General features: G+C 31.6%; 8 protein-coding genes and 1 non-coding gene across 13 annotated transcripts; 3 read left to right on the forward strand and 6 right to left on the reverse strand.

Annotated features, from left to right (window-relative positions):
• Positions 1-10,219: 10,219 nt before the first annotated feature.
• On the forward strand, positions 10,220-14,723 carry LOC107427514 (protein NUCLEAR FUSION DEFECTIVE 4). Its single transcript, XM_016037891.4, has 3 exons — positions 10,220-10,630; positions 11,424-12,271; positions 14,002-14,723. The coding sequence occupies exons 1-3, from the start codon at positions 10,295-10,297 to the stop codon at positions 14,468-14,470; spliced, it is 1,653 nt and encodes a 550-aa protein (XP_015893377.1). The 5' UTR covers positions 10,220-10,294; the 3' UTR covers positions 14,471-14,723.
• A 684-nt stretch (positions 14,724-15,407) lies between these two features.
• On the forward strand, positions 15,408-22,380 carry LOC107427504 (endo-1,4-beta-xylanase 5). Of its 3 annotated transcripts, none has more exons than XM_060820285.1 (9): positions 15,408-15,425; positions 19,035-19,145; positions 19,244-19,278; positions 19,434-19,578; positions 19,968-20,140; positions 20,291-20,392; positions 20,805-20,951; positions 21,118-21,756; positions 21,837-22,380. In XM_060820285.1, the coding sequence occupies exons 2-9, from the start codon at positions 19,073-19,075 to the stop codon at positions 22,170-22,172; spliced, it is 1,650 nt and encodes a 549-aa protein (XP_060676268.1). In that variant the 5' UTR covers positions 15,408-15,425; positions 19,035-19,072; the 3' UTR covers positions 22,173-22,380. The 3 variants fall into 3 exon arrangements, with proteins under 3 accessions (XP_060676268.1, XP_024932862.3, XP_015893369.3); XM_025077094.3 differs by lacking the exon at positions 15,408-15,425 and adding an exon at positions 18,562-18,915; XM_016037883.4 differs by lacking the exon at positions 15,408-15,425 and adding an exon at positions 18,562-18,813.
• On the reverse strand, positions 19,706-19,778 carry TRNAE-CUC (transfer RNA glutamic acid (anticodon CUC)). Its single transcript has one exon. It is a non-coding gene; the product is annotated as a tRNA-Glu (tRNA).
• A 1,908-nt stretch (positions 22,381-24,288) lies between the features above and the next one.
• On the reverse strand, positions 24,289-26,726 carry LOC107427521 (thaumatin-like protein 1). 2 transcript variants are annotated; one of them, XM_060820286.1, is made up of 4 exons: positions 26,317-26,726; positions 25,546-26,215; positions 24,764-25,065; positions 24,289-24,640 (listed from the first exon to the last, which is right to left on the reverse strand). In XM_060820286.1, exons 1-4 carry the CDS (start codon positions 26,384-26,386, stop codon positions 24,627-24,629), a joined length of 1,056 nt encoding a protein of 351 aa, XP_060676269.1. In that variant the 5' UTR covers positions 26,387-26,726; the 3' UTR covers positions 24,289-24,626. The 2 variants fall into 2 exon arrangements, with proteins under 2 accessions (XP_060676269.1, XP_015893386.3); XM_016037900.4 differs by having other exon boundaries at positions 24,289-25,065; positions 26,317-26,723.
• Positions 26,727-40,604: 13,878 nt separating this feature from the next.
• On the reverse strand, positions 40,605-44,404 carry LOC107427519 (thaumatin-like protein 1b). 2 transcript variants are annotated; one of them, XM_016037899.4, is made up of 4 exons: positions 44,174-44,399; positions 43,313-44,009; positions 41,122-41,225; positions 40,605-41,025 (listed from the first exon to the last, which is right to left on the reverse strand). In XM_016037899.4, the coding sequence occupies exons 1-4, from the start codon at positions 44,232-44,234 to the stop codon at positions 41,018-41,020; spliced, it is 870 nt and encodes a 289-aa protein (XP_015893385.2). In that variant the 5' UTR covers positions 44,235-44,399; the 3' UTR covers positions 40,605-41,017. The 2 variants fall into 2 exon arrangements, with proteins under 2 accessions (XP_015893385.2, XP_015893384.2); XM_016037898.4 differs by having other exon boundaries at positions 40,605-41,225; positions 44,174-44,404.
• A 639-nt stretch (positions 44,405-45,043) lies between these two features.
• LOC107427525 (uncharacterized protein At2g29880) lies at positions 45,044-48,242 on the reverse strand. Its single transcript, XM_016037906.4, has 4 exons — positions 48,077-48,242; positions 46,015-46,355; positions 45,793-45,865; positions 45,044-45,708 (listed from the first exon to the last, which is right to left on the reverse strand). Exons 2-4 carry the CDS (start codon positions 46,345-46,347, stop codon positions 45,221-45,223), a joined length of 894 nt encoding a protein of 297 aa, XP_015893392.3. The 5' UTR covers positions 46,348-46,355; positions 48,077-48,242; the 3' UTR covers positions 45,044-45,220.
• A 6,052-nt stretch (positions 48,243-54,294) lies between these two features.
• Positions 54,295-58,722, forward strand: LOC107427523 (auxin transporter-like protein 2). Its single transcript, XM_016037904.4, has 8 exons — positions 54,295-54,655; positions 54,754-54,939; positions 55,077-55,189; positions 55,344-55,527; positions 55,748-55,845; positions 56,728-56,935; positions 57,113-57,370; positions 58,111-58,722. Exons 1-8 carry the CDS (start codon positions 54,500-54,502, stop codon positions 58,387-58,389), a joined length of 1,482 nt encoding a protein of 493 aa, XP_015893390.2. The 5' UTR covers positions 54,295-54,499; the 3' UTR covers positions 58,390-58,722.
• Positions 58,723-68,340: 9,618 nt separating this feature from the next.
• On the reverse strand, positions 68,341-69,378 carry LOC107427522 (glycine-rich protein 2). The gene has a single exon (XM_016037903.4). It carries the CDS (start codon positions 69,211-69,213, stop codon positions 68,584-68,586), a length of 630 nt encoding a protein of 209 aa, XP_015893389.3. The 5' UTR covers positions 69,214-69,378; the 3' UTR covers positions 68,341-68,583.
• A 9,377-nt stretch (positions 69,379-78,755) lies between these two features.
• LOC107409168 (uncharacterized) lies at positions 78,756-81,592 on the reverse strand. Its single transcript, XM_016016605.4, has one exon. It carries the CDS (start codon positions 81,045-81,047, stop codon positions 79,113-79,115), a length of 1,935 nt encoding a protein of 644 aa, XP_015872091.1. The 5' UTR covers positions 81,048-81,592; the 3' UTR covers positions 78,756-79,112.
• Positions 81,593-124,324: the final 42,732 nt, after the last annotated feature.

Genomic DNA, 124,324 nt, shown 5'->3' on the forward strand with positions numbered 1-124,324 from the left:
CTTTCGTCTATCCTTGTGATTCGTATATCACTCGATCACTTCACTACTTTAATTCCTCTGCTTCAATTTTTGATTGAATATATATATATATATATATATATATATTTTCTTTTGGTAAAATTGATTGGGATTTGTCACTACTAAGCCCACGTGGAACCATGGAAACGGAGAAAAAATGGGACGCCAAAATCTATGTGCAAGCTCAGTGGGACCAAAATGGATTTGACCCCTCTATGACTCTTTCTTAAACAAGATGAGCACAAAATTAAAAAAAAAGAAAAAAAAAAAAACACAATAGAAAATTATAAAGAGTAATAGGAATTTGAATTAAATTGTCTCAATTTTAACTTAAAATTATTATCTGAAAATATAAGTAGCCGATTTGCAATTGTATTACCTTGAAAGGGACCTGAAGTGGTGGATGTACAGTTGACCTGTAAATAAATCAAATATATATGTATATATACTTGAATAATTTTTTTATAATTTCTTTAAAAAATAAACTAATTTTAAAATGTTTTTCCTTTTCGTCTTCCTCACAAAGACTAATTATATTCTTTCACCAGTTGTTCTTCATGAAAGTTATTTCCATTTGTCCTACGGAGGAAAGAAAAAGAAAAATCCATTTACAGTTTTTAATTTATATGAATGTCATTAAGAATTTATTTAATATATCTTGAGGAACAATAGATATGTCATTTTAGACATCATATGAAATATTGCTATAAAAAAAAAAATCCGTTTATAGGAATTTCATTAAGAATTTGATTAATCTATTTTTACGAATGATAGATATGTTATTTTAGACATCACGTGAATCATTGCTTAAAAAGAAAAAAAAAATCCATTTAGTGTTTTTAATTTATAGGAATTTCATTAAGAATTTCATCAATCTATTTTGAGGAATGATAGAAATGTCATTTTAGACATCATATGAAAAATTGCTATATATATATATATATATATAAATCCATTTAGAGTTTTTTATTTATAAAAATTTCATTAAGAATTTCATTAATCTATTTTTAGGAATGATAAACATGTCATTTTAGACAACACATGAAACACTGCTATATAGAAAAATCCATTTAGAGTTTTTACTTTGTAGGAACTTCATTAAGAATTTGATTAATCTATTTTGAGGAATGATAGATATGTCATTTTAGACATCACATGAATCATTGCTTAAAAAAAAAAAAAATCCATTTGGTGTTTTTAATTTAAAGGAATTTCATTAAGAATTTCATTAATCTATTTTGAGGAATGATAGAAATGTCATTTTGGACATCATATGAAACATTGCTATTAAAAAAAAAAAAAATCCATTTAGAGTTTTCTATTTATAAAAATTTCATTAAGAATTTCATTAATCTATTTTTAGGAATGATATATATGTCATTTTAGACAACACATGAAACACTGCTGTATAAAAAAATCCATTTAGAGTTTTTAATTTATAGGAATTTAATTAAGAATTTGATTAATCTATTTTGAGGAATGATAGATATGTTATTTTAGACATCACATGAATCATTGCTTAAAAAAATAAAATAAAATAAAAATCCATTTAATGTTTTTAATTTATAGGAATTTCATTAATCTATTTTGAGGAATTATAGACATGTCATTTTAGACATCACATGAAACATTGCTATAAAAAAAAGAAAAAAGAAAAATCCATTTAGATTTTTTAATTTATAGAAATTTCATTAAGAATTTCATTAATCTATTTTTAAGAATGATAGACATGTCATTTTAGACATCACATGAAACATTGCTATTAAAAAAAAAAAAAAAGCAAATCCATTTAAAAATTTTAATTTATAGGAATTTCATTAAGAATTTCGTTAATCTATTTTGAAAAATAATAAATATGTCATTTTAGACATCACATAAAATATTACTATATGGCGAGTACAATTGTTGCTTTCATGGCGAAAAAAAATATTTTCTTTGCGTTTGTTTAATGATCGGCATCAAATGTTTATCCGATAAAAAATGTAATTAGATGAAGGGGACTGCGCAGAAAATTTGGCTTTGAAGTGCAAAAAGTTTGATTTGAGCTCAAAATGATGAATATGTAGAATTATGCAAAATCAGAACAAGTGACTGCTGAGATTTCAACCTGATAAAAAGTAAGCGGTTAATATAAAAACAACATCTTCTTTCTTCTTCTTTTTTTCCATAAAAAAGGAGACTGATATTTCCAAAAAAAAGAAAAGAGCCTACGGAATATATATATATATATATATATATATATTATTAATAAAATGACTATTATGACAGTCATTGACAAAATCATATTTACTTGGGATTGGCTTTTTAAAGAGAGTTTTATTTTATTATTATTATTTTTTTAATTAGGGGCGGAGGGTTTCAGATTGTTTAGCAATTCCACTTCAAAGCTCTCAAGGCGGTGCTCCGCTTTTAAGATTTAAATTAACATGGTACAAAACCTTAGTTGAAATCATGTTGATCAAGTGAAACTCAATTAATGACTTAAAGTTAAAAATCTAATCAAGTAAATAACAATCTTTAAATGCTCATGCAATACTTAATATAAAATAAAAATATAGTCCAACGTATCAAAATTATATTTATATATATAATATAAAATTTTTTTGTAACAAACCACATTATCCATCACAAATTAGACGTTTAAAATTAAATTACACCTTATAAATTTTATAAATTATATGTAATCGTTACGTTATATTTGGATAAGTCTCCAAGTCATAGCAATACTGTAGATAATATCTGTTCCTATATTTTAAAGTCATCAAAATAATTTAATGCTACCTTGTTCTTTATTTTTATTTATTTATTTATTTTTTTGGAGAGCTAATGCTTAAGCTTTGAGCAACATACAAGAATCATATCTTTAAAACACCAATCGGCACGTAGACTATTCTATCTTCTACATGTTTTGGTTTTGTAGCTAGATTTCATGTGAAAGTTGATGGAAATTCCGGTGCCACCAAAGTAAGGACAACTTGGTGGGTCAGTCGCAGTGGAATCCATCAATCGCCTAAGTTTGGATGCATACACTTTAATGCACGAAAAGTCTATGCCGCAATTATCATTCACTGCACTAGAAGTCTTTTCGTTTAATTAACATCAACACATATAAACTAATATTATCCTCTTAAATTGATGCAGTATCAACTTGTTTGAAGACCAATTGAAATCAACCTTCGAGCATAATATTATAAAAGCTGTCTCTTCAAAGAAAAGTGTGGATTAGCAAAAACAAAAAAGAAAAAAAAGAAAAAGAAATAAATAGTGTAAAACAAAAGGAAAAAGCCTGGAAGCTGATGGGAGAATTACTAATATTCATAGTGATTGTGGGAGGCACATGATCAAAATTAGTAAAATAGAAACAAGTGGGTCTTGTAAATCACCTTCAACGGTCAAAGATTTTTTTTTTTTTTTTTTTTTATCTGCAGCCAAAATTATGCAATGTACCAAAAATAACACAGCCTGTCACCAACAACAAGAAAATACTTCAGAAAGCGGTCCAAGTTTACAATCAACGCATAAATTGTTCAATTCACCAAAAAACATGTAAATTGTTTAGTGGGCGTGGTAACAAATTTATAGCCGTCCATTAAGTTGGTGAAAGTGATTACATGATTCCTAGTATTCTAAAAGTACAATTATTTATTAATTAGTTCCTTTCCAACGAGTTGAGCCATTCACCGAAAATAGCAAGTTGAGGCCGTAAAAGGAGGATTAGCTCATTTGGTAATATTTATAATTTTTGTTTTGTTTAAAAGATTTATATTATATGTATGAATTAGTGGTTATCATACTCGTAGTCATCGATAATGGTAACAAACAAAGGTAATGATATGAGAAATCAAATAATATGCTATAATTTTTTAAATTCAATCTATATTAATTTACCTGCCGATAACAAACGGCCATATGATTTATCTTTAAAATTTGCTGAATAAATTTGGTAGCATTAGCAATCACTAAAGAAAAAAAAAAGTTAATAAAAAATGAGACTTATTTTATAAACAAGTTTGAAATAGTTTAAGACAAAAAAGAAAAAAAAAAAAAAGAAGGAAAAAACAAGTTCCAAATGGTTTTTATTTGGTAGGTAGGTAAGAAACATAACTATCCCTTTACTAGCAAATTGTTTACAATTGAAGTACAAACCTGTTTTTAAAAAATTATAAAACTAAATCCATAATCATTTTTTAAACAAATCAACCCGTTTTTGAAAAGGGAAATAAATTTTTTGAGAACTAATTAACCATTTCGTTTGTGTTATACATTATGTTCATGATTAATCAAGACATGTAGGTTGATATATAAATAAATAAATGCAGAGAGCCAACCAAGTAAATTTAAAAATAAAGACGTGAGAAAGGAATCTTATAATAAAGGAAGAAAAACCAAAAAAGAAAAGTCTTAAGTGTGCGGCTTAGATCCCCACCTGTCTCGAAAACCCATTGGAAAGATTAGGTGAAGGCTGAACAATGACCGTACGTCCCAGTTGTGTGTTATCTGGTTATCAGAAGCCGTCCTTGTCTTCTTGATAAGTAAGATCATCATGCTTCCATGACTGGCAATTCTCTTGTCCACATCTTGACCTTCAAAATGATGTTCACTGTTTATTATCCACGCTGCTAGATTAAATTCACATCATTTTCAGTCCAAAAAGATAATAATAAAACAACAATAAATAAAAAATAACCACGTATTATTTATAATGAGGAAATCTTTAACACTCCAAAAATACGGTAGTCTTTGGATAAAAATATTTATGGGATCCCATATGCCTTTGCGTCAAGGGGTACACTTCAAGTTTTGAAAGTCTTTTATTCATAAAAAAACAAAAAAAGTATTGAAAATCTTTTTTCCTTCTTGATACTGCCTCTTGCAAAGTAGTGAAAATAATTTACCAGGTCTATAATTAATAATTTTAGCCGTGGAGCTTTTATAAATCTATTATAATTTTAGCTATGAAGTCTTTATTACAGTTTAAAAAATCAAAATTTTTCATGAAAATATTCTAAAATTTTTATATTTATTTTTTTAACATATTCAAATAAAATTTAGCTTTCAAATAAAGATAGATATAATTTTGATAATATCTACTAAAATTTTTAATTTTTTTTTTTATAATTTTCATGAAAATTTTCATCATAATGTTTAAATTAATTTTTTTATAATTTGGTTAAAAAAACTATAATTTTCATGTAATTTTTATAAAAATTTAAGAAATATTTATATATTTTTTTAAAAAAAATTTCAACAATTTTTTTTAAAATATTATTAATGTTTTGTATAACTTTTTATCAAATTAATATTATTGATAGTTTTTTTTCCTTTTACCTTTTAATTCCTTTTCATAATTAAGCAAATAAAAATAAAAAATTCACATTTAACAAACAATCTCCAAAATTACATCAAATATGTTTACCTATTATATTCTTAGAGAAAATTAATGTTACAAGTTATAAATCCACATATCCATTGTTATAATTTTTTAGAATAATAAATTTAACATTTGTATAAATATTATGAGTAGATAAAAATTAAAAATAAAAATAAATTGAAAGATATTTAGGAAGTATATTCTCTATAAATTCAACTATTAGAGATTCACATATATTAATAATTACATCTAAAATTATTAAGTAAATATATTAATATATTTTTTAATAATTACTTTTTACATTTCACATATTAAAAAGATAATGACTAAAAGATCAATAGTTTCCAACTATTCAAGAGTTTTTTATTGTATTAAATGACATTTATAAAATATAATGTAATTGTAATAACTATTCTATGTATATAACTTAATAAATAATTTAATCAAATATGTATTCTTTTCATACTTTTATTAATAATAGTATATTTATAACCATTAATGTTTGCAATCAATCGATTGATTAAAAGAAATATAATATTTATTTAATATTTTTGTAATTTTTATAGTTAATTTGATAACTAATTAATTAATTAAAAAAAGCTATCAAATTTCAATAATTTTTTTCATTTTTTAAAATATTTTTTTGTTAATTTTCATAATTTTTATGAGTTTATTTATCGATATTTGATAATTTTTAATATTTTCATATCAAATATGTATTTTTTAATTTTTTTATTAATAATAGTATATTTATAACCGTTAACGCTTAATAAGAAAATATAATATCTATTCAATACTTTTATAATTTTTATAGTTAATTTGATAATTAGTTAATTGGATAAGCTAATTCCGAAGTTTCAATAAAATTTTTTATTTTTTAAATAATGTTTTATCAATTTTCATAATTTTTATAAATTTTTATTGATATTCGATAATTTTTAATATTTTCATTAATATTTAAATATTTTGAACATTTTATATTTTATCGATACCAAAATCTTAATCTTGATCCTTATTAACTCTATTTAAAACTATTTTTCTAAAAAAAGTTAAAACATTTTAATATGTTATTATTTAGCTAGACTTCTTCCTTAGGAAGAGAAATGTAAAAAATCACTTGATTGATGTTTTTAGTGATTCAAACATATAATTTTCTAAGAGCTTGTTTGGTGGCACTATTGAAGCTTTAAATGCAACATCCAAAAAAAAAAAAAATGAGATGTTTGGCAAAAAAAGAATAGAAAGTGAAAATAACTCCATGCTTCTCTAAATAATAGAAGCAACATAAAGGCAAAAAAAAAGAAAAAAAAAAGTATTGAATGCATTAATTAAATTATCAAAATATTGTAAAAAAAAATGTTGAAAGCGTGTTTTGATTGCGTATAATCAAACATCGCACCAATTCTGTTATGAAACACTTTCAAAAAAAGATACCTAAAAAAAAAAAAAATAGTATATTTATAACCGTTAACGCTTAATAAGAAAATATAATATTTATTCAATACTTTTATAATTTTTATAGTTAATTTGATAATTAGTTAATTGGATAAGCTAATTCCGAAGTTTCAATAAAATTTTTTATTTTTTAAATAATATTTTATCAATTTTCATAATTTTTATAAATTTTTATTGATATTCGATAATTTTTAATATTTTCATTAATATTTAAATATTTTGAACATTTTATATTTTATCGATACCAAAATCTTAATCTTGATCCTTATTAACTCTATTTAAAACTATTTTTCTAAAAAAAGTTAAAACATTTTAATATGTTATTATTTAGCTAGACTTCTTCCTTAGGAAGAGAAATGTAAAAAATCACTTGATTGATGTTTTTAGTGATTCAAACATATAATTTTCTAAGAGCTTGTTTGGTGGCACTATTGAAGCTTTAAATGCAACATCCAAAAAAAAAAAAAAATGAGATGTTTGGCAAAAAAAGAATAGAAAGTGAAAATAACTCCATGCTTCTCTAAATAATAGAAGCAACATAAAGGCAAAAAAAAAAAAAAAAAAGTATTGAATGCATTAATTAAATTATCAAAATATTGTAAAAAAAAATGTTGAAAGCGTGTTTTGATTGCGTATAATCAAACATCGCACCAATTCTGTTATGAAACACTTTCAAAAAAAGATACCTAAAAAAAAAAAAAAAAAAAAGTGGTACGTATGCTATGAAAAATAAATGCTATAAAAAAAACATTATAAAACAAAACCATCAAAAAGTGCTTTTATATTTTATTATTGAACACTATTTAAAAATCGTTTTAGAAGAGGATTACTTATTTAACCGGATTAACCTTTTATATCATATCAAATCTCTACAAATTTAATTTTCTTTATTTATTTATTTTATTTTTTTTACCAAGACAATTGAAATGACAATAATAAGTGGTTGTTTTTGAAAGGAAGAAGTCTTTTGGACGTATTTTTAAAATAAATGAAATTGGAAAAAATTTTAGTAGGCTCTTAAAATTATTAATAGGGAACTATATTGAATAACTCTCAAGTGGTTTGGAAGTCTAACCAAAGTAGAAATGAATACGAGACCCAATCGTAATAATAATTTTAATAGAAAATAAAATTGGAACTTTCTCATGGTTAGCAAGTTGAGGGAATTTTTGTCGTGAAGTGGGCCTCCAAATTGTCCCTATTGTAGAAAAAGGTTGGGTTTCCAATTGGTACTATTACACACCCGCGTCTTCGACGAAATTACAATCCAAACCAAACGACAGGAAGACGTGGCGTCAGTGGTAGTCACGTGCCGCAGCGGACTTCTCAACAAACTCGGGACTCTCGCTTGGCGTCAATGCTACCACCACGCGCCAATCGTAAAGCTCTCCTTTTTGCTCTCTTTCCTTTTAAATATCAATTTCCCTTTTTCTTTCTTTCAGTTTTTTTGAAAGAACTTTCTTACACCACTTTTTTTTTTTTTTTTTTCTTCGGCTGGGATTTTCTCGGAAACTGATTACCGAACCTTTCCTTACTTTATTTATTCAAGCAAAAGGAATGCGGGTGGGTTGGGCAAAAGCACACAGATTACTTTAAGCTACATAATCATGACTTTGAATTTATACTACTAGCTAATAAATAATATTTTTAATCTTAAAAGAAGAAATGTAAATAAATCTAAGCAAATAAAATAATAATACCTAATCATTTAATAAATATTATGATAGACTTTTTTGGTACATTTAATTCTTTTTGTTATTATTTTTAGCATCAATGCTGTTTGAACATTTTTTGTATTTTTTTTATGCAGTATTGAATTAATAATAATAATACCCTGTTAATATTTAGAAACCATGCATAATCAACTCAAAATCTTTACATTGTCACTTTTTTAGCTACTACAATAGCATATGTAGTGCACGCAGTGAGATTTCTATTTTTCCTAATTAAGAGTGTAATTTGAATGAAAATTATGTTTGGGTTAATATAATTTAACGATTAAAAAGTCACAATGTGTAGGTTTTTAAACTGATGCATGACTATCAGTTCCAAGAGAAGGAAGCATTTTGCCTTTTTCAAATTTTAAATGCGTCATCGAAATTACAAAGTTTAAGTAAATAGATTAAAAAAAAAAAAAAAGGTTTCATTGATGATATCGACTGTAATAAAAAACATTAGCATCATTGGTCTAATAAAAATTAAAATTATATAAAATCAATTTAACATATTAATTTAATTTGTACAAATCTATTTGGATCAGTCAATTTCATTGATTTGAAATCTGAATAAATCTTTTCCACATCCTTACTAATTAAGGATCAATATAAACACATTTAGGAATTACCCACAAAAAATGTAAATACATTTAAGAACATAAGTTTTCATAAATGTGTAATGATGGATCATTTTCATAATAGACTGGTGGTGAACAAAGTCCTTTATCATATTGGGTTACAGGTATAAAATGTACTAATCATGTAATGTGTCATTTTACCGGCCAAGATTTGAAAAAAAAAAATATTCTATGATTTGTATATATCTAAACCTAACTTTTGATGACTAAAGGGATGGACTAAAAACAAAAATTTACAGTCTTCTTTTTTTTTAAAAAAAATTCTCGTACTGGTTTTGCTTTGTGAACTCTCAACGTAAAAAAGGGAAGAAGAAACAAGTTACTTAAAATTACTTTATCGCACATAATAACAGAAAATGAACAAAAACTCAACAAAACCTTTTTGATTAAATGATGGAGCAGTACTTGAACTGGATTTGTTTTTTAATATATAAGTTATAATTATGTCAAAAACTATATTATATTTCAATAAAATTATTATAAGGGTAGATTTTGGATCTAATTAAACAAACGAAGCTACACAAAGTATGGTAACCCAAAAGAGCAATTTTTACTCTTATTGAGCATTATAATACAAGTCGATTCAAGTCAACAAAGTATAATCCTATATAATTTTATCCAAAAACCATTCAATAATTATTTGTTTTTCAATTTAATATCTATTTTCATATTTTTACTGTTAAATAAAATTTTGAGCGTAATTCGTTTACCTAGTTTTAAAAAAATTATTAAAAAACAAAGTACGGTATACTGAATTGGACTAAACTAGTGTTTAAACATTCCAAAGTAATCCTAAAAGTCGAACTGGACGAACCGTACTGCAAACCCAGTATACATTCACCACCCGTCGATCTATGTCTGAAATTCAAAAAGTTAATTAGAAAATGGTAAAAAAACGACACCGAAAAGCGCGAAAGCCATACGCGTCGTTTTAAAACCAACAGTGTGTGAGTCAGCAAGCAAAACAAAACCAACACAGAAAAACATATCACTTTAAATACCGCACCGATATTGCTTTTTTCTTCCACACATTCAAACCCAAAAAAAAACCAAAACGAAAACCCCCCTACCTTCCATTCTTCTTCTTCTTCATTTCGATGGGTTTGGGTTCCAAACAATCCCCTGTTTCAACCGCCGTCAAATGGCTGGGTTTCGTAACGGCCGTCTGGGTCCAATCCATTTCTGGCAACAATTACACGTTCTCTAACTACTCCGATGCTCTCAAAACTCTTATGAACCTCACGCAGCTCGAGCTTAACAACCTCTCCGTCGTTAAAGATGTTGGCAAAGCTTTTGGTCTTCTCGCTGGCCTTGCCTCTGACCGCTTACCTACTTGGCTTATTCTTCTCATTGGCTCGCTTGAAGGACTTGTTGGTTATGGCGCTCAATGGCTCGTCGTTAGTCAGAAAATCAAACCTCTTTCTTATTGGCAGGTTGGTTCGTATATCATACATATTGAATCTCTTATAGTTTTTATTTTATTTATTTATTTTTTATTATTTTTCGTCTCCCAATGCAAGAGTTTTATCTGTGTGTTTGGTTAATAAGAAAATGCAGAGGACTTTTCCGTTAAAATGTTATTTTAGTTTAACATTTTATCTGAAACGATAAGATAAAAAGTCAAAACATTCTTTTTTTTTTTTTGTTTTTTTCATTTCTCTTTTTCTTTCTTTTCTGAAAATTCTATTAACTTTTTTTTTTTTTCCCCCAAAATATTATTCGAAAACATGTTCAACGCTTTACTTACGGAAGTAAACAAACTACATGTTCACCACTTTGCTTATGGAAGAAAACAAACTATGTTTTTCAGAGCAGCAGTGCAATTTCATCAAATCAAATTTTTGACTATAGTTCAAGAAATTTTGAAAAAATCATATAATAATAATAATAATAATAATAATAAGGGAAACAGAGTTATTTACATATTGACGACATAATTAGCTAATTTTGGAAAATAGAAAATTGACTGTGAAACTGACCATGTATTTTTTATTTATTTTATTATTTTTTTTTGGTAAGAGCTAATAATTTTATTTTCTCGCAGTTTCTCTAGAATCAAACAGAACGAACACCAAATAATTGACAAACTACATGGACAAAATCCGAAGTGTTTTTTTAAAATTCATACTAAAATTGCTGTAAACAATTGCAAAAAAATCATGCTATATATTTTTGATTTGGTCTATTCATGTATAAATTTTTTAAAAAAATTAAAAATATACACAGATGTGCATATTCCTATGCATGGGAGGCAATAGCACTACCTGGATGAACACGGCGATACTGGTGACCTGCATAAGGAACTTCCGCAAGAACAGAGGACCCGTCTCGGGAATTCTTAAAGGCTATGTGGGACTAAGCACGGCCATTTTCACCGACCTCTGCTCCGCGCTCTTCAACGACAACCCTTCCAGCTTCCTCCTCATGCTCTCCTTGACGCCCCTCGCCGTCTGCTTCACCGCCATGCTCTTCCTCCGCGAAATCCCTCCCTCCGACTCCGCCGCTGAAGTCGGCGAGGAGTCCCGCTTCTTCTGGCTCTTCAACACCGTCGCCGTCGCCGTCGCCCTTTTCCTCCTCGCTTACGATTTCGTATCCATCCGCAGCGTTCTCTTCTCCAGGATCTTCGCGGCCGTTCTGCTCGTCCTCTTGGCCTCGCCGCTGGTGATTCCGGCCTACGCCTTCGTCAGAGCCTGGTCGTCTAATCGGGTCGGGTCGGGTCATAGTTCGGACATGGAGGGTCGGGCAGACGAGCCGCTGCTGAAGCAGGAAGTAGTGCCGGACACTCAGCACAAGCCGGAGATTCCGGAGGAGGAGAACGTGGAGGAGGAGAGGCGGAAGCCGCCGGTGATCGGAGAGGAGCACACGATCGTGGAGGCGATGAAGAGCATGGATTTTTGGATATTGTTCGTATCGTTCCTGTGTGGGGTGGGGACAGGTTTGGCGGTGATGAACAACATGGGTCAGATTGGACTGGCTCTGGGATACGCCGACGTTTCGATGTTTGTTTCTCTCACTAGCATTTGGGGCTTTTTTGGCCGCATCGGTTCGGGGATGGTTTCCGAGTATTTCATCAGGTACTGTTGGAATTATTTCTTCTCCTTTTATTTATTTATTTATTTTCTTTCCAAAAGTAAATTATAACTTTGAAATGTGGTACTGTTTTCTGTCGCGTTTACAGAAATTTCGTTGCCTGTTCGTAATTCACGGACAATTGGATTTTATTCCTGTTTTTTCTTTTTCTTTTTTTATTTTTTTTTGTGAAATTAATTTGTTTCTTGTTTGAATTGTGTTAATTTGTTTGATGGTTTGTGAAATCTAGTTCTCTAGGGAATAATTTAATATTATTGTTCATCAATATTGGTATTTTGTAGCATCTGCCATGATTTATATATATATATATATATTTTAATGATTATTGCATTTTGATATTTTTGTTTTATAGAGTTTTATGATTTATGTTTTCAAGTTTCAAAGTAGAAATTTATTTTTAATATTTTTTCTTTATTACAGATTTATTTAATTTTTAAATGAATTAAAAATTAAATTGAAAATTTAATTAATTTGCAATGCATTGAATAATTAAAGATCCAAATAGGTATTTTTGAAAGATAATGCAGTAGATTGACTTGTGTGTGAAAAAGGAAAAAAAATTGAGATTCGATTTGGAAAAAGATAATTGGATTTGATTACAACTGGTAATGAATTCTGTATACGCTTGTGCTGTGACGACATAAAGCATGTAATTTAGTATAATTTTATATATTAATTCATATTTTGTTGTCCAACCAAGGAAAAAAAAAAAAAAAAAACATATCTTATAGCATATTGCCAACAAAAATTGACAAAGTATGTTTTCTATTTCCTATACATCTTTAAGGTTTACCATTACCAGGTCAAACGTGATGAAATTTTAATTATTATTATTATTATTTTTTTACTATGAAAAAGTTGTCCTTTTCAATCCATTTGATGCTTCTATTTATTTGCTTTAGGTAAAAAAAAAAAAGGTAGAAAACGATGGCCGGGCAAATTAATTTAGGGGTCAGATATTCTATTTGAAGTCTTTTATATTAGGAATTTTTTAAAATACTTTTCTTGTATTTAGTTCCTTTAGTAGTTGTTTGCTTCTACTATATATGTGATGTATATATGCATATTTTCTCTTGTTTGTAATTTAAATTTTTAGGATTTTAGCAAATATATATCCTTTTCGATCACAGCTTCACTCTCTCATAGCCCAACTGTTTATATCATACAAAATGACGAAAAATACACAAATGCAGCGAAATAGGCATTTCTATTTGTATCCTAGATGGGTCCAGATTCCGTGACCCCATTTTCTGTGGCAGCATAGGCAAACAATGCATATGCCACTCTCTTGGCATTCCAATACTTCCAATTTTTCTCATGAAAAATCCGTCTTTTTTCTTTTTCATAAGAATTTCTAGGAGTTTTCTTATGTTCTAATAAACCCAAACTTGGTTTCCCACTTGTCAAATGTGGTTTGATTTCTAAAGAAAGTATCACATTTATGCTTACGTCACCCTGAGTTGTATTCCATTTTTATTTTTATTTTTATTTTATTCTGCGGTGCATTGCTTTCGATTGGACATTCTGTCTAATCCTATTTACTTTTGTAGTTGATAATTTGGACTTTGTTAACCTGTTGGAGTTAGAATACATGTAATATTACCAACCGCTCATTTGGTGATGACTTTTGCATCTTGTCAGTTAATGAGGCTTAGATATTTTCTTTGACAAGTTCTAGAATTTAATATGGCAAGGTGTAATTTTGTTATAACAGGAAAGCTGGAACACCTAGGCCACTCTGGAATGCTGCTTCACAGATTCTGATGGCTGTTGGGTATATACTCATGGCCATTGCCATGCCTGGTTCACTCTACATCGGTTCGGTGGTGGTTGGTATTTGCTATGGAATCCGTCTTGCTATCACAGTCCCAACTGCATCTGAACTATTTGGTCTAAAATATTATGGACTTATATACAACATCCTAATTCTCAATCTTCCTCTTGGATCTTTCCTCTTTTCTGGCCTGCTTGCCGGACTATTGTATGATATGGAAGCTACAGCCACAGCTGGAGGAGGCAACACTTGCATTGGTGCCCATTGTTACAGGCTTGTGTTTGTGGTAATGGCTGCTGCTTGCATTATCGGGTTCGGCTTAGACATTTTGTTATCTGTTAGAACCAGAAATCTTTACAGCAAGATTCAAGGCAGCAAGAAATCTTCTAAAAAAGAGGAACTTAAATGAGGTCATAAAGAGGCCTGGAGTCAGGGGATCTGAGGGCTCATTGCCCAGTGATATCCCATATATTAAGCCTTGAGTAGCTGCAGGTTCTCTTATTTTCCACATGAACCATGCCGACCCAAAGAGTGAAAAATTATGTACTTTTTTTGTATGCATCCTAATTCCTTATCGTCGCCTGTTTGTTTTTGATTGGTTCTTTGCTGTAACAAATGTGTGTAATTTTTTCACGATGCCCAAAGTGCATATTATTCTTCCATCCAATGTTATCTTTTCCGGTAAGGATTTATCCATATGCCACTGAAAAATAAGAAATAACTAGACTTTTAAATGATAATTTTCTCACTTATTTTAACTTTGAAATTAAAACTATTTATATTACATTTTTAGATTTCATAACGGATATATCCCAATTTCACAATTTCATAAAAGACTTCTTGCTTGGCAAGGCTCTGATATTATGTCCCAAAAGCTATGATCAGCAGGAAAATAACAATAGATTCTGGAAAATATTTTCTGATGTCTTGACTATATTTATAAAGTTATATTATATCTGTACACGATAATTACAAAAAATGAAAAAAAAAGAAAAAAAAAAGAGAAAGTTATCAAAAAAAGATTAGTTATCCTAAACCTTTAGTCTTAGCTTTACAACGATAAGTACCCCCAAAAAAAGAAAAAGAAAAAGAAAAAGGATTAGTTATCCTATAAACCTTTAGTGTTGCATTACAACAGGAATTATCAGAACTATTAGAAAATCCATATACATGGTTTATCAATTCTTAAAAAGAAAAAAATAATAAAAAAATGAATTAATATGTTTCCAACCTAATCAAAATTGCACGTATATATAATTGCAAAATGTGATATATCAAACTCAATCATATAGTATCCATCCACGTGAAGTGCCAAAAAAATTAAGCTACTCTGTTTCTGGCCCGCATCAACAAAATTGCAAAAGGTACATACATACACTTTTTTTCTTTCTTTTTTTTTTTTTGGCTGAATGGGTACATACATACACTTAACCTACATTTAATCTATCTTACATGCTAGTTCACGATTTATGATATGTAAATTTTCAGATATTGATTGAATGCTCTATATATAGTCCAATAATTCAAAGTTTGCGGACATCAACGATTTCCACTGATAATTGTGAATGTGGAGGATGATTTCCACAAGTATAGATATATACGGTGAACGGAGGTTGGACTTTGAATCCAATAGCATATTAAATATAATGTAGCTTAGAGTTAGAGGGTACATTATGCATCTATAAAGTGCAGGCCAATTCATTTTCCTTTCTTCTTTTATTTCTTAAAATTAATGTGGATTGACTTATTATATTTTAACTAGTCTATAACAAAACTTATACCCCCTTTACGTACATGCTCTCCCTTTGTCTACAATAAAAGTGGAATTTTATTTTTGCAAAAAGATTCAGTACGATTTTCAAATTTTAAAAGATTCTTTTTTCACATGACCTGAGCCGAGTCAATAGGATGAAAGAATGAGTTAATGATGCAGAATTATGTATCATTAGATGGGTTCCAGAATCAACTTATGAGCTTTTTATGGATCCAAATGTTGAAAATTTGAAAGAGTACAAAAGCTTACTGGAGAGTATAAGAGCTGATACTCTAAAGATTTATATAAAATTTTATGCATATAACTTAATGAAATAATGAATTCATATAAAATTAAATAATGATGGAGATATATATATATAGCATCATCATTACTTTCTTATCTTTAAAATATATTGAATATTGAATGTAACTTCTCAAGGGTTTGATCTGCCTGGCCTCATGCGAATGAGTTTGTAGACGTTGATGTCTTGCATTTTCATATTTTCATTCTTGATGTCTTGAATTTTCATATTTTCGTTTTATCATGGGGAGATTGTTTTTAAACTGTATGACAAATTCTATTTGATGACTTTTAAATTAGATTTTTATTTATTTATTTATTTATACTTTATAATTGTTTGTTAGCTTTGATTATAGAAGTCATTTTTTTTTTATTTTTTTTTTCAATCCAAATATATGGTTTATTTAGCAAATCTTTTTGGATTTGTCATCATTGTAGAACCATTCTTTTATGAAGCACACAATTGAAGCATTACTTGCCATATGCCAATGGTTTATATCTTAGTAAATGACGAAAAATACTCCTCGTTTTTGTTGTCATGAAAATGAGTCTCAAAAGTAATTTTTGACAAAAATTTCTAGCAGTAAAACCCGAACTTGGTTTCTCACTTAGAGTTTTGATTTCCAAAGAAAGTATCACATTTATGTTTACGCTATATACTCAGATACGTTCCCTTGTTCTTTGATTCTATTGTGCACTGCATTCTATTAGACGTTCTATTTTGTAGTTTGATAATTTGGACTCTTTTGGAGTGTTTTTTATTATTTTTTAATTTTTTATCTACCTTATGGAGTAATATCACGAATCGCCAATTGATTGACTACTTAATTTGCAACCTTATTAGTTAATGAATCCGTCTTGCTATTATAGGCCCAACTGCATCTCTGAATATTATGGACTTACATACAACATCCTAGTTCCCAATCTTCCCCTTGGATCTTTCCCATTTTCTGGACTTCATAATGGAATGTAATATTCTATGTGAAATCAAAACCCCAATACGCAATATGGACATCTAGATAGGCCTAGAAAAGCCCAGTAGATGAGTTGGGCATAACGCCACTTAGCCCAATGGACTAACATTCCCCTCTATCTCCAGCACAAGGTCCCTGAAGCTACAAAACAAACTTTTTTTTTTTTTTCTTTTTTTTGGGAGTATTGGAATATTATCACTGCCACAACTCCATTGAGCCTTGTTAGGAATAGGTATATAACATATTTATGAGCTACACATAGATGTAAAGAGCACGTCTATGTGGTGCAGTTTCTCACAAAAGTTGTATATCCTCCACGCTTCTGTTTCCCACATTCATTAGCCTGACGTTGGAGTCCTTATCACTTTGAGAGCCTTTGAAGCAATGGTCCCTTGAATCTTGCACGCCTGCAATCTCTAAAGCTTTTGGAAACCTACTTAGCCTATATATGTTTATATATTTATATATGCTGGTGCTACACAGGACAGTTTCCATGACTAAACTTGCAACTCAAGCACCCTTTGTTGTTGGGGCAACATGCATGTCATCATACCTCATGCCTCCCCATTTGGGTGCTCAATTTCCAAGTTCCAACCCCAATTTCTTACATCGCTTTCCTCATGAGATTTAAGGAGTAGGTCCATTAAGATGTTTGATTCTTTTTTATTGGACCCAACAATTATTTAGATTTTTTTTAGACTTGGCTGACCATAATCTGGTCCAATTGAGTATAGCTCAGCATCTTACTATAGTCTAGTCCAATTGAGTATATAAGTCCATTTGGATTTTTAGATTGCACTGAAATTATCTTAAATTTAATCTAATAGAAGTTTAAAATAATCAAATCTGATCAATCCAAAGTGTAAAATATTATATAGTACACATATAGAGCATCAATCTTTAATTGCAACACAACCACAATATTAAATGGCAAAAACTATTTGTTGGATGACTCTGACCTACCCATTTATGTAAATAACTAGTCTTTTAATGACATCGATATAGAGTACCGTTGCGTTAAATGTAGGATTTTTGATTGAGAAGTCTTAGAAGGTTAATAATGAACAAAACAAAACAAGCACTCCAAACCCATTGCTTTTCTCTCTTGACTATCTCATTTTTTATGAATATTAATTTTCTTTTCTTTTTTTTTTTTTTTCCATAAGATGTAAGGAATCCTATTCTAAAACATAACATCCAACTAGAATATGCACGACACGTGTTTAAACAAAAATAAAAAAGTTAATCTTTCCAATGGGGTTTAGATTATTATTGACACTTGGACTTGTTCCATTGATTATATGGTCTACATTCACTTAGGAATAGACAAATTATTTATGCATAATTTAGATAGCAAACATTTATTGTGACAAGCTATAAAGCACTTGGAAGCATTCACAATCTTAAGAAAAGCATTGGGGACTAGTAATTAAACCAAGATCGAAAAGTCCAAATGAAAAATCAAATGCAGCACATAACATATGAGAGGTTGGGGGAACAATCTTAAGACCTTTTAATTATTAGAATCAGCATCTAGCAAGGATAAAAATGATAAGAGCCAAATAAATCATGCTACTTAGCCATGCAGAAGAGGAGGTGAGCAGTTGGAACAAAAAAGATGTCCTTGGAATTTATAGTCACATGAACATGAAAGCTCTCACTGTTTCACAGGGCATGTGAGCTTAGCACGGACCTGCTCAGATCCCCTGCCACTGTTACCCTGTGAATATCTTCACCTCCTCCCTCAATATCATTTTTCAGTACAACCCCTCTCCTTTTCTTGTTGTAACCTCCATAATTTTGGAGCGTTATACAAACAAACAAGTATTACTTTTCCCTCTAGTACTATATATGATATTAATATTTTTATATATGTATATATTAAATGTCCCAAACCAACCATTGTAACCCTGCCATTCTTTTTTCCTTTTGTTATTTACTAGTTTACAGTACTGCTAGCTAAACTGAGCCGAAGAAGAGAATGGAAGAGAGTCCTATCAATTGCCTCCTGGTTTTCATTCTTCTAACATGCCCTGTGTTTGCTTCTTCATTTGGTATTATTCTCTTCCCTCTCTCTCATTGGTTTTGTCAGTAATTAGTAAAAATGGGATTTTCTAGTTCTGACTGAGTTTTTCTTTTTCAAATAATGCAGATGGACCTTTGTATGATTTTACAGCTTACACTGAGGTATTTAGTATGATAGGAAATGCTTAATGTATGAATTAGTAGAAATATTATTTATATATATATATATATATATTTTTGTTGGGGTGGGGTGTAAATTTGTAACCGTTTAGACTTAGCAATGGGCATTGTGTAATTGGCTTTTATTTGGATGGCAGTGCAAGGCAGAGGTAGAGAGGCCACTTTACAATGGAGGGATTCTGAAAGATCAGCCTGCAGTTAAAGATTCTGAAACTAGTGGTGTTTATTCACCTGCATTCATACTGCACAATCTCACCCCAGGCAACATCTACTGTTTCTCCAGTTGGGTTTCCTTCCATTTTCTTTTCCTTCTAATATATATATATATATATATGCCGCTTCAATATTATATAGATTTTTGTAGGTTCAGCCAAAAACCCAAAAAAGGAAATTAAAAAAAAACTTTCCTTTCCGTTGCCGGGACTTGAACCCGGGTCTCTCGGGTGAGAGCCGAGTATCCTAACCAACTAGACTACAACGGAATGGCGAAAACGGATGAGCTCAAATAAAATAATACAATTTCTAACATTCACTTTCTTTATAAAATATCAAGAGTTTCACTAGAAAGATTTTGATTTTGATAGTCTAATCCATTTTATGACTTTATACTTGCAGCAAGTTGTGCTGGGTTCTCAAATTGGGATATAACAATTTGCACTTTAAATCAACAGGTTGGGTGAAGATAGAGGGTGCAAGTTCAGCTCTCATAACTGCAAGCCTGAACACAGAGAATAAGACATATAACTGCATAGGAACTGTTCTGGCCAAGCAAGGATGCTGGTCATTCCTCAAGGGTGGATTTATTCTTGACTCTCCTTCCAAACTCTCTATCCTATATTTTCAGGTAACAATCTCTAATTTGTCTAATTACTTTGTGTATGTATCTATCAATATAAACATTATTAAAAAAATATAAAAAAAAAAATTCTGCAAGGTTCAAACATCCACGCTTGTGAGTTGTGAAGTGAATAAACTACCTTTTGTGTTTTGACAGAACTCCGATAATAAAGATCTGAAAATAGAAGTTGCAAGCACTTCCCTACAGCCATTCACTGATCAACAATGGAGAATGAATCAGCAATATATAATCAACACCGTAAGTACTGCAGTAGCTTGCTTTCAAAAAGTAGTAGTCGTACTAGTGCCTATTCCTTTACTTGAATTTGTTCTGGCTAACACACCGGTGTCTAGAATCTAGAGGGCAAAATCAAGTCTGAAATTTTATATACCCACATTGATTTCGATATGTAAAGATCTAATTAATTGTCAAGAGACCCATCTCAGAAATTTCATTGGTGCTGACTTTCTTATTTAGTACATTTGTAATGGCATTAGACATATTATCAGACACAGACATGATTGCTTAGCTTAAACTTGTAATTGTTAACCACTTTGATAATAACGGGAGCTAGAGCTATAATTTGAATAAAACCAATCATAATTCCTTAGTCTGAATGAATAATGCAGTCGGTCTTCAACTAACTAATAATTTCTATCAATTTTTCTAGAAAAGGAAACGTGCCGTGACAATCCATGTCTCAAATGTACAAGGACAGACGTTGCAAGGGGCTGAAATTAGCATAGAGCAAGTTGCAAAAGATTTCCCATTTGGATCTGCAATAGCAAAGACCATCCTTGGAAATTTGCCTTACCAGGTAAGTACATTAGTTTTACTTGCATAACTAAACTAAAAGATTAGATATATGGACGACTACTCCTTTTACATTGATCCTCTTTAACAGTTTTTAGTGACCAATCATTTACGCATTAAGATCACTTGAGAAATGCGCAAGCTCAAGGTTTTCTTTCAACATGTTTCAGAATTGGTTTGCCAAGAGATTCAATGCTGCAGTGTTTGAAAACGAGCTCAAATGGTATGCAACAGAACCAGAACAAGGGAAGGTTAACTACAACATATCAGACCAAATGATGGAATTTGTTCGAGCTAACCAAATTATTGCTAGAGGTCATAATATATTCTGGGAAGACCCCAGATATACACCAGCATGGGTTCTAAACCTTACAGGACCTGCGCTGCAATCCGCCGTGAACTCTAGAATACAAAGCCTAATGAGCCAATACAGAGAAGAATTCATACATTGGGATGTTAGCAATGAAATGCTCCATTTTGATTTCTATGAGCAGAAGCTTGGCCCCAACGCTACCCTGCATTTCTTTGAGACAGCACACCGGTCTGATCCTCTTTCAACCCTCTTCATGAATGACTTCAATGTGGTTGAGACTTGCAGTGATGTGAATTCCACAGTTGACAACTACATTTCAAGACTGAAAGAACTCAGACGCGGTGGAGTTTTCATGGATGGGATTGGTCTTGAGGGACATTTCACAACACCAAACCTCCCTCTAATGAGAGCTATACTAGACAAGTTGGCCACACTGGGGCTTCCAATTTGGCTCACAGAGGTTGATATCAGCAACACCCTTGACAAAGAAACACAGGTAAAACCAAAACTCCATTTGTCACCAATATCAGTGAATGTCTGTCTCTCTCTCACTGATTTGGAATATATTTTTTGCAGGCTGTTTATTTAGAACAAGTTTTGAGGGAAGGCTTTTCGCATCCATCGGTTAATGGGATAATGCTTTGGACTGCGTTGCATCCTAACGGGTGCTACCAAATGTGCTTGACAGACAATAATTTGCAGAACCTTCCTGCTGGTGATGTTGTTGATAAGCTCCTGAAAGAATGGAGAACAGGAGAGATAGGAGGTGAGACCGATGATCATGGATCGTATAGTTTCTTTGGCTTCTTAGGTGAATACAAGATTAGTGTTAAGTATGGAAACAAGACTGCAAGTTCAACCTTCTCACTTTGTCAAGGTGCAGAAACTAGACATGTTAGCATTCAGCTGTGATAAGCTAGCACAAGTTTAGAAAATTAGAATTTCCTATGAGCTTACGAAGGCTGTTGAACTTTATAGTGGAATTAACTTCCTCATAAGAGCAATATTAATATTTATATAGCATTCAATTTGATTCAGAAACTGATCATTTTCAGCTTTGTTAATTTTTATAAACTAAAAAGTATGTGGAGTTAGTTTGTAATAACAAATATTACTAACATAGCTGAAGGGTGTAAGAAGGAAATGAAAGGAAATGAGATTGCTGCCAAGTGAAAAATTATTTTTGGGTAGTCCATTTTATATGGTCGAATCGTGCACAATGAAATCAATTCCTAATCTAGGCATCCTATAAAGTACAGAGTGCAATTTTTGCAAAGTATTGAAGTTCATATTAGTTATTGGGAAATATCCTCTTCTCATCTTTGAACTTGAAGCCTAGCAAAAAAAAATTATGGAATAAAAAAAATAAATAAAAATAAACTTTTAGTTGAAGGGTCATGTTGAATTCAAAGAAATTATTGAAAGCTTTTCAATTATTTAGGTTAAAAAAAAAAAAAAAAGTTCGAATATAATGTTTGTTGAATTTTTGGACCTTGGTAGGCTTGCTTTCAGACGGATGTTGAAATTGGATGCTAAAAATAGACAAAATTATGATAGGATTAGGACGTGGGATCAAACAACTTTTTTTGACGGAAAACGTGGAATTAGACGACTTGAGCTCGACCTTGGTAGGTTACTTGATTCTTTCCCTTTGGTCCAATTGAAACCCTTACTTTTTGTTCTACTCTTTGAGTGAGGTATGGTCTTTTAAAAGAAAAATATGGTGCTCTATGACATGACCAGCAGAGGATGCAAGTCCATAACATCATAGTCTTTTGGGTTGGATTAAAAATCTTATTTCTCTTAGCGCAGCAAAAACAGACGGACAGAAACAAAAGAAATTGAAAAATGGGATAAAAAAAACATAAAAATCCTTGAAGGCTTTTAATTATGAGTTGAAAACAGTTTTCAAGTCTAATTAATTTAGACGCATGTCAAACAAAAACTAGTACCGTCCCTACAAATTTGCCAATTTGTTTATTTGATTCCTCCGAATGAATCCTATTCCTACTATCCAAATATTTCCTCAACAACCCCTTAATTGATTCATATATTATTAATATGTAAGAAAAAGATAATGAAAATGAAACAAAGAGAGGATCCTCAAAAATTCTATATCAGTTATGATCCCCAGTGCATGTTGTATCAGCATTTCCTGCAAGTAGCTACCACTGAGTCCTTTTTGGCCAGAGATTTTTTTTTTTTTTTTTTCAAATTATAAAAGTTACTATTATTTAGTATTTTGCTAAACGAACCGTTTTAACGTAAATTTGTCAAAAGTTGACCTTTTTTTGGTTGCTTGTACCACTAAAATGTCTCTAATTGTGACTTCTTAGGTTCAGTTACTAATGTCATCTATACGTCTGTTTTTTTGTCATAATCTGATAGCGACCCATTCACTAAAAATATATATGATAACGATTCTCGGCGAAAATAACAAATATGGCCTAATCAACGAGTAAATAAAGTGCTGATAAGGTCATAAAGTGTATTGACGAATTGATGTTTATGTTTATTTTCAAAGTGGGGCCTTTGGGCAGGGTATCCAAATTCAACATCAGGTCACTTTCTCAAAAAATTTCCGGGAAAAAGTTGAAGGCTTATAATCACATGAACAGATCAAGAAACTATAGCAGCTGGTAATGAATCAACTAATCAAACCCACTAAATTTTCAACATCCATTGTTTATTCAATTGCAAGAAAATAAAAGATTTGTATCAGAGTCTCGGTCCCAACACCCAAATGTGAATTAACTTATTCTCCTCTGCAAAATCCAACAAATGGCATCCAAATCATTTCACTTCCCACTAAACGAACTGATAACATAAACATGTCCCATAGGGGAAATGAAAAAAATTCCTTACTCCTTGGCACACAAAAAGACAAAAAAGCCCAAGAAAAGACTTGAATTTCCCGCACGGTAAAGTGATCATGCTGCACACATTCACATTGGACCCTATTTGTTTACAGCCGAAAAGAACCGAAATGATAAACAAAACCAAAAATAAAATAAATAAAAAATTGCCAAACCCAATATATATATATATAGATAAAATAAAAGAATGGTTATGATTTATGAATCTTTGATTTGTTTCTCTTTAGCACTGCATTGGCAGAAGAGCCTTGAAAAAAAAGCTTGAGAGAGAGAGGGAAAGTAAAGGGCACTTAATATTCTCAAAACCCAAAAGGAAAATAAGGACTCCTTTTTTTTTGTTTTCTTTTTATAAATATGTTACAGGAATAATTTTTTTTTTTTTTTTGGGGAGAATCTTGAAATGGATGTTTTACAATCTGGATGGTGAATGTGTCAGCTTTTCTTTTTTCCTGGCCTTGGCCAATGGGCAAAACTTCCTGTAACCAAAATATTAAGTCTGCAAACCTGAAGAAGAATTCACATTAATTAAACAAACAAAAGAAGATAAAAAAAGAAAAAAAAGAAAAAAGAAAAAACCAAAAACCAAAAGCGGGAAAGATCAGAGTTTTAGCTACAAGTTAATACTACATGAGAGAATGAAAGTGACAGAGAAAGCTGCCAAAGCTATGAATGCAGATTTTAGAGTAGATGGAGAAACTGCACTTGGTGACGAATCTCCCATGGCTAAACCAGCTAACCATGACCCATCTGCCAACATGGTTTCACCGGATCCGGAACCCGAAGACCCTGAATCAGTACCCGGATATGTTAACCCGGGATCTGTCCCTGACCCGGATACGTATCCGGACCCAGAGCCAGGAACTGTTCCTTGTGATGGGGTTGTACTCGAACCTCCTGTCATCGGTGTAGAATCTCTTGAAGATTTCTGACTGCAAAACCACGTGAGCAAGAAATTAGGAAATAATCCATAAATTATTGCTTTCGCAAAATGAAATAATTACTAGTCTGATTCTTTTGGTGACAACCCCGAAGCTTTGTCTAGACCCGTATTGTACACATTCACATTCAATGATAGGAAGATAAACCCAACAACATCTATTAAAAACCCCACCTATCCACTCCATCCAAACAGATAGACAAATAGTGAATTCTTTAAGCACTAAAAAGGGAATCTTTGGCAGCAAATTTGCCACTAAATCATACCAAAGCAACTAGAAAATTGTTTAATGCGTAAGATGGGAAAAAAGCGGATATCGTCAATAATGACCAAAACCCAAACAAATAATTGGACAGGTTTTTCAATAAAAGCTTGTGAAACACTAAAGCTAGCGAACAATTAACAGAAAAAAAAACAAAAAATAGCAAATTTACTATCTTTTTTTTTTTCCTAATGTTCCTTTCTTTATTACCTTGGAGAGGATGGACAAAACGTCACCGTATAGTCTGCTCCAGTGCAAGTAAATGTGCTGGTTGCATCGTCGTAGGCGTAGCTATACGATCTTGGACAGGCGGCCTTGAACATCTCCGAGTAAACAGACGGCCTGCAAGTCGTCGGTGAACCATACGCGCCGCTGCAACAGTACTCGGGGGTCCCAAACGCCTCGCACGCGCTCTTACACGCGTCACCGTCACCGACCCTCAGCTCCGACGGACATTGCTGGTTCAAATCCGCGGAGCAACCCGTGGACGCGCACGTACCCATCCCGCCAGTCCCTTCAACGAGCATCGGAAGATTGTAGCCGTCGACGAGGCTAACGTCATAGAAATCCTGCCCGCCGGTTCCAAGAGTGAACTCAGCGAGCGTAGCCGGCGGAGTGGCTCCGGCACCATTGCATTCGACCTGGCCGGAACCGCAGTCGCCGGTGAGACACGACCCGGATCCGGAGTCGTCAAAGTTACAACCCGTACGCGCCCAGAAACGGCCCGACCAACCGGTCGGGGATTGGAACGAACGGGAGGTGTCTTTGGGAAGCTCGAAGCCGGTGCTGTCAAGGTTAGGACTGCCTGCATTTGCTAGAATCCCAGGCCACACCGTGGTCTCACATCTATTCACGAATGTGAAAGTAGCTCCTAAAGCACCTGAGACAGAGACAAAAAAAATGTAAATGTGAAAAAGACCCAGATGAGAAAATGGCACTGGGAAGCAAATCCAGTAGAAAAAAAGAAAAATGTATATACACCTCTGGAAGTGAAAAGTAAGAAAACAAGGTTGAGAAAGAGAGTGAAGGAGGAGCTGAAGAAGGAATCCATGAAAATGGAGCTGGCTCTCTTAGTTTGCTTAGTGTTTAGTTTCAAAATGAGATTTTTTGGGTTAGTGGGGGGTTTAAGGGCAGTGTAATGGGTTAAATGGGTTGGGTTCTGATATTATGATGATGGCGGTGGTGGGGATGCATTCGATTTTTGGGGTGGTGCCGGAGATGAAGTAGGAGGAGAAAGCAGGAAAGGACAATGCAATACAGTACAGTGCAGTGCAGGGCCCTAGGACCTGATAGTAGGAGAGGCACGGATGAGAAGTGAGACAGAGCGATGAAAAATACTGGTGAAAGGGTTTTGGGGGATTCAACAGCCAATAAAACGACAAATGTGTTGGTTGATGCAGAAAGTAGCAGAGGAATACAGAGAGTGGTCGGTTACGCAACAAGTAAAGAATGCTGTCGTTTAAGCAAAAGCACTTTAAAATATTGAATTAATTTTATTTACCTTCCTTCTTTAAAAATTAATTTAAATATAATCTAATCTAATCAAAAAAATTAAATTAAAATTAATATAAATCTCTTAAACTTTTTAGACGAAATATTTTTAGAATATTTGTATGCATCATGTACTAAAAAAATAAAATAAATAAATCACCCCAAAAGGTGAAAAATAAATTTTGATGTTTGATAGGCTCCAATAGCTAAGCGTTTGTCTGAAAAAAATCTTGGCATGTACCTAGTTTCATATTTATAGATTGAAATTTTTTCTAAAGTTTTAACTAATCGTTGAGGTTGAACAAAAATTCAGTTAATATCTGGGAGTTATTTTTTATTTATTTATTTTTTGGTAACCTTCCATTCTTTTAAAAGAGGGAATAATCCTTTCTCATCAACCATCAAGGACGAAGTCCAAAAGCATATTTTTTTCTAGCTTTATTCATTTAGTCGGTCCACCATTTTAGGTTAAATTTCACTTAATAATTAACAAACCTTAAAAATTTGTGTTGAATCCTCTTCAAAACGTTACAGTTATTAAGTATTTGTTCTCACAAAGAAGAATGGGATCGCCTCTCATCAACCATCCGAAATCATACCCCAGAATACACTTTTCAAACTTTATCCTTTTAGTCAAGCTAGCCAATAAATCTTACTATATAATTGATAGACCTTAAGAGGCTATAATATTAGTAGACCATTTTCAAAAAAGACCATTTGGGATCCAATATAATCTCATCTTAGTTTTCAATAATGCTCTGCATTACATTGCCTTACAAAATAATAATTTTGTCAATTGATTGATAAATAAATTGGGATATAAAGAGTTGGTAAATAAATTAATAAGTATCCTAATATGAGAGTTGTTATTGTGAGCTTTTATAGTAATCAAATATTTATAGTGATCATCACTTGTCATTTAACCAAAAGCATAAAATTTCATTTATTTCTCATCAACATGTTTTTATATTTTGTTTTAATATTCTTTTCATGTTTCCCTAAACATGAAAAATAACATACAACATGAAAAAAATATATATCAATCAACCTATGAAGACTAATTTGAAATTTTCTATATTCAAGGTTGTTTTCATGATAAATGAGAGATCCATAAGAATATTAAAGCAAATATGAAAGCCTACAATGAAAAACATTAGAAAAATTATATTTATTTTTGGGGGAAATGACAAGTGATGCTCATAGATGATGTTTAGTAGATGCTCATTATAGCAAAACTTCCCTTAATACTATTGTTTGAGAAATTTTATTGACAAATAAATAAGATGCAACATTTTTATAACCGTTTAAATTTACTAATTATTTAAGGATAAGCATTTTTCTTTTTTGATGTTTTCTCTAGAATACTCTCTTAAAAGGGACCTAAAATATTTTTTAGTATAATAGAAACAATCAGTAGAATCTGAAATGAAACTTTGATATAATAGACTAAAAAATTTAAGCATTTGTCTGATAAATTTTGGCATGAGCCTAAAGATTATAGAGGTTTTGATAGATTAGTATGAACTAATAAAACTTACCAACTAATTTGTGCATATCAGCATATCTATATTTATAGTTCTACAATTATAATCAAGCATGTTTAACGATGATGACACTTTAACTTTCAAAATCTTGATTATCTTGTTTTGCAAATTATTTTTCCCTTTTTTGCAAAGAAAATACAGACACTTACTTTTTGAGTACTTTATGTGTTAGACAACGTTCACGAAAGTTGTTGATTACATCCATATTACATAATTATTTATCGGAACAAAAATGGCTTTTAATTCGTAGGCTTTTTTGTCCCATTCTACCAAAAAAATAATAATTGATAATTATTACAATTGTATTATCATTATTACTAAATGCAAAGCAAATTTAAACATATCATTCCATTTTAACGTTTTAAAGTGTCAACTTGATACTCATTTTTTTCAAGAAAATAAAATTAAACTTGAAGTTTCGTTAGTTGTCAGAAATAATAATAACTTAAATTTTCTAACCAACAAAAAGTTTGATGAGTCGTCACTTGGTTGAGCTCATTGGTTTAAGAATTTTGACAAAATTAAACCGAAAATTTAAAAGAAAATGATGATTGACAATATAACTTAAGTTACTTTATTTATTTATTACTGTTAAGCACCTAATTGCCATCTCAGCCCTAATGTGCATAACTTAAGTTGCTTAACAATACAATTAGACAGTTATAAATATATAATTAAATATAAATCAATTATATAATGATATTTCATTATTTAGTAAATTATTCCAGTAGGCTTTTTGATACAATAGCATTATTCCGGCTAAAATATTGAAAATTTATTAGTACTAAGATAATTCATTCAATACCTTTTTTTTTATTTGGATAAATTGAATTGTAGAGGGGAATTTTAGATATAGGGATTATTACTTATCAATAATAGTCATTGCCATTTAGTTTTTGTTTTAGCAAATTGATATTTAGTTTTTGTTTTCGTTTTAGACACTTTAAAAATTGTACTCTATAAATATTTTATTTTTTATTTTTTAGCATATTCTAAATTTCAAATATAGGTTATAATATTTATAAGAAAAGAATAAATATAGGTTAAAATTCTTTCATGGTTTTTTTTGGTAAATAAAATTTTCTTATTGTTGATTAATCAAAAAGAAAGAAAAACATACACATGGAGAATTTAGCAAGAAAAAGAAAAATAATGATAGTCCCTAAACCACCGTTTGAATAATAAGTAAAGTCGATAGAAATATAATTTTTTTAAATAATAAATGTTTTTGTTTAAATATTTATTTTAAAGTACTAAGATTAGAAAATTAGATTTTCATCTGTATAAAAAAATATATAAACAATTATCCATACATATAGAAACATTATTTTAAAAATTTCTAAAATTTTTTTTTTAATATTTTTAAAAAATATAAATTTATATTTAATTTATTATATAATAATAAATTTAATTAATTATAAATTGTAAAATTTTATTTTTTATCAAATATATTATTTAAATTATGAAAATCAGTGTTGTTCACATATGACATTTTTTAAATGAAGTTCAAACTAAAAATAGAAGTCCTAGTTTAAAATATCCACATTTTTAACGAAATTTTCAAAATATTTTTATTTTTTAAACACATTAAAAGAAATTTAGTTTTCAAGTAGAAACAGATATTGTTTCCATAATACATTATATCTATCGAAATTTTTGATATTTTTTCATAATATTTATAAAATTTTTCATCATAATATCCACATAAATTTTTTTTTTAATTTAGTTGAAAAAATTCATAATTTGTATAAAAATTTTCAAAATTTTTATTAAATTTTTATAGAAATTTTGAAAATATGTATGATTCTTTTCTTAAATTTTTTATAAAAATTTTTTATAAATATTTATTGATGTTTACCAAAATATTTTACCAAATTAATATTATTGATAGTTTTTTTTCCTTCTAATTATCTTCCAACAATTATACAAATAAGAATAAAAAATTCATATTTAACAAATAATCTTTAAAATTATATTAGATAATTCTATTTATTATATTTTAAAAAAATTAATATTATAAGTTAAAATTTTACATATATATTATTTTTTTAAATAATAAATTTAATATTTATATAAATATTATAAAATAAATAAAAATTAAAATGTAGATAAAAATTAAAAATATATATATAAAAAAATATTAACAATTATATATATATATATAATTATCCTAAAATATATATATATATATTAATAATTATTTTTAACTAACATTTAATATATATTAAAAAATATATTTGAATAACTAATTTTCTCATTTAATATTTTAAAACGAAAACAAAGAAAAAAGATATCAATATGGGAGGGCATGCATCCAAACTGGAGCCTGCTGCACTCAGGGACATTACTGTTCCAGAACGTGAATCCCCATGACATGGATGGTAGGGCAGCGAATGATGTACTATTCAAACGCCGTAGAAATAAAAGTCAAAAAAAGAAACGGAGCTTTGGGAATTGGTAGGACCCAAACCGGAGCTCCTTTCTGCACCAAAGTTGCTTCTTTTACGTGTCACATCAATGAGCAACAAATTAATATAAATACTGGTGCTCCTCCACGTCACTATTGGATTGTGGGTCCACCTTAAATTACGGGCTATGATAATGCCATGTCAGAGTAATTGGCCGTTGTATGGTTGCCACGTGCGAATACCTGTAACGGGCCTTGTTGCTAATGCTTGCTCTATGGTGTGCTGCAATTATGGACCTATACATTGGATTCTTACACCTCTCTTCTTTTCATGGTTTTTTTAACTTTTTTTTTTTTAGTCAAATATTTTGAAAATTTGAGCAGTAAATTAAATTATGGAGGCCACTGACATTCTCGATTTTTGGGTAATATGTTGGACAGATCATATGAAATTTTGAATAAACATCGAAATGATATTTATAAACTTATAATTTTTTATTTATTAATTAAGAAGTTAATTACACAGCCTTGTGAATGAAATTTGTAACTTCTTCTTCTTCTTTTTTTCTTAGCTGAAATGGAAAAAATTGGACCTTGAATGTCAGTCAAGGTGAGTTTGTAGAAGATATTAGTTTAAGTTTGTCACAATTTTGTCTTATTTTTAGTTTTTTATATATAGAATTTCTGTAAAGAAGTAAGAATTATCAGGCAAATTGAGTTTTGTTATAATTTCTATTATTAATATAATATAATAGTTTTGATCTCAAATTAAACTAGTACTATAATTATAATTTTAAGTAGATGACCAGTTTGAAACAAATTTTAAAAAGATCAATTCAAAATATACTTTTTCGTTGAAATCGTAAAATAATAATTTACAATTATATTTTTTGCAATGATTTTAAATAGGAATCACTTTCCTTGTAGAAAATGATTTTGAAATATCATCAATTGGTATTTCTTTCAAAACCATTAAATATATGATTTCTCTTAAACAAAATTATTAAAAAATATTTTTAGATAGTGTTTTTTTGTCAAACAATGTAGAAAACGTTTTTCGTCGTCTTTGTATCCCTTTCAAAATTTTAGTAATCACACTCAAAACACATTAGTTATAATTAAAAAAAAAAAATCTACTTTTAGGTTTTAAGAGAACAAAACATTAAAACGTGCTATCAAAAGGTGAACTCGACTTTCTATTCGGTAATTTTAACCAAAAAAAAAAACACTTTCTATTGCCTAAAGTAAAAATTACAGACAAAAATAAATTCCCACTTTATAGTTTCGTTTATTCTTTATACTATTAGTCAATAAATAGATTTTGTATATGTTTAGTTTTATTTTATTTTATTTTTATTGGCACAGCGGGCATGGAATTGGATTTACCAAAATTGATCCTTATTTTTTGCGTTTTGGCCATAGAGATGACCAAACATATATATTGACAGAAAATAACTTGGATTTTGAAAAGAAATAAGAGAATAGTAAGGATCTATTAGTTCTGCTATTTTCGTTTCATGTGCTTTTATAACCATGTTTTCTTACTACAAAAATCAAATTATATCTAAAAATGACATTTTTTTTAAAGAAATTTATATTTCATAATATTAAGGAAACAGACTTTTGCAATTTAATAAACAAGAATTGGGATCTTTTATCCCTAATTCTGTCACACCAATTAAATTTTATATCTCATTTATTTTTATTTTTTTTCACTCACTTTTGTTATTACAGTCTGTTTGATCCGTTCCTTTTTATGTTTCTTCATCTCTCTCATCTGTTTCATTTTTTTTTTTTTTTCCCTCAAAACTCTCTGCCTAGTGCTCATATTAAATTGTAACTCCATGGAGACCCCTGAGTTGAAGATTGAGGAACCTTCATACTAATTAACATAATCACACCAGATACAGGATAAGAAAATGAAGTCCCAAATAACAACATCATTGTATAACTGAGAGGAAGCTGAGTACTGGATTCATCTATAAATAAAAATAGGGGAGGAAGAGTTTGATAAGCCAAGCAGAAAAAATATACAAAATGGAAGGACAACAAAGGAAATAAAATAGAGGATTGAAATTAGGTTTATTAACAGCCAGATGGTCCACTGCGATAAAGGGCACTAGCTAATTTTTTTTTTTTTTTTCGGATGATCTCATAAAGAATTCAAAGAAATAAAGTGCACCAGCTTGATTTATCTTTTTGGATAAACACAGAAAGAATTCAAAGAAACAGCATATTTTATTTTTGTTCTGATTGGAAGCACCGGTGGTTAGGGCATCAAATAACAAAAGTGTAAGTGAAAAAAGCACAACGAGAGATGGAGAAAGAAGTAAAAAAAGAAACGATAACAAAGGAAATAAGGTTGAATTTTTTATATATTTTTCTATGATGAAGATTAAGGTTCAAAAAATCGATGTTAATGAAAATATCGAAAATTTAAAATACCAAAATTTTCATGAAAATATTGAAAAATATCGAATATGGATAAAAATTTATAAAAAATGATAAAAATTTATTTTAAAAAATAATTTTTTTTTTGAAACTTCAGAATTAGCTTATTTGATCCATCAATTATCAAATTGATTATAAAATTTGCTAAAATATTGAATGAATATTATATTCTTCTTAGTGAATTGATTTATAATAAACATTAATGACCATAGAAGAATTATTATTAATAAAAATATATCAAAAAATACATATATGATAAAATTATTTATGAACTAAAATATATAAAATAATTATTATAATTACATTATAGTTCATAAATGTCATCTTAATACCACATAAAACTTCTGAGTGGTTGAAAATCATCGGTTTCTTCCTCATTTTGATTTTGAAATGTGAAATGTGAGAAGTAGTTATGAAAAGATGTATCTTCCTGATAATTTTGCATATAATTATTAATATGCCAACCATATGAATCTTGCATTATTGGTTGACTATATGCATAACTATTATTCTCTAATGGTTGAGTTTAATATGGTTCCCATGAGTTACTACATGATGACATTCCATAAAGATCTATTGAATAAGAGTTATGAAAATGATTTTCAATCCTCATAGATCTAAAATTTATAAAAAATCGAATCTTGTTCTTTTTGTGACATCTCCATTATAGATTTCTATTTACGTATATAGTTTTTTCCAACATCACCGAATCCTTGACCTACATCTCTACTTCCATGATCTTCATCTTGTATTGCATGTGTGTAATATTGTTCACCAATAAATGGACTTAATCCAACTTCTCGACTTGATGATTCTTTTTGGCCACTACCTTTTCTAACTTCTTAAAAAATGTAAATATATATATATATATATAAAATTGTGAATTGTCAGGAATTTTTTTTATTTTTCAAACAAACATTATTATTTCATTATTGGTTGAGTTTATGCATAGCTATTATTCTCTAATGGTTGAGTTTAATATGGTTCCTATGAGTTACTACATGATGATATTCCATAAAGATATATTGAATAAGAGTTATGAAAATGATTTCCAATCCTCATAGATCTAAAATTCATAAAAAATCGAATCTTGTTCTTTTTGTGACATCTCCATTATAGATTTCTATTTACGTATATAGTTTTTTCCAACATCACCGAATCCTTGACCTACATCTCTACTCCCATGATCTTCATCTTGTATTACATGTGTGTAATATTGTTAGGAATTTTTTTTTATTTTTCAAACAAACATTATTATTTCACATGTATATATTTCATCATCTATTTATCCACATTTGTAAAACAGATATTCCTGACAATAAGATATGTCAGGTTCAAAAATATAATCCACAATTTTTGTATTTTTACTTTATAGATATTCAATAAGTAGAACTTATTAATGTTATTTAATTCAATTCATTCTATTTTATTTATATCACAAAATGTCTAAAAGTAATTAAAGGATAAAAAAATTATCAATGAAGTTAATTTGATAAATTTTTTTACTAAATATTAACAATATTTATGAATTTGTTTAAAAAAATTAAAAAATTCCTTGGATATTTTTGAAATTTCAGTGAAAATTTCAGAAATTTCCATGGAAATTATAGATTTTTTAACCAAATTATTAAGGATTTGATGTGGATAGTTTATAAAAATTTCCATGAATATTTTGGCAAAATTTCGAAAATTTCAATGGATATTATGAAAATTCTATCTATTTTTATTTTGAATCTAAATTTTATTTTCACCCCTTCAAAAAATAAAAATATCAAGGAAATTTTAAAAAAATATCGGATATTTTAAACCTTGACGAAGCCATCCGTGAATTTGACTTTCCATAAAAAATTTATATATATATATATATGTATATTTATTGATAACCAAGAAAATGATGTTTTATTGGTCTTGAATATCATTTTTATGTCTCTTATATTTTCTCTGTGTAGTTATTATGTAGAACAACATACATTAATGGACATTGGCGGATCCATATATAAGAGCTCACATTTTGGAGATAGCTTTGTATTGTATATATGCATATAAGAGTTCTATAGTAGACAAAATTTGGCACCAGATCATGGATGGCAATTATTTATAATTGTTTGATTTATATAATCCCACATATTTGATAGGCGTGAATGTATTTATCAAATCTTGCGACTCCTTGTATATAACAATTCGATATATATATATATATATATATATATAGAGTGAAGTTATGATGTAGACCGTTTGCATGTAGATCGTACCAAAGCTGATTTTTTTTTTTTTTAAAAAAATATCAGTTTTGCTGTTATATATACAGAGCAAAGCTGATATTTTTTCTTAAAAACATCGACTTTGATGCAGATCACAAGGACAGACCGCACCATAAAACTATTTTATATATATATATATATATATACACTCACCCAATTAATTTCGAAAAGAAGACGAGGGATCATGTCTCCCATTTGGGGAATAAAAGGTAAAACAATAGATGAAAGCATAATTAAAAATAAAAGTGAATTTGCTTTTGTTTTCACTTCATGTGAAAAGAGAGCCATATTCTTCTTTTGTTTTTCAAGATAAAGTTAGCTTTTCATGGAATATAATAGTAATACATGTCGGATAAAATCCTTTGAGAATGAATCAAGTTGATTATAGTGTAATACCAACTTTGAAAACTTTAAAGGGAAATTTTTTTTTCGAAAAAAATTATTTTTTACACTTTCAGTTTTACATTAATTATAGTTATATTCGTGTTTATGAAAATTATATTTAAAACTTTATCTGTTAATTTTTTAATTAATTATTATAGTTAAAAATCATAAATGTAATTATAGCAAAATGATTTTAATGAAATTTACCTAGCTTTGAATCGATGTTGGGATTTATTTAACTTGTTAAATTTTATTGTTGGATGCATTGATATGTTCTATATACAAGAATTCTCAAATAAGGACTACCATGATAGTTTTCTATCATAACATTCGTTATAAAGTATTAAATTGTATCAAAAAATAAAATTTAAAAATATATTTAGGATTTATATGAGCTTTTACAATGTTTACTTTCATCTATTGAAATTTTATTATTTCATTTAACTTATATAATCCATAAATAATACATTTTTAATCTTAACCATTTAAACAATTTTAACAAACTAATAATAAAAGTTATGATAATAAAATTACAAGGTATCTTGATAAGAAAATAATTGATATTATATATATAATCAATATTCTATAGTTTTAAACTAAAAACTTATCAAAGTATTGATATAAATATAGTTTTCAACTAATTTAAAGGATTGATAAGTTTTTAATGTAAAACTATACTTGATAGGGTACAATTGTATATAACGATAAAAAGATTAAATTCACTCTATAAAATAAGAATTTAATATTGAATATTATTTTGAAAAGATCAATTTTATTTCAAACTAAATAGGTCTACTTTGCAGACATTTTATATGATAAAGTATCCCTTCTAAAACAAAATTGGCCTAAGATGATTTTAGCCTTAAATTCTTAACCTATAAAAAAATCTGATCCTCTTTATAACAAAACTATATATATATATATATATAAATTTATATGCATGCAAATAAAAGATTATGTACACTTAACCCAACATGACATCGATTTGGGGAAGGAGGAAAAAGAAGAATAACAGACATTCACCAAAAGACCACAACTCTTCTTTGTATATATAAGTGTGTGTATATATATATATATATAATAGAGATACAGTATCATGTTTGTTTAATGTTTGGTTCATATTAGATCGATCTAATAATTTTAATATGTAATATTTTTTTATTAATTCTTAATGACCAGTTAATGATCAACTAAAATAAATGAAGTGATATACTAAAATTTTGTTTAGAAAAATTAAATTTTGTAGAAATTCAATAATCATAACCATATTTTTGAATTTCAATTTTTAAAATAATTTTAATAAAGAAAATATTGATATTAAAATTATCAAATTGATCTGATATGATTGTGGTTGTGTACATATATACATATTCGCTAAATTATATATATCTCATAAGTCATGACCTTATTCGTATAAGCAAAAGAAATTGTACTCTTTTTGTTAACATGCTTTGTTTCCGAAGCATTTTTTTCTGAAAGCATTCCTATTTTTTTTTTTCTTTAAATAAAGAGCATTCAGGATAAAAAATGGAAAAATACTATTTGTTATGGGTGGATACAATACAACAATTGACCCAATAATTCAATTAACAAAATATTATGATTTCAACTTTTCCATGTAGATTTTTAGTTTTAACATGATTAAAATTCAAATAAATTTAATAAATAACTGTTATATCATCTGCCACTCCTGCCGCTTATGATCACCTATAGGAACTAGCGACGTTCTGAAAAAAATATATATTGATGCAAAACTAATAAATCTGAAGGGACTAATTATGTTAACGTGGCTGGGTTAATTTTTAAGTCTTGTTTTGAGAAGTAGTTTGGGTTAAAAATTCACTTCATATTAAGCTATGTAACACAAATTAAATACATTACTATATATGCTTTCATATGCATATTCTTCAAATACAATCAAGTATAAACTATATCTTTACCATATATGCTTTCATATGCATATTCTTTTTTCATTCTGAAAGTAGATATACTTGTACATATATACTTTTTTGGTGAATATTTGTACATTTATACTACATACATATCCAGTTCCTGAAATATATAAAACTAAACATAAATAGTCATAAAATATGATTTTTATTTTGGAGCTGGGTGATGAAGAGTTTATATGTGAAGCTGTCAGTGGACCTAGTTCTGTTGTCAAACTGGTCTTTTTTTTCTTTGTTGGGTGAATTTTGTCTAAGTGGTGTTGATGACCATATTTATGTACAGAATCCAGTTAATTATTGTTTTGTAATATGTTCGATCATCCACCCACTCGAACATGAAATATATTAATATTGGGTCCGTGACACAATAATATCTAAATCCTTGTGCAGCCATTAGTCAATTCATCTATATAAATATGCATCGATGTTAATATCTGTCACGGGAAAAAGCATACCTTTATTAAATACTTCTGATCTTGGGGCAGCCAAAGTTTTATTTTCATCAACTCATTGATATAAATATTGGTATCTATACTGCTATGTAGATTTTCTTTTGGATTCACTTGTTGCTGTATATTGTCTCACTGGCTGTTAATAATCTGAGTTCTAATTCTTGTAACAAGTTGGTCCACAAAAGCATAGAGACACAAGTGTAAATAAAAAAGGTTATTTTCTGCCTTTCCTAACATTTATGGTTTTCTATGATTTGTAGCCGTATGTATAGGAGTTTCCAAAAGACAAGTGAAGAAGCAATATATCAACTATAAATTTTAAGCAAAATAAGATCAATATATTGTGTTCCTTTCTTTCTGTATACTCCAGTTTTTTGGTCATGAAGGTCAATTTCTCTTCCTGAATCTGATCCTCAACCATTTGCGAGTCAAAAAGGAGTAGGAAATGGCTTGGAAATATGTTATGTTTTATAGGAATAAAGAATTTTATTTCCTTGGTGAATGAATGGCATTGTTGATGAACTCAGTTCAATGTTTTTGGTTCTTGCTTTTTGTTTTTTTAATGATATTTGTGGCCATTGATAATGACTATTAGTTGCATGTAGATACTAAATAACAATTTAAATAGTTACCATTAAATGATTTATTTTTAAAATTTTAAATTAAAAATAAAATAATCAAATAACAATTAAAATTTATTATAATGGATATTGACCATCAATATTGACAACAAATAATAATTTTTTTTTCCATTTAAATATTTCAAATCTATAATATTATTTTTTAGTGATTAACAGTTTCATCAACTTATCGTATATTTGAATCCGAACAGTATATTTGAATCCGGACAGAAGAACGTAAAAAAATATGATCTTTGTCAACTCGGTTAATTGCATCATTTGAATCTATAATAATCTATATGTGAATATGAATGAGTTACCAGATTAACATTACTTTAATTTTTTTTTTTATTATTATTTTTTGGTGGTGAAAATTCGTTCAATGTTTGTATACAAGGTAAAGGTATTCAAAGAAAAAATAAAGCCGGTAGCATGCCAAAAACGCCATGTGTTTGTAAGAGGCGGAAAGGAGAAATAGGGACAAAGACTTTCTTGACACAACCATTCCTTTTTATCTCTCTATCTTTGTCCCTTCTCTGTTTTCTTCTCTGTCTAAAAAGAAAACCTGATGATCCATATCAACCACCCAGTATTATGCTTGTATTGACACTTTATCTCTTTTTGTTAAAATAGTAAAATAAAAATCCCAATAATAGGCTTAAAATGCCTTGCCAACTCTGCTGGTATAAGTAATTCGAAAAACTAATTAAGAAGCTGTATTTCTTTGGGTAGAAGAACAGAGAAATTCAAGAAAAATAGAAAAAAAAAAGTATTATAAATATATTGGTCCTAAAATGAGAATGTCCAACCAGATCATTTATAAAATTTTTGGTCATCAATTGATATGGTAATTAGCTGATAATTGTAGTACTTATTTTTTAATATATATTCCACGAGTGTTTCATATATCTTCAATCTTTTTTATTTTTTAAATTATTACTTTACTTCAAGATAAAAATATTTGAAGTGCTAAATGTATCTCACCCTTTACTTTCTAAAAATAAAAAAAATAAAACTTGCCCATCCCTCCATTCCATGTTTTTTCTTTTTATCCCCCCCTTTTGTCCCTTTTTTTCTTCTTGGGCAAGTCCCTAACTATTCCCCCACTCGTAATTAAAAAAGTAAAACCTTTCTTTCTTTCTTTATTTGCCGTTGGGCCGCTAGCTCAACCTGTGTTAAGTTGCAATGGCCGACCTGAAGTATCATTTTGCAAATCACTGACCACCTAGCAGGAGGTGGAATAGAATTTAGTGTGGGGGCAGTAAGAAAAAGAAAGGATAAGAAAAAAATGTGGGGTGAAAAGGAACAAAAAATTAAAAAGAAAAGAGTGATGGATATGGTCCAAAAACAGTAAGAATAATCTTTTGGCATTCTTGGAAATTTCACATTACAATAAAATATACAAGTTTCAAATTCAGTGGTATCAAAGAAAGAATTCATGGTGCATTAATAGAAATCATTAAACAAACTCAACCACACGTCTAAACTCTATACGCCAAACAGCTAGTAGGCTTTCATTCAAGTTGTAATAGAATTATCTTTATTTCCAATCACTTTCAGTGAGTCTTTTTCGCACCATTAGTGCTCCAGATTGAATCTTTTTTTGCTTCAACAATGATGTATATAGGTTACTTTATAAACCATAATCAGGTTGAGTTGTATACGAATCCAACTCAAATCCCTCCCCACAAAGCTCAAATAAGCAAGAGATTGAAAAAATAGAATATTATAAAAGAACTCTTATATTTCTAAATAACGTATGCACAATATATTCAATCCTCCTGGAAAAATATGAAAATTTTGCCTGAAGGATTTCACCATATAAAGCTTTTTAGTTTCTCAATATGTGTATTTCAGAGTTTTCCTTCACATAATTACAAATCTTTTGTGGCAGAAATCACAAGATTTTGAATTTGGGACTTCTATGTATATGAACTAAAAGAAGAAACCGACAGGAAATTATGTACAAGATTAATTGTGGCAATCCTGAAGCCACCAGCTGATGCCATCGTGTTATCAAACAAACCCTTTCACTGAAAACCAAAGGCAAAGGAGTTGGGGAGAAGCAGACAGTAAGTACCAAAGATGTAGATGGCACCAACTCTTGAGCTTGAACTGTAATATTATCTTCCTGGAAGTGTCCAGGCCAAATGTTAGTCATAAAGTTTGTAGGCCAGCAAAAATGATGCTAGACTAGAGACAGCAATAAATTGCGGTTGAGCCAGACCTGAAGATGAAGAACGGCTTGAATGTTGGCTTCTTAAATACATCATGGTCTTGTTCACCAGGGGTAGCCCTATCCCATCTTTTCTTGCTCCCAACACTTTTTGGCTGTAAGTTTTCATAGAAAACATTCACGTTATGTTTCGTGTTATAAATTTTAAGTTACAATGCAATTTAGCCAACAAAATTTGCAGAGTAAGCAATACTCAAGCAAAACATGGTTCAATGCAGTATCAACATATATAACATCATACATGTCAAACAAACAAGCAATCAAGCTTTGTAACCATCCAGTAAAGGTTGTCAGGAGAAGAAAGTTATGGTTGTATTTTACATATAAAAAAAGGAAAAAGAAAAAGAAAAAAGATATCGTCTCAAATAGCATAAACTATAGGAAAAAGATATGACACACCTCCAACTGCTCATCGCAACACAATGGGAAGTAAAGTAACAGCAGTTTTTGAGGATGATCACGTCCATCAACATTAGCAAATATGATCTTTACTGTGGTCCGACAATCAAAATTTTAAATGTTAGACAAGCCAAGTCTAATTTTCTGGATTTTGACGCGAGAGAATCATGAAGCAACACATAATTTGTCTAGTTCGGTAATCCAGTTCATTCAAGAGGCCTAATATTTATGATTTCTTCTTCATGGCTAATTGAAGTCAAAATTTTCTAAATTACACTTAACAAAATGGTAGGACTTAAGTACTTGAAATAGACTCAGTGCATTCTTTTCAAAATAACTGTTGAAGCATCCAAGCGATCCAAAAGCTTGGCAGCCAAATTTTGGTTTGCTATTGCTAAGCCTAACGGACAAGCAGTTACTTGCTGGTTTCTTTACTAACATGAACATAATCACATATTTCACCAAAATTAGAAAAAGAAAAAAAGAAAAAAAGAAAAAGAAGAAAAAAATGAACATAATACACATGATGGGAAACTATGCCCTTGAAGAGTAACTGTACAAGGTCATACCAAAAATTTGAACATAAAAGGCAGTTTTTGTTATATTACAATTTGAGACAAAAATCCAAAAATTGAAAACAAAAGAGAACCAAAAAAACTAGAAGGTGGTAACTATTTTTTCTTTTGAGAATAAAGTTCTAACTTTTCATTCACCGCTAATCAATTGAACTTTGGTATTCCATACAGAAATGGTATAACAGTATTAAGTATTTGAAGTGATCTCATAACTTCTTTTCAATAACAAAACTAAGCTGATGCATCCAAGCAAAGCCCTCAGCTTGGCAGGCAAATATGGTCCACTAAGAAGACTAAAAATGGTGAATCAATGACCACTATCATGATGGCAGACAGGCCACTATCCCCATGAGGATTAACAGAATTAATGCTATCATATTCATTCCACAATTTTTACAAAAACAGCTTCAAAAGGATACATCTCCAGACTCTGTTTTTTTTTTTTTTTTTTTTTTTTTTGGCTACTCTTATGTAATATTTGGTTTCTCCTCAATATTTTCGAAGTTATAAAATATCTGTCGAATACGTTCCTTTTTTTATTAGAAGAATTTGACAAAATCCACCATTTCACCAGTATATTGTAAAGCCATATGCTACATTCTTTTTTGATCTTTTGGTAGGATATATTATATGGTAGAAAGTTCCTAACATAAAATATCAGATATCATAATAGCAAAGGCTACATCTAGTCCAAATCAACAATTATTTAGCAATTGTGCCAAAAAAAAAAAAAAAAAACAATTATTTAGCAGATTTATATAGTTTTTTTTTTTTTAATTATTTAGCAGATAAAGATAGGTCAGGGCATGGGCCAGAAAAAAGAAAAAAAGAAAAGAAAAGGGAGATGGGAAAGGGCCCAGGTGACAGGCCCAAGAAGTTGGCCCAAAAGTTATGGAGGACGTACCCCACCGAACTAGGGGCATTATCACGTCCCAAATAATTGGGACCCCAACTAATAATTCCTTCCTACTTCGATATCCACGAAACAACACCCCGAAATTTCTGGGCTACGCCAGCGTGGCAAACCATGATTTCCCAACGGAATTACCTAACTACCCTCATCTTCCAACCTCTCGTAAAAAGCATGTGAAAATCGAAGAAAACCAAAAGAATTAGAAGCGTAAATTAACCTTCTTAGGAAAACCCCAAAAGAACCAAAAAAAAAAATAATAATAAAATAAATAAAAAAGAAAGAAATGTATTTTCACCTGGTATAAGGCAAAGGGCAAAATATAATCAAATAGTCGGCGGAGGCGCACGTGTAAGTGCTGGTCTTGTCATCGTACGCGTAGCTATACGAACGTGGGCAAGCGTGTTTAAAATACAGAGAGTATACCGACGGTGCACACGTGTCCGGCGTAGCGTACGCCCCACTGCAGCAAAACTGCGGTTGGCCGAATGCCTCGCACGCGCTCCTGCACGCCACACTCCCCCGCCCGTGCTCACGCGCCACCTTCAGCTCCGCCGGACACGCACCGTTCAGGTCCACCAAACAACCCGTTGCCCCGCATCCCCCTCTTGTACCTCCTTTTGGGACTATAAGCATCGGAAGGTTGTACCCGTCCACCAAGCTTACGTCATAGAAATCCAAGCCATCGGCGCCATTTAACGTGAACTCGGCCAGCGTGGCAGGCGGCTTGGCTCCACCTCCGGCACACTCTATCTTACCCGAACCGCAGTCAGCGGTCAGACAAGAGAATTTTCCCTGGGCGTCTATGGAGCAGTGGGTCCGAGCCCATATCCGACCCGACCAATTTTTGGGTATGTGAATGGTCTTTGACTTGCCGCTATAGAGAACGAAGCCAGAGTTTGGGAGCTGCGCCGTCTGAGCTCCGGAGAGGAAACCCGGCCATATGGTGCTCCGACACCTGTTTACTAACTTGAACGACGCTGAGTCAACTTCTTCTGGGCAGGTCAAATTCAAATTCAAAAAACACAAAAAAAAAAAAGGAAGAAGAAAAAGAAAGAATTGCGTTAGAGAGAAATGAAACTGGAAAATTAAATAGATTAAATTTTGAGGAAGATATGGAATTTTAAGGTTTTTCTTGGGTGGATTTAATTTTATTTACCTGAGAAGAAAAAGAGGTTGAGAAGTATGAGAATTGAAACAGAGACAAGGAGGCGATCCATAGCATAACAGAAAGAAAATAATGGAAAACAAAACGATCCACAAAGAGGAAGAAGAAAGGATCGGAAGCAGAAAGAACTTTACTTTTCTTGAGAAATCCTCAAAGAAGCGCATTGTACTTCCTATTTTAGATTTTCATTTTTTTACTTTTTTTCTTTTTTCCTCTGCTTTTTAAAAATTATTACTATTATTTATTTTTACTAGCAGTAGCGTAATTCTGGTTCCTGGGCCATTGATTGCTCCAATTTTTACTTTTTTTTTTTTTTTTGGGTTTTCCAATTGGTGATGGGATGAAAGTGGTGTGGCCCATTTTCCATATCAGTCGACACGTTGTAAGTTGTAACCCACGTCTTTATTCTTCTTTTTACCCTTGAATCTTATTATCACTTATAACATGACAAGTACAGATAACTTCGTCTGGGACCCCACAAAAAAATAAAAAAAATACAACAGGTTCCAGATTTTGATCAATGCTCGCCAACTGAGCAATCTAAACTGTGCCTTGTTGCAGAAGGATTTTGTGCGGTTCAAATTTATGGTAGAGACTGTTTTCAAAAGTACAACTCACAGCATGTATTTACTAAGGAGTAGGAGGTGCTATGGTCCACACTTTAGAGACTCATAATTGCCCTGAAAATAATAGATACAGGTCAGCCGTGTATATAATCTATGATCTTTAATCTGATCTATGGTGGTTGCGTAGAATTAAGGAATTGATATAACTATCACCAACAAATTTACACCACGCACAATCACATACTGGTCTACCATTTTTTACTTAGAAGGATCTGTTTGTCTACAGTAAAGTACATATAAAATAGAATATAAACCTTATCCATATAAAATAGGATCTGTTACTTCCAAATAACAAATGAAAGTAAAAAGAAGCAGAAAATAAACCTTAACCAAGTTCTGTAAGATGTGTTAGAAACTTAGTGAGGCATAATGCTAAATGGGTCATGTTACAATTTGTGTTCTAGAAAAATAACTAAGTTTGCCATAGAGACTTCAACCAGATTAACCGCCGAGGTCCTCTGATGGTCATGAATGCAATTGCATTTTTGTCATCCTTGAGAACATTTACAGCTTTTGTGAACTCAATGTCATCCAAATCTTCCAATTTTTGCAACTCTTCCAGGCATTTCTGATACAAGTTTTTCTCATTCAATGCAATCCTTTGCACACCTTTTAAATTGGCTTCTGAGAACATATCGTACAATGCATTCTCTACTATCTCCCCCACCTTATAGCATGCTCTTTTTTTACGACTAGACATTGTTGGACCGTCGGATTTTCGCTTCCTAGGTTGTGTGTAGTTTATACGGATTATTGAATCTGAATCCGCAGTGCCATCAACCACTTGTGCAGGAAGATTAGTAGGCTCAGAAGATCGAACCGTTTCGGTGTTACTGTTTCCCTCTTCGGTTGCCATGTGTATTGCATTGGGAAATTGGTGCTTCCCAGTAGCTCTTTCTCCTGTACCATTGTGTGACATGTCTCATCGTGAAGAATGGAACTTAAAAAGAGAATTTAACAGTAAAAAGTGAAATAAAGATATACCTTCAAAAATAATGGACATTTGATTATAAAGAGGAAAGCTCTTGCGTCTAAATGGTCTTGCTTCACTCCTTACCTGCAATTATATATTTTTAAGATTCTTACATTAATATTGAAGAAAGAAGTGAGGTCCACTGCTTTGATCTAAAAGCTATAGTTGCGAAATTCCTTATATAAAATTGATATAATTTTGGAAAAAAAAGAAAAAAAAGAAAATGAACTTACAGCAATATAACTGTCCCACACTTTGTCATCAGCCACAACCATTTGTCGAATTTCATCCCAACCAAATCCGGTGTGACCAAGCAGTGTTTTAACCACACCAAAATCTTTCTTCATCACATTGTAACGGTTTTTTATCTGGTTCTCTTCTAAATTCAAACCAAATTTCTTATTAAAATCAAGTGTAACAGATCTAATCACTTCATTCTTGAATTCATTGTAAGCTGTTCTTCCACAATTGTGTTGCTCTATGAAAAGCTCAACCAAATAAGCATCACGGGATGGAGTCCACTCTGCCTTTGGCCGACCAAGAACTCCTTCCTGTCCAGCAGACATCTGTCCCTCTGTGCTTACCATATGGGTCAAAAGTAGTCGAGTAGTCAAGTCTCACAAATCATTCAGGTTTTTATTTCTGATTTTAGTTTTGGTTTCATGTTCGAGTTCTAATAACTAGGATATCTGAATCAAGTTCCCATGAAATTACATGACATAAAATCAAAAGGTAACTTGACATGAAAAAGGCTTGAGAAATCTTTAGAAAGTTTACATGATGAAGTATACTCAGACTAGCAAAAGAACATGCTTTGGTAAGTTTGGTTTTTCGTTGGCCCTACATACATTGTTTCGAACTCAAAGGCTACCCTTTGAGGCCCACACCAAGATCATTGACTTTACACAAATATTTGTAAGAATCGCCCTTTTCTTTTAATTATTTTATTTTTTTTCTAAAGTCTTCACCTACACCTAGAATATTAAGCATTTTCCTTGTTATGCACATTTTATCATGTCTAGATTGGCGATAGTAAACTTAAGAGAAATAGAGGTAATCTTTTACCCAGGAAAAAAAAAAGGGAGAAATAGGAGTAATAGGCATGATTTCCCACCTATTTATCTATAACTACATTGATTCATTTCCCTTATTCAACACGTATTTCCATAAATTTATACTTGACTTCCTCCCCCCTCCAAAAAATTAATAATGATAATAATAATAAATAAATAAATAAGTACAAAATAAGCTTTAAAATTTCATTTTCCAAAGACAGTATTTTACTCCCTCTGCTGAACTAGTGGAAGAATGCTTACAATCATTTATGGAGGTCTAATATTATTTTTCAAAACCTAAAGAATAACTATATTAACATGTGGAGGACCCCAACTTTTGATCGTATTCAACAACAGATAAGAACACATTTATGCCAAATAATTGACTTCCCAAATGCCCTCATTCGTCACACAATTTGAAAAGAAAACAGATTAAATGCGAGGGTAGAAATGGTGCGGCTCATTTCAAATCTTATGCCAAATATTGTAATTTAATTTCCTTTCGTTGAAATACTTTTCAAATGCTCAAGATTCGTCAAAAGGTGAAATAAACAACACCCCCCCGGGCCCCAAACAAAGCTTAAATGGTTCAGATTCAAAATTTTGGTAAATAACTGGAAAAAAAAGTGAAGAAAAGCATCAGTGAAATGAAGCTTTCACAAAACAGACTTTATGTTTTATAAAAATTCGGAATATAACTATTTGATACCTTACCCTTTAACTTTTTCTGGTCAATATTTGCGACAATTGATGCCAAATGAAAAAATAAAAGCAAAACAAAAAAAAAAGGGGAAAGAAGAATTGGGCAATTCAGACAAGCAAGGACATTTATTGACCAAGAAATACAAGAATGTATCAAAAACTTGGAAAATACAGTTAAAAAAAAAAACCGATGCATTTACATAGTACAAGTTTTCTAATAAATCACTATTTTCTTCCAGTTCATGCCAAAGAAAAATTGCATAAAAAAAAGTACACATATGCAAACAAAGAACAATTCACAATCCGAAAAATAGTACAAGCTAGTTACTATTAATACGTTTGAGTAACAGTAAAAACCTAAGGAAATCTTCTTCAAACCTCACTTTTTTATTTGGGGCATGTAATTTTAAAGAATCAAATGAACAAAATTTAACAGTCGAGAAAAGTTTTAAACTTTAGTTTCCCACCATTTCTGGCTAACCAAACAGAGGACGATATAAAAATATTCGAGAATAAATAAAGCCCGAATAATCAGTACCTGACAACTAAGCTCGATTAAACGGTGATCTTCCCTTCGAGAAGGCTGTCTGGATAACCGGAAATCGGAACTCCGGTGGCCGGAAACGGTCGAATCGACGCGCGCGGAGCTTGGTATTTAAAGCGAGTTGATGGTCGATAATAAGAGCGTGGCTAAGAATGGAAAGCAACGTTACAGTATAAATGTTGCGCGGGACTACCGTTATAAAATGAACCCACCACATCACATCATGGGCCATCATCTTGTATAAGATCATGGCCGTCCATTTTACATAGGCCTTGGGCTTCATTACAATGGGTCTTCGAAACTTGGGCCTCAAGGCCCTCAACCCAGGTCTCTCTTGTTTTTGTTTTTTAAAAAGTTGGCATGGATTTTACTTGTTTAATTTCTTAGTTCGGGGAGCTTTATCATAAGTGATACATTCATAAAACACTTTTTAACAAGAAAACAAAATTATTCCTTTCTATTAATATGTGTCCGCTGATATAATAATTATGTTAAAAAAATCTAAGGTTGATGGAGAACTTCATAATTGTCCTTTACTAAACCTTTATTTGTGTATTAATCGGCGAGCAAAATCATAGAAGATATATGATTGTGTACAAAATCTGTTTTACATTACATTTGAATAAGCTTTCACCAAAAATGTTATTGTATTCTGCAAGAAAATACCTCTAGTGCATACTGAGTTTGAGCATCATTCACTTTAAAAGCCTGGGTCTTAATGATATATAATAATTTGTTTCCTAGCTATCAAAAAGGGGAAAAAAGAAATGATTATATATATATATATATATATATATATATGTCATTGCTTTAGACACAAAAAGCTAAGTACATTGAGTCTACAACATGTCATCAAATTTAAACAAATAGTCATTTTCGAAGCCAAAGGAATACAAATAGACAATATTTCAAAAAAAAGAAAAAGAAAACAAAAAAATAGGTGAGACATGCCAGAATATTTTCCTTTGCCTTTTTTGTATTTAGAGATTGTCCAATTGCAGCTTTAATGTTACACAAAAAGGAAAATAAAGTGGAACACATTTTCATTAAAGATAGGATTCTTTGGTCCTAAAAAAAAAATTTTGGTACCCAGATAGGGGCCATAAAAGCAAAGTTGTGCATAATGTTGTTTGCTCATCTATTGGCTTCCAAAACTCAATTATATTGCACGAAGAAAAATAGGCAGCAAACATATACTTTAGAAGTGGGAGTTGACTACACTAATTCAATTGATGCATATACCACAAAGTCTTTAGGACCCACTTCTTGCAATTGCATTTCAAGTCAATGTTGGTTATCAATTCCATGCCTCCTAGTTCAGCACACAAAAAGTGAAGGTGAACGTCCCTCATCAACACAAAAACAACACGTAGAAAAATTGTTCATCATCAAGAGAAAAGAAATAATATATGGTCTAAGAAAGCTTGGCTCCTTGCTGGCTTTTAGTCATTGCCAACGATCAATATTCAAAGTTTGAAATCCACGACATCATAAAATAACCAAAGATTTTACTTTACATATATTTTTTGTCTAAACGGAAAATATATATATATATATATATATGAAGAAAATAACAAATTTTAGTGAAAATGAAAATAAAGTGTATATGTTTTACTCTTTTTTTTTTTTTCTTTTTTAAACCCTTGATCTAATAAAAATATCCAACAACATTGTAAGGTTAGTTGAGAAAATGTTTAGAGACAAAAATTTAATGGGGCCATTTATATAAGGTAGTAAGGAAGTTGCATGGGTTGCACTAATTTGAATATACAATTTTGATTTATTGGAACATAATTTTCATCTTATGTTGAAAATTTACTAATGTGGCAAATTTTAAGGCTTGCAAATTATTCAATTACTAATTTTGTTAGTTTTCGATCATTAATCAATCAAATTAAAATTAAAGGTGGCAATTTGCCTTATAAAACCCCCTCCCCGTAATGCTCCTTCCTTAATTGGACAAGGATTGCTTGGTTAATTGGGCGGTGGGGCAGAGACATGGCAATTTTTTTCTTGCCTTGGACAGGGCTTGGGGCAAGGACGGACCCGCCCTGAATATGTTATATATAATAAAATTTATTATTATTATTTCATATTTTTTGCACGTTTAATTATACGATTTATTTTGTTTTTTCTTTTGTTTAAAATGGAAATAATAATATTTCAAAATATTATTTAAAAAAAAAAGTTTTCAATAATTTTATAAATTAAAATTTGTTAAAAAAATAAATGGGGAAACTGGAATACCTGCCTCACTTTACCTCCCCTACAAATGGAAAAAGGGGTGTCGGTCCTACGAATAACACCTATTGTTTCACATATTAGTACTGCTATAACTTTATGTTTCTACTAGGTTTTATTATATATGTGATGGAGTTCTTAATTAGGATTTGTGGGATCAATTTATTACCGAGTAATAAGTTATCTATTAATTACAAAAAATAAGTTGATTATGAATTTTAATTTTTATTCATATTCTAGATAAAAGAATTTCTAATTATATATTTATATATTTATGCATATATATTCTCACATCATTGAGAGTGGATTTGAACAAAGAGAATTTGATGAGTGATATTATGATGGGTTTGTCCTATAAAGATATGCGAAGCAGTTTATAACCTCAACATGGTTCTTCCACACTCTGTTTACCCATGAAATTATTATTCATCATAGGTTGACTCATAGCGTGAATATCCATCCCAACCACAATTTCCATTAATTTTCACATCTCCAATGGGCCTAGCGTGCCAATTCTTTACCACGCTAATGTCGTAAACGGTTTCTTGCCTAGGTGTTCATTACTTAATACCATTTTGGAAAACATCGTCCTTCCTTAATATGCATTATTTCTTTGGAAAAAATAAAAATAAAAATACAATGATATAAAGTTTTATAAATTTGTTCCCCAACTCAGACTCCAAATTATTCAACGACAAAATTCATACCAATTAACATGCTTTGTCGAGATGTAGCAATGAAAATGCTTTTATTTTCCTCCCTCAGCCACTTTAAAAGACTTCAAAATATTTATAATTTTTTTCACCTTTAATTTAAAGTGAGAAATATATATATAAAAATTTATAGACAAAATATTTAGCAGCTCAAATGGGATAATTATTGATCAGAAAATAGCTATCATCAACTAAAAGCTTATCTGAGAGTGAAGACCAAGTTTAGTCGATTATGTGATCTCTCACAGTCAAATTAAATATATGTTTATAATCAGTGGCCATAGATTAGGTTATGAGGTGGAGGGTGTAGAAAGTGATGGGTGAAGTGCAGTGTAGCAGATTGAGTCAAGGGGACACAAGCAACAGGGGATGTTTGTGGTCGTAGAGACTAGAAAGCATGACCAAACGAGGAGTTAATGTGGGGTGCTCCAACAAAACCCATGAATATGTTGCACTGCACCAAAACAAATGCCTTTTCTATCACCTGAACCACAACCATCATGCCTTTTCTAATTATATCCTCACTACTTCAAATCGATCGTTTTCTTATTTATTTAAATAAAGACAAACTCATTATGATTTTTCATCATGATTATTATATGTAAAGCTAAATCTATAGCTCTCCCAGCTCCACTTGTTCAAATTAAAAAAAAAAAAAAAACACAATATCTTTCCTAGAAAAAAAAAATTGAATATATATTATTATAGATATTTTTGGGTTTTAATACTTCATGCCCTAGATACTATGAAAAGTATTACATCTAACTAACTATTTATATTATGAGTGTTGTTCTTTTATTCACTGTTTGACCACTAATAAAATCTTATATCATTTAAAAAATAATTATTCTTTGTATTTATTTATTTATTATTTTGAATAAGATGACATCATATTAATACTAATTAGATAACAAAATAAAATAGAAGATCTGGATTTTTACATCATATCATCAGTATAATTTTCAATAATCATGGACAATAGATTTAGAATAATTTATAATTTTATGCATCATTAAAATAAAGTTTAGGACCTTACAAAACATTAATTGAGTATTGGAATATAAGTTACTGGTTATATAAACCATGTTACTCACGAAATGTTGTGTATATTTTTTTGTTGAGTGAGAGAAAGTTGCATGTGTTTAACTTTTTTCCTACATTTTCTATATATATTATGACATTTTAGCTGTGTCTTCATTTTTACACTAGTTTTTCTTCCCCTTAAGCTGATATATACAATTTCTCTTAGGAAAGACTGTTTGCTTCTGTTCACATGTTTTGCATTTATTAAAAAATTAATGATGGGTCAGAAAATTAAAAATATCTGAATTTTATTTGTATATAAAGACTCGATCATGTACAGGAATTATTAGTACTGCAATCCGATAGCGTGGTGGGTGCATTTAGCTTTTTCAGTATACATACAAAAAAAAAATATTATGACTCTTAATTAATTTAGCCCACCCAAAAAATAAATAAAAGCAGAAGATCTACTTACCCTTGGCAGTAAGGGGGGAAAAAAAAAAAAAGGGGGTGAAGGGAATCTGAATGATAATGAAGAAAGAAGAAAGAAACAAACAAAAGAATATATAGAACCAAAAAATGAAATAAATTATTAAAAGGAGTAGAATATATAGTAAGAGGGAATAAAAATGTGATAAAAATATAAAAAAGGTGGAAGTGGTCTTTCCAAGGGCACATGACCTCTCAATCTCTTCCATGGCTGTTTATTACATTGCCCATGTATTTGTCTTTATATACAAATTAGAAGGTTTTTTTGTTAAAAAAAATTCCAATTGGGGTTTGGGCTTATAGAAGAGAGAGAGAGAGAGAGAGAGAGAGAGAGAGAGAGAGGTTAAGGGCATGTGAGAAAAGCAGCTTTTCTTTGTAATTGTAAAGCGACCACGCCCGTTTGGCTGCAATCATGCGGTCTACTTGGTTATAATTTCCCATTCACTCTTTCCCATTTCCTTATTATTTTCTTTGCTCTTTTTCTAATCTTTGTCGCCTTTCTAAGTGCCTTGTTTTTCTACAACATAATTTCTTCCATATATAACCGTTGCTTAATTTTACTATCATAGCCCTTCATGCATTCTTTAATTTGTTTGATTGAATTGAATTATATACATATTAGGGATTAATTAATTTTTACTTTTTTTTTTAAGCGCCAGAACCTTGAGATGAAGATCTTATAATTAATTGGTTCCATTATAGATAATCTAGTTTTGTTTTTCCCTTTTTTGACAAAGGAAAATCTCAAACTACAATTTTTAATTTGGAGATTAAGTTTCAAAACATACTCTAAGCCTAACATTTAACTATTAAATGTTTTAGTCTTTTTTGTTTCAAATGATATAAAAATTATCATAATTATCCCAACATTTAAAATTAGATACATTTCAATTTCAATTTCTAGTTTGATCTTCTAACGAAAGAGAGAAAAATATTCCAACATATATATATTTTTTGGAAACTTACAAAATAATTTTGATTCCAACATAAAATGCACTCAAATAATTTTGTATTGCTGTTATAGTTCAATTTTTCTCAAATAATTTTGATTCAAAGCATGTTGTAGTTTAGACATATATTGTTCAGAAATAATTATTTCTCTAAAATTAAAAAAAAAAATTTAGGGATTGGACAATTTGATAATGTTCAAAGGAACTGCTTAAAAAAAAGATAAATAAATAAAAAAGGTTTAGAGGGGTAAATATTGAAATACCCGAGGGCTGGTATTTTGTAATTTTCACTTTTTTAATCATTCCCAACATATATTCTTGAAAAGTTAAAAATTTCTATTTTCAATTATTCACAACCATGTCCCTTTTTCCCGGTTTGTTCATTATTATTATTATTATTACTACTACTATAAAAACCAAATTAAAATAGGATGAACAAAATCTAGTGAAAAATTGCAAGGGTATGATCGGTAATTGAAGACGATAAACAAGGTTATATTAGGCAACTAAAATAGGAATGCAATAATCAGCTAAACTCGGGAAGCGGGGAGACCCGCTCGTGCGGAGAAGCAACTCACGCTCCCTAAATAAGTAGTTTGTTAAAAAATGTAATTAATTAATTAATTAACAAAAATATTGTTTTATATTTATTTATGAGCTAAACAACAAAAACTTTTTTATAATAACAAAAAAGTACTCCATCAAGACCAAAAGATATAAAAAATAATAATAATAAAAATAAAATAAAAAACTTTGAAGCTAGTCCCAGAAAGAAAGCGGATTTTACTCGTTTCCCAAAACCGCTATCAAAAATACCTTTCAAACACAGCCTTTCCCAAGCTTCGAGAACCCCGTGGTGTCCTGTATATGTGTGTGTGTGTGTGTGAGTATATATGTAGCATTATCATCCTCTATTCAAACCAGTCTTGGTTATTCATCATTATCATTATTAGTCTAAGTAAAAAAAACCACAGCGAGTGAGAGTGTGAAAGAGATTCAATATGTCTTCCGATAAGGTCGTAGAGACAGTGATAGTAGGAAACTATGTAGAAATGGAGACCGAAGGCAAACCCAAGACCATCAAAACTAAGCTCTCTCAGTTCTTTTGGCATGGTGGTTCTGCTTATGATGCTTGGTTTAGCTGTGCTTCTAACCAGGTTGCTAAATCTGTTTTTCTTCTTCTTCTTCTTCTTCTACAATTTTTTTTAATTTTTATTTTTCTCATTGTTTTCTGGGTTTTGTTTGTTTTTTACAGGTGGCTCAAGTTCTGCTTACTTTGCCATACTCATTTTCTCAGCTAGGAATGCTCTCTGGCATACTTTTCCAGCTCTTCTATGGCTTAATGGGAAGCTGGACAGCTTATCTCATTAGCATTCTTTATGTAGAATACAGAACCAGAAAAGAAAGAGAAAAAGTTGATTTCAGAAACCATGTTATTCAGGTTTTTAATTTCATTTCATTTCTAAAGAATCTAACAAACTTTGTAAAATATTTTTTTTTTACACCATTATTTTTGAGTAATCAACAAGGTCTCACATGGGTTTTTTGTCTTTGCTTGTTTTGTTGCGATTGTTTTAGTGGTTTGAAGTTCTTGATGGTCTACTTGGAAAACACTGGAGGAACGTGGGGTTGGCATTTAATTGCACTTTTCTTCTGTTTGGATCTGTCATTCAGCTAATAGCTTGTGCAAGGTACATTACAAAAAAATCTCTGACCCCTTTAAATATATTTTTTTTAAACCAAAATAAATTAACAGCAAAGTTTTATGAAGAACTTTTTATTAATATTTTTTTTAATTATTTGTGCAAATGAGTATCTTGTATTTAACATATTCTTAATTTGCAGCAACATATATTACATAAATGATAATCTGGACAAGAGGACTTGGACTTACATCTTCGGAGCTTGTTGTGCAACCACTGTCTTTATTCCTTCTTTTCACAACTATAGAATATGGTCATTTTTAGGCCTCCTCATGACCACCTACACTGCTTGGTACCTAACCATTGCCTCCCTCGTCCATGGCCAGGTAATAAAAAATTTTTCCAACCCAAAAACAATAAGAAAATGGTGTTGATGCTCATGTTTGTTATTAGTACCAGGGATATCCTTTTCATAGATTATGAAATTCTTCTTAAAAAATGGGACATTAATTAAAATAATAGTTTAATTAGACCAGAATGCTTGAAGCTTAATCAAGAGAAGTAATTAGCAATAAATTAGATGGTTTTATTTGTATTTGATGACAGATTGAGGGAGTTAAGCATTCTGGTCCAACCAAGCTGGTGCTATACTTCACCGGGGCCACAAACATTCTCTACACATTCGGGGGACATGCTGTTACTGTGTAAGACAAGCTCAGATTTTAGAATACTGTCTTTTTCGTAATTTTCAAATTTGCCCCACTCTTTAATTCTTTATCTATTTTTTTTTTTTTTGACACTTTCCGAGTTTGTGTTAAGATTAAGCATAAAACATAAGCTTAACGTCATCTTGAAAGTGACTTGACTTTATATATGTACATCTAGCTCTTTTCTTGAACATAATCTGACAGTCAGATCTAATTAATGATCAATCCATATTACCAAAAAATTAAAATCATGTTAATATTTTATATTGTTATGAAAGGTTTTGTATCCCAATATTATTAGGCGTGGGACGCAAAAAGCCATCGAAGTTTTCTTGGGAACTCATTTCTTCCTTTTTAAAAGCCTAGAAAGACAATAATCTTTTCCTCTAAATTGCTTTTGCTTTTATAATGAAAAAAGAGACCAAAAAGATGAATCCAATTTGCTCTGCTGGATTTTGAAGGCATTCCACTCTTCAAAACACAATTAATACCCCAGCTCTCCATTCACTTTTCACCAAAAGAAACTAATCATTTTCTTTTTAAGTCAATCATGGGCCCAGTAACCATGTCCAAGAAAATCTATATCCCAATATTGGCTCACACCCTTAAGTAGTATGAAAACCAGTTTACACTTAATCACATTAAAAGCTTTTGCACAAAAATGTTTATCCAAATATCCCACATTGGAGAAAGATTATACTAAATTCTCTCCCATGAAATGGACCTCACACAGAGGCATCTTATTAATGTTCTACATCACTATCTCAAAGTCCCAAAAAAATAAATAAAAGAATAGTAATTACTTTTACTTTTTATGTGGAAAATAAATGAAAGGAGGATAAAAATGGTGAATGAATTAATGTTGAGGAATTTGTGCAGGGAAATAATGCACGCTATGTGGAAGCCCCAGAAGTTCAAAGCAATATACTTGCTGGCTACACTGTATGTGCTGACACTGACACTCCCGTCGGCAGTGGCAGTCTATTGGGCCTTTGGAGACATGCTTCTCAACCACTCCAACGCTTTTGCTCTCCTTCCTAAATCCCCTTTCAGAGACATGGCTGTCACTTTAATGCTCATCCACCAGGCAATACACATCTTTCCACATACATAATTTTGCAATGATGTGCTTTTTGTGCCCATTACATATAAATGGATAATATATCTTAGAAATTAATCTGTTTTATATTCTTCTTCAATTAATTTTTTAAAAATTATTATTAATATTTTAATGATTTGGGATTATATGCATGTTGTTGTGCAGTTTATTACATTTGGGTTTGCATGCACACCATTATATTTTGTTTGGGAGAAAGCCATTGGAATGCATGAGTGTAAGAGCTTGTGCAAGCGTGCTGCGGCGAGGCTGCCTGTGGTTATTCCTATCTGGTTCTTGGCCATAGTCTTCCCATTTTTCGGACCCATCAACTCCACCGTTGGATCACTCCTCGTTAGCTTCACTGTGTATATCATTCCTGCTTTGGCCCACATTTTCACCTTCAAATCAGCTGCTGCCAGAGAGGTAAACACTTTAACACATCACCTACTACTATTGCTTTGCCAACCAAATTACTTTTGAAAACAAAAAATTGCTATTTAATTAACTTAACAAAAAATGGAAATTTAAGCCAATTAGAGATTGAAAAATGGGGAACTGAAAGTTGAATCGTCAAAGTGAGAAGTTTGACCGGAATTGAAATTTTGTGTTTATTAAGAGGAAAAGTGTAAGCAATGAGAGAACAGAGTAGTGATAGCGTGTGGTCACAGTCTAGCAGACCAGACCCGGTCCTTTCTCCAAAATAGATAATACTAATATATTTAGCATTGGACACGTCACCTTTTCTTTTTTAATTAGTCTTTTTCTAGAATATATTTTTCTTTGTTAGAAAAATGATTTTTTATTTTTTTTTTTATTTTGGAAAAGTGGGACTTTTTTAACATTTGTTATTCGTTTTCTTCCACTTAATCCCATACCCAAAAAAAAAAAAAAAATGTAAAAATTGAGCTGTAATACAGTGGATGCAGAAAAGCACGAGATTCGGGCTGGATCAACGAGACAGAATATCGGTCCGTACCTGATCCCCCCTATCTGGGGAGTACTATAAAAAATCTGTGTTAAAAAATAAAAAAAAAAAAAAAACTGACTTTTTTCTTGATACTGTCTCTGCAGTGTTAGCACTATACTATAACCTAATAGTGAAACAAATCATGACCCTTTGATTAAAAACTAACAGTTATTGTAAATGAACGGCTGTGATGCAGAATGCAATGGAGCAGCCATCGAAGTACTTCGGAGGATGGGTGGGAGCCTACACCATCAATGTGTTTGTGGTTGGTTGGGTATTGGTGGTTGGGTTTGGATTCGGTGGATGGGCGAGTATGACAAACTTCATACACCAGATTGACACCTTTGGACTTTTCACCAAGTGTTATCAATGCCCACCTCCAACACTTCAATCTCCTCCGCAGCTCCTAAACGGCACCGTTGCTGCTGCTCCTCCTCCTCTTCATCATCCCAACTTGCACACTCATAGCCCTTAGATATTGGGCACCCAATTTCACTTTTTGGCTGATGGCGGAGTTTTGTTGCTCCTCAAAAGTGGCTTCACTCTTGCTTGGACTTTAATTGGAAAAAAAAATCATAATAATAAAAAAAATGGAATTTTGGGACTGTTTTAATTGAACTCTCAAATACATCTATGCCCAAAATGCCATTTCAACCCAACAAAGTACACACTCTTTTCCTTTTTTTTTTTTTTTGGGGGGGTTGGGTCTCTGTATCTTTCACTGTCGTTTCAGTTTAGCTTAGTTTATGATGAGTTAAATCAAAAAAAAGAAAAAGAAGAAGAAAAGAGATAAGAGATGTATTAAATATTTGAAAGTTTGTCCTTTTTTTATTTTTCCTTTTTTTAATTTTTTTTTTTAGTTTTGATGCCAAAATGTTTGCTACTTTTTCATGTTTCAACGTTTAAGAGATTCTCTTTCTCTCTCTCTGTCTGACTCTCAATTAAGGACTGAGTTGTTGTTTTAACATTTGTTCCATGGCTCTTCATAACGTCCAAATCCTTACCAACCAACAATGCATTGATGATGGAATGGGCGATAAAGTTGCCATGCTAATTTTTCAAGGGATATGTTTGGTACTATGAACATAAGAGAGAGAGAGAGAGAGAGAACCCAAAAAAAAAAAAAAAAAAAGGCAGTATTATTTCTTTGGTTGGTAAAGACAGTTTTAGTTTCTACTGTTTGGTTGGGTCATTGACATTATAATATGTACTATTTTACCAAACAATATATATATATATATATTAATATATATATATAGATATATATTATAATAATAGATAAACTGAAAAACGAGAGTATATATGGTCATATACATAAAAATAGCTTTAAGAAAAAGGGCTTTCTTTTTCTCTTTTTTTTTTTTTTTTTTTTTTTGAGCTTTCTTTTATCATATTAGAGTAAGAGCTTCAAATTTAAACTTATTTCCCAGAAAATGTTAATTTTTCCATACACTCTCTTTTGGAAAACTTCCAACTAATAAGAGTAACAAATGTCTTCTCCGGCATATTGGTCCAATGACTTTGTTGTAGCTTTCTAAATTAATAATTCTTTGTTTGAACTTTCATACTCAGTCCCATCAAAACAAAAAAAGATATATATATATATATATATCATACTTACTTATAAAAGCAAAAAGCAAAAAATGAAGTATAATGTATATTGACAGATAAAGTAATAGGTAATTGCCATGTATATATATATATATGTGGCTCTGTTAGTTCATAAACTATATTTACAGTTGTATTTTTTTTTTAAATTTTTTTAAGCACTTGGGTTTAAACTTTAAATTTTTTTTTATGCACTTTGGTTATTAAAGTAGATATAATTTATTTTTTGACAGTTTTAATACATATAGTATACTTATTGTAACAAAAATAAAAAATAAAAAAATAAAAAAATTAGACAATCCGACAAGATCTATGCATATTGCATCAAATATACATGTCTGAAATTGCTAAAAATAAACCCAAAAAAAATGCAATTTTAAGTGTTTGTTTGGTAGATTTATTTTTATTTTTATTTTTGAGGACCAAAAGCTCTATTTTAAGATCAAAAGCTTTTTGGATTAAAAAATTAAAATGTCTGGTAAGAGTCATAAGCACTTGTTAAACCAAAAAACAAATTTTCAAAGCCTTTTTAGAGAACCAAATTTTATACTTGTTTAAAAATATATTTTTTTTAAATTTATATGGAAATTTAATTAGCATTTAATACAGATTTTTTAGCTTATATAGAAACTTAATAAGTATTTAATACAATTTTTTTATTTACAACTAAATATTTAATAGTTTTGTAATAATTTTTTTTTTTAAAAAGATCTATTATATAAAATTTTATATTAGTTATATCAAACGGATTCTAAATATGATTCATGGCCAATAGCCATATATATGTAATGTATCTAATGCCTTAGTTCCGGTATGACTCGTAAAGGTAATTCCAAAAGTTAATAGACAATTTAGTATTCTGTAGCATACAATACATTAATATCCGCTCTAAATTATTGGTTACAAATCCAAAAATAACTTTTGGAATATAGGTGCACTCTTATGTTAACATAGAAGAACTTCTTGAATGAAATATACGTGTGTATGAAATTAACACAAATCCCAAAAAAATCTTGAATCCCAAATAAAATATTATTACAAATAATAATAATAATAACAACAATAAAAATAATATAATTATATTATTATTATAATATTGAAAAAAAAATAAAAATAAAAAGTAAACAACCACCTCAAATTTCAACAACCATGTTGAATTTGTAGTCGCGACAGGAGGTGCCAATAATAATCGTTAACCAAACAACCTTGTAACATGAATTAATATTATTTAATTTCAATTCATATATATAAACTTTGTGTATTGGTAGCTTTGCTGTAAAAAGCCACTAACTACTTTAAAGGTGAGAAATTTTCTTGATTTTAGACATTATTGTTGTCATCATAGAATAGAAATTTGCGTGAAATTCGTCTGCCATGTTTATATGATTGTCATGTTGGATAGCGAATAAAGGAGGAAAAGCCTGTAAAAAGACACAAAAAAAGGAGCTTCATCTAAATATTACTACTGAAAAGCTACCAAGCTTTTAATTTCTTCTCTCTCTTTTTTTGTTTTTTTTTTTTGTTTTTGTGTCAATTTTTCTTGGGTCGCATGCCTGTATAAAGGCATGTTTGCCTTTCATAAAAGAGAACTCGGGGAGTAGCCCCTTTGAGAGATGGTCGATTATTAGATTCCTTGCCAACATTTTTATCAATGTCAAAGGCAGCCTTATCACCCAAAAATTTAGCAATATCTTCATTGACCCATTACGTCACAAAAAGCTCCCTTGTTCTTTGCCCTCTTCTTTAATTATTTGGGTTTCTGTCTGGTGTGTGCTTTTTATATATAAAAACCCAGCTTTTATAATCATGGTTAAAGGAAGAAAAAAAAAAAAAAAAAAAAAACAAAACCGATATGGTAAAAGACAAGCTTGGTTTCAAAAATATTCTCCTCCTGCTGAAACATAATGTTTTGTTTCTTGAGTTATCGTTTTCAAGAAGAGAGATTGGTCATTTCCTGAATCCGGGGGCGAATATTAAAGTGAATCGTAGTGTGGTGGTGACCACAAAGTCTGTGCACTGAGGTTATGGGAGATAAGGTCATGAATCATGATACGGAATGTGAACCATATGGATAGGTAGCTCCTTTTTCAAGTCCATGCAAGAATTTCATTAAATTTGTCCAAGATGAAGAGATAATATATTTATATGATATGAGATGATCTCATGCATCCATTTTTCTGAATGTTGGACACAAAATTTACAATAAGTTATTATTATTCTTGTTGTTTTGTTATTATTGTTGTTGATTTTGAAAATGAAAAGATTCCGACTCATGAGTCATGACTATTTGAGAAAATAATAAATTTTGTACAAGAAGTTATACTACTCTAATATAGCCTACTTTTGGTAAAAAGAATGATAATTAGGAGGAATTAGAGAAAGAAATAATAAATCCCTGGTCTTGTTTTGTTTTTATATAGGCATATTATGTCTTGCCTAAATAAGTAAAACTGTTTGCATACGGGTCTGATCAAATTTTAAATAAGTTTGACCTCATATACTTTTGAGAATATCATTGTAAAACTTTCTCAAAAGAAAAAGGAGATTAAATTTACACTCCCGACAAGGTCCATACTATAATATTTACATGCCGAATTGTATATCAGAAAGGAAGTTATGAATTTCATATTTGAACAAAGAAGATAAGGCAACATTCCTAAGGTTTGATGAAACCCTAACATGGGGTATTGAGATGGAATGGCTATAAATAAAAAGAGACAATCATTCATGGGTTATGCATTAAATCCTAGCCGTAATGCTATAGCATACAAGTAACAAAATATTTATTAAATGACATGTGTTAGAATATAAGTGATTGACATACTTATATAACATACATAAATAAGAAAAAAAACAAATTTTTAAATGGATAAATAAATAAATAAAATTAATTATTGTCATATCATCTATCATATCATTTGGTTAATAAATATAATATCTCATATTCAATGGTGGATCTGTCACTCTTTATTGATATTGTTTCCAATTTAACCATCGCATTTGGTATGAGATTTTTTGTTCAGGCTTCTTAAGAGATCGCCCATCTTCCCATTGGAGCATATTTAATTGCAAATTTTCTCAAATCCTGAAGCCAACCATTTTGAAAAGGCTTTAGCAGCTCTCATTCCACACCTTAATTATACGAAATTGAATACTAGATAGTCTGATAGTGCTTTTTGTACCCACCCACATTAGTTATTACACTCTGTATGGGGGTTTTGTTCAAGCTTCCCAAGAAGTCACTCATCCCACGCTGGATCATGCTTAACTGTAGAATTCTTTTGAACCTTTAAATCAATCATTCTGAAAAGATTTTGATATTATAAAAGTGATTATCTTTACATTTAAATCGCCTCCCCATTCCTTACCCAAGTGAGGTAGAATTGCTCACCAAAAAAGAAAAAAAGTGATGTAGAATTGGAAACTAAATAACTTATCAGTGTCTCTTGCATCGGCCACACTGGTGGTCACAACGAAAAGGGAGTGTTAGGCTATTTATAGGTTTCAACCAACAGGGGATTAAATATGACATTTAATATGGTTTTAAACCGTTTAATAACATTTGTTATTAAATTTTCATATTTAATTAATCATTACAAATGTATATGTTTAACAATTAAATTCTTGTAATTTAATGTGTTCATTACAAATTCAATCAAAATTTGTAACTTCCATATTAAAAAACCAATTAACAAGCCATTAGAAGGGCCATTATAACCATTAAACTGGTTTTTAATATCAAAATTTTCCAACAAGTGGTTGTTACACTTATTTAATTAACCATAGAATATTTCCATTGATTGGATTTTCCATCCCTATCCTCTCCTTCCTAGCAATTGCAATAGAGTTCTCATTCTTCTAATTTACCCTCCTCCCCTTTTCTTCCCTTATCTTTCCGTCTATGTTTCTATTCTATTAAATATTAAAATTCCGTTTGGAAAATTTCAAAAATTTGAAGGAAATTGATTTTTAAGAATTTATTTAATTAGTATACAAAGAAAAATTACATGAAAATAATTAAATTTATTTGTGTTTTAAATTGAATTTATTTGTGTTTAAAATTGAAGATAAATTTATTTTTAATAAAATATATAAAGTAAGTTTTTATACAATTTGAAAAAGATACCCTTTTTTTTATGGAACAACTTTTCACCGTAATTTCCAGCCATCATCCCATATTTTCCCAATTTTTAGAACTTTCCTAACACTAAAAAAAAAAAAAAAAAAGTTCACTTTGATACAATCCAAAGAGAGGCCTACCTAAAATCTTTGGACCTAGATAACAAGGTTACCACCGCCAACAGTTTTCCCTTTAGGAATATAAGGAGGGTGTGTGAAAATCTGTGGCAAAGGAAAAAATCTATCCTATTCCCAAAAGTGTTGCTCATTATTCTAATGCATTTATGGGAGCTACAAATATATTAAAGATGGAGTATTCCTCCATGGAGTACCAGAAATATGTCCATTGCGAAGTTTTCTGTTCGTACAACTTCCAATACCAAGTTGGCACGAGTGAAATTCTATTACTTTAGGACCTTATATTTTCTCCCTTAATAAGATCTCTCTATTAAAGAAGGAAATACATAGTATTGTAAATTTATTTCAAAAGTTGTACATACACATTCCTAGGGAAAAAAAAAAAAAAAAATTTAAATGAAGAGAATTTAGCATGGGTTTTTGTATTGTAAAGAAGAATTTATTATGTGTATGTACAACCTTAGCATGGGTTTTTGTTTTGTAAAGAAGAATTTATTATGTGCATGTACAACCTTTTTCTTTTTTTTTTTTTTTTTTCATGATACATGTCATTGATAGCTTGCTAGCACGGAGCCATAATATTGTAGCAGGGGTAAAAAATTTCACCATCACAGTTCCAGCAATGTTAACCACATAAGTAATGGACTCTTTTTTTTTTTTTTTTTTTTTTTTCCTGTTTAAATGTCCAAATCAAATAAAATAATAATAATAATAATAGATAGTGAACCAACTGTAATAAAGTATCTTTTTATTATTATTATATTTGTTTTAAAACATAAAAATACAGTTGAACAACTATTTTGTTTCTAAAATTATAAATGCGTCCAATGGTTAAGATCTTTATTACAAAAAATCCATCATTTAACTAAATCAGAGCTCTCTAATAAGAGAGATTGGCTCACACTTTTAAGTACATAATCAAGACAAAAATTATTCTCGCTATTATATACATTATGTTTCGTCTTGAACCCCTGAAAGAAAAAATAAATATATAAAAACTGAAGAAAACAACATTTGATACACGGTGTAACCATTCCCAATAAAATAAAATAAATGTTCTTAAATATAAAATACTTAAAATGAAATAATTATTCCTATTAATTCGTTTTAGATATAACATTGGATGGGATTCAATGTATTCCTTAAACGCATTTTTTTCCAATAAAAATTTCGTATTCCTTTTTTTTTTTTTTTTTAAATAATTGACACATAATTTTTTTTTTATATATTTTTGCTGTAGGATAACTCACCACACATCTAAATTCAAATTATTAAAAGATAAATGATATATTTAAAGTTCTTTTTGATAAACTGTGGAGGGGAATTATATCGCCCAGCCTTGAAACCAGTTGTCATTGCCCCACTAAAAATGACAATATATCTTGACATTGAGAAGAAATGATTCTTGAAAAAAAAGAAAAAAAAAGAAACAAGAATATGTATCTCTGTTTTTTTTTTTTTTTTTTTTAAGAATAAATATATCTTGAAATTGAGAAGAAATCAAACTAACAAAAAAAAAAAAAAAAAGAATATGTATTTCTAAAAATAAAACCTACCGAACAAAATAACATTTTCATACTTTCATCTATTAAAGAAGCCCATAGAATTTTATATTTAATTTCTTGACCTACGAAAAATCTTTAAATTGTATGGAGTTTTTCTTCGTTTAAATTTATACATTAATTTCATTTTGGTTTTCATTTTTTTTAAAAAAATTTTTACTCCTAACATAGTATTTGAATATGCTACATATATATAAATATATATATATATGTGAAAGGCTGCATATCCCAAACCTAAAGATAAGGAAAGCCCAGAAAGCCCATTCCATACAACTCCAGTTTCATATGAAAAGTATAAAATGGAATTATGATTATTATGGAAAAAATAAATAAATAAAGCATTTACATCAATGGAAAAGAGTAGAGAAACTAAATCGACAAAATCTGAAAACAAAACATTATGCTGAGGATTTTGAAAATAAACAAACAGCAGCTAAAACTTAACTATCATTCACAAAGTAACAAATAATTTTTTCACAAATGACAATGATTCTACGAACAAAATAGAACGTAAAAGCAATATTTTTGGATTTATTTACACATCGAAAAATATACATTGACCTCCCATATCTTAGGTCCAAAATATTCACACTATAAAATGACGAAAATACACAATTACCTTTCCTTAGTGAGTCAAAACAGACAAAATAGGAATCAAATTTTTGGGTTTCTTGATAGAATGTCCAACATACCCTTTTCTCTCTGCGAAATTACCATAAAACACATTTTAAAGAGCATCAAACCCTGAAATTACTCTATTTCATTGAATTAAGAATGTACACTTCAAATTTACAAAAACATATGTTTTAATGGTTACATTCAAGAATTTTGAAAAGTATATTTTTTAGGCTTATGAGGCAAAAGACATTAAAGTTGAGAATATTTTTTCCTCCTTTATTTATTATTTATGTCATCTGCATTTATCCACTATTGGACCTCGACCCTAGGCCCAACCCTACCTTCACGTGAATTCAGCAAGGCACATTTAGTACTGAATACTTTTCGGGTGGTAAAAAAGTAGGGAACAAACCTACGTACTGAATACTTTTCGGGTGGTAAAAAAGTAGGGAACAAACCTACGTACTGAATACTTTTCGGGTGGTAAAAAAGTGGGGAACAAACCTACCCCCCCCCCCCCCCAGTACGTTTCAAACAGAGGTGGCGACCTATGATTAACATAGCTCGGACATCTGTAAATTTTTACCGTCCACAAAGATGATAACTTTTTAAAAAATCGTCAAACTACACTTTATTTAAAACAATAAAAAAATGCAAGATCCACACTATAAAATTATTATATATATATATATATAATTAACATATAACAAGATCGACTTCAAATGGATACTCGTGAAATCTTTAACTAAAAAATAAAAAAATCATAAAATATTTAATTCTATCAATTCTTACTTGAAATTTATTTTCCCATATGCGTAAAGAGGTCATCATGCTTCATTATTTCCTTGAACGAGTAAATGTCGCCATTCAACATTGCTATACATTTCGCAAAGTCAAAGAACATTATAAGAAAAACAACAATATTTTATTCTTTTATCGTTTTAACTTTGACCTTAACAATAAGGTAACAAATTACAAAATTCAAATATCTTTCACAACGATAAGGATACTTCACTAATTGATATATATAATTCTTAATAAATGATATATATGCATATAAATTGTTCTTTTAATTCTCTATAAAAGAAAAACAAGGTGCCATTTGAATTTTAACCATTTAATACAAAAAAGTTATATATATATATATATATATATTTATATATAAATTAGATTTTAATGTAAAAAAGTACATTTCATTTGGTCCTCAAATTTACAAATGCACGACTCACAGAAAAAGAAAAAGAAACAGACAGTCTTCAAATACTAGCCATCCGAACATATATATATATATATATATATATATCAGAGTCCCCAAATTTATCAAAGTAGGGATTCGTACGAACTACGAAGTAACCTATTATCTTATAAAAAAAATAAAAAACAAAATAAAAAGCTAGCCCATCATCTTAATTCAAAGTCTGCATAATTAATCATGCCAAAGAGAACGTTCATATCCAACTGAAAACAAATACAATTCTAACAAAACTAAGATGGGCAATCCGTGCTATGGGCTCCTAATTAAATGCCATCCTAGAAATCATATTCAAATCGGTTTTGTTCGCTTGCGCAAATTCCTTGCCCGTTTCAATTATCCGGAAAGTATTTTGAAATAAGATGGGGGATAAAGAGTCAAGAACTCCAAAGTTACTTGATTATCGAGAATAACCATCAGGTTATGGTAATGAAAGAATAATCAAAATAAGGAACCAAAATCAGACCACCATAGAATGAGGAGGAAAACATAGATAAGAGTCATACCCATTTGCCTTGGCATAGAAAAACAATGAGTCATAACGCAGAAGCAAATAAGGTACCAAAAATGGTATTATGTTATTTACATAGAGTCAAATGGGTATTCACCAATCGGTCAAAACCTTCTTTTCTTTTTACAATTAAAAGAAAGGTAGAGGACCATTCATTCCCATGAGCAACACAGTTGCTGTCCCACACATCCTACCACGAAAAAGAAAGCAACGAAAAGCACTCCAAATACCTCCCATTGAGACCCAATCTCTCAAAGTTCATTATAAAAGCATCTTTTACCAATTCAATGAAAGTTACTAGCTCCACAAAAAAAACCAATAAACAAACTTCACCCATCTATATACAATAAATAAAAATAATAAAAGCATCTCTGAACGTCAAAAAGTAATTCCTATTCTCATTCGCACAATAATTTCAACTAAGAATCTCATTCTCAGAATATGAATTGGAAGTTAAAAAGGAAAAAAAGAAAAAGCATATTTTTTAACATGTATAAGCACTTGAAAACACAGTAACACAGTTCCCTGCCCATAAACAAAAAAACCCAAATAACAGAACCTAAAATAAATAATCCAGCTTTGTAAAATTATATATATTTAAAAAAAGAAAGAAAGAAAGAAAGAAATAGCATATCCGTCGATAAGATTATAAATCCTTTCACATCCAAACACAATCCAAAAAAATAAAAAAAAGGTGAGCCCAAACAAAACCAAAAGTCTTTTCTTCTTCCAAAACATCATCAAAGTAAAAGAAAAAAAAAAGGAGCCACCAACCACCATGCATGAAAATTAACTGCCAAATAAATATGTCAAAATACAGATTTTTTTACTACCTAACATCCACTCCAAATGTTGTCCATCTCAACGAGCACCGTTTGGGCACTCCCTCGCAAAATGCCCACTTCCGCCGCAGTTGTAGCAGTTTCCACCTCCGCCGGCGCCGGCGCCGCCGCCGCTACCACCACCGCCATACCTACCACCACCTCCGCCGCCACCTCCTCCCTGGTAGCAGTCTTTCGCAATGTGTCCAGACTCACCGCACTTGAAACAAGCCCCACCAACACCTCCACCACCATACCCACCACCACCTCCACCATACCCACCACCACCACCACCATACCCACCACCACCACCTCTGGTTCCCCTGCCACCGCCATAACCACCACCTCCTCCATAAGCCCCGCCGCCGCCATAACCACCACCACCACCACCACGCGATCCTCTACCACCAGCAGCGCCGCCCGAACCACCACGGCTACCCTGAACCGGAGCCTCGTTAGGGCCGGTGACGTCGACGGCCTTGCTACGGCCATCGGCATCAGATTCGATCTGGAACTCGACGGACTCTCCATCGCCGAGGCTCCGGAAACCCTCGGATCGGATGGAGGACTGGTGGACGAAGAGGTCCTCGCCGCCGTCGGAAGGGGTTATGAATCCGAACCCTTTCTGGTCATTGAACCACTTGACCGTACCGGTAACCCTTTCACTCATACTTTGTTTTTGTTTTCTCTTTGGGTTTTCCAAGAAAGAAATCCAAACCTTCCCACAAAAACCCTAAAAGAACCTAACCCCACCGCTCTCTCTCTCTCTCTCTTTCTGTGACCTTCTGGTTTTATGGGACTCTTAACCAACTACTTTATATGCAAAACTTATAAATGGTGTGACCGCCACTTCAGCATTATAAAAAGAAACAATGTATTATTATTATTATTTGTTTCCATTTTCACTGGGTCTCTCTCTCACTCCTATTCTGGGCTTGTGGGCCAGCTTTCATTGTATAGGAACCCCCATCCACGGCTGTTTGTTTCTCTCCTGTAATCCTACGGTTGGGGATTCGTATTTTGATTATATAATACACACCGTTGGATTGAAAGTGGAAGCTCATTGGTCGGTCGTTTCTTTTTTCTTTTTTTCTTTTTTTTTAAATGAGTGTTTTCTTGATTTCATCGTCTGCATTGGTAAAACAAAATATCTTGGGGGAGAGATGTAATTGTCAGATAGTTGGAAGGGTGGTTTTGGGAATTCAATTATTCAGATGCATATTAGGTTTTTCCCTTGCCAAGACAAACTGCTATGATGGTAAATAAAGACCTGATGTTGTAGTGAAATTACTAAGCTATCCCCCAAGTAGAAAAAGTCACGCAATTTCGATCTTAAAAAGGAAGTTTCACTTTGTGTGTGTTTCTTTATTTTTTTCTTTTTAGAAAATTAGAGATTTATTTGTCGGGTTTGAATAAAATGAATTATAAAAATTGGGAAGATATCGAAGTCGGAGCGGTCAAAGCGGTCAGTTGACCGTCAAAGCATGTGTTGCGTGGATGATATCGATGCGTCTTGTCCTTCCACTGTAATAAAAGCCTTTCCTGCGTTCAGGCCTCACACATTCTCGCTCTTTCTCTCTCTTTCTCTCTCTTGTCCATCATACTTTTAATAAATAAATTTTCCAAAACGAAACGACTAATTTAAAATTGTTTAAACATCAAATTGATTTTCTTACCACTGTAAATTTTAACAACCATAATTATGTTTTGCGTTTTATGGTCAAAATAATAATAATAATAATAAAATACTAATAATCACACATTATTCATGATTTATTATTACTTTATTTTATATTTGAAAGTTTTCCTCTTAATTAATTAATAAAAAATACAAAGAAAATGAATTCCATATTTAAAGATTTATGATTATGTTAAAACTATTATAAGACTCATTATTTGTTGAACTACAATTGCACCAAACAAAGATTGTGATTTTTTCTTTTTTCATTTAAGCACAAAACAATGATTATTATGAAATCAATACCTACCTCAACCTTCATAAAAAGGCCAAAAACCAAAAAAAAAAAAAGCCTAGTTAGAGAAACATTTTTAATTTTTAACGTAAAGTAACGTTTCAAACCCTTTAGAAAATAAAAATAAAAAAGTAAAATTTCAAACTTTCATCCACATGACAACAATGAATAACATGAGAAAATGGTGAAGAGAACGTGAAAATACTTGCATTTAATAATTGATTAATAAGAGCAGAAATAGCTTTTTAGCAATTGGACCAAAAAGTGCTTCTGCTTATGGTGGCTAGAAATGACCAGGGGAAGGTTATTGTATATCTGGGTACACATTTTTTGTTTTTGTTTTTATATATGAAATTTCGTTTGGCAATTTGCCCTTGGACTTGCTAAACCAGCTTTGGCTAGGAATGGTAATTTATCCCGTACATTCTAAAAATTACAGTGCATCATCTTTAATAGGACGGTTTTTTTCTGAAAAATCAGAATGATGGGGTGGACTCGGGGTTCTAGATGAAAAACTGATTCGGGGCCGAGCCGGATTCGGGAAATAAATACCCCAGTCCGGTATATATATATTTATTTAATTTAATTTTTTTATTTTTTATTTTTTTATCATTCCCAATTTTTTACTAACAAAACAACCCTACCCCTATAACCCCTCATTTCATTTTCCAAAATAATAATTTTAAAACATTTCTTCTTTAGTGATTGGATCATAATATTTCTTCTTTATTGTATTTCTTCTATTTATTTTTATCCTTACAAAATATTTCAAAATATTTTAATTTTATATTTTGCATTCTATTCATTCATTGAAGTATACTTGTTTAATCCTTTTTAATGCTATGAAATCTTTGTCTCCATGACAAAACTATTTATATATATATATATATATATATGCATTTGGCCACTGCGGCAAAATTGCTTAGAATATATAATTGTTTATTTTAATTTCTCCATACACTTGTCATCATTCAATGAAAAAAAAAATATGGCCGAAGTATGTGCACTTGTTTTTTTTTTTTTTTTTTTTTGTCAGCATCATAATATTGTGTTAATAATTAAACATGGTCTTGCTAAGACTCATTGCATTATGGAAAACAAGATTAACTCTTTAGATTTTCCAAAATCATTCATGCAAGACCATAATAATTAATTTGTTTGGAAATAATATACATATATATCAATTAAAAACGGGAAAAACCGTCCCGTCCCGTCTCCATCCCGCAAAATCCCCGTGCCCGCCCTATATCTAAAGAAACAAGTAAAACCGCGGGGATGGGATCGCAAATTCCCCACGGAAATGGGGACGATATTTCAAAAACCGTTCCCGTCCCGCCCCGTTGACATTCCTAGCTTTGGCTGAATAGCTCTCTCTTGTAATTCCTATAAAAAAAAAAAAAATTTCTGAAAATCACATCCCAAACCCCAATTAGCTATTGCATCGGCAACCTTGTAGCATTCCCGACACAAATGCACCAAGAGAACCTCCCTCCCAACCATTAGAAATCAACCTCCTGAAACACCTTAACTAAATCGTAGAAAAGAAGATGATGATTAGGGAGAGGAATATGATCTTCACCTAATTGGGAATTTTTATAACCTAAACACCAAACTAAGGGTAACCGATGGTAGCCCCTAAACCTCAGCAACATTGTTGCTATTGTCTATTGGATTTACTTATCTTCACAACAAAACCCACAAGCCACACTCCTACAGCCTAAGAAAGCATTCTAGTTATTAAGTCCTCGACTACTTGCTATTTCACTCACACACACACACACACACACACACACACACATATTGGTATCCAATTTAACCACCCAATTAACCTTACGATTTTTCCAAGCCACAAAAAAAGGACAAAAAAGGAAATAGTATTCAAAATCTGCTTTGCTTTTTGCTTCCCATTTTCTCACATCCTTAACTTGTCATTTCTTCTCCGGTCCACCTACATTTATTTATAACCATTCATTCCTCTGTTTTCTCCTCTGCTTCTCTCTTTTTTTTTTTTGTTCAGCCTCTGGTCTGGTCGAAATGGGCTTGGTAAGCAAAGGTAGGGGTTGCATTGCCTTGCCAAACTTTTCCATTAACAAATAAAAATGTGTTGTAAGGCTCAGCCAAAATAACCAGAGTTGCAAAAGAGCTATAAATAAATAAATAAATAAATAATTGTGAAAGAAGAGCAAGTAATAGACAAGTAAGATAACCAGTAGTCGTCTAAAGTGGAAAAAGTTCCAAATTAGGATAATGCAACTTTTGGTAAAGACAGCTATACATATTTCCCATTACTATTACAAAGCTATTTATGGTAAAAATTACTATTAGAAAGTTGAAAAACAACTATATGAGGGATTGGCAAATACATTTCCCAAAAAAATAAAAAAATAAAAAAATAAATATAAAGAAATAAAAAGAAAGATGTATTGACAAATACAGTGGCAAATTCAAACAAAGACGCCAGCTGTAAAATGTGGGTTAGGAGTTTCAACGACCCCAAGTTGGTATTTTGAGTAAAACTTATATACACTTTATTTTATTTTTAGAGAATATATGCAACTTAAAAACAAGTTTAAAAAAGCTATACCCTATATAAATTTATTTTAAAGCATTGTTACTTATTACAAGTGAGATTGGTAACTAACATAGCTATTACTAATTGATTTTGTTTTGTTTTATTTTATTTATTCTCTTGATATTGAAGATAGGTAATTTGAATTTAGATCATTATTTGTAAAAATAATGATAATAGTTATCTCAGCAAAAAATTTGATTTTATTTAAATATCTTTTGAATTTTTAAAATTTAAAATTCAAAAAGTTAATTATGGTGTTCTGATATGTAAATTGTCATGTTAGGTGCTAGTCTCATATTTTCTTTCCAAAAAATATATAAAAGAAATTGCTAGTCGCATAGTTATAATTATTTAACATTGGTAACAAATACTATTTCCTTTTATGTTTTTATTGTTAAAATATTATAACTAATGAAGTATATTAGATGATTTATGTTAAGTATATTTTGTCAAATAATATTTAAGGGTTTTTTTTTTTCCCCCTAAATCAAAGTATATGCTGATTTAAACTAATGATCATTGTTTGAAATAATGACTTTATGATTAGATTATCACCAAAGAAGCTAGATTTTCAAATTAAAAATTTGGTTCGAGTATGAATCCTCTAAATTAAAATTAAAAGCTTTTTTTTTTTAAAAGTTGAATTTAAACAATCTACACTTTTTATTTTTTATTAAATTTATATAATTTCCACTGATTGAAATATTTTTTATAATTATAAGATATATATATATATATATATATTGACTGAAACATTTTCAATTTTGAGAATCTAAACTATACACAATAAATATTTGGAGGCTATGAATATGTATAATCTTAGTCTTGTTTAAAAATTTGTTTCTTTATTGAAATTAACGAGTTAATTATTCCATAATAGAAGCACCAAATAGTTATCAAATAGTTTATCAAAACAAAATGATATGGTATTATTTTATTAGTTTATCTTGTATTATATTTTATTTGTCAACTAATAAGGTAAAAACATATAAATATCATTTATATAAGATCATGTGGTATATATTTTGAAAAACTATTTGGGCTTATGGTACTATTATTAATTATTACATCATTTTCATGTTGGTATTTCATTTGATTGCAATTTATTCTCGATATATATATATATATATATAAATTACATCACAGCTAATAATAAAAAAATAATAATAAGTTAAAAAATAAAAATAAAAAAATAAAAAAGGAGAAGAAAGAAAGAAAGCAAGAATTACGTCCATGAATAACCATTAACAAAAATATGTATACAAACAAATTGCAAAAAGATCAATTTTGTTATAGAAAATAATGAGATTCCATAGCATTGTGTTACGGACCTAACTCTTTCAATCTTTCCATGCAGCATTTGGCACTTCCTTGCTAAGTCAGCTTTACATGCGTGGTGCATGACAACTAATAGGGAAGAATTACTTCACATTCCTTGCTAAGATTGGTGCGAGAATTTGGAAAAATTAGCTAGAGATTTTCTCTGGAAGAATGATGTGAAAGATTCAAGAGGTTTCTATCGTGTGGCTTGGAGAAGAGTTTGTTGACTGAAGATTAAAGGAGGTCTGGGAATCAAAAATCTTTGGAAATTCAACAGAGCATTAATTGGAAAGATTGGTTGGAGCATAGCCACTAAGGAGAACAAGATGTGGGTTCGAGCCTTAAAGGCCAAGTACTTTCCACATACTTCGTTTATGAAGAGTAAGAAAAAAAGGGCATGTTCATGGTTATGGAATGGAGTTTTAAAAATTAAGCCATTATTAGCAAGAGATTTATATTTCAAAGTGGGGAGGGGAGACTCCGTGAAATTTTAGGAAGATCCGTGGATTCCTAGCCTTCCAAGTTACATACCTAAGCCAAGGAATTCAGCTAATTCATCTTTTGGAATGGTGAGCTCTCTAAAATTAAGTAATGGAAAGTGGGATAAGAATTGGTTAGAGAGTTTCTTTGACCAAGCTTCAGCTAAGCGCATTAAGGAAATGTTCTAGGCCAAAAACGACCTGCAAGATAAACTAATCTGAACAAGTATGAGATCTGGATCGTTTTCTGTAAAATCAGCTTATAGAATGGAAGAGGAGGACAAAGAAAGTGAAGACATTTGGTGGAAACATTTGTGTAAAAGCAATATCCATGAAAGAACCAAATTCTTTATGTGGAAGTTGGCCAATGCAGGTCTTCCCCTGCTTTCTAACCTTGCTACCAGAGAGTTGAGCCTGGAGAATTTTGAGTGTATCCATGGGTGTCATTGTGCCAAAAATGAGATTCATGTGTTCTTCCAATGCGAGTTATTGAAGAGAATCTGGTTTGCGAGCTCCTAGAGAATTATTTGAGAGAGTGTGGACAGCAATGACTTCTTATATTTTCCAAATTGTATAGCCAATCCTGCTAGTATCCTCCCAGTTCAACTAGAGGACAAGGAAGATTTTTTTGCCTTTAGTGCAATTACCATGGAACATCTTTGGTGGGTTAGAAACTAAATGCTCAACGATGGAAAAGTAGAAGGACTCGATCGTTCTCCCGAGATTGTAATGGAACGGTTCAAAGAACTGAAGAAAGCTACAAGGCATGAAGGAAATGATAGAACACAACACCGGGCCACCAATGAAAGTGTCAATTCCGAGTGGAGATGTCCTTCAAGAGGCACCGTAAAGCTAAATTCTAATGCGGCTGTGAGAAGAAATGGTAGTCATCTCGCTGTGATTGCAAGAAACGAAAGGGGGAAGGTCCTCCACATACAAACATTCAAATCAGTTGTGTGTGTCCCAGAAGTGGCAGAAATGGAAGCGATTTTGAAGGCAATACAAGTGGCTTAGAGTTTTGAATGGCTTAACGATCAATTTGAATCAGATGCTTTATCAGTTATCCAAGTCTTAAAGCAAAAAGATATAAGTTCTTTGCACTGGGCTATTGAACCTATTTTCAAAGACATTGTTTTATATTTTACTACTTTTAGTAACTGTTTATTTTGTTGGGCCCCAAGAAAAGCTAATGAATTGGCTCATTTTGTTTGTTGGCTTCCGCTATTGTTTGATATTTGTATGGTCTGGAAAAGTGTAACTGAGGAAGCCTTCCAAGTCTAACCTAATTTGTATAAGCTTTTTTTTTTTTCTTTTTTTTTCTTTTTTTTTTTTTGTTTCAATGAATCCCAAGCTTTAGCAAAAAAATAAAAATAAAAAATAAAAAAAATCAATTGATAAACCTAACCAAAAAAACCCCTTAAAGAAGTACTATCAGTGTTAACTTTTAACATTGCCACATTCCTATTTATTTACCATCCCAATTGGCAAAACAAGTAGTGCCAAAGCAAAATATGGAGCTTAAATAAAAATTAGTGACAACATGATGATACTTCTATCTATATTCAATAATAATACTTTGGCAAATAAGATTGACCCTTCCAAACTTTTAGTAACAATATGAGCGCATGGTTTTTTATTTTTTCATGTTGAATACTTTTTAATTATATAATTTTAAATTTTTTTTATCACCAAATACATTTTTAGTTTTATATAAACAAGACTATCAAATATAAATAATACAATGAGCAGGGCACCGATTTTTATTTTTTATTTTTTGTCAACAAATAGGGTACCAATTTGTTTACCAACTGTGTTATGATATTATTTTAGTGGTTTCTACAACAAGTTTCACTTATTGAAAAAATTAGTTTATATATTTTTTTCACTATATTTATATTGTCCTATAATTTGTAGCGTTAATTTTTTTAAATCAGTTGATAATAAAAAATTAAATTGTTATTCCTTAAACAGTGGGCTCTCATAACGAACTTGAACCTAAAATAAACCCCACTACGACATTTTACAAGGAAAAAATAAATAAATAAAACATTCAAATTTGGCTGACTTTTCCAAAATCTCAATATGTACACTATATATGAGCATCTTAATGAAATCTAAAATGTAAAAATAAACATGCCACATAAGTAATATTAACAATAATTTAAAAAATTATTTTTAATAATAATATGTTTAACATAAATATCAAACTAATATGAATTAAATATTATTGAAATAAATATCTACTTCTAAAGGTTCTTATAGATATTATAAAGTTTTCTAAAATGCAAAACTTTTATAAAAATTATTTTTCTAAAAAATTATATAATTAATTAATAACCATCATTATGTTTTCATAGATTATTATTTAAAAATAATTTTAGAATTGATTATATTTTTATATTATCTAAATTTAAATAATATTAATTTTTATACCTCTTATACAGCGACTCAAATTTATCAACGGACACGCATAAGGAAGATGTGATTGAGAAATTGTGGATCAGTTTGATCTATCCACTTCTCAGGATAAGTTTGAACAAAGTGTACAGAGGTACTAAATCTTGAAAATTAATTAGAACAAAGTACCATTCCTACTTTTTTTTCTTTTCTTTTTTTCCTACTTATTCATGTGCAAAATGGCTGTCAATTAAATGACTATCACCTCTTGTTCTGATAGGCATCAGTAAAGCTGATAAGACTAGTTTCTTTCACACATTAATGGCAAATTGTCTTTATATATGTATTAACTAAAGTTTTCCTCTGCAACATGAACAAAAGTGGATAGGCATAAAACCAAACACTTGGTGGACGTTGGCTTGCCACAGAACCATGTAAATTTGGATCAACTCCGAATACAATTATTTTGTCTGAAATGAGATACCAAACAGAGACACATTTTGAGACATGAAAAAGTCACTTTCTTTTTTGAGGGTATGGAAAGTATGGCTTGCCAGTTAAACTTATGGCTGTGGTGATGGTACAAAACAAGTTAATATTGGGTGTGAGATCAGGCCAGAAGATGAAAGATGTAAATAAATCAACCAAACCCTTGGTTGCAGTAACTTGTGGGTTATTTCTGGGAATCCAATTCCTAAAACCAAATTATTGCAGTTTGGTAAGATAAATATGATTTTTTTTTTTTTTTGTTTTTTTGTTTTTTTTTTGTGCATGTTTGTTATGGGCTTTTGTTAATTAATATATTTTGCTCCTTAAAGCAAAACCAACCAATCTTCTGTTCTATAGTTAATGAAACCATTAATGTGTTTGAATTTGTGAATGTGGATGAAAGAAGCTTTTAGCATAAATTGTAAATAAGGTTCCAAAAGTATTAATATTGAGCTTGGTATGTATACCAATTGGTCATTTGAAATACGATATATTTGTGCCTTTGATTTCAAATACAGATTCACTCTGTTACGAGTGCTCTCTGTTTTTCTACCTTTGTACTCATCCAGGATCTATTCTAGATCCCATTAAAAAACAAAAGAAAAAGAAAAAAAGAAAAAAGAAGGCAATTCTCAATTTATGCCAACTAAAAAATTTCAAAATCACAAATTTAAATGCAAACTAGATTCAATAGTAACTCTCCAATTATACAAATATCTTCATTTCTACCAATAAGCTAATTTTAAGCATGATTACAAACAAGTTTTAGAAGTTCAAACAGTCCTAAATGCGATAACTGTTTACCAATTATGCTAAAAACATATTCAGACAGTTTACAAATAAAAGCTCTAGATTACACTCCACTTTCACATTGTGATGTATCGGAGTTGCTATAACATTGTTTTAAGATCAAATCTGAACGTAAGATTGACCTGATTCTATGTAGCGTTTTTAAATCTTCTGAAGCGCAATGCACAATGTATATCCAAGAGCAAGAATGAATGCCAAACTGCAGGCTTTTCAAGCAACATATAAACCAATAGCTACAAATGCCAGCAAAAAATCCACAAAAAGCAGGACTTACAACTACGACAGCATTGAATGAAGAAAACAAACCCCAAAAAAAAAAAAAAAGAAAGGAAAATTGTAAGTATAAAAAGTAGCTAGAAAATGCAGGAGAGACAATTGAAGGTCTTTAAATTCCTAAACAAATTACCCTCGTAGTGACGATCACAAGGAGCTAAGTTATATACAATTTTTAAGAGTTAAAATAAGCATTACAATGAAAAAAATTGATGGAAATCTCACGAGCAATGTTGTACAACTCCGTGAAAATAATTCAATAGAAAGTTCTTGAACCTCTGGATTGATAAAGTTCCAGCCTACTTTTGGCTTCTGGTATTAGTGCTTCAATTGTCGGTTCATCAACAAGATGAGCCTGCTTTGTTGACCATTCTAGAACTATAAGCACCTCTTCTTGAGCAAGTACCTCGCTATCCGGAACATGTAATGCAATGTAAGCCAAGAGAATCAATGAAGGAATCTGAATCATCTGTTCTCCAAAGTAAACCAGTTGAATTAGATGCTTAGTTCCTCCTCCATCTATAATGGCTTTACAATGATTAACATGAAGGAAATTTTCGGTGCTGGCGAACTTGGTAAGCGCAATCACAGCCTCGGTAGAGACATCCGGTTCCCTTTCGTCGAGAAGCCTTACCAATGGCCCTATTAGCCTTGTCTCTGTGGCTCTGAAAGTCCTTGCCAAGTTTCCTATAGCTTTGATACTAGGTATGAGTAGTTCTGAATCAGCCTTTTCTATTATCTTTAACAACTGCTCAACCACAGCTTTGGCAGCAGGGGAAGTGGGCTTGAAAGCAGAGCGTCTTAGATCAGCATTTTGCTCCGCTACTGCTGTGATTTCCATCAATGCCATTGCTGAGTAGGATTGAACATCCTCAGGGCCTTTTTCTAGTAAAACCGCCAAGCATAAAAGCGCTCTCGACTCTGTTATGCTGTGGCATACAGTGACATTTCCCTTGGCAAGCTGCCAAAGAGCCCTTGCAGCCATTGCTTTCATCTTGGCCTTGGTAATTGGATCTTCGAATTCCCTTCCTTTGATGCTAGCCCCGGAAAAGACTACTTGCTGCTGCTTCGCATTGCTTTGCCCACCACCCTTGCCAGGTTGATGATTGTTTGGCCCTGCCGGCGGTTTGTTCTTGCTCGTAGGTTCATTCTGCATAGCCATAGTGTTGGTGACCACATTGTGCATTTGGTTAGTCAATTGATTCCCACCTGGTGGTGTCATGTTGCTAATCTTTTGCTTCAAGTCGTCTTCGTTTTCCGAATTATTACTAGCCATTACAACAGAATGAATGGACATCTTCTGTTTATTGGCAATTGCGTACTTACTGTGTTCTTGAATTGTCTCGAATGCGAGATGACTAACCAGAAGCCGAATTACATTGTTCTGAGCGAAGTGATCTTGGCATTTGGGATGATGTGCAGCCAATTCTGAAACCGCCCAAGCCACCATGGACTGAACTTTCATATGACCTTCTTTGAGGATTTTCGCAAACACCGAACAAACACCAGCATTCACAATGTGTTCGACGCTTTCCGGGTCACGACCAAGCAAGCCAATCGCTCTCGCAGCACTTTCCTGTCCTTCCATGGTTCCTTCTTTGGCCAGTTTCAAAAGGGGTGCAACCCCACCTTCCTCAATTATGAGTTTTCCATAGCGGTCGTTGTCCCTAGCCAATGAAACCAAAGAAGCAGCTGCATCTGACCGTTCTTCCAATGAACCCGTATAAAGAATAGCAATCTGTTCCCATATAAGGCAAAGAATCGGCTCGTTGGCCGCGATGGGAGGCAGACCGAGATACTCATCGTCTCGGTCGTCGGCCGAAGCTGAAACCCGGAGAAGCCACGACACGTCGCCGATGGAATTCTCGAGCTGTGTGGACGTTTTTCTGAAAGCAGCGGCGGGTATGATGGTGAAGACTCGTTTCATGATGCCATTTGCTCGGCACTTGATGACAAGCGCGAGCGCCTTATCGAGAACCTGCTCAGTGTCGTCGATGATCCGACGCGTCGGGCGCTCGTAGAGGTCGTTGCTGGCTCTGGCAGCTTGGCGGAGGAGGCCTGCTAGCTTCTCAGTCTTGGCCTTTAGTTCCATGCAATCCTGTTTGAAGGATTGTGCGTCTTCGGCGGCCTTTGTTACCTGGTCTGCCAATTGTATTGGCCTTGCCAGGATCTCTTTTACGATTCCTGCCATGGCCTTAAACCAAGGGACCTAAACTCCTCCAATTATCAGATATAAAAGCAAAGAAAAAAAAAACACCCTCAAACGAGATAAAACACTTCAAAACTTAGGCAGCTTTTTCACGAAGAAATTGGTTTTTCTCGTAAATGGCAAATGATAGGTATATGGTTTACCAATGTGCGACTAATTGGCAAACAAATTAAGAAGAATATAGCATATGGGTTTCGTCCATTTACGTTACATAATGAAATCACAGGTTAGGCGGATGACAAATTGGGTAGAATTCATACGGAAAGAAGAAAAGTAAACAAAAAAGTTAAAAAAAAAAAAACTTAGTTTGTTCAATTAGCTGAAGCTCTAAGACTTTGATGGTTGGTCGTTTATCGGCGGTTGGCGGCGGCGCCGGTGGGAGGGGGAAGAGAAAGGAGTAGTACGTAGTAGTTTTGGCGATAAATGGTGTAACGGGTTTTTCTCACCCAAGTTTCATGTGAAAGCTATTGTTGTTGTGAATTCTATATATAGGAGGTGAAGTTGGATGGTTTCAAATAACTCTTACAATTAAATTTGGGAAGAATTAAAAGAATAATCCTATTTATCTTCGATATAAATCATTGCCAATTTAAATTCATGACCACGTAATTTCTACGCGTACAGGACAGAGAGTTGGAAAATTAAGATATATACTCAAAAAAACACATATTTGTTGCTGATTACGTGTTTTTGATTCTAAGCTACAACATTCATAGTAGAAAAGAAAAAAGGTCAAGAAAAAACAAAACAAAACAAATTGATTAAATGCAATGTGACAAAACGGGAAAGAGAAAAGGTGGGAAGGGCCACGTTTTTGATTGTCCAGTGTGGGTCTGAAAAAGATCATTGTTTTATAACGTTTTGGACTTTTGAGTTTAGGAGTTGTGGTTTCAACATATAATACAACGTACACGTTGTCAAGATTGTTGTAACGTACTATATTCTTGAGGAAGAGCATGAGAATTTTTTTTTTTTTTTTTTTTCTGGAAATAGAATTTGATTCGTGCTCTTTCATTTCATGTCCCCACCAAATTTTAGAGTATTATATATGAATTATGCTTGAGAGGCATCTTATCATTTCTAAGATATTCTGACCCAATGAGGTTCAATTATCCGGTTCAATTTTTGATAATTCCTTATATTTAAATCGAAAATAATATAATTACATGATCATAATTCGTGATGGGAATCGAAAACGACAATTTTTTTTTGGGAAAACACTTTGGTATATTTTGTCCCTTTTAAACAGCACAATTGACAATAAATAATAATCTTTAAATCTGGGCTCAAAATCCGGTCATGAAATGTCTTTCTCTAATCTTATTAAAAAAAAAAAAAAAAAAAGTACTTTGTCCAATTTTCTCTTACATTGCCAATCTAATTCCACATGGGGCCAAATTGTCCAGCAACATGAAACCTTCACTTTTCCAACAATCCCACTTTCGTGCAAGTTTGATATGAACCAATTTAGACCTTAGAGTGTATTTGGTTTCTGATTTTCAAAAAATAATTTTCCTTTAAATAAAAAATGAATCGTTTTTTAAGATATAATAATATTGGAAAATATGTTTGGCACACATTGTGAATAATTGTACTTATCCTTTAAAATTTGATATTATACAAAAAAACTATTGGCTTTCGGTGTTACAAGACTTTATAAAGAAATTTGAACGTGTGAAAATTCAAGAGATACGGCTTCTCAGAAGCTTCTTTTAACACAATTTGGGATGCTACAGTCACATACGTCCCTGGGGCTGCCAGTTTCCTTAAAGTAGTTGATTATTAGAGATTCAAAGGAAGGTCAACAGCCTAAAATGGCTAACAATAATTAAAAACCTGGACCCAAAACTTCCATGAGTCATGAGTGATACAGAGCTTATAGGTAGTTGTCCATCTTTCCAAATATATTTATGTAAAATTAAAACAAATCATACCACAAGTACTAAGATTAATACATATAATAAATTATTATTCCAGTAGGACCACACCCGAATTAAAGAAATAAAAAAGCTTTAGACTTTTTTCTCTTTAATTTCTATCATCGTAATGATTCAATGAATATCAAGAATAATGTTACAGGTACATGTTAAAGTTATCATATTTGAGTCTCACAACGGAAATAAAACAAAGTAATATGACTAATAATCATTTATGTTGTTTTTCATTTTTTATTTTATTTTATTTTGTGCGTCAATTGGTTAAGTTGATCTCATGCATCTTCTTAAAAAAAAAAAAAAAAAAAATTGGTGATCTCATACATATGTATATATGGCTCTTTTCTTTTTTTTTTTTTTTTTTTTTGGGTTTCGTCTTTGTATTATGCGTGACTTTGGTTTTTTTTTATATATTATATGTTACTTAATTGAGTATTTATATTTAAGGTTTAAAATATCTGATATTTTTTCGAAATTGTTTTAATATTTTTATTTTTTGGAGGGATCGAAATAAAATTTAAGTTCGAAATGAAAATTGATAGAACTTCCATAATATCCATTAAAATTTCTAAAATTTCATCAAAATTTTCATGGAAATTTTCCGTAAAATATCCATATCAAATCCTTAACGATTTGGTTAAAAAATCTATAATTTTCAGAAAAATTTCTGAAATTTTTATAAAATTTCCACCGAAATTTTGAAATTATCCAGGGAATTTTTATGATTTTTTTAAAAAAATTCATAAATATTATTGATACTTAGTAAATTTTTTTATCAAATTAACTTCATTGATAATTTTTTTACCTTTTAAATGCTTTTTAGACATTTCGTGATATAAGCAAAATAGAATGAATTAAATTGAATAACATTAATAAGTTCTATTTATTGAATATTGATAAAACAAAAATATAAAGATTGTGAATTATATTTTTGAACCTGGCAAATCTTATTGTTGAGAATATCTGTTTTACAAATATGTGTAAATAGATGATGAAATATATACATGTGAAATAATAATGTTTGTTTGAAAAATAAAAAAAAATTCTTGACAATTCACAAGTTTTTTTTTTTTTTTTTTTAAGAAGTTAAAAGGGGTGGTAACCAAAGAAAATTACCAAGTCGAGAAGTTGGATTAAGTCCATTTACTAGTGAACAATATTACACACATACAACATAAGATGAAAATCATGGGAATAGACATGCAGGTCAAAGTTTCGATACTGTTGGAAAAGACTATATACATAAAAAAAAATCTATAATGAAAATGTCATAACAAGAAAAAAGTTCAATTTTTATGAATTTAAATTTATGAAGATTGGAAATCATTTTCATAATCCTTATTCAATGGATATTTATAGAATGTCATCAAGTAGCAATTCATGGGTACCATCTCACATTCAACTATCAGAGAGTAATAGTTATGCACCTAGTCAACCAATAATGCAAGATTCATATGGTTGGTATATTAATAATTATATGCAAAAATATCAGGGAGATACATTTTTTCATAACTACTTTTCACATTTTACATCTCAAAATCAAAATGAGGAAGAAACCGATGATTTTCAACCACCCAAAAATTCTATATGGTATGAAGATAACATTTATGAACTACAATGTAATTGTAATAATTGTTTTATATATTTTAGTTAATAAATAATTTTACCATATAAGTATTTTTTAATATATTTTTATTAATAATAATTCATCTATGGTTATTAATACTTATTAAAAATCAATTCATTAAAAAAAATATAACATCCATTCAATATTTTAGTAATTTTTATAATCAATTTGATAATTGATGGATTAAATAAGTTAATTCTAAAGTTTCAATAAAAATTTATATTTTTTAAAATAAATTTTCATCATTTTTTATAATTTTTTATCGATATTTGATATTTTTCAATATTTTTATGAAAATTTTCGTATTTTAAACTTTCGATATTTTCTTCGATATCGATTTTTTGAACCTTAACTACATTGATTGTCTTAAACACAATATCTCTAATGCCATGCCATTTGAGCTTCTTATTGTTAAAATATAACACTACTCTTTCATTTGGTACTTCCAATGAAAATGCTAAATTTTGATAATTCATCCCACAATAATAAAGTATGTATGTCTCATAACATTTTCAATGACAGCTAATTTAAAATTTTGGTATTGACTTGAGCTATATACTGTAAAATACCAATACTAATATTATAATTAAATTATCTTTGATTAAATTGTTGGGATCCACTACCATAAAATGGCCCGCTGCCATAAAATGGCTAATTCAATGCCAAATTTGACACTGGATTTGGCATTATCAAAATTTGAAAATTCCATAGGAGAAACCAAAATGGGGTGCATTGCCAAATTGTGGCAATCCTGTTTATCCAAATGGCATGCAATTGAAGATGCTTTAATAATTTTATTAAATTATGTATTATTTATTTATTTATTATTGGTAAAAAGCGGGTTTCATCAATATTTTAAAAAAATTATAATTTTGCATTGCTATTTTTGAATATATTCCATTAGAAATACAATGTTAAATTTGACATTAATTAAAATTTGTACCAGTATCAAATTTTAAAAATTAAAATATCATAATAGTATTTATTATTAAAAATGCTCTAATGATTTAATCCAATTTCATATAGGATCAATATGGTTGAAATAAGATTTTATTTTTATTTTTATTCAAATGAATATATATATATATATATATATATATATATATATATAAAAGAATATGGAGTTCATTTAAGAAAACAATATACAGTTTCGTAAAGGTGGTTGTTAGAAGAAAATGCAATTTCAGTAATCAGTATGCATTTATATAAAAGGTTGGATATGTGCTATTTACCCAAAAAAAAAAAAGGTTGGATATTTGCTAAGCAATAAGAAATAACTGCCCATCCATCTCAAATGTTGATTATGTTTTATGGGGATTTTGTATTGAATTATTTTCGTTTAGCGATGAGACACATGACGTCTCATCTGCGACAATTTTTTTTTTTTTTTTTTTTTTCCTTTCTAAGTAGAACATACGACTTCGTTTTGAGGAAGTAAGTGGATAAACGGAACTTTATGCACGTAAATAGATTTTTTTTTTTTAATAAAATAAATGGGTCTAAATGGGGTTCAACTTAGATCATTACTTAAAGAAGCAATGGCTTTTTATCATTAAACAGTTCTTGCACAGACACATATAAATAGAGTTAGAACTTAGAAGTGCAACAAAAATTAATAGTTTGGTTGCTTCTGTGCGTAATTAAAAAATAAAAAAGTTTGGTTGGTACGAATTAAATCAAACTCTTTTCTAAACCTTTTTTTTTTTTTATCGTTCTAAACATAAATAACAAACAAAATTTTTTTTTAACTGTTAATTGCTTAATTAATGGGTATTTATACGTTTGACGCAATGGTAAGAATTATGGAAAATAACAGATCGAGGTTTAATTTTAATACAGGTAAATTCCCCGTTCCGGTTGTAAGAATTGCAATGTTGACCCAAAAAAAAAGAAAAAAAAAACTCTTAAATAGCTTTATATTTTGTTGTCATGTTATAAATATAGACAGATTTAAAAAAAAAAAAAAATCTTTAATGGCTCCGTCTATTTAACTCTGTCAAACTAATTTGTTAAAAAATAAAATAGGTATTGTCAATAAAACTATTTATTTTAGACACTTGAGTCACTAAAACATATTTTAATTAAAAAATTATAAAAAGAAAAAATAGATAAATAAATCATTATTAATTATTATTATTTTTAAATAAAAATATAGAAATATCATTGATTAATTAATTAAAATTTAAAGAAAACCATTTGAAAATAATTTTTGAGTTAAATGTCTATTGATTAGATATTTATACTACATAAACTAGAAACTCTTTCAACTTATATACCACTTAAAAAATAATTTACCAATAGCATACCACTTAAGAAATAATTTATAAAGCTATTGTTGATGCTTTTAAATCCCTGCGTCTTGTGCTTTCAGATTCTAATCCCTCTACTTTCAATAAAAAGAAAAGTATTATTAAAAAAATCTATATGAAGGGCCCATTGGGGAATATTCTCCAATCAATTGGCACGATTGTTTAAGGGGGAGATAATCTTGAAGAATGATAAGAAATGCATGCCAAACGCTTCATTTTTTATGCTTCAAACAAAAAACATAAACCAAAAAAAAAAAAAAAGGCAGGAAAGGACTTTTACCTTTTATATGATCCTTCAATGCTTAAATACATTTTGAAAATGCAGACAATGATATCCCACCGTCACTTCCCCTTCTGCATCTTGCATACTGATATTTTTACGAAACTCTAGTTAGCTTCATCTTTTTTTGGTTTTTTCATGGATCCCTTATTTTTTTTTTGAGGTTTAGCAGGACCCACTAAAAACCTTATTAGCAATAATATTTTATATGGTAAGCCATCTAATCTAAAAGTCACATTCCCAAAATATATTTTGATTTTTTATTAAATAAAATCTAAATGAGAACTAACAACCTATAAAGTTTCGTCGAGATCTACCGATAATTATTATAGAGTTTTTTTTTTTAAATAATTATTATAGATTTGATTGAATATTTTTCTAAATTAATTTTTTTTTAAATGCTAGGATACCAAGAACTCTACTAAAATGTTTTGATATATTATTATTTTATTGGCTTATATTTAGCATATTTATTTTTTAAAAGATTCGCTTCTCATTGTTATATTAATATTTCAATCAACAAAATAATAATATATTACCTTGCCATTTTGGTAGAGTTCTTGGTAATGCTGATTACATTTTCTTTTCTTTTTTTTTTTTGTTTTTTTACGTATCATCATGGATAACTTTGCTTTTTTTAATAGAAATTTTTTTACCATAAGGTTCTTATATGGAGTTCCATGTGCCCATTATTACATGTAATTCAATATATATGTATATTACATGAGTTACATTTAATAAGGGGTTTACGCCCATTTTATCATAGGCATGCTAGGCTACTATAATAAAATATATAAATATATATATATATATATACAATTCATTTTCGATATATGTATGTTTGCATTTTATTAAAATGCAGATGTCATTTTAAATAATGTTTTCTGAACAATTCTCATATATATATATATGTATATATATGCGCTAAGGTTGCTTACCATGCACCAAATTAATTACATGATTATATTACCCTGCTTATATATAATTCAATATGTACCCTCATAAGTTACATGTAATTGAGGTTATATATACTATAAATTACATGTAATTTGGAACCAATGCCTACGATATTGTCAGTGATTTCGTCCATGATAGGGAAAAAAAAAAATATATATATATATATATATATATAAAATAGGACATTTATAGTTGGCTAGATAAGGGTAACATTAGCAAATGGATGACAATATTAATATTAGAACATTTTTTTTATTGTTTAATATTATAGATCTAATATGGTGAAGTGAGCCATTTAGTGGTAATTAATTAAATACCATATGATATATAGATCCCATTGGATTTATTTTAAGATAAAAATGAAAATTTTGTGTTTTTTTTTTTTTTTTTATCTTCATTTAATATTGTGTCATATCAATATCATAAGGTATATATGTAGCACACAAAATCACAATCCTAGATATATACACGCATATTATTAATCTATTTCAAGTGTTCGTCCACAGCTTAAATAACTTGTGGAAAAAGTGTTTTTAGTCCAAAAAACAATGTGTTTAATTAAGATACAAGTTGATCATTACTTCTTTATTTCACATTATTGCATCGTTTTGGACTTTAAGGAAGTTTCATCACATGAAAAGTTTTTTTACACGTTTGTAAAACATATCTATCTTAGCAATGATTATCAATAAAACATTTCTTTTATTCCGTTTATTTGTTTCTTCATTCATTTATGCACTCTAAATAATATTTAGATTTAACTATTCGTACTATTTAATTTATCATAATTCTCATGAGAAGGGTAACTCTACTTTTATTACTTTATTATTTGAAACAATTTGTGTACTTGTAGAACAACTGTTAGGACCCGTCCAAAATTTCTTACCGGAATCTTGGACAAGCCATGATCCCAGGGAAACCCTACCGGATTTTCCAATGGAAAATCCGACAGAACCTCCCCTAAAAGTTGGACTTACCACAAATTTCCTGCACTGAAAACACACTTCTATATCCATCCCCTTATTCCTCCCACAATACTACAGTTTGATTCCACAAGTTTACAGCACTCCAAATGAATAACAGTAATCCAGTGCATAATTGATACATAAATGTCCAAGACAGTATACAAAGCTTCATGAAGTAATATTAAGTATAGAATACAACAAGGATGAAAGAAATATTACAATTGAAATAATGAAGACAAAGGTAACTTCTCGAACTATGACAGCGAAGGAGATTAGGTTCGCTCCGGAAGAACGTCTACCACCCCTTGCACCTAAGGGAACGGAATTTAAAAATATGAGATGCTAATCATCTCAGTGAGTGACCCTATCTACTGTACACTTTTAATATTAATAATATTACAAATAAAGAAATTTAAGTAATCAATACCAAACAATTTAAATAAATAAATAAATAATAACATTTGAAAGTAATATTTTCTCTCAAAACCCTCACTATTCACTCCATTGGAAATGTTCATCTTTTAAAATATTTTCTCAAAACCCGCTATTCATATTTCCCGAAATCAAGGAATCAATTAATTTAATAAATAATAATTAAATAACCCAAATATAAATAAAATGTAATAAAATATAATAAATAATTTTTGAACACTTTAGGGTTTGAAATTTTTTATCTGAAAATTTATACTTGATGCACTACACTATATACCAGTGATGCCTTCCGATACCCTGTGTCCCGAGCACCGACTGGCGGGGAGGTTAAAGAGAGAAACTTGCATACGGCACTTCGGCGTCCCGACAGCGCCGCTGCTGAAACCGTCATCCCAGCCACGGAGGGGGGCGGCTATGGCCAATATCAAAGTTGCCTGCTCTTAGTTCAATGGCAACTCACCGGAGATATAATAACTTGCGCGCTAACCACATATACAGCCAGAACACCAATATTGTATGAGTGCGTCTAAAATAATAATCCAATTTTTCAAAAATTACCGTGGGAATTATACCATTTTTCAAACTCACCATCCCACATTTTCCTTTAACATTTCGGTATAAAACCACCGATAACAATATACAAATAATTTTTCTCGTAACACGAGATTTAACAAATAATATTCCACAGGCATAATTATAAAATTTGAAACCACCAATTTAAACAAATATGTTCCTTGAAATATTTAAACCCATCATGTCCAAAATAATATGAAAATCTAGATACAATTAATTAATGAAAATACCTTGCTCATGCGTAATAATTACAATTAAATCACAATAATAATAATCGGGAATTTTTTAATAACCCGAAATTCCGTTTAGCATCAATGGGTATATATATATATAAAATAATATTTTTTCCCAATTATATTTAAATTTCCACCACATGAGCATAATTCTAGATATCAAATTAACACTAAATAAATATAATTAATCATCCCAAAATAATTTTAAAGGTGGCTCACTCACCTTAAGCACGTATATCAATCAAGATCCTCCGCTGGATCAACTCCACTGCCCACACGTGCACTTAAAACATCCACAATACACCAAACTAATTATATTAATATTTTAATCAGGTAACTCCCAAATGGATACCCGGGGAGCGAACACAAACGACAACCAAAATTGATGAGTAATATACTGAATCAAAGCTTGAGTGACGAGGATTACGAATCCGGTCTTACTTTCCGGAGATCGGACTCGAGGTGGCCGGAATCTCACCGGAAAGCTTTCAGGATTCAACTCTTCGATTCTCTCAAACCGTAGCAAATTGGAGGAAAAGGACACCGGATTTGGATTTAGGGGGTCGGAATTAGTGGAGAGGGATTGGAGACGGGACTGGGTACTCGCCGGAATAGGGATTTCTCCGGCGAGCCGTCGCGGTCACCGGCAACCGTTGCCGCCGCCAGCGCGTGTGGTGGTTGGTGGCTGAGATTTTTGGGGGTTTTGTAGATCGAGGGGAGAGGGTCTCAACAATACCGGCGATGACAAGAATGGAGGCTGGAATATGGAGATCTCGGCGGTTGAAGAAATCAGCACCGCCGCCGAAAAAAGTCCCGATCCGGGTGCGTCGCCGGTTGGTTGGCCGTGAAATTTTGGGGTTTGGCCGGGAATGGGAAGGCGCTTCTGTCTGGCTGGCGCGTGTGGCAAGAATTGGCCGGAAAATTTTGCAACTCCGGTGGCCGGTGGTTTTCTCTCTCCCTCTCTCTCTCCTCTCTCTCTTTCTCTCTCCTCCCCCGTCGTTTCGCCAAATAAAAGCCACCGTGGGTGACACTGTTCACCCATGTGGACCTCTCAGATGTCGACACGTGGCGTCACTGTGCACTTAAGCTAGATATAATAAAATATTATGGTATTCGGAAAACTTCACATGTCCATAACTTTTTAACCAGATGTCCAATTTAAACATGCCGCTAGTCTATGAACTCGTATCGACGAGTACTTTACAACCATATGAAAGTCAAAACAAAATTCTACAACAATAAAAAGTCAACTCCCAGCATCTTTTGGACAATTTGCACCTCGACTTGTTTTGCCCATAACTTTCAAACCGTAGCTCCGTTTTCGACGCGCTACTAGTCTACGAACTCGGGGCATCATGTACTTCGCTACGGTACCACAGTCAACTAGAAATTTCAGCTGAAACAAAAAGTCAACTTTTAGCCCACTTGGTCAATGGTCAACCTTGATCAACGTGCAAGAATTCCGATGTGGTTTGGGACGGGGTGTTACAACAACAATAATTGCCAAATTATTCGAGAAAATATGACAATACAAACACTTAAATGGGAACTCACATACTCTAAAGATAATTTAATTACCGATCCTATAAATTTACTTTCTTATATCAGATTTTTAGTTTAAAAAGTAAATAAATAAATAAAGATTAACATATAAAACCAAATGGGCCTAAAAGGTTAAATAAAAGTAACTAAATCAAAAAGAGCACATCAACATGTTTTAATATCATGTCTCAATTCAAATGACATGATAATTTTAATATCAAGTCTTCTTTTAGCCTTTGCATCACATGAAGAATTTGGATTTAAAATTTAAAAATGATAAATATAGATTATTGACTACTAAGAACACCTTCAATGGTGAATGTGGATTGCTACCTATGTGGCATTAACATTATCTAAACTAAATGATACAAATTCAGACAGTTTAAAATTATTCTTCAATAATAATATGTAAAAGGTTATTTATTCAAAATGTATATTTTATTAATTTTTTTTCTTCAAAAAAATGACTTTTTGAGCTTCACAAAGTCTGACAGACCCTTTCAAAATAAAGAATCATCTAAACAATGTCTATTTTTTTCTTATCACATTAGCTTGACAAGGTGTCTAGATACACCAGTTGAAGATTTTTTTTTTTTTTTTTAGTGGCTATATATTTTTTTAATGTGGCAAAAAAAAAATTTTGCAATAGACAAAACTATTGGAGATGCTTTAAAATTTTATTTAATAAAATTAAACTCTATCGAAAACCAATGATTAGTAAATATAATTTTAAATCTCAATTTTTGATATGATCCTTGAGCAAAAAAAAAAAATCCTAATATTATTCATGATATTAAATACCTTATTTGAGTTTGGTTGTATATATATCTATATATAAATTTTCAAGGTAAGATCATTCCTTGTAAAAAACTATCGATTTCTTTTATTACTCATTTTCATAGTTGAGATTTGAAGATATATTAGTGGTTTGCTTTAATCCCTATATGGCTCATTTTACCCTCTAAAGTTTTAATATTTCAAAACTCATATAATCCACCAATACATTTTAAAGGATCAATTTAAATTTAAAGGATCAATTTAAAGGCAAGTAAAGAACATTTGTTAATTTTATTTTAAAGTTGTCTTGATAGGAAAATGAATATATATATATATATATATATATATATATATATATAATATTTAACATGAAAAGATCTAATTTTATTAAATGATGGATGCTTAGGTGCCAATTGACGAATGCTAAAAATTGTCAAATTTAAATAATAATTAATAATGCAATATCAACAAGCGCATAGTGATCCTAAGTTTAAAATCCCAATCCCCAATAGAATATATATATATATATAAACATATATTATCTATATTTAATTTATACTAATTTTTTTCAATATTATAATGTACGTCTTTGCATTTGCTAAATGAATATGATAAACATTTTAAACGTTCCTATTTTCTTCAATCCTTGGTCCAAATTTTGTAGATATATTTTTTGTATAATTACGGAATTAAATTTTGTGACATTTCTTTGATTTGTTCAGATATGTTTCTACAACTTGTTTCCCACTCTCATAATTGAAAAATCAAGTCAGATTATTATTTTAATTAGATTATTGTTTCCGTCCATGGAATCTGCAGCACTCTAATTTATTGCTTGCATACAACTTGGATATTAATGGAGTGAGAAAGGAAGATGGTAAGATATTAAAAAGGTTGCTCGAGAAAACAAAAGGATATTAGATAAAGAGGAAAAACGATGTGGTAATCAGTTTTGAAACCATTTCGAAATTGTTTTGATTTTTCTTTCTGTTTTTTCCTTTGCCTTTATTGTTAACTGAGATATTTGATATACTAATTTCCATAAATTGACATTAATAAACATTATACCAAAAAAAATCAAAATAAAAAAATCAACCTGTTACCAAACAACACAGCACCTAGCTATAGCTAATTAAATCATTTCATAACCTTTGTATATCTATATATATATATATATATATATATACATATCAATCATTTCGTAACCTTCTTAAGCAGCAAATTCGTTATAATCAAATTGTTCACAAAAAAATATCATTATGATCAAAAAGTTACCTTATGATTGAGAATTTTGTTAATTGTTTATTTTTTCGTTGTATTTCCAAAAATGAATTAGTTAATATTTTGAAACGAGAAAGCAAGAGTCAAGTATGGCAAAGAAATTATTGAACAAGTTAGTCAATTATGGTAAAGAAATTATTGAACAAGTGATCATGAGATGACCCATCCTGCACTGCTGCTGGTACATGAGGCATGAGTCGTGTTTCAACCATGTAAAAATCTAAGGTTGCGTGTTGTTTTACCTTGAATCCAAAAAGTTTAATATTTATCTTCAAGGATACGAGGATTCAAATTATTAAACTCATTTCATATCATATCATATCATATATATATATATATATATATATATCCGTTATAGACATACAACCTGCCATGTACCAGAAGTCTTTAAAGCCTTTAATTTTTATAATTGAAAGCAGGTCGTACCACGAATTCAATTTTCAATATAAATAATTTTTGTTCCATCCATCGTCCACTCGACAACTTTACTGAATTATTACCAAAATGAAAAAGACTACTGAATTGCTTAACGCTTTATTTTATTTTATTTTATGTTTTTGGTAAATGAATTGCTTAATGCTGTTGTGATGTGAAAATCTAGGAAAATGCACAAAACATTCACCAGATATATATAGATTAAGGAACTATGATATCTATTAGATCATGACCAAAATTACTATTATTATTTCCTTAGTATTTAGTTAAAAACTAAGATCTAAAAATACATTAGTGATTTAGTAGTAAGTGTGTGTAACATTCATTTTATTATTTTTAAAATTTTAATATTTTATTAGATTTATGTAAATGATAAATTCGTTTTTAAATATTTTTATTTTTTAAAACAATCATTAACTAATAAAGAAGATCATAATCATAAAACTAGCTATAACCATGTAAAAATCTAATGTTTTTGATAAATATGGCAAAATTTAAAGGTGCATATATATTATACATATATGTACACACACACACACATATATTGTTATAGATAGCGATCAGAAATTTTTAAAACTTTTAATTGGAAGCACAAAGTACCATGAACTTCATATTCAATATAAATAATTTTTGTTCCATCCCTCATCCACTCAATAACTTTGCTAAATTGCTTTACACTGTTGTGGTGTGTAATTAATAAAACGCATAAAATATTCACCATACATATATATAAAGATATATATATATATATATATATATATATATATATATATATATATATATATATATTTATATACACACATATAAATATTATAGATTAAGGAACTCGTGATCTAATTAGATCAGGCCGAACTAACAGGGAACTATGAGGATTTCATTTATCATTTCTTGGAATATTACTTCAGATTTAATATGCATTAGTGACTTATTAAAGTTTGCACCGCATTGTTTAGCGAATATCAGCTACAGTTTTAGTCTAGGTTTGGATTCGTTCGAGGTTGCTCCTGAGATCCTATGGGGGATAGACACTTGATAGATTCTGATTGTATTGCGGTGTTCTCATCCAACAATATTCTAATGTAGTTTTCTGGGCATTTGGTTCCCCATTTAGACCCCCAAAACAGACCCATAAAAGAGATATTAACGGTAAAACTATCAAGATGTATAGGATTATAGGAGGATTACTTTGCGCTTCTAAAAGTTATCTTATTTTATATGGACCACATGATGACGTAACAAATTATATTTGACATCACAATTAATGATCTAACTTAATACTCAACTTTGCACATAGAAATTCTTAAACACTTATTATATCACAGTATCCAATAAATCAAATCTATATACATCTAAAACTTAAAACTCAGCTGTGCACATAAAAATTCTTAAACACTTATTATATCACAGTGTTCAAAAAATCAAATCTATATATACACTATTTTCGGCCAAAAAAAAAAAATTATATAATATATATATGCTATTGTATCATCACTTTTAACTTGTGCCAAAACCTACTTATGACTTATCCACGGATTTGGAAAAACTTTAACATGAACCAAACACTTCTATTTTTAGAACCAAAAAAGATTCCATTCCACCAGCCTACTGCATTCTGCATATATATGCAATCTTCTCTTCTCTTTTGCTTAGGTTTCCTGCCCATAATCACACACACACACACACACACACACACACACACTGATTATCCTAACCATGCATGATCTTTTGTCTGCATATAATATATATAAATATATCACCAACTAGATATGATAAGTAATTTATGACAAGAAATTTTAAGAGATAGTCATTTAAAATGATCAAAACACAAAAATTATACAAATCTAATAGTTTTTAATATTATCTTCCACAATTCATCTTCATAAATCCCATATTATATCATTTCTCTATATATTAATTTTTGGTTTTGTGCTTAATTATATATTGATCTAAAAAGACTATTCTATTCTTTAAGTTCGTTTTTTCGCTGGTCCCGAGTAACGAAACGTCTTAATTTCTTGAACAACGTACGTTTTCTTTTCTTTTTCTTTTTTTTCTTTATTTTTTTTATTTTTATTTTTTATTTTTAGTAAAACGTACGTTTTCTTTGGTAAGTTACAAATAAGCTATATATTATAACAAAACGACGAGCTTAGACCTTGACAAAAATGGTAAGTCTTCTTTTTTCCAACCAGAGCTTCTCAATAAAACCATAATTTACATGATGAAAAAAGAAATTGACAAATATTTGCTCATCTCTTCTTGATTTTTTGCCCAACATATATATAAGACCAAAACGGAGACAACTGAATAAATTATAAATACTTTTAAAATAGTTTCCTCAAAATTGCTACAAATTAATCAAAATGTAGGAAAAGTTTCAAAACCCGTTCTTCATCAAAGCAATCCATTATGAGCACCAAACGTAAGCCATGTTGTGGTGGGCAGAGAAAATCCAGAACAATGGTGTCACGAGAAAAAGCCTAAACGAAAAGCTATAATTGGGTATGGAGATGATATGAAAGGAAACGATTGAATTAGATACAAAGAATATTTTTATTTTTTATGTATTCTTATTTTTTTTATGATAACCAAATTTGAAGCTATCATTTAGATTTTTTGTTTTCGTTTGGGTTCGAGAGTGTAAGGAATCTATGGAAAGCGCAGTGAAGATTCCAAAGGCGGGGGTCTACTTCAAGGACAAAAGAGCAATATATATTATTGAGGTGAAATGTATTTTTTTTCTCTTCGCTAACTTTTAAAAGTCCGTATACTGTACCTATTAGATTTCCTATTCAAATTGAATAGTTTCTCCATTTGTCAATTTTTGGCCACTCCATTCCCTGCATTTTTTGTTTCTTTAAATTTAATAACTATGGATCCCTTGTTCAACTGTGGGCTCCAGATCTCTTAGCTTGTTTCTGTCTCTTTAACCTTTGCACCATCGGATCATGTGAACTGTGAAACACACAAAGACAAATTCTGTCATACACAGTTCCGCTATTATGTTTGAGGTCAGCCACAACAAAGTGGGCATCAGCCAAGGATCTGGCCAATTTTTTTTTCAAAAAATCACAGTAAAAAATAATAAATACATAACATTCGATATTAACAAATGACCAAAAGAAAAGAAAAAAAAAAACATATATTTTATACTTAACCAAATAAAATAATTAAAAATAAAATTTTATTATAATATTTAAACTCAATCATATATCAATTCATAGAAAAAAAAATCATATATCAATCATAGAAAAAAGAAAAAAAAAACTTGAATCATTTATCAAAATAATACTTTTTTTCCTTTCAAATCTCAAAATTTTTTTTATATATTGCTATTTTTTCTTTCAAAATATCTGTTAAATCTCATCTACATAAATTGAAAATAACAAATTAATACAATAAATATTTTTAAAGAATCGATGTATAGAACAGTTAATTCTAAAATAAAATAAACAATATTTAAGCAATTAATAGTTCATAAACATATGTTACTCGCTTTTTAAAGAAAAATAAAAAAGGCAAAAACATTATATATATATATATATACACACGCACACACATATACAAGAAAGAAGATTCATTGTTTATTGACTATAGATTGCAGGGCATAAATTGGATAAAAGATTATAATCTATCTAGATAAGGGTTTTGAGGGGGCCATTAAAAAAAAAAAAATCAATTTTCTAGGGGCCGCATAAGGTAAATCACACACAATAAATATATGAAATATCTAAGAAAAAAAAAACACGTGCAGGGGGGCCATGGCCCCCTCAAGCCAAACCATGGCTACACCCTGGCATCAGCATGCATTGGAATACATATAATTTACATAATATATAATTTTTAGTTTTCATTACATGTAATTTATAAAATATATATCTGGAATAATATGTAATTTGGTATTGTCGTCCTTCATGTTACGGGTCACTCACGCCTAATAATAAAATTACTGTGATATATGTATACAATTTGATTAAGTGGATTATATAATTTACTTTATGATATGGAACTTTTCTACATCATTATTTATTCCTAAATTTTATTTTTCTTATGATTTATTAAAACTTCATATACATTAAAAAAACAAAAACAAAAAATAAAAAATAAAAACTATATCCAAACTGTATGTATATACACACACACACACGTGTTAATCTGATCATGTGTCCATTCATGCTAATGTAATAGCCGGCCAAGAAGCTCAAGACCAATTATTGAAACTTTGGAGGTTTTACATATGCCTTAGAATTTGAACTTTCCTCTCGGTATTCGTTTGTCGGCAGGACAGAATCTGATTGACTATTTCTAGATTAAACATTGGATGCTCTACCATCCTTATATATGGATGCTGAAGACTCGTAATTTATTATTGTCGACTGAAGAGTGATCGGATAAGGTTCCCGTGGCTAGCATGGTATTTTATAAATTATATATATGTAAATATATATGCATACAATAATTATTATCATGACCTTCTGACTTTATAAATTTAGCATAGTGTGGAAATTAATTAAAATGAAATGTAAATTACCAATTAGTTCTGATTGATTTGCACATTGAGGAATTCTTAATGCAGTTCCAAACTAATTCTTTGAAGTACCTAAAATAATAAAATATGATAAAAAAAAAAAAAACCCTCAGTTACCCAACTTCTCATTCTTTCATTTTTTTTTCTTTCTATTGGGTTTGGATTTTTCCTAAAAAGCTAAAATTTGACAGATGACTTCTAAAAGCATTCTTATTGGCTATATGAATTACTATATTTTTTTATCACATCAAAAATATAGTCAGAGATTTAAAAAATAAATAAAAATTCAATAGCTCTGTTTACAGACTCTATCAAGTTGACATAGCAAACAATAAAATGGATATTGTCAAAAAAATTTCTATTATAGATAGTCTATTAGATCAAAACATTTTTCATCAATATATTTTTAAAAAGGAAAAAAATAAATAAATTAATTAATAAAAATTATTTTTTTTTAAAGAAAAAATATATATACATATAATTAATTAATTGACATTTAAATAAAACTATTGGAGAATAATTTTTGAGATGAATATTTATCAAAAAAATATTTATGCCACATAAAGTAGAAGTTTTTTTCAACCTATGTGCTACATAGATAGAAATTCACTTAGCCATTGAAAGATTGCAGAGGACTTATAAAGAACATTGGAGGCTAAAATGAAGCAAGGATCAAAAAAGTCGTCCACTTGTCACCCAATAAGTGTTTTCATCAAGTACTCAAATGTAACACCCCGTCCCAAATCGCACTGGAATCCGTGCACGTTGACCGAGGTTGACCGTTGACCGTTGACCAAGGGGGTCAAAAGTTGACTTTTTGACTCGGTGAGAATTTCGAGTTGACCAGGGTACCGTGGCGAAGTGCACAATGCCACGAGTTCGTAGACTGGTAGCACGTCGAAAACGGAGCTACGGTTTGAAAGTTATGGACGAAACAAGTTGCGGTCCAAACTGTCCAAGGGGTGCCAGAGTTGACTTTTTGTTTATGGGGAATTGAGCTTTGACTCATGCATGGTTGTGAAGTGCTCGTCGATACGAGTTCACAGACTAGCGGCACGCTCAAAACGGACATCCGGTTAAAAAGTTATGGACGTTTGAAATTTACCGGATACCGTATTATTTTAATGTTTTTGGGTCGGTGAACAGTGAAACACCACGTGTCAGCTTCTGATTGGTCCACGTGGCATGAACAGTGTCACACAGGGGTTTTTATTTGTTAAAACACTCGGGGAAGAGAGAGAAAGAGAGAGAGGAGAGAGAAAGAGAGAGTGAGAGTCGCCGGCCGCCGGTAATTTTCAAACTTTCCGGCTGAGTTACTGTACACGCGCAGGCCAGCCAGATTGCCCACCTCATTTCCGGAAAAACCTCCAAGTTTCACGGCGAATGGCCGCCGGACACGCCCGGATCGGAGCTCCGAAGTTCAGCGGCGACTTTTTCCCCTCCACCGCCGGCCACCACGAATCGACCCTGTTCCGGCGGATCTACAGTACACGCGCCAGCTAGCCTTGATCCTCTCCTCAAGTTCGGCCGACCCACCAAAAATCACGGCCATCGGACCACCGACGCGCCGGGATCGGAGGGTTTTCCGGCAAGGGGTCGGAAATCTTCAAACGGTGATTTCTCCGCCGTCCGACCTCCGTTTTGCTCACCGCCGGTCCCGTTGGGTTGCTCTCCTCGAGATCCACCGCCGGCCACCGCGAATCGACCCTGTTCCAGCGGATCTACAGTACACGCGCCAGCTAGCCTTGATCCTCTCCTCAAGTCCCGCCGACCCACCAAAAATCACGGCCATCGGACCACCGACGCGTCGGGATCGGAGGGTTTTCCGGCGAGGGGTCGGAAATCTTCAAACGGTGATTTCTCCGCTGTCCGACCTCCATTTTGCTCACCACCGGTCCTGTTGGGTTGCTCTCCTCGAGATCTACGGTTGCCGGTGACCGTGGCGGCTCGCCGGAAAGTATTATTCCGGCGAGTACCCGAAATTCCGGCCAGCTCCAGTCCGCAGTGTTTGACCTCCTGAACCCGAATCCGGCTTCCGTTTCCGCCAATTCGTGACGGTTTGGGAGAATTGTGGAGCTGAAACCCGAAAAGCTTCCCGGCGAAATTCCGACCCCGTCGGGTACGATCCTTGGAAATTAAGACCGGATCTGTGAATAGCATCACTCGAGCTTCGATTCGGTATATGATTCGTAAATTTTAGTTATCATTTGGTGTTCGCTCCCCGGGTACCCATTTGGGGATTACACGAATAAAATATTAATATTTATGGTTTGATACTGTGTATGTTTTAGGTGCACGTGCGAGTAGCGGAGTCGATCCCACGGAGGATCTTGATTGAGATACGTGCATAAGGTGAGTGACCCACCTTCAAATTAATTTTGGGAATTTAATTGGTGAATATATTATGTGTGATTTAAATATTTGGAATTTAATTTCTATGTGCCAAATATTTATTTGATTTATTGTGGAATTATTTGTGAATTTATTGGATTTGAGAAAATGTGCATCTTACAAATTTATGCCATGTGAAATTATTTTATGGGTTTAAGGATTTTGAAATTCTTGTGGTTTTAATGTTAAATTGGGCATGATTTGGTTTTCAAATATTTCAAAGAAAATATTTGGTTATGTTGGTGATTTCAATTTTTATAAAATATGCCCATGGAATATTATGAGAGTTGATTATTGTATTTCGAGAATTATTTATGCTATTGGGAAAATGTGGATATTTGAATTGATGGATTTGGGAGTTGGTGGATTTGAAAATCATGGAAATTATGGTATTGATTATAAAGAAATTATGGAGAATTTCTGGGTTCAAGCGGATGGACTATGCCCGCTATGTTTATGAAAAATGTGAAATTTGTTATATAATTTAAATATGTGGATTTTATGATTTTTGGATGCACCGTGCACGTACTGGTGTTCTGTTTATATGTGATATGGTTAGTGTGCACACAGTTGTGATTAGCGCGCAGGTGGGTGTGAGTAGCGCGCGGTTGATATTATGAGGTTGTCCTGTGGTTGCCATCGGATGAGGGTAGGCCACCCCCCTTGGCCGGGACACCTGGTTAGCAGCGGCGCAGTGGGACGCCACGCGACCGTATGCCAATTTCTCTCTATAACCTCCTGTCTGGCGGTACCTTGGGATGCTGGGTACTGTTGGCGCCACTGGTATATAGTGGGTGCATCAACTGATTTTCGGAACTGTGTTTTAAAAATAAAATGTTTTAAAACTGTATTGGAATTAAAAATAATTATCACTGTTTCTGGAATTTATTTGATGTCTTGGTTTTCGGGGAATATGAATAAAGGGTTTTGTGAAAATGTTTTAAAAGGGGAACCTTTCCAACTGAGAGAATTGTAAGGGTTTTGAGAAAAAATATTATTTCCAAATAATTATTATTTATATACCCTTACAGTGGTATTATATTGTACAGTAGATAGGGTCACTCACTGAGATGATTAGCATCTCATACTTTTAAATTCCGTTCCTCTAGGTACCAGGTTGTCGGCGTTCACTCGAAGCGGATTTGATCTTCCTCGCTGTTTTAGTTCGGCAGTACCCGTTTATTCTTTTATTGTAGTTGTAATACGTTGCCAAAGGTTCAAGAAGTTTTTCTTCCCTTTTTCCTCTCTATCTTGTATTGCTACTTTATCTGTCATTTTATAAATTCCGCATGTATCTGTATAATGCTCTGTATACTGTTTTGGACGTGTAATTGTTTTTTATTGCACTGGGTTGCTGCTGTTGTTTTATTTTGAAGTGCTGAAATTTGTGGAACCAGTTTGTAGTCTGTGGGAGGAATAAGGGGATGTTTTTTTTAAAGTGTGTTTTCAGTGCAGGTAATTTGTGGTAAGTAAATCCCTTAGGGGAGGCTCTGTCGGATTTTCCGTTGGAGGGTTTGGTAGGGTTTCCCTGGGATCAGGGCTGTCTAGGGTTCCGGGGAATGAATTCTGGACGGGTCCTGACACAAATATGTTGGTTGTAGTTGTTGAACATAAAACATTTTTCAGTACTACATGATTGAACTACTGTCTTCTCAATCGATGGAGAACTTCATTGTTAGAAACCATTTTGGGTCTCTTTGTGGACAATTGTTTACTGTTTAAGACCACTAGTTTAGACGATGATGAGGCAGAGTAAAAAGAAGTAGCATAAAGTTTAACGCCTGTGAGAAGAAACCTGTTGTAATTCTTGGTTTACTCGGTGGAGAACTGTCGATGATTTCTGGAGGCCGATGCAATACCTGCGGCATGTCATTGTTGGCTCTCCACCGATAGTGATCCCAGTGAGGAAGGAAGAAGTTTCTTAAAAAAACAAATAAAAAAAATTCTAGAAACTTCGAAAAATAAATAATTTAGAAAATTGGATGATTCGGGGTATGTAAAATCGTATTGGTACTTTAACTAAAATTTCTCTTGCACATTTTATATATATAATGAGGATATAGTGCAAATAATTTACCATAATGTACAGTTGACCAATTTATCTTGATTGATTTGCATTATATTTTGACTTCAAAAAATTATAAAATCCTAACATGATTAGAACTGTATATAATAATTATCATTATGTAATATATAAAAGTTAAAATTAAATTAACTGATGATTTTAATATCTTAATTTTTTTTAATCGTTGAAATTACTTTAGTGATTAAAATATTTAATATAAATTTAACAACATACTAAAATATTATTTGAAAAATTGACCTTAGTTTAAGAAAATCTTTATTATTTTACCAATAGATTAACCTATAGGAGCTTGTATATATATATATATATATATATATATGGTCTTCCTTTTAAGTGCATGGAGGTTTCATCATCCAATTAAAGAAATGTGTCTGGCTTCTATTGGTACGTCATCTTCTAAACAACAAAAACTATAGCAGAACTTGTGATGATCGTTTATATATATATATATATATATATATATATATATATATATATATATATATATATATTTTAATCATTAGAAAAATTATAAAATCTGAATATCCTTCCTTGATTATTGTTATTTTTTTTGGACATATGTTAAATTGGGAGAGAGATTTTTTTTTTTTTCTAGCTGTTTGCAATTTATTTATTTATGTTCTTGCTTATGGGATTATTTGAACCTAGAATTTTATATATCAAAAGTATGAACATTGTTATTAGACTATATCAGTAATAATTCATGATCACCTATGCTATTTCTAGCCTTTTTTTTTTTTTTTGGGGGTACTGATCAACTATTTCTAGCTTGTCGTATCTCATACTGTCCTTCTCTGGCCTTGATATCCTGCCTCCTTAGGATCTAGCCATGTTTCCATGTCTTATTCACAACAGCTTCTTCTTTTCTTTCCTTTTTTTTTTAACAAATATTTATTAAAAAAAAAAATTTGGTTTTGGACTTTTTTTTTAAACTACGATAGTATTAGTCCTTTTATACTGGGGGATGTCCGGCTCCTTATGTTGCACGAATAGCATCGAATTACATATAATGCACATGAAATTTTATCCAATCAACCAATATAAATTTTCCAACGTTATTCAGTCGAATAAATTTTATATGGTATACAGCTTTCACTGTCCGCGCATGCAAGGAACTATATACAGCTTTCACTGTCCGCGCATGCTAGGAACTATATATATCTACTGGATACGTACGGAATTACGGTTTTTTTTTTTTTTAAACCTATAAAACATGTAGACATGAATGGAACCAGAAGGTCTGTAGTTTCATTTCTTATAAAATATGTAATCCAAGATTATATATAACAATTCAAATATGAAACTTTTCCTATATGTTGTATTAGTGATAATAAAAAGGACAAAAATGGTGCGAAGTTAATATAATTAGGAAGGAAAAAATGTTATACAAAGAAAATTGGTAACAATATGCAAGAATATTAGACATGTTTGTACATGGTGGATCAAAATCTGTGTATAATAACATTAATTAATTTCACGAAAACGTATATGGTAGCTTATTATTTTAGAATTTTGGAATACTATAAAAGGGAAAAAAGTAGTAAGTTTTGGAAGGATTGGGGAGGGGAGAGGGATAGAGGGGCAGGGCATGGTCACTTCAGGCCATACACAGTTCCGTCCATGCATGTAGGGTTCAAAGTTTCTGTACAATATGGAGCACTCTGTACTACTACGGAATCTTACTTTAAATTCTTTTGTGCTTTTTGAAAAGCGTCCAAAGTTGGAAACTTTCATTGAAAACTTTTCAAGGGATTGAGAATTGGATTTGTCTGCTGCCCCTTAATAATAGTTTTCATAATATAAAACTTTATATACTCAATAATAATGAAAACAATAAGCTTGCCAGATTAATCATGACTACTTGTCATCAGTAGTAAATTGAAATACCAAATCTTCAGTAACTATGATTCCTCTCTCAAACGAAGTTTCTTCCCTCAGCTAGGTAAAATTTAACTTGTTCAATACGATCTCTAAGAAGTAAAGATCAGTATCATCCTCCTCGAGATTTGACGTAGCCCAAATATTTGCACATTTAGACAATTATAAACCAAACTATATCGATATTTAAGCCTGCTGATAAAATTATTGTGTTTCTTTCTAATAGTTATATATATTCTAAATAATTAAAAAAAAAAAAAAAAAAAAAACCCACCGACAGTACTATGATGCAACTGAAAAGTTATAAAATAGAATAAATTCTTTTTGAGGGTAGCTATATACTTTTCCTATGAATTTATTAAACTATTTTTTGCACTCTCTCCTTCCAATTATAAATCCCCTTACATTGCCTTTTAAAATACTATTTTTTTTAATTTTATTTTTCTGTTAGTTTAGGCCAATGATCATGTAATTTTCTCCAATAAATATGACAAAATTAGCCATGCACAATATTGCTAAAAACTAATAGTGATGTATAATTAAATAATTTCTAAATAGAGTTAAATGAGTTGTGTTTTATCAATTTCATTAATAAATTCATCTGTCATAATGCATTATTAGACTTAATTTACATAAAACTGATATTTCACGTTCAACAATTTGTGGGGTTTTGTAGTTTAATTTAAAGGGTATATATAATGTGCGCAGAAAAAAATAGTATGGTTCTAGAGAAAAAATGTAGTTGCCTTTTTTAAAAAAATTAAGTATGATGATTTGCATACAACTACAAGATAGTAGAGATCCAAGATCTCGATTTATATGGTTTAAAGTCTTGTTGATTTTAAGTGCCTTCGAGTATAACCTAGTGGTTTTCTTATGCGATGATCCTAAGCTTAAATCCTATTTAAAAATTTTTTAAAAGAAAAAAAAAAATATATATATATATATATATCTTATTGATTTTAAAGTTGAAATACTAAGAATAAGGAAACTTATAAATTAATTGCTTATTAGGTTAATAAGTTAATTATAAAGTTATAAGGATAAAAAGAAATTGAGCAAAACTTTATTTTTTTTGGGACAAATGCATTTTGGTACCCTCTATAATTACGAAAGTTTCAATTAGGCCTTCTAATATTAATTTGGACACATTCATACCCTGTAAGTATAAGAAAGTTTCAATGTAGTCCAATTAGGTTAAATGTAACGGAATCCATCCAATTGGAACACGTGCTTCGCACGTGACGACAATTTTCCCCTTTTTTTTCATTTATTTATTTTTTTCTCAAAATTTCTAGTGGCCAGAGTTAAAAAAAAAAAAAAAAAAAATTATATCTTAACTTAAGTTTACGATACCATGGCTTCACATTGGAGCTACGTCGTTGAGGAAGAGTAACTCGTGAGAAAGAGCAGTTCATGCGGAAGAGCAACTCGTGAAAAAGAAGAAGAAAATGTCTTCTAGCAACTCAGTTCCTTCAACAAATTCAGATTTGCTATGCAATTGTGAAACACCACGGCCAGTTGTGGTTAGAACATCAAAGACTACTGTCAATCCCGGGAGGAAAGTTCACAGTTGTGATACCCACAAAGTGTTGTATTGAAACATTTAGGATTTAGGGGATTTAGCTTGCATCAGTTTGTATTTTTTTCAAACTTCGAAAAATATAGTCATGTTAGAGCTATCTAAAAAATGCTGGAATTGTAAAATATTTTGTAAAATTGTATAAGAAAGAATTGTAAAAAAAATGTTTGATCAGAGGTAATGTTTTCTTTTTTTTTTTAATAAATGTTTAGGAAAAAAATATAGCAATTTGTTTTATTAAAGGGAAAGATGTGAGAAACATGGGCTTGAATACATTGTATATGTTTGTAGGATGCTGGAGGATGTAGATTTTTCAAATGGATTGACGCACCCATGTCGGACAATGTTAGGAATGTTGTTGATCAATTAAGATATAAAATACACAATCTGAAGGATGAGATTCGAGCCTATAAAAAGACCTATGATAAACTAATGATAGAAGAATATAAATTAGAGGTAGAAAAATGGATGGCTCGTACTAAGCATGTGGAGAAGAAGTGTGTGAAACTTGAAGGGAAATTGAAGGCCTGTGCATGCAAAATTAGAAAGATATACATTGTCTTAGTTGCAGGTTTAATATTTGCAATAATTGTTTTATGGAGTGGTTGTGGATACAAGGGTAAAACAATAAATGGTTATTTATATTTACATTAGCAGGGAGTTGGACAGTGGATGGTATGATGCACCTTATATTTGTACTTAAAGTTCAATAAAGTATGATGGACCTTATAGTCATGTTAGGGTTTGCAATAGGTTACTGGTAGCAATGTAATATTAACGATGCAAATCAATGTAATATTAACCCATTATATTATAAAGCACTTAAATCCATTTGTTATAATATTTACTTTCAGTATCTATTTGCATAATTAAAACAATAAAAATGATGCAAATCATTTTCCCATTATATTATAAAGCACTTAAATCCATTGTTTGACATCAATTCAAAAAAGATATAATACTCTATTGACCTTTAAAACTAACGTGTTCAAGAGTTTTAACTCTCAGCACAGGCAAATATAAAAAATATTGCTACCCTAACAAGCCAACCATCCTAAAAGTACAACTATGTAATAGCTTCTCAGCTTGTTGATATAGCTAAGACATATACACAAAAAGAGCCAAATACACACACACACACACACATATATATATATATATATGTCACTAAACCCTAAACAAATATATACTATTTTCTGGTATTTGATTTGTCATTTTTAATTAATATTGGTCGTGAAAGGTGGTGTCATTATTTTTTGCCTTTTTCTTTATCTGCAGGTGGTGGTTGACTGGTAGGTGGTGGTGATGGTTGAGTACTGGTGGTTAGTGGTGGTTGATTGCTGAGTGGTGGTGGTGGTGATGGTTGAATACTGATGGTTGGTGGTGGTTGTGGGTCATCCGTGGCACTGAATATTCCCACTTGTTGTTGTCCTCTTCCTCTTCCTCACCCTGCTAGTCCTTTTGCTACACCCTGCATGATATTCGTAAAACCTATTAATAGCAGTTTGACATTAACACACAATGTACAATACGTTATGATACATACAAATGCAAATGGAGTCAAATATGCATGTGGCAAGTTAGATGAAGTGTCGTGTCCACTGTTTGCAGTTTGGGAGCAGCCTTCCATCTGAGGTTGCATAAAAATGATATTTCACAAACTGAAACCTTATAACAGCAAATATCATAACTTTAATTAGCAACATCAAAGAGAAATGGAAAATTATACCATAGTTGTGTTAAGAATGTCGTCTATAGGCTCTATCACATGATCTCTCCCAATGCGCCAATCCTTTGGTGTCAGGACCCGTCCAAAATTCCTTACCGGAACCCTAGACAAGCCCTGATCCCAGGAAAATACCACCAAACCTTCCAACGGAAAATCCGGCAGCACCTCCCCTTAGGGTAGGACTAACCAAAAATTCCCTGCACTGAAAACACACTTCTATAATCGTCCCCTTATTCCTCCCACATTACTACAATTTGATTCCACAAATTTACAGCACTCCAAATGAAAAACGGTAACTCAGTGCATAATGAATACATAAATGTCTAATACAGTATACAGAGCATTATACAAATAAATGTGGAATTAATACAACGTTAGATAAAGAAGCAATACAAGATGGAGAGGAAAAAGGGAAGAAATGCTTCTTGGACTTTCGACAATGAACTTAGATGTCGGGCTCTCCCCGGACAATCAACGTCTCTCAACCTGGACCTAGGGGAACGGAATTTAAAAAAATATGAGATGCTAATTATCTCAGTGAGTGACCCTATCTACTGTATAATTATAATACCATGATAACTAAGTAGATAAATAATAATTAATTGGAAATAATAATTTCTCTCAAAACTTTTACGATTCTCTCGGTTGGAAAAGTTTCCCTTTTAAAACCTTTTCACAAAATCCATTATTCATATTCCCGGAAAACCAAAGAGTCAATTATTCAACTAAATATCAAATAAAATGTAATAATTCAAGCATTCAGAATTTATAATGAAATAAATCAATTTCTTGAAGAATTAAGTAAAGGGAAAAATTAAGTCAATTTAAAACCTCCATTTAAGATAAATGGTAAAAACATAGTAAGATCTTTTAAAAATCACCAAATCAATATAAATAGAAAAATCAAGATGAAATGCACTGTTAAAACACTAATATAAATAAGAAATTAAAAACATAATAAAATTCCATAAAATTTGTATTAAGTTTTCCACTTGAAATAATTATTAAAAACAATGTTAAATACAACATATACAATGTACCATACGACGTACCAATCTGTAAACCGTAGGATACACCCACCTCACGACCCTCAATATATGAACGGTATCGTGGAAATAATAAATAACCGTCGGGACGTACCCAACCTCACGGTCCGTGGCAATAATAAACCGTTGGATGATACCAACCTCACGGCACCGTGGTAATAATACTAAAACCGTCGGATGAACCCAACCTCACAGCCCGTGGTAATAATAGATAACCGTTGGATGAAACCAACCTCACGGCACCATGGTAAACCCAGCACATTATAATATAATACTGAACCAAACTCTGGTACTATATGGTACATCGATTAAAATAACCGATACAGTATCCTACTGTATCATAATCATAATTTAATTGTCAAGTTCAACCGCTTGTTCAAATATTTCAAAATCTCAAAATATCGTTTCATACGAAAACTAGAAATACCACAGTGAAATATATTCACCATAAACCAATTTTCAGCACCTAAAATTATAAAATATTTGATCGTACTTAAAATTATATGATTTTCAATCTGGTTTCTCAAACCAAATAGTTTCCAAAATGATTTAAAATCTCAAATTTAAATACCAAAATATTTAACTACACCAAGTTCACTTGTGAACCCATTAGAATATAAAATCATTTAATACATTGTCAAACCTTACGTAAAATAACAACTCATATTTAATAAGGCAAATATTTTTATATGCATAATCCAAACATTCAATCAAATGGTATATAAGCCAAATTATTCGAACACATCTATATTATATTATACCCCAAAATAATTTTTAAAACTAATAACCATAGCAATAATTACAATAAATCAAACCACAATTTCTTTAAATTTCCAAATATATTCTTTTGGCACCAAAACGTATATTAAAAACATTATAAATTAGTAATACCATTCTAGATAGAAATTCTCATGATATCGAACACATAAACATATTTTGGAAATATTCAATTATGAAATATTCCAATAAATTAATTTAATAATTAATAATTTCAAATTCAATTTCATAAAAAATATTTATATATTGATGGGTGTGTAATATCTCAATATCCCACATCGATTGGAAAGGAGAGTTAAGCACGCCTTATAAGCGTGGGGCTCCCTTTCCCTTCAAGACGCGTTTTGAGTATAAAACCTTGAGGCCCGACGGACTGGGCCAAAGAGGACAATATCTTGATGCGGGTTGAGCCTGGGCTAGAAATGGTATCAGAGCCTAACCCGGATCGGTGTGCCAGGACGGACTCTGGGCCCCAGGAGGGGGAAGGATGGGTGTGTAATATCCCAATATCCCACATCGATTGGAAAGGAGAGTTAAGCATGCCTTATAAGCGTGGGGCTCCCTTTCCCTTCAAGACGCGTTTTGAGTATAAAACATTGAGGCCCGACGGACTGGGCCAAAGAGGACAATATCTTGATGCGGGTTGAGCCTGGGCTAGAAATGACAAAATATTTTTTAATATATAAATATTTTGATCCACTCAATTGGGCATCAAATTTTCACAAATAAAACCACTAAATATTTGGCACATAAAATAGCAATTTCAAATATTCAATTCACGCAAAATATTCACAAATTTAATTTTCAAAATTAATTTGAAGGTGGGTCACTCATCTGGAGCACGCCATTAAACCAAGATCCTCCATGAGATCAATTCCACGACGCATCCGTGCCCCTAAAACAACAATATTACACAACTCAAATAAATTAATATTTTATTCGGATAAATAATACCCGGTATCCGGGGGGTTAAACACAAACGTTAACCAAAATTGACGGGTAATATACCGAATCGAAGCTTGAGTGACGAGGATTACGAATCCGGTCTTACTTCCTGGAGATCGGACCCGAGGTGGCCGGAATCTTGCCGGAAAGCTTTCGGAATTCAACTCTTTGATTCTCCCAAACCGTCACGAATTGGAGGAAAAGGACACTGGATTTGGATTCAGGGGGTCGAAATCAGTAGAGAGCACCGGAGACGGGACTGGGTACTTGCCGGAACTGGATTTTCCGGCGAGCCGCCGCGGTCACTAGCAACCATCGCCGGCGGCTGCGCGTCCGGTGGCCGATGGCTGAGATTTTTTGGAGTTTTGTAGATCAAGGGGAGAGGGTTCCGACGGGACCGGCGGTGAGGTAAACGGAGGCCGGACGGCGAAGAGATCTGGGTTTGAAGGTTTTCGGCCCCTCACCGAAAAATACTCCGATCCCGGCGCGTCGGAGGTCCGGTGGCAGTGAAATTTGGTGGGCTGGCCGGAAATGTGGAGGTGGTGAGGGGTGGCTGGCGCGTGTAGCCTGAAAATGGCCGGAAATGGGTCAAACGGCGGTGGCCGATGGTGGAGGGGAAAAATCGCCATCGCCGGAAAATGCTCCGATCCGGGCGCGTCGCCGGTCGGTTGGCAGTGAAATTTTCGTGGTTGGTCGAGAATGGAGAGGAGCTCCTACTTGGCCGGTGCGTGTGGCAAGATTCAGCCGGAAAATTTCGAAACCCCGGCGGCCGGTGGTTTTCTCTCTCCCTCTCTCTCTCTTTCTCTCTCCTCCCCCACCGTTTTGCCAAAATAAAAGCCACCGTGGGTGACACTGTTCACCCACATGGACCTCTCAGATGTCAACACGTGGCGTTTCACTGTTCATCGATTCAAAAATATTAAAATATTACGGTAGTCGGAAAACTTCACACGTCCATAACTTTTTAACCAGATGTCCAATTTAAGCGTGCCGCTAGTCTATGAACTCGTATCGACGAGCAATTTACAACCATACAAAAGTCAAAGCAAAATTCTACAACCATAAAAAGTCAACTCCCGGCACCTTTTGGACAATTTGAATCTCAACTTGTTTTGTCCATAACTTCAAACCGTAGCTCCGTTTTCGAAGTGCTACTAATCTATGAACTCGTGCCAACGTGTACTTTATAACAATACCTCAGTCAACCTAGAATTCTATCTGAGTCAAAAGTCAACTTTTGACCCCTTCGGTCAACGGTCAATGCTCAAAGTCAACGGTCAACAGTCATCCTCGGTCAAAGTTGGAAAATTTCCGTTGTACTTTGGGATGGGGTGTTACATTTGGTCTCGACATAGCAGGTTTATTAGAAGTCCTTCTATTGTGCTCATATTCCCAACAATTTTTACATCTAACTGTTGGCCCCCTTGTATGTAACACCCCGTCCCAAATCGCACCGGAATCCGTGCACGTTGACCGAGGTTGACCGTTGACCATTGACCGAGGGGTCAAAAGTTGACTTTTTGACTCGGTGGGAATTTCGAGTTGACCAGGGTACCGTGGCGAAGTGCACGATGCCCCGAGTTCGTAGACTGGTAGCACGTCGAAAACGGAGCTACGGTTTGGAAGTTATGGGCGAAACAAGTTGTGGTCCAAACTGTCCAAGGGGTGCCGGGGTTGACTTTTTGTTTATGGGGAATTGAGCTTTGACTCGTGCATGGTTGTGAAGTGCTCGTCGATACGAGTTCACAGACTAGCGGCACGCTCAAAACGGACATCCGGTTAAAAAGTTATGGACGTTTGAAATTTACCGAATACCGTATTATTTTAATGTTTTTGGGTCGGTGAACAGTGAAACACCACGTGTCAGCTTCTGATTGGTCCACGTGGTATGAACAGTGTCACACAGGGGTTTTTATTTGTTAAAACACTCGGGGAAGAGGGAGAAAGAGAGAGAGAGTCGCCGGCCGCCGGTAATTTTCAAACTTTCCGGCCGAGTTACTGTACACTCACCGGCCAGCCAGATTGCCCACCTCATTTCCGGCAAAACCTCCAAATTTCACGGCGAACGGCCGCCGGACGCGCCCGGATCAGAGCTCCGAAGTTCGGCGGCGAGTTTTTCCCCTCCACCGCCGACCACCGCGAATCGACCCTTTTCCGGCCATTTTCCGGCCACACGCGCCAGCTAGCCTTGATCCTCTCCTCAAGTCCGGCCGACCCACCAAAAATCACGGCCATCGGACCACCGACGCGCCGGGATCGGAGCGTTTTCCGGCGAGGGGCCGGAAATCTTCAAACGGTGATTTCTCCGCCGTCTGACCTCCGTTTTGCTCACTGCTGGTCCCGTTGGGTTGCTCTCCTCGAGATCTACAAGTCTGCAAAATTTCACAGCCAACGGCCACCGCACGCGCCGCCGCCGGCGACAGTTGCCGGTGACCGCGGCGGCTCGCCGGAAAATATTGTTCCGGCGAGTACCCGAAATTCCGGCCAGCTCCAGTCCGCAGTGTTCGACCTCCTGAACCGGAATCCGGCTTCCGTTTCCAGTGTTCGACCTCCTGAACCGGCCAGCTCCAGTGACGGTTTGGGAGAATTGTGGAGCCGAAACCCGAAAAGCTTCCCGGCGAAATTCCGACCCCGTCGGGTACGATCCTTGGAAATTGAGACCGAATCTGTGATCAGCATCACTCGAGCTTCGATTCGGTATATAACTCGTAAATTCTAGATATCGTTGTGTTTTGACCCCCCGGGTACCGGGTATTATTTATCCGAATAAAATATTAATTTATTTGACTGTCTGTGAATTTTGTTCTAGGAGCACCGGTGAGTCGTAGAATTGATCCCGTAGTGGATCGTGGTTTAATTGCGTGCTCCAGGTGAGTGATCCACCTTCAAATTAATTTTGGGAATTTAATTGCTGAATATATTATGTGTGATTTAAATATTTGGAATTTAATTTCTATGTGCCAAATATTTATTTGATTTATTGTGGAATTATTTGTGAATTTATTGGATTTGAGAAGATGTGCATTTTACAAATTTATGCAATGTGAAATTATTTTATGGGTTTGAGGATTTTGAAATTCTTGTGGTTTTAAGATTAAATTGGGCATGATTTGATTTTCAAATATTTCCAAGAAAATATTTGGTTATGTTGGTGATTTCAATTTTTATAAAATATGCCCATGGAATATTATGAGATTTGATTATGATATTTCGAGAAATTATTTATGCTTGGAAAAATGTGGATATTTGAATTGATGGATTTGAGAGTTGGTGGATTTGAAAATCATGGAATTTATGGTATTGATTATAAAGAAATTACGGAGAATTTCCGGGTTCAAGCGGATGGACTATGCCCGCTATGTTTATAAAAAAATGTGAAATTTGTTATATAATTTAAATATGCGGATTTTATGATTTTTTGGATGCACCGTGCACGTACTGGTGTTCTGTTTATATGTGATATGGTTAGTGTGCACACGGTTGTGATTAGCGCGCAGGTGGGTGTGATTAGTGCGCAGGTGATGTGATTAGCGCGCAGGTGGGTGTGAGTAGCGCGCGGTTGATATTATGAGGGTGTCCTGTGGATGCCATCGGAGAGGGCGGCCACCCCCCTTTGGCCGGGACACCAGGTTAGCAGCGGCGCAGTGGGACGCCACGCGACCGTATGCCGGTTTCTTTCTATAACCTCCTGTCTGGCGGTACCTTGGGACGCTGGGTACTGTTGGCGCCACTGGTATATAGTGGGTGCATCAACTGATTTCAAAACTGTGTTTTAAAAATAAAATGTTTTAAAGCTGTATTGGAATTAAAAATATGATTAATACTGTTTCCGGTATTTATTTATTTGATGTCTTGGTTTTCGGGAAACATGAACAAAGGGTTTTGTGAAAAGGTTTTAAAAGGGGAACTTTTCCAACTGAGAGAATTGTAAGGGTTTTGAGAGAAATTATTATTTCCAATTAATTATTATTTATATACTTATTACCGTGATATTATATTGTATAGTAGTGGGGTCGCTCACTGAGATGATTAGCATCTCACACTCTTAAATTCCGTTCCTCTAGGTACCAGGTTGTCGGTGTTCATTCGGAGCGGATCTGACATTCCTTGCTGTTTTAGTTCGTGCTGTGCCCTGTTCTTCTTTTATTGCAGTTGTACTATTTCTTCACTCTTGTTGTATTTATTTTGCACTGGATTACTGTATTTATTTTGAAGTGCTGAAATTTGTGGGAATCAATTTTGTAGTTTGTAGTTTGTGGGAGGAATAAGGGAATGTTTTTAGAAGTGTGTTTTCAGTGCAGGTAATTTGTGGTAAGTAAATCCCTTAGGGGAGGCTCTGTCGGATTTTCCGTTGGAGGGTCCGGTAGGGTTTCCCTGGGATCAGGGCTGTCTAGGGTTCCGGGAAAAGGAATTCTGGACGGGTCCTGACATTGTAGGTCTTGCCTTTTCAGATGGATCTTTTCTTCTAACCTTTTTTGGCCTTCCAGGAGCTTTCTTATAAGGGGAAGGGTATATAGCTTCACAAGAAGTCCTAGCCCACATGTCTTGTCCATCTAATGGGAAAATCATTGGTTCATAAGTCTTCATTTATGCAACCTTACTGTATGAAGTATCTATGTACTTTGCAGGGTTTTGCTTCATGTATAAAATGCAAGATACTACATGGCCACATGGTATCCCACTAATATTTCACTTCCTACAGCTGCATGTCTGTTCTTTCAAGTTAACAATGTATCTATTTAGATGGTCATCAACCTCAAAAATCTCACAACCTGCATATGTTGGCAAACTACTCCTGCTGTCTACTTTCATTTGCTCTAGCTTCTCAAGAGGTTTACGGCATATCTCCTTATTATGCTTCCTTATCCGCTCCCTCCTTTCCCTCATCAACACCATCAATTTTTCCTAATATGTTCCAACATCACTAAAATGGGTTTATCTCTACCTTCCCATATGCATGCATTGAAGGACTCGTTGATGTTGTTAGTCAACAAATCACATTTCAAATCCTCCTTGAATGTGTGTCGACTCCAATATGTTGGCTCCAACTTCATTAACCATTCAGCAGCCTTGTTGTCTGCCGTCCTTAATACATCCATTTTTTTAGTAAATTCAGCAGCATTGCTTGCTCTAGCTGCATTCCATAGCATGTCCTTAAACATCTGTCCTTGTTACAACTTGCTGAAGTTGGCATATAGATGTCTCACATAATATTGATGGTCTACACTTAGCATCAGCCCTTCAATTGCAAGAATCAAGCCCTGCAATACATAACAATAACAATGGAAGCACATATTATGTAATGACTATGCCTTGTAAAATAAAAGACTAAGCATTGTAACTAAATAGAAAATAGATGAATGGATAAGGCATACCTTTTGTTGGTCACTCATGAATGTGAAATTCTTATCATCTGCATATTCAATATCCTCCATTAAATATTGAAGAAACTAACTTCATGAGTCTTTGTTCTCAGTCTCAACCACTGCATAGGCAATGGGAAACATTTTCCTATTTGGATCCCTACCAACAGCAGTCAACAGTTAGCCTCCATGTTGACCATTTAGATGACATCCCTCTAGCCTAATAAAAGGGATACAACCAACCTTAAACCCCTCTTTACATGCAGCTAAGCAAATATATATCCTTTGGAAAATAGATATTCCAAACTCTTTATTTATCTTCAATCTACATGTGCTCCCAGAATTTGATCTATCAATCTCTGCACAATAATCCCAAAGGCGACTATATTGCTCAGCCACATCACCTGCTGCCATTGAATTGGCTTTCTTTCGAGCTCTATAAGCTTGTGATCTTTTTATGTCAACTATAAGATCTTGTTTAACCTTGTCTTGAAAAGTAGACAACTTCATATTTAGATTTTCTCTGAAGTCATTAAAGTACCTCTTGGCTAACCATTTTGATTTCATGAACCTATTAGTGAGTGACCTAGTACATGTGTACTCTTCTTGCAATGTCTTAATTTGAAAGGTTTCTTGTGCTTGCATATTAGAAGTATGTACTCTCCAAGGGCAACATTCCTTACACCTTGCTGTAACCCTCCAAGATGCATTTTTTGTGAATCTGATATTCCAGCCACCAGACAAAGCATAATTGACCAAGTATTCTTTAAATTCAATGTGACTAGCAAACTTAATTCCAACATGCATTTCCAAATTAGCACCATGTGTGCTATAAATAAGAATGTGGGTATTCACTTCATCTTCATCAGAGCTACTTGGCAAGCTAATAAATTGATCAGAATCATAAATCACGTCATATTGGCCTGCATTCCCTACCAAATTAGGTCCATGTATTGCATCTTCAGCTTCATTAGCTGTATCTGCCAAGCCAACTCCAGTGGCACCTATATCATCATTCTGTACAGAAGCAGCATCATTATCTACCAATTTGGCCTCATCGTCTGCCAAGCTAGAATATCTTACACCACCTCCATATGATGAACAAGCAGCTAAATGATCTGCCATGGTTGCACATTCTTGTAACCAATTATGGTCATCTTCATCTTCATCGTCATCTTCATCAACATCTATGTCATATAGTTTTTCTCCATCTCTAGTGTTTACCATTCCCACACAATGATTGCTGATTGCTGCATCATCCACTACATTCACATGGATGTCATGCAGGTCAGCACGTTCATAGTCAACACTTCTTTCACGACTAGTGTTATCACCTATTCCCTCAATGTCAGCTAATAAAGGATTGACTTCAAAATGCTCTACATAAATATCAATTACTTTAAATCTACTACCCAAGTTAGCCACATGCATTGCATCATCATCGTCTTCCATTTATCTTAATCCATAATTTATGGACGTACCAGGTGACAAATACCATAGCTTCTTAAATCTATTGTATCCTAACTCTTATACCATGTCTGCCAACACTATCATACTCCACTTATCAGGATCACAGTTATCAAAATGGGCCGACTCCCCACCCACATATTGTCTAGATGGAGTGAACTCAAAATGTCCTCCATGCCAGATTCGAGTTGTAAACAAAGCCATAGATCTATAACAATATAAACCAAAATTCAAGATTCTACTACCACCTAAGTTGTGTCAAATATGTAAGCTTCTATCTAAGTTGACAAGAAACTAATAAGTTGAAAAGAAATTAAGACGGAACATATTCATACACCACAACATATTGATACTTTTTGTAGCAAATAATACACCACATTATACCATATCAAAGAACCGATCCATGACATGATATATTAATATATATATATATATATATATAAAAAACATCATGAGTTAACTGCTACATGTGGCATATTGGTATAAAAATCAAGGTAAACAGTTACTGTTTAATATAAGCAATGTAACACAAGTCAACATGCTAAATGTCCAACAATGCTATAAAAAAAGGATGTTTAATGACTTTGCTACAAGTGGGTAATGTCTGTGGGTCATGAAATGTTGGTAATATCTGCTACAAGTTTCAGAGCACAAGATATGCTAAAATACATTCAGACAATATACCTCCAATATATTATAATACACAAATAGGTTTACATCTCCAATATATACATATTAAAGTAGATTGTCAATATTTTACATCACCCGAAGGCAAAAGTTTCCGTATTGGGTATATCATTATCAATTGAAACCGCAAGAATCTCGAACCAAACAAAGCAACATTGTCATTATCAAAGCACCATGTATACATTAATCATATAAAATTCACATTACTTTGAAAACGACCAAAAAAAAAAAATTAGTGTTTTACACACCAATACCACTTCGGGTGACAACATAACCCATATAATAATACAAACAAAAAGTCATCACCAACATAACATGACCCACCAAAAAAAAAAAAAAAAAAAAGAAGAAGAAAATGCCTTTAAAGCTATAGGTCACATAACTTGATTGCATACATTTCCCTTTTGTTGTGTCCCTAATCTCTGTCTCTTTCACTCCTTGCTCCCTCTCTCTTCTTTTAAAAAAACTCAGATCCTCTGTGGCTTCAAACTTTGCTTCGTAACCTGAACAATCGAAAGCAATGACTCGATTTAGATGCTAAATCACAATGCTAAGCTCTATTGAGATGAACAAGAGTGAGATGGACAAGAAAATATCCCTTTCCGACAAGAAAATCACAATACAAACGCAGTGTCATTTTTAAGGGTGGGGGTGTAGAAGACGGTGCGTTGTAGCGGTGGGGGTTTTCAAAATGGTGCATTTTAAAGTCCTTTTAAGATAATATTTTCTTTTTTATTTTATTTTTTTTAAACTCTGGCCACTAGAAATTTCCCCAAAAAAACAAATAAATGAAAAAAAAAACAAAAAAAGGGAATTGAGGTCACATGCGAAGCACATGCCCCAATTGGACGGATTCCATTACATTTAACCTAATTGGAGCACATTAAAAATTTCTTATACTTACAGGGTACGAATGTGTCCAAATTAATATTAGAAAGCCGAATTGAAACTTTCATAATTATAAAGGGTACCAAAGTGCATTTGTCCCTTTTTTTTTAAGTTTACAATTATTTAAAATATCTAACAAATTATAATACCAGTTAATTAATACTTGATATAAATAAATTCAACACAATTATGTAAAAGAATATACATATATATATATATATATATATTATAGAAACTAAAAGCTAACTATGTTACCAAAAAGATACCTAAAATTCATGCAAGGATCAATTTAACTTACCAAATTTAGTGTAAAGATTCCTTTACAGAATACAAATATGCTAGGAAAAAGAAAATAGTGCCCGATTCCTTTTTTTATTTTTTTAACAGAAAACTATTAAAACTATTAAATTATAAAATTGCACTCATTGTATGATTAATGTCTTTATGAAAATGACTTGAATAAAAAAAATATTTTTTATGGGCAATAGAATAAAAAAATAGTTGGAAAAAAAAGTTGGCTTATTATGACACTTATTTGTAACTATTGCACTTTATTTATAATAATTTTATCAATGTTAACTTATCAAACACCTAATTGATTGTTTTTTTTTTTTTTTAGGGTTGATTTTATCTTCAGCACAGAAGCTATCACTATTTTGATAAGTTACTGCAATACCAACATGGATTCTAAGATATCAATAAATAATAATAATGAACAAAAGCAATAACATGCGTGCATTAATAATTTAATAATAATGAGTAAATTGTTTTAAAACATAATGACAGAAGAAAAGGAAGTACAATAAGCAAACCGGGCCATGGTAATTGAGGCCCAGCCCATTATCTTTCTTAAATAAAAGGCTGAGACCATCAGCATAAATGAATAAGGTGGATTCTTCAGTGCTGTATGAGCTGACAAGCATGGCTGGTGCTTAAACATATCTACTTTGAATATGTTCACTTATTAGGTCATCACCCACCATTCACTTGATAAGGATAAGGTATTATTTTACATTCATCGACAAAAGGTTTTGTTATTTCACAAAATAATAATAATAATAATAACAATAATGACAATATACAAGATAAGTTTTTTTCTTTTCCTTTTGTTTTTTAATTTTCTTTTTTGATAAAAAGATATGGTTTTGTTATAGTCGAGTGAAGTGATCAAATAAAATCCTTTTCCCATTATTATATGTTGAAGTTAGAACTTATCATACTAGAAAATTATTATCATTTAAAATCTTCATATATTGTTTCTAGTGTCTTAGTTGTTTTCTATTTTTTGCAAATGTTAAATTAGAATTTTTCTTAAAGTTTTTTTGTATTTAAGTTTATTAAAATCTACCACCAATATTCAGGTTCTTCATATCTTCAGGGAAGCTAATAAAGTTGCAAATCCCTTGCCAATTTTAGTCATTTGTGTTTGTTGAGTGTTCATTTCTTTGATATTCCTCCTAAGGAGGTTACTGCTGCCTTGGTAGCTGACTGTATTGGGGGTCTTTTCCTGTCGTTGTATTTCTGCCTTGGTAGCCGGCAGTTTTCACCCAAGGCCAAAAAAAAAAAAAAAAAAAAAAGCACAATAATATAAATGTGAATATTGAATATTCTTTTTTAAAATAAAATTTGGTTTTGGGCGTTGATTTTTTAAAACGAAAAATTAAAGATAGAAGAAAACGTATTTGAAAAATAAAAAAATAAAAACATAGATAATCCTCTTCTTATCATAATCTTATATATAGACTAAAAATATTGTCAAATATTAACAAACTGATAATATTTTACTACGACTATCAATTTGACATCGTGGGATAATTTATATGTTGAAACAATCAGCAAATGGGTAATTTTTGTATTTGTAATTATGCTCTCATAAATAAAAGGATCCGACAGTCAAATTTTTTTTTTTTAATTTAAATGTTTATATGCATAAAAATAAATATGTTTTTAACTTAATTACAAAGTTTTACTGCGCCATGCATGACCATGCACCTAGGTTCAGAAATTGCATAACTAATATATTCGTGTTTTTATATTTCAATGTATACTTTACTCTTAAATTATTCTTCCATCTTTTTTATTTAAAAATATATATATAATTCCTACAAAGTTGGAATTTCTAAAGATAAACGATTAACTAATAAATGGTTTGCAAATGTGTAGTTTACTAGTATAGTGCAAGAATTTAAGTCCGATCTTTTTTTCCAAAAAGGTGGATCAATTACAGTTCGAGGATTAGAGCCGTGATGTTCTGTAATACGCCAAGTTAATACATATCAACAAGTGTTTTCAGACAGACAGACAAAACGGTAATTAATGATGTCTTAGTCTACCCTTCCTAGTCCTTGTAGATTATTGCACAATCCAATCTTGATAAGTTTACAATGAGATATTCCAATCTTGATAATAATTGCATAAGATAAAAGATAATAATATGTTCGCTGACATTGAAAAGTGCAAAGGCTAATTATGAATATCCATCAACATAATATTGAAAGATAGACTTGATGGAAACGTAGGTACATATATCCAAAGTGAAAATGTGAGGGATTTTGTCCCTCAATGATTTCAAAGCTATTGTTCTTTTTGGAGGAATCAAAGTTCCACTTTACTATTTAAAAAAAAAATCAAATCAAATCGTCTATAAAATCTGGTGGTTAGAGTCACATTAAAGTTTCGTTTGATATAATTTTTGAAAAATTAATGGCATAATTTTTTTTAAAAATCAAACTCAGCTTCTGAAAAATAAAAATTATTTTTGAGAGTGTTTGAATAATTTTTAAAAAAATATTTTTGACCTCCTAAGCATTTCTAGCAAATTAAATAAAAATTGACTTTCTCATAAAATACTTTTGAAAAAATAAAAGGAAAGAAATAAGACATGCTAAACAGGACTAGATTTAAATTTTATATGAAATAATAGTGATTCCATGAGGATTTGCGCGAGGCATACTAGTGGTTGGTACTAAAGATTGGTTGTTGACATTGAAGAGACCTTTCAAACATTTTTTTTTATTTTATTTTTTTATTCTGCGGGTCCAATCTCTTTCTTAATTTGTCCAAATAGCAGTTATATTCCATGTCAAAAAGAAGAATACATATGATAATATTTAAATAAAAATATACTGAATCCACAAAATGTGGAGGACTTTGCATATATGTTGGAAGGCTTTGGATAATCACTGGAGGATTTCTATGAGACAGATTCAGAAAATTTTAAGCATATCTTATTTAAACTATTATTATAATTTAATAATGAGTTTGTATGTCTTCTCCATTTGGAAAATTTTGACGTTCTATCCATAACTAAAAAAATCTTTAAGTAATGTTTATAGTAATGCAAATATGTCTGAAGCTCGACTTCAACTCTTTATTTCTTTAGGCTTCTCTCTTGGCACTTATATTATTAACTCGATCATTTTGAGCAACATGATGAATATTTTATTTTTCATTCCAATTATTCAAAAATAGCTCAAGACTTTACGTCAAATCATACAAATCCATAACTTGATATAATTACAAAAAGAGTGTCATTTTTCATATTAATATGAGCCATCCATCTAGATTGCAACCAATCCAGCAAAACATACACGTAAGAGAAAGGATAAGATCAGTCTTAGTATGATAAGGAATATAAATGTTAAAAAAAAAATTAAAAAAAAAAAACAAAAAGTGAGGGTGACAAACACTTTTTGAGAATATATTACAAATGTTATTATGCCTAAAAGCATATTTTTTTTTTTTTTCGCCCCCACTAAAAAAAACAGGGGTCTCATTTCCCCTGTTTTATACTCCTCTGTTTTCAAATAAAAACTAACTTGAGAGAGAGATATATTTAGTAGCAAAAACAGAACAAAATATATCACTCATTTTTTTATCTACCAACATTGATCGGTTTCCCAATTCCTACTAGAATATCCCGAAAACCCCGACATGGAGGCTGCCGCCGCCATTGCCGCGGCTGAGCCAAAAGCCCGGTGGCGGCTAAATAGATCCCTATCATAGTTTGCTCTTTTATGAGGATCAGAAAGTGTGGAATAAGCTGCATGGATTTTCATAAACTCACTAGCAGAGTCTTCTTTTTGGTTAACAGCTACAACATCAGGGTGACACACTCTTGCTAGTCTTCTATAAGCTGCTTTAATTTCATGTCCACTGGCGCCCATGGGAATCCCAAGAATTTCATACAATGAACAAGTTGAAGCGGTAGCCATTTGGAACTTGGTGGATCTTTTTGACTCTGTTTTGGTATAAGCAGAGACTTTAGGGTGGCTGAATTTATCACCGGACGGTGGAGGGAGAGGGCGAATTGGGTTTTTTTGCAGGAGGATTTTAAGGCAGTTTGGAAGTGAAAGGAGGAGTGAAGAAAAGTTGTGGATGAAGAGAAGATTGAGATGTGAAAAAGAAGAGGTTTGAGGGTTTGGATAACTCGGAAAGCAAGATGTTGAGTTTATATAGAGTTGGAGGTAAAAGAACAAAACAAAGGAGCAAAAATGTGCACATGGTTGCAATTGATTCGTTAAAGGCTTATCCATTGCATATTGTCG

Source organism: Ziziphus jujuba, chromosome 9 (genome assembly GCF_031755915.1).
Source record: "Ziziphus jujuba cultivar Dongzao chromosome 9, ASM3175591v1".
Lineage (NCBI taxonomy): Eukaryota > Viridiplantae > Streptophyta > Magnoliopsida > Rosales > Rhamnaceae > Ziziphus > Ziziphus jujuba.

Excerpts from the sequence above, each read along its gene's own strand:
- LOC107427514 (XM_016037891.4), top strand. The coding sequence starts at position 10,295 with ATGGGTTTGGGTTCCAAACAATCCCCTGTTTCAACCGCCGTCAAATGG. Across the intron at positions 10,631-11,423 it reads AACCTCTTTCTTATTGGCAG|ATGTGCATATTCCTATGCAT; the intron begins GTTGGTTCGTAT and ends AAATATACACAG. Across the intron at positions 12,272-14,001 it reads GTTTCCGAGTATTTCATCAG|GAAAGCTGGAACACCTAGGC; the intron begins GTACTGTTGGAA and ends TTGTTATAACAG.
- LOC107427504 (XM_060820285.1), top strand. The coding sequence starts at position 19,073 with ATGGAAGAGAGTCCTATCAATTGCCTCCTGGTTTTCATTCTTCTAACA. Across the intron at positions 19,579-19,967 it reads CAACATCTACTGTTTCTCCA|GTTGGGTGAAGATAGAGGGT; the intron begins GTTGGGTTTCCT and ends TTAAATCAACAG. Across the intron at positions 20,393-20,804 it reads AGCAATATATAATCAACACC|AAAAGGAAACGTGCCGTGAC; the intron begins GTAAGTACTGCA and ends CAATTTTTCTAG.
- LOC107427521 (XM_016037900.4), bottom strand. The coding sequence starts at position 26,386 with ATGGATTCCTTCTTCAGCTCCTCCTTCACTCTCTTTCTCAACCTTGTT. Across the intron at positions 26,216-26,316 it reads CTTACTTTTCACTTCCAGAG|GTGCTTTAGGAGCTACTTTC; the intron begins GTGTATATACAT and ends TCTCTGTCTCAG. Across the intron at positions 25,066-25,545 it reads TTTTGTCCATCCTCTCCAAG|TCAGAAATCTTCAAGAGATT; the intron begins GTAATAAAGAAA and ends GTGGTTTTGCAG.
- LOC107427519 (XM_016037898.4), bottom strand. The coding sequence starts at position 44,234 with ATGGATCGCCTCCTTGTCTCTGTTTCAATTCTCATACTTCTCAACCTC. Across the intron at positions 44,010-44,173 it reads CAACCTCTTTTTCTTCTCAG|AAGAAGTTGACTCAGCGTCG; the intron begins GTAAATAAAATT and ends TGACCTGCCCAG. Across the intron at positions 41,226-43,312 it reads TGCCCTTTGCCTTATACCAG|CCAAAAAGTGTTGGGAGCAA; the intron begins GTGAAAATACAT and ends GAAAACTTACAG.
- LOC107427525 (XM_016037906.4), bottom strand. The coding sequence starts at position 46,347 with ATGTCTGCTGGACAGGAAGGAGTTCTTGGTCGGCCAAAGGCAGAGTGG. Across the intron at positions 45,866-46,014 it reads TGTGGGACAGTTATATTGCT|GTAAGGAGTGAAGCAAGACC; the intron begins GTAAGTTCATTT and ends ATATAATTGCAG. Across the intron at positions 45,709-45,792 it reads AATGTCCATTATTTTTGAAG|GAGAAAGAGCTACTGGGAAG; the intron begins GTATATCTTTAT and ends ACAATGGTACAG.
- LOC107427523 (XM_016037904.4), top strand. The coding sequence starts at position 54,500 with ATGTCTTCCGATAAGGTCGTAGAGACAGTGATAGTAGGAAACTATGTA. Across the intron at positions 55,528-55,747 it reads CCTCCCTCGTCCATGGCCAG|ATTGAGGGAGTTAAGCATTC; the intron begins GTAATAAAAAAT and ends ATTTGATGACAG. Across the intron at positions 55,846-56,727 it reads GGGGGACATGCTGTTACTGT|GGAAATAATGCACGCTATGT; the intron begins GTAAGACAAGCT and ends GAATTTGTGCAG.
- LOC107427522 (XM_016037903.4), bottom strand. The coding sequence starts at position 69,213 with ATGAGTGAAAGGGTTACCGGTACGGTCAAGTGGTTCAATGACCAGAAA.
- LOC107409168 (XM_016016605.4), bottom strand. The coding sequence starts at position 81,047 with ATGGCAGGAATCGTAAAAGAGATCCTGGCAAGGCCAATACAATTGGCA.